Below are 131,037 nucleotides of genomic sequence, written 5' to 3'. Positions count from 1 at the left end.
GACAGCTCGGGCCAATGATGTCTGTTAGATTGTCAGTTGTTTAGTGCTTCTGTACAGTTAGGGTCACCGTCTCTATTTCAGAATAATTAATATGCGGAAAACACTAAAAGTTGATTGTCTTCCAGTATTCTAGCATAATTAAAAAACTTTGACTTTGTAAGTACATATTATTAGTCCTAATGCCAGTATGATTCTTCATAACTCCTGCTTTGAAATACTGAACTTTAAAATTTACCTGATGAAAGATCATTCACAGTGGCACTCTGTCAGGATCATTCTGACTGTAAGATCACTGTATTAATCTGAATCCTTCTGAAATGTGCTGTGAATGAATGCTGATGCAACTCACTGTGGGAAAGCTGTTAATAAAATGAATCTGTGACACATGCAACACATTCACAGAGGAAGAGGACACAAAGGGAGGACACGCAGAGGCTGTGTTGAAGTCAGAAATCCAAATCTTTATTAAAAAACAGGCGGCGGTAACAAACAGGAAGACAAGCAGTCCATCAAACAGTCTACAGGGTCAAACATTCAGAGAATTCAAACAGCAGTAAAAAATAACTGGACACTGAAAAACTTAAAGCAATGTGTGACGCAATAAAAGGAAGCAGCGCAGTATATTCACTGAATTATCATCAATTACAAAAGAGAAAAACAACGATTTCTAAGGATTCTTTTCTTAAATGCAGTTAGAGTGTGGCTGGTAAAGATGGAAACATACAGAATGTAAACTGTGTGAGTTTGTGAACTTTGTTAGTAACAAATGAGGTAAAAAAAACAACCCCAAAACAGACAAAACACAGAAAGAGGCTCTCAGTATTCATTAATAATTAGAAAGAAACATTCTGGTCGTGGATTTTTACAGTCTTAGTTCCGCTCGCTGTCATCATTATAATCATCATGATCAATGGCGAGGTCCTGAGGTGGGTGGGGCTGTCTCTGGTGATGTCACCATGAAGGAACAGCATCTGGCACGTGTTGCTGAAACATCCCAGTACACTGGTGTAGTTTCCTCTCCAGCTGTTTGACATGTGACACTTGAACATTAAGGGGAAGAAGAAGAAACAGTGTTAGGTCAGGTGACCACATGGTTTCTAAAGTAACTGACAGGAAGTAACCAGGCCGTCAGAAATGGATGGCATGTGTTTAGAGTTACTGGAGTTGGGTAACTCTACTTACCAAAAGCAGAAGCACACAGATGAAGGATCAGATGCTGAATGTTGCAGGAACATGCTCATGTGTGGTGGTCATTCAGTGCTGCAGGTTAGACAGTCCAAGACTGATATGCTGCCCATCTGAGAGTTTGAAAACACACATGCAAAGATTTCTTTTGTGTTACAGTCAAAGTTGGATGTTCATTTTTGTCCTTTAAAAATGTTTGTGTATTTAAAAGCACTAACATTTAAGGATGACTTGGATCGTCTCCTTTAAAGGGGAGACAAGTGTGTCCACGGATCTACGTCACTTTACCTGGATGATGACTCCTCCCCCCTCACTCAGAAACACTCCTAATATAACCAAGCAAATAAATAATATTGAAGATTTACTTACATCATTACAAATACATCAAAAACATCTCCCTTTGATTCTATTTCTGCATTCCTGCTGAACATCAGGCAACAAATATCTCAATAAATCACAGTAAAATGTAAAGCACATGTTTTCTCTGCTTTGTCTAACCTCTGCAGAGCCTCTGTCAAGAAAAACACATCTGTAAGCATAAAACAAATATACATTTCATAACACGTCACTGGACAAACCTCGGTCAGCTGATTTCCTCTGTGCAGTGCAGACGAACATCAGTCAGCAAGTCAAGATGGTGAGATGGACTGGTGTCCTTTGTGACTCTGCTGGTTCTTCTGAGGAAACACCACCGTCTCTCCACACCGTCACCATCTGTGAGCACAAACTGCTGCTCTGCTCTGCCAGCATGTAGGAATCACATATCACACACACAGGGGTGAAGAAACATCAGAGCTCAACTTTGGATACTTTAGATCTTAACAGATCAAAGCAGCTCTTAGTTTCAACAATCAGTGAGCAGACAAACAATGATACCAAACTGATTCTGTATGAATACAATATGGTATTTTCAATACAGCTGTCAAATTAATTTATTAAAACTAATACAGATATATGTATATATTTTTTTGATAAATTAGTTTGCTAAATTATAAGAATATATATTTTTATTTTTTTCATTTAACAATTGCAACTGAAAGAAATTCAATATTGAACAAAAATATATTGTCACATTCTGAGCATGCTCAGCACGCTGACAGACTTGAAGTTGCTACAGATTTTAAGAAGTGATAATTATAGGGAAGAAACTTCTCTTTTTCATCCGTTTAATCAAACATTTGATGCCTTAGATGTCTCAGTCCTGTAGCATTCTGCAACTACAACTAACCTGAGGCTTGGATTTGGCTGCAGGTGCCCCTGTACATCCTTCTCAGCAACACACATGTGGGTACCATTTAATCCCACTTCTTCCTGAGCTTTGCTTCATCACAAGACCAAAGGTGGCATCCCGTGTCAGTCTTATCATCATCCAGAAGAAACATTTGAAGAAACATCATGGAGAAGAAACATTTACGCGCCTCCTGGTTTTGTTTTCTGATCCTGCGAAAAGACTGAGGACAACAAAGCCCAGAGAACACGAGATACACAACATCCAACATTCAGACTCAACAGCCTCCATAAATGAAGAGCACCAGGTTGGTTCAGTTATAGTAGATATGAGCATACTTCACATTACTGGGTATGAATAATAATGAGGAGGCAAACTTCGAAGATGCAGAGCATGATGTCCCATCATCAGACTGTAAACAAACATCCACCAGGCTTCTTTGTTGCCAAAATTGATGATTCTCCCATCAGGGATCAGTAGAGTGTATTAACCTGTGGTATAAGCAGCAGTCACTGAAATATTACTGTTTCAGATAAGAAATCTAGGACATAAAAGCCAGGGTGGGAGGGATCTCTGCAAACTGACTTAGGTCTGCAAGTGTGAAGCTCAACAAAATCTGACTCTCCAGTCACAGACAAACAAAAACTCCAGCTGGGAGATAGAAAACGCTGTCTGGGTCTTGCTGGATGTTGCTGGTCAGAGTCCACACATTAGCAGAGTGCTTCTTGGTCCCACTGACCCATGTGGACAGCGACTGTGGAGAACTGTTCTGGAAAACAGAGAAGAGAATTAAAATAACAAAAAGCCAAACAGGATTTCCACAAAGACTCTCTTGGAATCAGCAATCAAAAAAATCACTGGTTCATATTTCAATTAAATATGAACAGGTTCCTTAAATGTACGCAGTTCAGACCTGATTTAATTTAATTTCCTTCACACAGCACATTCGTCCAGGCTGACAGGTAAACATAGAATTAATCTCAGGTAACATGACTCATAGTAGAGATTCAGTAAGAAAGATTGCAGGCTCTAATATTATTACCACACAATCCAAGGACACACCAACAGCTCAGATTTGTAGAACAAATGTCTTCTGAATATTCAATTCATGTTCACAGTGGGAGGGGGGCTGTGTCGTGGAATTTTTTAAATAAAGTCTGCAACACAGAAAGAGCTGTGATCAAGCTATTTATTACTGCGCCAACACACATCAAACATCACAGTTCAGCCATGTCAGCGCTGCCACAGAGGTCGTGCTCCTGCTCCTTTATGCATTCCAAGGAAGAGGGAGGAAGTTAAACTGATCCTACCACACTTCACGTGTCTCGCTATGAAACCTAACGGATCAATGGTTAAGCTGTTTTGTGCCCTTGGCCTTATCAGCACCTGTAAAGGGAGTTGTTTTCTCAAACTGCTGACGCTGAAGTAAGTTCATCTAGTTTTAGAAACTTTCACTGAACAGTAACAGTGTCACAACTAAGCACATGCATAAGCACTTAAATACTTTAAATGAGAATAACAGAACATTTCTATTACAGAGGCTAGAGCCTGTCCCAGTAGTCATAGGTAGAGCACACCTGGACAGGTCACCAGTCTGTCAGAGGACTAACACAGAGACAGACATCAGAGTAACAAATCTATTTAAAATTAATGTAAGTTTGCTGCAGCTGTATGTATGAACATGTGTTTCTGTGCTCACAGTCCACCTCTCAGGAACCTGCAGTTCACTTTTAGTCTACTTTAAACAGACCTCACAAAAGGCTGATGTGGCTGGATCAGTAGTCTGATTTAAGTACGATACCTTTGGCCAGGGATTCATCTGTTGCATCGCTTCACTGCAGTCTTACGTATTTTCCCCACACCTGAATAAAAAATACTGATATATACAAATAACAGCTTCAGCTGATGCAGCCTGACTCAATCCTAAATGTTCAGCACACAGAGACACAGAGGTGCCGTTTAAAGTTTAGTGTTAACCTGAGTCACTGATCATTTGCAGTATTACAGAGTCTGGCAGTCTTTGCATGATGTCCACGTCACTGTAAGTTTCTAGCTGACTCTCAGGTGTGACAGGTGTGCCAGCAGGAAAGAGTAATAATAGCCTGCATCCTGAGGTTTGTCATGCAGGATTAAAGGAGCCAGGCTTTGTTCACACAGCTAGGATTGTATTTTACACTGACCCTGGGTCAGTATAAGTATCATACAGTTTAAACGAAGCACTGAAACTTGCACATATTTATTATAGATGCACTGAAGCTAATCGAGATATTTGCTGTCAGTCTGTGGCTGCGATTAATCACTTTACTGAAAACTTTATTAACTAGTAACTTCATCAGTCATGACAGAAGCTAATATTTCTGTGCTAACATCGTTTAAACAGGAACAGCTTTACTCCAATATAGGCTAACGTTTACACCGTAACTTTAAGCTAGCACCATAAAGACGGTAAAACACGTAATAACATCTACAAATGCATCTTACAGCTGTTATATTAGCACTCGGTGTATTACTAACATAACCACATTAACATTACTGACACTCGCTGACTTTTAATAGTCATTCTATAAATGCTGTCCGTTTAAATGGTCTTACCTGTAAACACTGCATATCCACCGGATAGTAGCCAGAGTGGATTCTGGAGTCTTCCACGCTCCTGTTAGTGATCCTCCATCTGGATGGATGAGAACAACCTTCTGAACAATCTAGCAGGAGATGGCCCATATCTATGGGACTGGTTTGTGCTAATAACGCCCATTGTATGGACTGATAACAGCCGAAGCGGGTGAATAAAGTCACCCAGTAGCTAGCTGTGCCATTACCCAGCATACATCACTCCCTCCGTAAATGCAATAAACCATACAAAAGTATTGTTCTACCTGTTTTTCAGGTAGTTGTTTACATTATATAATTTATTGTGTTCTGTATACGTCACTACAATGTGATTTGGAAAATGTCTAAATATACCGACAAAAGGCACTTCCGCGGACCCTTCACGTCAATTCCCGACGCGAGAGGGGTACCCTGTGCGTCCATAAGTGCAGCAGAGGGAGCCTGACCATGCGTCACACGTTTGACGAGTTGGGAGTGAGAACGTGTTGATTTTCCACCCTGATTTACAAATAAATTCTTTACAAATCCTACCATGTGAATTCATGGATTTTTTTTCACATTCTGTCTCTCACAGTTGAAGTGTACCTCTGGTGCAAATTACTGACCTCTGTCATCATTTTAAGTGGGGGAACTTGCACAATCGGTGGCTGACTAAATACTTTTTTGCCCCACTGTACATCTGGGGCCACAGAAGTAATTGGAACACCTGAATTCAATGATTTGGATGGGTGAGTGAATACTTTTGGCAATATATTGTATTACTGAAGGAGTTGTTATTGCTTCGTTACACCACAGAAGGGTGTAAAAGGGTCCCCTAAAACGAGCAGGTCTAGTAGGGGTAAACAGACCAGTCCACCTAGCAAAAGTCTAGAGACTGTGTAAAAACGTGTATATCTGCATGTAAGCAGGTACAAAACAGTAAAAAAAATTGACCCTGGCATATAGTGTATTTATTGGTAGCTGTGTTTATTTGTCATGAAGCTAAGTGTCAGCAGCTAAAGCTAGCATGTAGAGACCTCATTGTACTTTGCACATGTACCTCACTGTAATCACAGCGATATCTCTCTCTGTGTGTGTGTGTGTGTGTGTGTGTGTGTGTGTGTGTGTGTGTGTGTGTGTACATATATATTACCCTCATTCAACCCACCAGCAATATCAGCAAGTTTCTTACTGCAACTGGATGCCACATTTCTTTTGTGCATATATTACTCGTGTTTCAACAGACAGAAGTTGTCATCTCACCACCTGACAAATCTGCTTCACACCGAAAATAAGCAGATGCTGAAGGAGGGGACTTTTTGAAGAGTGGTACAACCAAGCCTCTTTTGCTGAACAACCAAATGTAGATATCCAATTAAAAGCAGATAGCGGATGTTTCATGGCGCTGTGAAGATAGAAACCTGCCTGGCTGACAGCAGACTAGTGCCAGGTGACTGACTTGTTTGAAGAGCAGGTAAGTGCAGGGACATATGGAGACAGATGCGAGAGTATCTGCAAGGCTGCCTTTTAAAACATGCTTCAAAGAGACCATAAGCCAGAAGGAGAGATGCGTCTTTAAATGGTCGCAGGCAAAGGGAGTCTTTGAATGCAGCTTAAACTGGCTAATTTCAATCGTGGAGATGCAGAGCTGCATCCAAACCCAGAATCTGTCTGTTAACACATCAAAAGGCAGAGCTGGCTGAAACGAACAAAAAAAAAAGCCCAGAGCTGATTTTATTAGAAACAGGCAATAAATTAAAATTGAGTCTTTCAGAGCTACATAAAGGTTTACATAAATAATCAAAATAAATATAACTGGCACTCTAAAAGACAAGCTGTTAGCAGGCGCTGCTGTTTGCGGCTTGGAAGGCGGGGCGGGAGGCTTTTGATTTTCTTTTTTTCTGAGAATCTGTCATCCTGACCTTTACTTCTTACAAAAACACATTACACACAAACACACACGTAAAGACACATACACACACTGTAATATGTGCACACACTCTTGCAGCTTTAGAGGTTATCCTCACATTTTCCCACTGACAGCTTATGTTCAGCAGCACCATCTAGTGGTGTCTCGAAGGTTTACAAAGGGAAAATGTTGCAGCAAAACTATGTGAGAGGAATGGTTAACTATATCAGGCTGCCAAATCTCTTCAGAATCAGAGCATTTGAACTCAAAGACATCACAATGTTGACAGATTGGATACATTTTCCTGCAGTTTTTGGTCTCGGTAATGCTCTCTTAGTCAAGAAACACTCCTTTAATATTTTTATCAAAAGCAAAGGGGGGCAAATAGTGTCCAAAATAATCAACATCAGTTCAACAATTTAAGTTGAACATTTAATCTGCAAGTATTTTATCGGCTCCTTGCCATTTCCGTCGGCTCTCTTCAAGCGCTTGCAAAAACTTCCACAAAGCTTGATGTCAGATGAATGTGGGAGAAAGTGCATTAAGGTCAGCACTCCTTGGTCATATTTAAATGAGATCTTGCAAAGCTTGGAGGTGAGATTGGGCTCATTAGTCTGCAGCATTATGCACAAAGATCAGCATGTCTTGGAAGAATGGATTGCTGTTTCCCTTTTAATCAGATTGCAGTGTTTCGGGTGCAGATGTCCAACTCCACAGACGGAGAAGCACACTTTACTATTCCGACCATGTCTCATTGTAGTCCTGATAGATTGTCTGCACACTATCATTTGTTCTTCTGTTTGTCGCCTAATAAGGACAGCTGCAAACCCTCTGCTAGTGCCATGCATCATAAACTAGGATTCACTGGTACTTATGGACTTGTTAAGTCAGAAGAAGACCGATCCCTGAAGGCCCCATCTTGTAACTCACAGGATTCAAATAATCCGATGCCAGGGTCCCGAGACACCCTCACAGGTCTTGTGGCCGTGCTCCGAAGGGTGAGAGCTGCACTGCCAACAAATTATTAGGGAGGCAGTTTTAATGTTTTGGTTCATCCTTGTATGAAGAGCCTCCGATTCCTCATTTTACAATCAAACAGTGCCATCTAGTGGTTGTGATACTTTGTTACAGAGCATCATGGAGAACTTAGAATATGTCACTCAAGTTAAGTAAGGTTTTAATCACAGTCTGTGAAACAGTAATAGATTGTACTTTCTACACAGCAACCACACTGTGGTGTGTAACAACAGGATCAATATGTGTTTATTAAAAGATTTGCCTGCCAGTGCTCAAGTAGAGGTCAAGTTTCTTCCTGCAGAGGGAAAAATAATAGAGTAAAGGAGTGTGTCCATAAAAGAATTATTGAGTATTAAAAGAAACTTAAAAAGAGCAACAACAGGAAAAAAGCATGCATTGTCTTGAAACACTGTTTCATTGGTGTTAGCCTGGCAGCATAATTTGTAAATTTGCACATTTGTATAGGATTTGTTAAAGCAATAATAAGATGGAATAGCTTGTTTTTACACCAGTAGTCACTGGGTTAAAACTTTTGACCAAATAAGTGCACCGCTTTGGTTTTTCACCTTTATAATTATGTTCTGAAGCTGCTCCTTACACAAAAAAAGAATGTAAGTTGTCAGAAATCACAGAAAAGAAGGTTTTGCTGTGTGGAGCGAGTGGCTCAGCAGATCCAAGGAACAACAGGTGTTGTGTTTTGCCACTGGTGGATTTTGTCTTGCTGAACATCACTAAGTCACAGTCTTCACAAATGTGACCTTAATACTTAATATTTCCCTTCAAGATTCTTTCATTCTATATCTAACACAACAGTTACCCTTTACAGTAGTGTGCAAAAGTCTTGAGCCATCCATATTTTTTTAAATATTTTGCTAGAAAAATTTTTGCTTTTCCACTCATTTTAAGGTACAAGGACTGGACTTAAAATGAGTGGAAAAGCAGCCAATGTCCAAAGAAAAACTTTGCAAGATCTCCAGAAAGGCAGAGAATTATAGTAGTCAAGACCACTTATAAAAAAAAAGAAAGATAAAATATCTGTCTGCCTTGCAAGTCTGGCTCCTTCTGATATGAGGGGAAGCTCAAGATTTCACAATACTGTATATTGTCCATCCATCCAGAGATTAGATGAGAAATACTTTCTTTATCCCATATTATAATAATATCTGGTAGATGCCTCTCAGCGTAATAGATGTATTGTATTGTAGAGGCTGATAGCCTCTTTTATGAAAGACTTCTTAATACTTATCAACTTCAGAGTGCATCCCAGCTGTGATTGGGAAAGAAGCCTAAGAGAAATGCCACCTTAAAAAAAGTAGCTGGCATGTTCTTATTTGCATTATTTTAGGTTAAAGCTTTAATCTTTTCAAATCCCCACTCTAACCACACACACACACACACATATACACACACTGATAAATGTAACATGAGCTAAAACTTGTGTCTGGATTATTTATTGGTCCGGCTCTCATGCCCACACACAGTAGGAATTATTTATTAAAGGGCAAATAAGCACAATGAACAGAAGAAAAAAACCCAAACAAACAAAACTGTCAGGAACTTTTTAAAAATGCAGTTTTTTAATTGACAGGAAAACATCCTTCAGGACAATGGTTGGTCATCGCACATTAATTATCAACGATACAACAGAGTCCAACTGCGTGTCGAGCCTTTAAACACCATCCCGTCCCCTCCCGTTTTCCCCGTTTGAGGAGTAATGGCAAGGGGGCGGGGCTTATTATTGCAGACACATTGACTCTCCTCTGACAGACAGTACACATGCACCTCCTCCCCTTCTTGTAAGGCTTGAGGGGGGGTTTGGGGTGGGGGTGCTTGGGTCAGTCGGTGAAGGGTTGTAAGGGAAGGAAGGAAGGAAAGAGAAAACAAGGCTTCTGATTCATCAAAGTCAAGTTCTATCACAGTTTGAACCTTCTGCTGCTCTCTAGGTTCAGCCGTGTGAGGAGCGCGATCGCCTTCACCGGACCAGCTCGATATTAGTCAAGAAAATGAACCACTACGCTGATCAGTCCTTTACAGAGCATCAGGGCCGAGGCTACTCCTACATAAAATATACATCAGATAAATATTTTCACCATCACCAGTGTTCTACTATGTTTAGATTACCTGGAGGAGAAGTGGAAAAAAAAAGTTCATGTCAACATTAAATAATGTTGGTTCTTAAGAAAACAGAACCAACCAGGTTTCCATTTCTCTATATAAAACTGTATAAAGAGGAGCTCTGTTCTCACACTGTAAATAACCACCCAGTACTGCATTGGACAATAAAGAATAGGGTCGTCTAATCAGTATTTTATCAGATACCAATTATTAAGAGCCCAGTGCAATTAGGTAGTCGATCTACAAATGGAAACATCTGAAAATGCAAATATCAAAATCTCGAAAACATCCAGATGATTCTTTCCCAAAAGTTATTTTCTTCTTCTTCTTCTGCGTCTTCTTTTTAAACCAAAACATGCAATAGTCAAAACTGTTTCCTCAAAAACAGGATTTAAATACTCAGATCCAAAGATCTGCAAAATCGTAAGAACAATTATACAGTCACTCTACCGAACCGTGTCGATTAATACGGCGATACCGTTTAGAGAAGAGGGTTTTCTACGGAGAACCTAAAACCTCCCGTTGCTGACGGTGTTGTGCAGGAAGAGGACAGGAAACGAGACGAAGCAGCGTGTTCAAGCACTCAAAAATGATTTTTTTTTAAAAAAGGATTTGAAGCAGGTGAATAACTAACTGTGGCCGTCTGCGACGTCATTTAGTGAGCTTTGTACTCCTGTGTGTCAGAGCTCAACGAGGACTGGCACCAAAAGACCTATAGGAGCTTTACATTCTGCCTTTGCAAGATGGGAACATTTACTCGGGGATTGTTGGTGTGTGTGTGTGTGTGTGTCCCTTCCACCTGATTACACAGTTGCCAACTGTAGCTTTAAGGAGACCCTGTGTTTAACGGTGTCTAAAGGTGTTTAACACCAAACCTGTCTGTCTACACACGTGCTGCTCGGTAAAGGGGAAAGCCAAAGAGAATGTAGAAGGAGATTTATTAATTGATTTCATTCCTGGCTCTGTGTTTACAAAAGTTTTTGCAGACTTTCAAAGTAATTTATGCATCTGATGAATGTAAAAAAGAAAAAAAAATCACCTCTTTTTTAATTATTTAGTACCCTTTGAGACAGACTGGGGGCAAATTTCCAGCAATTGTCTGATCAGCTGTTTCACAAATCTATCATAAATACTTGTTTGGTCGATTTTCTTTCCTTTTCATCTGCACAAACACGAAGAACGGAGCCTTACGTGTTTACAGATACGATATGGGAGCACTTTGGTTTTCACTCAGATTACTGAGGATTTGTGCATGTTGTGCGCTGACCCTCCCCCCCTCAAGAAATAAAAATAAAATAAAGACACCCTCCAAGCCAGCTGCCTTGGAAAAGGGTATCTGTACCAATGAAGCTTACAGGGATGCTTCAATTGTGAGTGTGTGTATATGTGTGCCAAACCACACCGTGCACATAACAGAATCAATTACGTATTGTGCTCTGCCAGGACAGAAGGAAGAAAACGTTCAGCTCCTCGATGAAGCTCCTGGACGCATGGCCCACGTGACATGTGGCAAACCGGTGCGTCAGTAAACCGATGTGTCTGAAGTTGCGAGGTGCCGGTCAGTGAGGACAGAAACAAAAAGCAGAATGATAAATGGCTTGTCGAGTCCTCGGCAGAGGTGCGGATCCCTCTTCTGTTTACAGTAACCCCATCAGTGGGTGGGCCTGAGCTTTTGGAGAAATCTACAGTACCTAACGTCGCTTCCAGCCACACCCACACCAGCACAGCCACACTCAGGGTACGAGTACTTATAGAAGCACGAACACCAGACAGAGTGAGAGAGCTATTCTCAATCGTCATATAAAAAAATGGGTTTATAGCATGTATTAGCAGTTCTACAGTATGAATACAAGAGTGTGGCTGTTTTTATGTAATGTGGATGATAACTATATTTTCCACAAGTATATATTATTATTGCACTCTGGCTACACATATTTAGTAAGTTAGTTAGTTTGGTTGTCTTTAGATGTACAGAAACACAGGTGTCGAAGCTGATCCAGCTTGAAAACAGCACTAGAGGAGAGGCTCAGTGAAGCCATGATTCATTTCATTTCAATGAATCAAAGCAAATAAAAAATCTATTTTTTTCCCTGCCCTGAAATTTCTGGATTTTAAACTCCCCGCAGGGATGTGGCCCATAATAACGGCCAAATTTGAATGTGGAGCTAGGGCGCGTGAACTAATTAGCACATCTTAGTCAAATATATACTCACATTGCTCTTTCTATAAATGCTTCGCATCACTGAGCCCATACTCTTAAGACTGATACCTATTTAGACACCGGTTACATAGAAATCTGAGACAAAACTACAGAAACACATCACACACACACAAACACACACCCTCCCCCCCCTTGTTCTCTTCGATCTCTTTTTCAAAATAGAAAAATAAAACCCGCTCTCCTCGGACCTCAGCTGGCAGGCTGAGAGGAGAGGGGCGCTCTCCTTCACGGCTTCCCTCGCTCTTTGAAAAGAGACATACATTCACAAGAGGACAACGGAGGAGAACAAACGAAACGAGCAAAGTTGAAATTCAAATTTTGTGTGCAAAAAACATTTTTAGATCTCTATAAAAATATGTGCATATGGATAGAGCTATTTTTACCTCACCAAATACAGTATTTTCCTTTATTTACACTGCACAGATACACAGAGAAACACACGCACTACAGCTCTGCCCTGCTCCTCCTCTCTGTCGTTTACAGGCGTAAGAACTACATGGCCGACTTCCACAACAACAGATTTGACAGTAATCGCACGTAAGAGAACTCAGACGCTCGCACACGCGCACACGCACACATACAGAGTTCTGCTCTGATCAATGTGATCCGAGGAGCAGAGGAGGGGCAAGCAGAACTTCTGTAGAAAACCTGAAGTTGCATATCCCACAATTCCCCCCCTTACGCTCGCATTTCACAAACCTCTTCCCGTTAAAAGGTCAGAGGTTATCAGCCAGACGCTGCTTCCTGATTGGCTCGCGCAGGTGAGGACAGTGTGTGAAAAAAAACTTTGGCTACGGAGTTAGGTGGCTTTAGTCCTGGTGTGTTATCTGCATTAGTCCCCGACACACCGCATACAGTGAGCACTGTTTGCCTGATACAGCCTCCAGCTGTGGATCTGCTGTCCTTCCAGCTGGGTTTAAAACAAATGGATCCATTGTCTCTTATTCAAGTCTGTACCAGCTTCTCTCTGGAAAGAGTAATCAATGTCTGTTCATTATTCATCTTGACAAAAAAACAACTGAAAAGAAACACCTCTTATTCCCATCTCTGCTGAGGTTAGCCGAGGCGCCGCTGCTCCAGCCTCAGAGATTTAAAACCAGATTCACCTCCAGAATCAAACAACTGGTGTTTATTGGGCGGTCCTCCGATTCTTTGCACTGAATCCTGCGCCGCTTCCCAGTCTGCCGTCGAAAGGGGAAGAGCAGGTGGCCGTGTCGGTGTCTGATATGCCAGCTGATAGGCCACTCATGTATCTGGACTGCGGTTGGTCGAAGGTGAACTGAGGGAGGGGGATGTGCCCCGCAGCAGGGGAGACAGGGCGTGTCTGTGACAAAGGCATTGGGACAAGAGGGGTGTGAGGCTGGATAAAGACGTTCGGGCTGATGGGGATGTGTGGGTGTGTAGAGGTGTAGGCGTGGGGAGGGGTGTGTGTCTGAGTGCGTGTTGGGGTAGATGGTCGCGAGTGAGCCAGTGCCCAAGTGGGCGAGTTTGCTCGCAGAGGAACATGGACAGGCGTTAGCGATCTGTGCATTGGAGATTGCGTGTTTGCATCTGATGACGCGTCTTGGGCGTTTGTATTTGACTGCATGTGTGGCGTCAAGTCGTAGGAGGGTGTCCTGCGTCTCAGCATCGTGCTGCAATCAGATAATTTGGGGGGCGAGGCGGTTTCAGCGTGCTCCCTCTCTGAGGGTGGGTGAATGGATATACATGGAGGACTCATCTTCTTCTTTCTGTGGTTGCTCCTGACAGACTGCACCCTCACAGGACCGCCTTTCTCCAGCCAGTAGGCCTCCTCTGTGAAGTGTTCGTTAGAGCTGGTTGTTCCAGCCCTTGGGAGGCAAACCTCGATGGAGTGACGCCGCTGGTCGTCGGCGTATCCGGCATTCAGTGATGGCGGCTTGTCCAGGAAGCCCTGGTTGTCGATGCTGAAGCCTTTCCTGAAGTCCCGGTCCTTCAGTCCGGCTCCAAGCAGGCTCAGTGCGCTCCTCGACGAGGATGGTGGCAGCGGAGGAGGAGGAGGAGAAAAGGTGGAGGAGTAGGAGTCGAGGGCAGACGGCAAGGTGTACGGGGAGAGGGAGTGGCTGCGGCCCACTTTAACCCTGCTCTCCGTCCCACCTCCCTCCCCGTCCCACCACCTGTGGCCAGCAGAGCTCGTGATGTGATACACCTCCTCATCGGCCGGGTCACAGAGGGAGATGGCGGAGGGCGGCCTTGGTCTCCGGAGGCTGGCAGGCCTCAAGGGGGCGCGGGGCGAGGGAGGTGGAGGGAGAAGCAGCGAAGGGGAGGACGGTGGCGGAGGAAGAGAAGAAGGGGAAGACAGCAGAGGAGGAAGAGGAGAAGGACGATAGCGAGGGAAGGCGGAGGGGGAGGAGGGAGAAGCAGGCAGGGGTGATGACAAGGAGGATGGATGAGGAGGTAGCTGTGAAGGGGACAGGGGGGGCAGATGGACTGAGCTGGTCCTCTCCTGTTGCTCAAAACCCTGAGACTCCACAGAATCAACTTTAACCGCCACCTGCAACAGAAAAGCAGAACGCATGGGTATAAGAAGCTGCTGAAATGTGTGTATGTGTGTGTGTGTGTATAAGCGTGAAACGGGGTCTCTCACCTGCCTATGCAGGGCCCGTGGTGAGGGGCTGGGTGTTGGCGGGGCGATGCGAGGAAGAGACAGGGATGGAGGTGACCGAGGGTGAACGGGGGAAATGTCCGGAACCTGGAGCAGAGAGTGGCTCTCACAGGGCTGGGAGTGGACCGACATCACTGAGACTGCAGGGAGACATGTGCAAAGCATATATGTCATCAAGTCAAACGTGATAGAACACGGCACACACACAAAAATGACAGAAACACATGCACTTCTGGAGAAAACACGTGCACAGCTGGGCATAAAGAAACACATGTTATTTTCTGTTCTTTTTAAAGCATTATATTTCAAGAGTCATGGCCAAAGTATGACATCGCTAACACTTTATTATGATAGAACATTTGGATCTTACAAACAGCCATTCAAATAAAAGTTTAAGTGGAAGATGTGGTCATAAATAACAGCTTCAGATATGAAGCCTGGAGAAGTTTTCTGGGCTGAAAATTTGCTTTTTAAAATGTGCTATCAAAATAAAGTGTTTCCTGGATGAAGAAAAAAATCATTAGCGCATACAGTAGGTTGTTACACTGTATGCTGAGCAGCAGCACCGAGCTGACTTTTCAGGGAAACAGTCGCAGAAGGCCAGCTTGCTGCATGTAAAATTCCACATTAGATCCTGGTTACAGTAACAGTTTCACTTGTCTCTACTGCGCCATGCCAAGGGAAATTAGGGTCCTGACAGAATATAGCGCTCTAATGTGTCAGGTGTCAAGTGCACAAGAGACCACATCCATCAGATGTTCAATCTGTGTGGTGAAACTGTGTAGCCAGGCTCTCAGGTGATCTGCACACACAGGTTCAGTGAATTGGAGAATTTCTGGAACCTGCAGCAGAGAGCATTAAGGCTCACCGAACCGGGGTGTGCAGATATAATAGAAATAAAACAATAAAATGTTAGTCAGAGCGTAAACGAGTTCATTTCAAGTAGATATTTTCAGTTCAAGCTGTAAAGTCACATGACAAAATATTATTCTTAAAACACCACATCTTTGACAAAAGCTGGGATGCTGTGCAAAAGGTGAATAAGTACTTACTCCATTCTTGACTTCTTGCATATTTGTAACACTTATTAGATCAAACAGATTTCCATATTACACAAAGATAACTAGAGTAATAACAAAAGGCAGTTTTTAAATGATTTATTTTTTATTTATTAAGGGATCGATTTGGCTCTGTGTGAAAAAGTAATTACACCTGAAACTTAATAACTGGTTTTGCCACCCTTGGAAGTGACAGTTCTTCCAAGTTTCCACCATTTGTGGATTATGGATCTAAGCTAGCCTTAGAAATGTCTTTGTAGCTCTTTCCAGACTGACAGATGCCAATGACTGTTTCTCAGCTGGTTCTTTAGATCTTGAAATGATGTGTTGCTTTTTGAGATATTTTCACCTCCTTGAGTTTGTCCAACAGGATCTATTCAAGTGATTTTTTGATTCAGCAGGTCTGACAGTATTCGGGCCTAAGTGTGGCTACTAAAATTGAATCCAGCTTTCCAAAAAAAATGCAGTTAATCTGTCAATTCATGATTTAACAGAGGGGCAGTTACTTTGGCTCACAGGGCCGGGTAGGTTTAGATAGAGTTCTTTCATTTAATACACAAAATATTCATTTAAAAACGGCATTTTGTTTTCCTCAGGTTATCTTTGTCTATCTCTGTCTGTCTGAAACATTTAAGTGTGAAAATATGCAACAACAAAAAAACAGAAGAAGACGAAATCAGGAAGCCGGAGTACACAGAGAGAACCCAAAAAGACAACTAAATGTCTCTGTTTTCATCATCTGTGTGCTTTTGATTGCATATGAGGTTTATGAAAATCAAATCAAATCACTGACACAGCATCCCAGCATTTTTTTGCTTTTAACTAGACAATAACCAAAAGACAAAAGAGAAGTGATGACTGCACATTTTTAAACATATGCACTTTTCTGACTTTGCAACTTGACTGTGAAGACAACGACCACTATAGTTTAGTATTCGGCCATTTCACAGCTGAGCAGATGAGCCTGTGTGAAAGTTGCAGGTATTCACGTGTATCGACTCATCCACTACAGTAAGTACCTTAGGACAGAGCTGGGCCTGTCCACAGCCTGGACACAACATGCCATTAGATTCTGACTGCAAATGAAACAGTTCTTGTTAGTGCTTAGAGATGTGTTCTGAGCATTGTTTCTTTATGTTCTGACTTCTTTTTTAAACACACAGAAGGTGAAACTACAGGAAAAAAAGATAACATTATGTAGGTTAGGTATAAGGTTGACTCTATGTGAGATAAACATTACTCAGTCTTTTATTTTAACTAGTTTGAATTGGACCTTGTGAAGTTTAGTTAACAAATTTAGTAACTGTGTCTCTGTCTGTTTACCACACAGATTAAATAAAATGCCAAAACTTCACAATAATAAAGCGATGCTACTCTCACAATCAATATTTTAGTATTTAACATCTAGTTTACCTGAATGCTGGTGTTGGGGACTCAGGTCTACCTCTTCTAAAGGGTAGGGGGCGCTGGCGGGTCGCACCGGTCTAAACATATAACTGTCATTTGGCAGAGAATGCATCCTGGATACAGAGATCTTGGATGACAGCAGGTTCTGGTTGTTGTACTGCACCTCTTCCTCCTGCAGGGGGAGACAGAGACCACTCAGTGCTAAAACCAACAGCTGCAGTTTTTACAAAGAAAGAATAGAGCGCTGCGTGATTCTGATGACTGACGTCTGTGTTGCAGGTTGAGACAGGTAAAAATATGAATGCCATGTCTGTGGCATCTTTCTGGTGCAAGATAGTGTACGGACAACCACTGAAAATAACACACACACACGCACAAATTCAAAGAACTGTCTCTTAAAGTTATCTTAAAGGTAAAGGTTAAAGGAGAGCATCGTTTGTCATCTTTTCATCAGGCTCTGAGAAACATGGGCTGAATTACATGCCAGCTCTATGCACAACCCAAAACATGTATTTAAATGTTTCCGTATTTGTTAAAAGACTGTAACCCAGCAGTAAGATGTAATAACAAAGTATATGTTTATACCTTGTTTTATTCGTAATATTGCATTTCTACCGATCAGGCATAACATTAGTACCACCTCTCTATTATTGTGTAGTTTCCCCTGTTGCTGCCAAAACAGCCCTGACCCATCGAGGCATAGACTCCACTAGACTCCTGAAAGTGTGCTGAGGTGTTTGTAATCAAGATGTTAGCAGCAGATCATTGAAGTCCTCTAAGTTGTGAGGTGGGGCCTCCAGCAATCAGACTTGTTTGTCCATCGCATTCCACAGATGCTTGATTGGAGTGGGATCTGGGGAATTTGAAAGCCAAGTCCACACCTCAAACTTATTTTTGTGCACTTCAAACCATTCCTGAACCATTGTTGCTTTTTGACAGGCCCAATTATCCTGCCAAAAGAGGCCACAGCCATCAGGAAGTACTGTTTCTGTGAAACGCTGTACATGGTCTGCAATAGTGCTTAGGTACATATCAAAGTAACACCCACATGACTGGAAGGACCTGAGGTTTCCCAAAACATCACACTGCCTCCGCTAGTTTGCCTTCTTCCCATAGTACATCTGGTGCCAGGTGTTCCCCAGGTAAGTGACACACCTTGGGAGGCGGCAGAAAGGTCAGCAGTAGTTTTATTTGATGCAACAGTAGCTCGTCTGTTGGATCAGATTGCACGTGGGGAGTGAAGGCCTACCCGTGTGATCTGTTCACTGTTCCTTCCTTGGACCACTTTTGAGAACACCCCACAAGAGCTGCAACTTTGGAGACCCAGTTGTCTACACATCATAGCTTGGGCTTTCTTAAATTCACTGCTGCAATTGCTAATAAGCACAGTTTTGTCTTCCTACCTCTTCAGGTGAATTTGAGCATGGCCCCACATAGGTCCCTCCGACTGAGCTGTTGTTGGAATTTGTGCTTAGTCTGCGATCCCTCTCCCTATCCATTTCCAAGGCGATCTCTGCATCAATCTCCGCATCCTCTTTAGCATCCTGCAAATATATATCTACTTAATATCTGTGCATTTAAAAAGCCAAAAACCAAAGAGATAGTACTCAAGTTACTGCACCTTGTTGCTTTCCTCTAGATGTTTCATCAGAACAGCCACCACCACATTGACCAGAACAAACTGGGCCATGAGCACAAAGGTGACAAAGTAAATTGGAGAAACCCAGGGCAGATATGGTAAACAGTGTTCGTCAGACCGGCGACACTCTCTCAATGTGTCCTGAAAAGAAAAAGAAGAGAAAATGAAGAAGCAGAGAGTTTTACCTCGACACCGAATCACAGTCACCACTTGAAAAAGCTGGGCATCCACAGCTGCAAAGACTTTTGTAAGCATCACAGTTTTACACATTTACTCATTTGTAACTTCAGGAAACAAAGAAACACAAATTTAAGCACACACATAGACATGATGTAAGTAGTTCATAATCAGTAAAAAAAGAAATAAAAACATTGCACATTGTTAAACAACCCCCACTCTCCATCACTCCTAAAAGGTATATGCATGAAATCACGTCCTGTTTTTATATTGAATTAGCTCAAAAAAAATCGCCAAACTGACAGACGCGTACATTTCTTACACACAACATAAAACAGACTGTCTGTACAAAGACAGAAATCTACTTTAAAGTGCCTTTTTTAAAGCAGTGGTTAAAAAGAGAAACTGTGTGGCATCGCCCTCTGCTGGAATTCAAGAGGCATTGCTTATGTTGTGGGCCACTTACGAGCCTGAGTGGAGAAGTTTACTTACACATTTAATCCTTCACATAATATCTTAATATTAGAAAAAAGGTGTGTGACTTCAACAAACATGTCATTTTTTTAAGCATCAGGCCTTGTGTTTGACACCTTTTCCCTAACATGATCTTGTTAAAGAGATTCTACACTATACCTAAAAATTATAATTCATTTAAAAAAAAGAAAAACACATGACATTGTCACATCATTTGTAAACGATCACATTTTTGTGTCGTTCAGAATTTCATTTTTTAATAAAGTAAAACTCAAAATGTGAAAGTTTTGACATTGGTCTCCTCTAAGCTACTTTATCATTTCATAATTGCTTTTCGAGGTCGTCGCTCTCTGCGGTTATGAGATAATCTAGTCATCATTTATTAGAGCTCATGTTGTGCATACAAGTGCGTTTGTGTGTGTGTCTGTTCATACTTTCATAATCCCATTCCAGTTGTCTCCAGTGGACACTCGAAACAGTGTGAGGAAGGCCATCCCAAAATTTCTAAAGGTTGCGTGACGACCCAGACCTTCACATGGGTTGTCGTCGCTGCACTCTAATCAAAGCAAACAGAAGACGTTAATTAAGCTGCGCTATAAACATGGTGATGAAAAGAAGACGAGAAATACAACGTGCCGCACTTCCATACAAAATACAACTTCTTCAATCATATAAATGCAGAGTAAACTAGTTCCAAGTGGCGTCTCCCTATGGACGTGGCACAGGACAGCGAATGAGAAAAGTCTTCCAGGGGACAGTCTTTGGGTCAATTTAACAGAAAGCTCTCGAGGCCCTGTTTACAGAAAGAGAATAGCCACCAGAAGATATCCTCCCTTGCCTCAAACCTGAGGTCACATTAACAGCATGCTTGAGAAGAATAACACATCCCTTGGAGTATTATGTACCATGTTTATTATTCTAAGCATCAGTCACCAGGAGACAAATAAGAGGATTAAACAATGTGAGAGTGTAGCACAGAGGAAATGGATAGGGAAGGTTTGCGTAACTTGTAATGAAATCAAGCTATACTGATGCAAGACTGAAACGCTCGCTGTGGCTCTAACAAATGGGAGACGACTGAGTCAGAGGCTGCTGAGAATTCAGAAAAAGCAGCTTCAGTTCAAATATATTCAGTCAAACGTTAAACATCTGACTTTTTCATTTTTTTGGACTGCAGGTATTTCACGTGTACGCCTTTAATATGTCTACATCATTAGCAAAAACATATTTTTAGACATAAAAAAACTTATTTCACAAGATCAGATTGTAAGAAAACTCATTTAAAAGATATATATATATATATGTAGAGAGAGAGTTTCATCTAACAGTGGTGACTTAGACCTAATTATACCTAATGAGGAAAACTAATGAGATCTACTAAGTCACTCAAGTCAATGTCTCCTTGCTTTCACACCTTACTAAATATTCTTTCCTCCCAGTCGGAGCTCGCTCCTGTATAGACCATTTACTGTTCTACCCCCTTTGTTTTACCTTTCTCAGGTAATCTTCCTTTAACTCCTGCCCACTGGAAATCGGGATTCATCTGGGTGTAGACTACCAGATAAATTATTAAATCTAGATTCAGATCCACACTGGAATATGTTAATTACAAGCTATGCTGAAAACACCTGACCCTGAAATGACATGAAGCCAGAACTGTATTAACATTTAAACACTCATTCAGCCCCCTGTGCCCTCATCCTATCTACACAGCCTTGGGCAGATACCTTGGACAGAGTCTGCCAACGTACGCTTATCTAAGATCTGTCAGTTAGTCGCATAATTGTTGGTCAGTTTAAATTCCTCTTCCATGGTGAAAATGTATAAAACACCATGTTATAATAAAACTAAAGACTTGTCGACGGCCTATGTAACAAGGGTTGTGTGAGACGCAAGTAAGTTCGAAGATGAGGTTTAGCTTTTTCTTACTGGCGTGAATGCAGGGAACGTTCCTGTTCTCCACCGCTCTGTGCCACGATGTTTCCTTCAAAACTTCCAAAGTTAAAACATATTTCACCCTTACAGGCATGGATCAGCATTTAGCTTGGCACTTCCAAACATTCATAAAAATCTCTGCAAAAGCTGAAGATGGGTCATGTTGCATAAATCGGCAAAACAGACATCATCTTCTATTCCCAGCGTGTAGCAGAGGATCATAACATTTCACCGAAAGCAACCTCTTTATCAGAAAGTTGTTTTTCATTTCATCTTCCCAGAAGTCCTTTTTTTCTTTTTTCTAACACTTTTCCCACACAAACTCAGGCAAAATGAGTTGGACAGAGTGAATCCATTGAAGAAGCAATAATGTAAATAAATGGGATCATGCAAATGTGATCTTTCCTTGGTCAAAACAGGAAGGGAGGATACAAAAAAAAGGGGGGGAAATTTGCCGCAAATCGTGACTGTAATAGTGATGCTTGGATTCAAAAACCTTTTCTGGCAAAGTGTGTGGAGCAGTGTGTGTGTGTGTCTTTGTTTTGTTTTTTTCTTGCTGGTGACTGACCCAGTTTGCCAAAGAGCTCCACTCCCAGAGCAGCATAGATGAAGAAGAGCAGCATGAAGAGAAGACCAAGATTTCCCACCTGGAAGGAAAAAGAAAAAAACAAACCCCAAAATATGTTAGATATCTTCTGCAAAAAAACAACAGTACCATTTAAAACATTAAAGATCCAGGGACAAGAAGGCACTGTCTCCGGAGTATATAATCGAGAGGGAGTATATAACTGACTCCATTTGTTTGTCTGTCTGTTTGTTAGCAGTGTAGCATCCACAGTTTCCAAGATCTCATTTTCATATTTTGTGTGATGGTACAAGTTGGTTTCATTTAGGTGAAAATCACATCAAGATCACATCAAATGGGTAAAACAATAAAAACAAGCCTTGCTTGGCACGAGCACCTCAGTTTTCCAGGGATCTGACCTTGACCTTTATTGTTTGTGCCAAAGGTAAAAGTTGACCTTGAAAAAACATTTAAAGAAACCATATCAAGTAATATATCATGTGAATGGGCATGGGGAGAGCTGTACATTAACACAATGCCCATGACATCACAATGACACCAGAAAGTTTCCCAAAATTACACAGTGCATGAAAATATCTTAAAGTCACAACTTCTTTCAGCTTATAGAAGCCAAATCAGCCAGCTCTGTCCCAGTTATATTGGTAAAGACAATAAAAAACACTATAAATGTGTTAAAGGTCAGACATCAGCATATTGTTATAAAAACATCCTGATGTCAGCATGTTGTAATAAAAAGAATTCATAAAACATCACCGTTTTAGTACAGCCCTTTCTTTTTGAGAGGAGATGTGCTCTCTGAGTGCTCTTGTCTTATTGCATATATTTGATACCACATATGCTTATTTATGCATTAGCATAAAATACTTCTTTTTCCCTTTTCTACCCATTGCATGGAGAAATCCCTTGCGCGCTTAAAAATCAAAAAATTCAAAAATAACTTGGACAGTGTGCACCTCCTATGACTACATGTGCATCGTGCCATCATTTACCAGCATGTCTCATCTCCTTTTCCATTTTCTAAAAATCTTTCCTCGTGCACTCTGTGCCTGGGATGGTTATATCCGAATACTTGACATTTAGAAAATAGCAGAACAACGTCTGTCACTGCACACACATCATAATCTTTGGCGCAGCTGCTCTTTGCCTCTAAGATTTGAGCCACGCAATAACAGAGAGATACATCCGCGACATCTGCTGACACGCCTAAAAAAAAATGGTGGGTGCATTGACAAAATAGCAAAAGCACAAAAAGGAGCACAAGGGAGGAACAGTCTGACTCAAAAAAAAAAAAAAAAGAAAAGAAATCACAAGATCGGTGGCAAAAATGTGCACGGGTATCCATTTGACTAATGAACTCACTGACTCTGTGATAAAATTCCTCTTGTGTGCAGTGTGCGTGCCATTTATTATAAGGCACATTTACTAAGAAAACCAAATGTGATGTGCAATAAGCCGGCGAAAATCTGAAGAAACAAACACACTTGAGGGTTAGGATATGAATTTTGTAATGTGGAAGGATACGCCTGGAATTAAATATTTATTAAAAAGCATAAATCTTTCAGGGCTGTCTATTCTGAACAAAATTCATATCCTGACCCTGTTTTCATAAATAAGAAAAAAAAAGCAAAACCACTCTTTTGTGGTTGAGACATTACAGAGTCCATGTTTACCTGCGGCAGTGCTTGCATGACAGTATCCAACAGAGCTCTCATCCCTGTGGCCATCTTTAGAAGCTTCAGCACTGCAGAGAGACATTGAAACAGCCGTTTTACTGTGATAATTGTGAAAAAGGGTTAGTAGGAAACTGTTTTATCTACATCTGAGATCCTCTTTTTGATGCCAGATCTATTAGAATATTTAGGATAACTTAACAGAGTGAAATGATGTAAGTGTGTACAACATAAGCAAGGATAGATTGGTAAGCGTATGTGTACCTCGTGCTATCCTGAGCACTCTCATGATCCTAATGATGGTTGGATTTATTGGTAATGTGCCTTTCATTTTCAGCTCCTCCAGGACGATGCCCATGATGGACAATGCCACTATAGCTAAATCCAGCTGATTCCACCTGAGAATATTTTTTAGTCGGGTAGAAAAGAAAAGGGCAAAAAAATTAATCAATAAAAAATAAGACACAAGATACAGTGCTTCTCTTTCATCGCTCATGCAGCATATTCAACTAGTACCAGCGGGTGATTGTAACAACAAAGTAATACAAATTCCTTCTTAGTCTTTAAAGGTTATTGTGAGTTAGCTGAAAAGGAGAACAGATGGGAACAGAAGATGAAATGTTGCTGCTGCCTGGCTGCTGATGCTAAATAGTGAGGAGGCTGTTTAGATTAATGGGCAGCCCACCCACTAATCTCTTTTGTAGGGAAAACACTGAGGCAAACCATGATAGCGCTCCACCTGGGTACTCTGAAAAAGATAAGTACCCTGACCACCCAGTGCTCTCAATACAATTGTGGGAAAATAAGGAAGGCAGGAATTCACACATTAAGTAGGGAATAATTTTTGTAACCATTTTATGCGAGATAGTTACATTGACTTTAGTGGGAAACAATGCTATAGAGATTCTCATTGCTTTACCTGTCTCTGATGAACCTGTGTATGCCAAATGCCACAAGTTTGAGGAGGGCCTCAACGACGAAGATGCAGGTAAACACGTAGTTACAGTACTTCAGAACCTCTCCTAAATACTGAGTGCACAGATTGAATGTAAGGAGAAGCGTACAGATTAATTTGAGACATCTTTCACAACATTTTCCAGCATTTTTTGAGCATTTTGAGCAAGTTTGTAAGGGCACGCATTACCACTGGTTGTTTATAGTGCTCTATGCTCATGGTGAAGACATTGACGCAGATGATAAAAGTGATGAAGAGGTCCAGGTGGTGGCTGGTACACAGCGAGTGGATGGACAGACGCAGGGGAGAGTAGTCGTCATAGTAGCGCCCGAGCTTGGCCTCTGGATCACAAAAATTCAGGAACAAACAAATATATGAAAGACAGAGTAAGAGACACGCAGAGAGACTCACTTTGGTGAGTAACTGTTGTCTGAAGATAAAGTGTTGTATGTGTAGCAGTGTGCACCGGAAGGCAAAGGGGCAAAGAGAAGGCAACCACCACTGCTGTTCCATTTCATACTTTATTCACCAAAATATGCTTGTGCCTTAATAAGATTCTGCTATTTTGGTACGCATGTCACACCAGAGAGGCCCTTGAGCAGACCAGGCGACCCACTGATCCTCTAATTGTAAACTTACTCACAGCGGTGGTGCTCCCCTTGTCCCTGTTCCTTAAACAGCATGTGCATGCTACTGCTTGTGTGGCTTGTTTAAATAAGTGAGGACATGAGAGTAACACGAAGTCTAAGATATTTATGGCATGTATTCATTTTTTAAAGGGATCACATATTTAGTATTATTACTCAAAATACTTTTGTACGTAAATTTGCACACGTACAGTTCTACTTAAAAATTTACATCCACACGAACATCATGGGGATTTATGGATTTTCGTGAAACCTGAACTGTCCTTTTCCAGGGTGGAATAACTGTACCGCATACATCTTTAAAAAAAAAAAACTAAAATTAGACACACATCACTGAATTTATTTTGGATTTTCTATAATCCACAAAAGTTTACATAAAAGCTCAAATATACACATTCACTCACTTAAATCTTTTAATAAAGGTGCTGAAGGCTCTACAAACACCAAGGCCTTTCAGCTTCTTGTTAGTGATCGTGATTGACTACAACTGTTAGTTCTCTTTGTTTGACAGAACTGATTGGATTGACCAATACTCGAAACAATTTGAAAGTCCACAGAACTCAGAGAAGATCTAAGAAATAGAATTCTAGATGTACACAAGTTGTGGCTTTCTTTTTCCTAAATAACCATAGATTTCTGCAGAGAACTATCCCTTTAAACAACTGCACTTAAGTACAAGTTACTTGAATATGTCACCAATTTGCCAAGATCCGGAAGAAGATCCAAATTCTGACCCTCAGATGAGAGGAAATTGGTTAAGATGTTGAGGAATAACCCAGGGAACCACTAAGACTGAAGCCTGCAGTGAACTGGAAACTGCTGGAACACCAGCATCAGTGTCCACAGTGAAATTCATTTTACATCACAATGGACTGACAGGGTTTAGACCAAGTGAAAAGTTTTATGGTCAGGAGACATAAATTGAGCTATTTGGCCAAAATGACAGGAAGTGTGTTAGGAGGAGTAAAGATGAGGCTTTCAAACCTAAGAACACTGTACCAGCTGTCAAGCATGGCGGAGGTATCATCATGCTTTGAAGATGGAAGAAATTACAGACTATCTCTAAATTCTTCAAATTCACCTCAAATCAACAGCTAGATGGTTGAAACTTGGATATAATTGGGTGTTCCAAAAGGACAATGATCTCAAACATCCATCAAAGCTAGTATTGAAATGGATAACACAAGCTAACATTAGGCTATTGGGATGGTTTTCCCAAAGCCCCGCCCTTAACCCTATTGTACATGTGTTAAAAGTTGAGTCCGCGCCATGACACCAATCAATAAAAATAAACTCTACCAACTCTGCCAAGACAAGTTGTTAAATATCCTGCCAGCATTATGCCAGAAGGTTGTTGACGGTGACCAAAAGCATCTGGTCGAAGCACAAATTGCTTAGAGACACCAAATATTAGTGGGGATGTATGAATATATTTGTGCACCTAATTCTTGTTTGTTTAAGTGGTCAAAGATGTGTGCTGTACAATGATTCGACCCTGGAAAAAGAACAGTTCAAAGAAATCATTGAAAGCCCAAAATTACCATGAAATTCATGCCTACGATAAGTGGATGTAAACCTCTGACCTCAATTGTGCATACGTAATGATAAGCAAGTGCCGTGCATGTTGCACTCTTAAGAATCAAAAGTTAGAGTGACATTAGAGGAGGAGGAAACATAAGCCAATTTTTAGCCAGATTAAGGAAGTCCAGTGGCACTGAAAATACCATTACCAATGCTAACTAGCTGTTTCAAATGTTTTATGGTTATGCATGTTAATGCCATGTTTACATATTTAATATTAGGTTAATAGTCAGAATGTTGACGCTAATTAAACTTTCTCATTTCTGTAAGTGTGAAACTTGCTGCTGTTTGAGATAGCACTACCCAGTCAAGGATCACAGATGCTTACATAGGTTAGGACTACATTGTGTATGAACAGAAGAAGCCAATCCAAATTGATATCTTGGTGGATGGCATTTTTTGCTTTTGTGTGCATTTATACATTTTTGTTACGGTGCCAACATACAACAAGTGTTTTACAAATGAGACCCTGGCTATTTATATGTGCTTGTTATCAAACTAGACTGCATACTCACATGTCCACTGTAATTATCGAACGTGTATGTGAATGTCTTTGACATACTCTCACGTATACCATGCCCTGCCCTATGCATCGACTGCATGCTTTCATGCCATTCTTTTTAAAACTAGGATTTAGAGGGGCTGTGCAGGGTATGTTCAACAACACCATCCTTTAACAAATGAGATCGTTCAGCTTGTACTGCTTTAGCGATAATCTAAACGCTTTAAATTGAGCTCAATAATTTCAAATTAATCAGTTAATATTGCTGTCAAATTCCTTAAGATTTTAGTTTGAGAATTAGGGGGTGCTGTTGAACAAACACTGGAGCCACTTTTCTCTAAAATACTTGCAGGAAAAAAAATCTCAGTAGTCTAAAACTACATTCGTTTTTTGATTGATCAGTGAGTTTTGATTGATCATATGCCCAAATCCCTATGAACAGGCTCATTCCTCTGAGACATTCAAGTAGCTTATATTACATTTATCAAGAGCAGTTTTAGACCAGTGAGACATGGTGCCATTAGAACATGAAATAGCTGTGTTCTGCTCACACCATATACTGCCTTAAAATGTAACTCTGCGATTACGTAAATGAATATAAGACAAAATACTTCTACAAATTTCTCTCATTCACAATCAAGTCCCTAAATGAAATACTCTTCTGTATTGTGACTGTACAGTACTTTGAATCATGATTGCAGTGGGTGGTGTGTTTCTGATGTTTCTACCAGCATGTCCTTGCATTAGCTATAAGGTGCAACAAACAACTTTTATCTACGTAACTTAACATATGCTAACAGCGCAGCTACCCAAGGTGTTTACAGGTATAGCAGCCAAAGTGTCTGCTATGTTTCTGAGTCTGCCAGTCAAAGCGTGTTTACAGGAAATATCCTTCTTCTTCTATCCATGACAAGAACCATTTCATGGTCAGTGTTGCACATGCATTCGCAAGGAGGGAGGGGTTTACTGGCATTTCACCAATTCAAATTTTGCTAGCAAAATTTCGAAAGACATCTGGAGAAATGCAGCCGTTAATTACTTTCACATGCAGCAAGTGTTATAAAGGTGCTTTTTTAAAAGTAATGAAACCAAAAACAAAAGTTAGCTTATTACAGGTTTTGTTGTATTTAAATTTGGTATCTGAGACGTATTTAAAATAGATTAAGTACTGTTAATACTTTTACACTAAACTGGTGGCAGTTCCATTAATTAAAGGGTGAGCATACAAAGTTTTAGGTTAAAACAACTGCTCAAGTTTTTCATGCAGTGTTAGAAAAAGGGTAAGAGTAGGGCTGCAGTCATGCATTTGCATGCATCAGACTGATGTAGTCCACGCCCCCTGTCAGTGATCGATCACTGTTTGCGTGAGCTAGCCAGTCTTTTAAATTCTCCCTCTTTTAATGTTTCAGTCGGTCATATATACATGTATCCCTGTTTGTTTCTTTTTCTCATTCCCGTTCTCTTTTTTTCAGGCTCTGAAAGCAGGCAGTGCTCAGAAAAATAGACTACCGACCAGCCCCTTCATTCTCCTTACTCCTGCGCTTTTTCTCTTTCATTTTGAGCCTCTTCTCTTCCCGTAAGCGCGCCTCCTCCTCTTCCTGGTCCTGTCGGCACTTGTGGAAATTCTCCACCACAACCCCAACAAACATATTAAGGACGAAGAAGCTGACGATGAGCAGGAAGGAGATAAAGTAGAGGAGCATCCAAGGATTGTTGTTCCTTTTAGGCTGAGGAAAGCAGAAGACAGCAGAGAATATTTGCTTTTTCAGTTTTTTATGCATATTTCTTACTGAAAACAAAAAAGAACAGGACTTTTAGCTCTTCTGATCATCTTGTGCAAGTAGAAGAGATACCAGCACCCAAACTGTCAGTATCTTATCACTTACAACATTCAGAAGCAGGTCAAATCCCTAGAAAATGTTCAGGGAAAGCTCCACCTTTTAAACTGTTTTCTCTTTGTCACTTAAAGCTGTGTGCACATTTGACGCGATATGCAGTGATGTCACAACCACAGACTAGAGAACGTGACATTTGGCAACATGAAGTGGTTGGGATCTCAGATAAACTTCTAAACTTCGAAGTGAGCAACTGAAGGGACTACCAATGAGGATTTCCTGGGCGAACTGGATCATGGAACGTCCGCCTACGACTTACTGTCACCTTCAAACGATCCACGAATAAGTAATCACTTCGAGGGTGGATGTAGATTAACACTACAAAGATATTTTTTGTGTACCTGACACAAGGCAATTTTACAGCTTAGCAATTTCTCACACCATTACCTGTTGGTCCACTCCTACTGCATCCAGCCCATCATACATGATGGTAACCCAGCCATCCTTACACGACAGCACAAACAAAGACATCAGAGCCTGGATATTAAACACAAACAATACAGGAAGTCATTACACATGTGATCAGTTTGTTATGCTGACTTGTAACTCTATTTCTCCATCATTACTAGAAGCTTAAAAGCCTTAGGTGATTTTGTGCTGTTCTGCATATAATAATAACATAATATATTAATACCATGAAATATGTCATAGAAGTTGGGACATTTTTAAGTAATTATTTGCTGAAGATGCAGCAAGGTAATGGCCTGTAAATGGCCTGTATTTATATAGCGCTTTACTAGTCCCTAAGGACCCCAAAGCGCTTTACATATCCAGTCATCCACCCATTCACGCACACATTCACACACTGGTGATGGCAAGCTACATTGTAGCCACAGCCACCCTGGGGCGCACTGACAGAGGCGCCCCAGGGGTGATTTATCAAAAACAATTAAAAAATTATGGAACAACTGGATACCAAAAATTAAAAGGATTGGACTGAAAATAAGGCAGTGTCCAAAGAAAAACTCTGAAAGCTCTGCAGAAAGCCTGGAGAACTGTTTCTCAAAACCTCATTAAAAACTCATCCTTGCTCCTTGGAAACAAAATATTAAAAAATGAGGGATAGCTCAAGACTTTTGTACAGTACTGTAAAGTTAGTTAAAACAGCTCACAGTGAGATTGTGCAGTGCTGATTCCACACTCATGCCCCATCTTTTTTGCCAAATCTCACCCTCAATCTATTGTTTGTTACCTGAATCAGGTTGTCAAAGTTGTACTTTTTTCGTATCCAGCGGTAGTTAGCCTGCAGACAGTCTGATTTGTTGGTGATGTTTCTTGTGTCCAGACCTTCACAGTGGTAGAACTTCCCTTTGAACAGCTAGAGTGAAACAGAAAAACATAGAGAGAGTTATCTGCGGGGCTATTTTGGTATCCATTTACATGTTATGTACCAGAGTTTGTAGCTTATAAAGCCAGAAATGAAGAAATAAAGGGAAGTTTTGTAGAACATATTATTATCATACGTTTCCCTCAGTCCTTGGGTAATACCAGGTCATCTTGTTTCTTTTCACACTTCACCTAACTGTCATTCTTTCAAAAATGCTCAAACAAAAAGCTAATTGTTGATTGGATACTGAGTGACATTTAAGCAACAAAAGGTGTAAGGCATCTCTGTGTTGTGGAACAGTGATTACCTGGACCCCCAAGATTCCAAAGATAATGAAGAAGGCGCAGCATATCAAAACAATGTTCCCAATAGGTCTAAGAGAGGTGATGAGAGTCTCCACAACAAGCTTTAATCCTGGGGCTCGACTGATCACCCTGGAACACGCAAACCAAAACATGTTTAACACAAGTACAAATAAATGCAGCACATTAAAAAACTAGAACCCAAACAAGGTAGAGCAACAAAAAAGTATCCAGCACATGTGCATCAATATATAAAAGCTACTTTCAAATTTCCCCTTATTCCTAAGGGATCCCTTCCATCACCACACTGACAAAAGTATTCATTCACCCATCCAAATCATCGAATTCAGGTGTTTCAATCACTTCTATGGCCACAGGTGTATTTAATCAAGCACACAAGCACGCAGACTGCTTCTACAAACATTTGTTAAAGAATGGGTCGCTCTCAGGAGCTCAATGAGTCCCGGCGTGATACCGTGATAGGATGTCACCTCTGTGGAACAAATCCCGTCGCGAAATTTCCTCACTACGAAATATTCCACAGTCAGGTGTTAGTGGGATTTACAGGGAACGACATCAACTCAGCTGCAGAGCGGTAGTAGTAGGCTCACAGAGCAGGGTTAGCAAATACTGAGTCGCATCGTGCACTGAGATTCCCAACTTTCCCAACTTCATGTGGTTTCAGATTAGCTCAACAGTGTTAAGAGAGCTTTATCCATGGATTTCCATGGCGAGCAGCTGTAACCAAGCCATACATCACCGAGTGCAATGTAAAGCATCGGATGCAGTGTTTGTAAAGCATAGGACCATAGGACTCTAGAGCACTAGAGATGGGTTCTCTAGAGTGACGAATGTATGGGTTTGGCGTTTGCTCAGGGAACGGTACTTGTCTGACTGCACTGTGCCAAGTGTGCGGTTGTATTTCAGGAGTTTGACTCTGCCTCTTAGTTCCAGTGAAAGGAACTCTTAATGTTTCAGCTTACCAAGACATTTTGGCCAATTCCATGCTCCCAGCTTTGTGGGAACAATTTGGGATTGGCCCCTTCCTGTTCCAATATAACTGCAAACCAGTGCACAAAAATACACTTCTGTAAGAATGGTCAAAAATTCCCACAAACATTCCTAAACCCTGTGGAAAGTCTTCCCAGAACAAAGAGTGGGCTGACATCATATTAAAGCCTATGGATTAATAATATGATGTCAGTGAAGTGTATATGTGTGAAGGCAGACGAGCAAATACTTTTGACGATATAAAGTAGCACTGCAAATTTGCACATGATTCAGCAGATATTTACTCTAGATTCCTTGTGTGTCTTCCTGGGATCAACATATGGATCTTTTGTACTTTAGGCAAATATGCAAACCACTACACTATAACCCTCCAAAAGGTGAGAAGACAGTATCCACATACAAAAGAAAATCCAACATGTACCTCAGTGGGCGAAGTGTTCGTAGCAGGCGAAGTACTCTCAGAATTCCCAGGATCTTGTTTTCACCATGATAGGCCAGATAAACCAAAATGTCGATCAGAGACACAAACACCAATACACCATCCAGAATGTTCCAACTGGACTGGAGGTAGCTCTGCTTCCCAAAGCAGAAACCAAGAGCTACAACCTGGGAATTATTAAAATACAAATTAAGCTGTACACAAGGCAGTAATCACAATAATCTAGATCCAGTAGAAAATAGAAAAAGGTTCATCTACAGAAGAAAGAAAAGGAAATGATTCTTACCTTAATGGCCATCTCTGCTAGGAAGATCACAGTGAAAATATAGTTGGACACACTCAGGAAATGTCGCTCCTAAAGAAGAGAGTGATATTATATTTCAGCCCACATACCATGTAGCACACGCCACATCACACTACAGAGTACAGAGTATCTAGCATCAGTCTAAAATGTGTCTTTTTAAAGGTTTTAAACTCTGGAGTTTTATTCTTTCAGCTCTTGTACACTTTAATAAAATGATTTTTATCATGGCCCTGGGTCTTCAACCCAACTATTGATATGCTAATGTTCGGTTTTGTTATGTTTGTAGTTCATAGTTCTTGTTTGATTTTGTTCCCTTCTGTGTCCAGTCGGTATTAGTCTCTTGGTGGGTCCTCCCCTGCGTCCCCTGTGTGTGGTCACGTCTGGTTATAAAGCTCAAGTCTCTGTCCCTCGCTCCCTGTTTTTTGTCAGTCTCGCCTCAGTGTTTGTGTTCCCTGTCTTCCTGTGTCTGGTCCGTCTTTTTCCTGTTTTATTCTCATGGTCATCTGTCCTGTATGTGTAATGTAATGTGGCTCCCCTGCCTCTTCAGTCAGACTATGTTCAGCTGTGTTCCCCAGGTGTTTCCTGCCCTGACACCCTCTTGAAATATTGTCTGTATCTCCTTCTGTCTGTTGCCATCCCTCGATGCTGTGTGCTGTCTGTTTATTTTAGTTTCTAGCTCCTTCCCAGTTTAGCTAATGTTTTTTTGTGAATCTGGCAATAAAGCTGTTTTTGAGTTCACGTTCTGCCTGAGAGCCCTGCATTCGGGTCTTATCCTTCCTTGCCTCACACAGCGGTTAGTGACAATTTTTTTCTAAGCTTTCTGCAAATAATCATCAATCAAGCACCAAAAAGCACATAATATGATATATTGTGAATAAATGTTTTGTAATTCTTTGCTTTTACTAATTTACTTTGGAAAATAGAAAATGAAGGCAAAGCTGACAAAGTTGAAAACAAGTACATTATTGTAGCACCTTGATTCTTTTCTTTTTCAGCCTTTCTGTTGTAGATTTTTTTCCATTAAGCAATTTGGACTATGCTTTAGCTGCAGGATAGATGATTCTAGAATACTTTGGTATACAAAGTTCATCTTTGACTCAATGGCTTCAAGGTGGCCAGGTCTCGTGGCAGCAAAAGAAGCACAAGTCACCACCCCAACACCGTGCTTGACAGTCGCTATGGAGTGTTTTTGCTGATATGTTCTGTTTGGTTTTCACCAAACGTGGCACTGTGCATAATGGCCATACAGCTCCACTTTGGTCTTATCTGTCCAAGAGACATTGTTCCAGGATTCTTGTGGTTTGTTCAGATGGAGCTTTGCAAACCTAAACCATGCTGCCATGTTCTTTTTAGAGAAAAGAGCCTTTCTCCAGGCAACCCTTCCAAACAAGACACGCTTCTTTGGCTTTTTTCTAACTCTACCTTCATTAACTTTAACATTTGAAATGTTAACTGAGGCTTGCAGAGTCTAAGACATTGTTAATGTAATGTGTTAACTGTTAATGGACAACCTCATATCTGAGGTTGTATTTGCCTAATTTTAAGAACTGTTAAGGACCACATTATTTGCAGATATCTAAAACCTTAGAATTTAAAAAGCGTGTACTTTCTTTTTTACTATGTGAATGTAGTGAAAGACCCCAGTACCCAGACTAAAGCACAAGCTGAGTGTATGTGAAGCCCAAGCAAGAAACCTTTGTTACTACAGGTAACAATGGAAGGGATAAAAAGCATCAAAGCATCACATATAACAGAGGAAATTTTGCCTGTTTCTCTTACTTAATTAAGGATCAGTTATAAGAGATAGAAACTAAATAAAACAGTCCTGGTGTGTATTGGCTGTGCGTGTGTGTCTTACCGTGCTGTCATTTTTTATATCAGGTCTTTCCAGAGCAATGGTGATGCAGTTGAGAAAGATGAAAACTAGAACTATGTGGTCAAACAGTCTGTGAGAGATCACTTTCTGGCACCACATACGGAACCTAAAAAAACCCCCAAAAACAGTAAATTAAAAAAATAAAAAAAAACACAGACAAACATACACGCAACTCTGATAAAACAATAAAATATCCATCATTTATTAAAACTGATAATCAAATAAATAATAGTGAGAATTCAGTAAAAAATACAAGAGACAGAAATAGTTAAATTAAAAAAAGAAGAACCAGAGAGGAATAGGCCAGTGAGTAAGCAGAAAAATGGATGGCAGAGGGTGACAACAGAACGGACTGAATTCTTCGTATGGATCCGTGTGTGTGTGTGAAACTCATGCTGGTGGGACATAAATCTGCCAGTGCAATCACACTTTGGTGACACAAGCTAATGCTGAAAATGTAAATCATTGTGTCTTAGTATAAATAGTTTGGGGTTAGGTTCGGGTTAGGATTAGTGTAAGTGTAGTAACTGTGATCCTACAGGATTAGGGTAAATCTCCAAGATATGAATGCAAGGATGAAAAGACTACTGTGTGTGTGTGTGTGTGTGTGTGTGTGTGTGTGTGTGTGTGTGTGTGTGTGTGTGTGTGTGTGTGTGTCTGTCTTACGGATTCTCTGGAGAAAACAGGTACAGCGTCCAGTCTTCATGCTCTTTGCACCATCGGGGCTTCATGTTATGGAACTCCTTCCTGGTCCAGTAGCAAAAAGAAGCCTGCAGAAAACGATGGTTGCACATCAACATCATTAACACCAACAACAAAACTACTTTCTCTGTCAATATCTCCGAACCAACTATAGGTGTCACCTTTGCATTTGGTGAAATGTTTATTACTGTTGTTACCGTCATGTCTGCTACAGTCAAAGCTAAGTGCGTCAAATCTCACCCAGTGAAAAACTCCAAATGGTTTGTCTTGCAAATCTAAAGGTTCAGTATTCTGGCAGATATACTTTTTCACATTTTTACACATATTAATATACACATCGAAGCTAACGCAACTGATAAATATTTAATTAATGCTGAGATTGTTGTAGATTAGAAGCAAGGCTACTAAAAGGACGATGCGCTCCTCTCCAAAAATAGACAGCTGCTCCACAAACTATGCATGCAATCTGTAGAATCCGAGCAATAAAAATGTTATTACTTTTTGTTCTGCGTGCACTCCTTAAACCCCGACTGAAGATCAGCTAGAACATTAAATCATGCAAAAAAATCCTTGAAGGTGGAGAAACTGCGTAAGCCCAAGAGCTTTTTATATAACTGAATGCTGCTAAATGTCATTGCCAAAACTATATATTATGTTTATCAGTTAAAAGTAAAATTGTATTATGACGACTCTAATGTGCACAACCCGTCAACAATTACACTGCAGATCCTATTAGAGAGAAGCAATGCACGGCTTTAAGCCGAGTTTCCACGGTGTTGCTGATGTTAGCCGTTCTGCACTTAAATCTATGGGGGCATAGTAAACACGTGTTTCATTGCATAAGTAAAGGGAGATAATTGGGACTATAACAGGCGGACCTCCAACTTAGCTAGGCCACAAGCTCAATAGAAAGTGTTTTGAAACTCATTAAAGTTTGTAATAAAACAAACAGAAGAAAGCTTAGGTGCGCAGCTTCTGCACTTCAGGATTCTAATTAAAAACAACCCAAAGTTAGGCCTCTCAGAAACTGCTTATTTGGCAGGCTGCCCATTATGTGAGCACGTGTGCATCTGGGCGTATCCTGCGTGTGTGCGCCTGTGACAAGAACCAACCGCTCAGCTCTCCTTGGAGTCGAAGCCCATAATCTGAGATAGACACTCACAGAGAAGAACGTGTATGTGCACACCTCAGTTGGCACAACGTGTGCACACACGCAGTGTATACCCTTCCAAGTGTGCATTGAAACACACACCCATGTATCAATACACTGTCTGTATTAAGCCTCACTTATCCACTTCGCCGGGGGAGAGGGCTTTTGTTTCTGCGGATTTCATGGCATTATGAACTCAATTTGGAGCCAATAAACCCATGAACACTGTCGCGTAAGAGGTCATCCAAAACCACCAAGGAGGGGGAAGTGGAAGGGGGCCTCTCCAGGTTTTCCACGCACAAATATATAAGTGTGCTGATTGCATGTACTCAAGTTGTTTTGTACCCACTGAGAAAACAATTAGTGCCTAAACTAATCAATTAAGGCATGACAATTAGTGTCCCTCCAGGCTTTGCAGTGTGAACACAAAATGCACACTCTAATTTATATACAAAAGTAAGCGAACGCAAAGGGCAGAAGGGGAGAACTGCAAGAGGAGAGAAGAAAATGAAATAAAATGTGTAAACAGAGTCACAGAGAGCACAGATTAGGAATTTACATAACATTTCAAAATCCATCCACGAGCATCTGTATTTAATTGTAAAAACGAGCCGCAGAGTAAACGAAACAACCAAATGCCACTTACATCATCGTCCAAATCGTCCTCTGGGGAGGAGTCTTCTTTGGGGTCGGAGTTCACGTTCGGGTTGTAGGTCACGGTCCTCCCATTGCAGTCACCATAGTCTGCTACCACAGAAGGGCAGAGAGTAGACGCCTGCAGCAGTTCCAAGGACCCCGGCTTTAGTCTGTTGTTTCCCCCTGCCTCCACTTTGCCATCCCTGGCATCCTCATCCTCTCCACCTTCCCCAGACAACAAGCTCTCCCGCTCTCCGCTGGTGTCTCGCCTTTTGAGGCTCGGTGCCCTTCCCAGGCTGTTCCAGCTGGAGCGTCGACTTCCCCATGAGCTTCCAGCGCCACGGGGAGGAAGAGGAGAACGCCGCCCGGGACTAGAGAGGCTCTGAAGAGACAGAAAATAGGGGCGAGCGTAATGTGTGGTTGTGAAAATGAATGTCGGTTACAGCAGCTTTTAAGAGGCTAACAGTTAAAACTTTTCATCATCTGCTGAGAGTAGCATCATTTCAAATTTGACAACGTTTCATATGTTCTCATACTTTTTCCCACTCTTCCACAGTAAAATTTCTGATGAGTCTCTCAAACAAGGGCTTTTATTAGCTTAATTTTCATTATGGTTCTCAACCGTTGAGACAGTAATTATCATATTGAATACTGCTTTTCCCACAATCTCTCTCAATGTTGTTAAATTAGCAAGCTGTGAACTACATTTCATAGACATAAAATTGAGACTTGACCAAATGCTTTAGTTACAAACAGTTTTTTGTTCCCGCTCATGTAACACAAGACTATGATTGGCTCTCTGTGTCCAAATTATTTTCCAGTTTTGGAATACTCGCTCTCCTTGTGTCACACTGACCTCCTAATTACGTGACTTGCAGCTGTAAATGTGGTTAAGTGAGCATGCCCCCTTCAGAGACTACCTTCCCAAACCACCGCTCCCTTCTGCATATGTGTATACGCCAGTGAAAATGATATATTAATGTTAAATCAATTCAGCTAAGTCAAGCATCCCTAAAGCCTGACTAAATCATAGCTATTCTCTCACTCAGATTAGAATTCACAGAACTGGTGTTGCTAAATGTCACAAATATGACATAAGTGGATCTGATTGGTTTCTGTGAAATGAAACATTTGAAGCTTGTGATTAGTTCTAGTGTTACCTCACTGGGCTCACTAGCTCTTTAGGCCATATTTGGTACTCCATTTGAAACCACTGGGTATGCACATATGAAGCTGGTCTCATATCTTCTACCCTTTTTAAAAAAATTGTTGATGTGAGTTTTTTTATTTTGAATCAGCAATAAGGAAAATGGATTTTCAAATAAAAGAACAAGCCTCATAACATCTACTGAATCTTCAGTGAGTCCACCAGGAATAATTAACTCATGATTAACTGAAGATATTGTACTGTACATGGTATTTACATGAAGACTTTCATATAACTTACCAGAGAAGGCGGATCGTATGGCTCCACTGATGTTGAGCTTCCCCGTCGGGACTCTGGGTGACCGACCCCTGCCTCAGGAAAACCCAGTCCTACCTCACTATATTGAGGTGCTCCGTCTATGTACATGAGCTCATCCCCGAGGATGGACTCAGGTCCAAGAGAGCTCTTAGGTGTAGGCATGGGTGTGGCTGCTGTGCGCATGATTATGGGAGGAGCCATAGAGCCACGAGGGTCAATGTGACCATTACCTGTCATCATCAGTGAGAGCTTTAGCTCTGTGGAGGAGAGTTATACAGCATATTATAATGCTTCATATTGCTTTATTTCTCCTGCCGCTTTCACTACAGTTTTTACTGATCAATCAGCTGTAAAAGCAGAAAAGGAATATCATGAAAACACCACTACCTGTGTCTCTGAACTGTTCTATCTTCTCGTCCTCATCAAAGTTGTCTGATTTCTTGTCATCATCTGACTCTGACCGATTAGCGTCACCCTGTAACACATGCATACATGACAACAATGATATTTCTGTATTGGCTTCCCATTTTGTTTTGACTTTAACATCACGGGGAAATTTTTTTTCAATCAACACCCAGACCATGAGCAAATTAAATCGCTCCAAAGATACACTGGGTACACATGGTTGAATGATAAAGGACTGATAGTGACTGGGAAATTCCCCTTCCTTTTTATGTTCTTCAAAGGCTTTACTATGCTAAACTACAGGAAATTTGCAGGGAATGAAAAGGACTTTTGTCTTTTATGAACATTATGTGCACCAATATGAGTGCCTTATTACCAGCTTTGAAAATGTAAAACAAGCCTACAAGTAGCATACTGGAAAATGGTGACCGCTCATAAACCAGTACAATCCAAAAATACTGAACCCTTTATTGTATGTAGAAACCAACGAGTCCGAGTTCTTCTCACCTCAGCCTGGAAGCCTTCAACCAAGATGGCCACTAGTAAATTGAAGAGCACATAGTTGCCAAATGTCATAAGAGCAACGAAGTAGAGAGCCGCCCATGGAGAGGTAGAAGCCATGCCGTTATACAACACCACATTCCAGTCCTCCTGGGTAAGAATCTATGAAATGAATGGCACACACAGAGATTTACACACACATTAACAAGAAAGGAGAAGGAGAAATTCAGGACAGGGAAGATGTGAGGTTTAGAGATATGAAACTAAAAGTGGGGATAAGAAGTTCAAGCCTTAGATATTGGCAGAAATTAACATGAAGACATGAAATGCTCGGCTGCTTTTACTGGCGAAATACTTCATTTTCATATACTGTTTGTCTATAGGTTAACATGGGACGTTTGTGAGTCTACATGTGTTTGCATGTCTGCAAGCTCCATCTCTGCCCTCCTACTTCACTGTGCTTGTATGTATGTGTGTGTGTATACATAAATATGTACACATAAAACATAAAAGTTATAAATTGATTGGCAGTTCAAAGCTTCAGCTCCCTCCACAGATTTTTTTTTATAGGACTGAGGTCTGGAAACTGGCTGGACCACTTCATGACCCTAATGCACTTCTTCTTTAGCCACTTGTTTCTTGCCTTGGTGGTGCTGTATGCTTTAGGACAGTACACAGACCCGTCCATTGGCTTAATGGAGTAAAGTCATCCTGCACCCTTAGCAGAAAAACAGCCACAAAGCACAATGTTCCCACCTCTGTGCTTAACTGTAGGGATGGTGTTTTCTGGGTCATACTCAGTATTTCTCTTCCTCCAAACATGGCGGGTCAAGTTGATGCCAAAGACCCTTGGTGTCATTTGAGCACAGCACTTTCTCCCAAGCTTTCTCTGAATCATTTGTTTTACTAGCCGCCTTAAGACGGGCCTGTACATGTGTCTTCTTGGGGAGGGGATCCTTGTGGGCACTGCAAGACTTCAATCCACTACTGTAGTGTGTTACCAAAGGTGCTCTTGGTGACCGTGGTCCCAACTGCCTTCAGATCATTTGGGATGTCTACCACCTTTCTCATGATCATGAGGACGATTGATGGTCATTTTATAATTCCGCCACTTCTGAATAATGGCACCAACGGTTGTCACCTTCTCATCACCTTTTTGCTAATGGTCTTGTAGCTCATTCCAGCCTTGTGCTGGTCTGCAGTCTTATTCCTGATGTCCTCTAACAACTGTGTGGCTGTGCCTCTGGTGGTGATGAGGTTGTGATGGAAGATCTACCGTTTTCTTAGCTGTGTGTTCTGTCATTTCTCTAGTTTAAGTTTGTTTTGAGTTTTTTTCAGTTTTGTTATATTTTGAGTATTAAATTAAAGCCTTTTTTGAGTTCACGTCTGTCTCCGGAGTCTGCACCTTGGGTCCTATTCCTGCCTGCACACAGCCACACCTAACAGAAGATCGTGACCAGAACATGGACCCAGCAGACTCTGTGTGGTATCAGCGACCCGCAGTTTCTGCCTTCCTCAAGGAGATCGTGAGGGAGGAAGCTGAGCATGCCCAGGAGCTCCAGTCACCCTTCTATGGGTCACGTTTGGCTTTGGGAGGGCCCCGCAGCCTCCAAATGGCTACGGCCGAGCCAGCGTCTATGCCTCGGGCGATCAGGTTGAACACGTGCTCCTTCTCTCCAGTCGCTACACCTCCGCCTTCACCCCTGGAATACCAGTCCGACAAGAGAGTTAAGCGGCGGAGGAAGAAAGATTATGTGACGCCGGACGGTAGACTCACTCCGCTGCAGTCCTTCGCTCTGTTTTTGGGTCTGCCACGTTCTGAGCTTCACAAACTCTCTGCTTCCTCATCGCAGCCCGGTCCTTTGGAGGATTCGCAGCCCAGTTCGCCACCTCCCACTTCCCGGAGGAGGCGACGCTCACACCGTCACCACTCTTTTTCTGCGGAGCAACTCCCGGTGGTGAGTTGTGATTGCTGTCATTCCTCGGAGCTGGAAACTAACAATCATATGAACACTGCTAAGACTGAGACTATTAAGACTGTTAGACGTGGTGGTGGTAGGAAGTTAAAAAACGTTTTAGAAGAGTCTGTGTTTGCTGAGCCTGCTCCTTTGCACCATTGTGTTCCTGCTCCCAGGGCAGCTCAGGCCCAGCATTCCCCTGCACCTGTTTCAGTGCTTCAGGTGAGGGAGGCTGAGGTCCAGCTGGTCCCTGCTCAGGTGTCTAGGCTGGCTGAGCCTCTGCCTGTCGCTGCACCCGTACCAGCTCCTCGGGTGGGGACTGCAGCTGCCCAGCCGTTGACTGTGCTTGTCCCGGCTCCCAGGGTGAGGATGACCGGGAACCAGTTAGCTCCTGCACCCGTACCTTCTCCTCGGGTGGGAGTGGCTGGTGTCCGGCAGGTACTTGCACCTGTTTCTGTCCTCGCTGGAGGCTCAGGTGAGCCCGTCCAGCAGTTTTCTGTAGGATCCGTAGGCTCAGACAACCTAGTCCAACCATCTGCTAATCCACCACCTCACCCGCCATTACTGCCATCGTTACAACAGTCAATACAACTTAAACTTCTCTCCATAGCTCAGACATTAGCTCACCTATCGGCTCAGTCACCTGCTCAGTTACCGCCTCAGTTGTTTGCTCAGTCTCCTGTTTCCGCTGGAGGGTCCGAGGAACCGCTTCAGCCTCCTCTTCCTGCTGGAGGGTCCGAGGGGCCCTTTCAGCCACCTGTCTTTGCTGGGGGGTCCGAGGGGCCCGTTCAGCCACCTGTCTTCGCTGGGGGGTCCGAGGGGCCCGTTCAGCCACCTGTCTTCGCTGGGGGGTCCGAGGGGCCCGTTCAGCCACCTGTCTCCGCTGGAGGGTCCGAGGGGGCCGTTCAGCCACCACCGGCTCCACCGCCTGGTCCGGCCTCCGAGTCTGCAGCTTCGCCTGGTCTGGCCTCAGCCTCTGCAGCTTCGCCTGGTCCGGCTTCAGCCTCAGCCTGTGCTACGCCTGGTCCGGATTCAGCCTCAGCCTGTGCTACGCCTGGTCCGGATTCAGCCTCAGCCTCTGCAGCTCCGCCTGGTCCGGCCTCAGCCTCTGCAGCTCCGCCTGGTCCGGCCTCGGCCTCTGCAGCTCCGCCTGGTCCAGTCTCCGAGTGTTCAGCTTTGTCTGCTCCTGAGGTCTCCAATCTGTCTGTTCCTGCACGTCCTGCCCGGCCTGCACGTCCTGCCCGGCCTGCACAACCTGTCCGGCCTGCTCGTCCTACACGTTCTGTCCGGCCGATGACTGGACGTCGTTGCCGTCATGGACAGCCCTCTGAACTACGCCGCCGTCGTGGACGGCCCCCTGAAGTACTCCGCCACCAGTGCCTCCCGCCCGGCCGGCCTCCTGACCTGCTCGGTCGCCGTCGGTGCCTCCCGCCCGGCCGGCCTCCTGACCTGTTTTCTGGACTCTTGGACCATCAGCCTCCGGGCCGCCCCCCTGACCTACCCGGGTTTGGACTGTTGTGCCGTCAGCCTCCGGGCCGGCCCCCTGAACTTTTTTGAGACTATTGCCTGGGCCTCTGCGCCTTTCGTGAGCTCTTTTGTTTGTTTGCTTTTGGACTTTGCCTGGGCCTTGGTGCTGTTGTTTTGGACTTTGTTTCTGTGTTTTGTTCTGTTGCTTTCCGGGCTCCAGTGTTTGCACTTTTTTTTTTTTGTTTTATTGTTTCTGGCTCCTTGTTTGGTTTGTTTCGAGCCCTCCATCCTGTTTCCCCCCGCCGCCCACCCTGGTTGGGTTGTTTTTGTTTTTTTGATTTTGATGTTTTGGTTTGGGCTGTCTGGAAGCCAGCCCTTAAGGGGGGGGGTACTGTTAGGATGCCTGGGTCGTCGACCCAGGGTTTTTGAGTTTATGATATTATTTATACTTTCTAGTTTTTGGTTTCTTTGAGTTCTGTCTTATGGCTTATGTCTCTGTCTTCTTTAGTTGCTCTGTCTCCCTTATCACCTGCATCCCCTTGTCTAGTCCGCGTCTATGTGTATCCTAAGTTCCTATATCCCCGTGTTCAGTCAATGTTTGTGTCTGCCCTGTTCCCACGTCTCTGTTCCCTTTGTTATAGTGCCTGCCCGTGAGTCTGTGTTATGTTTCCTGTTTTACTTTGAAAGTCCATGTCTGATGTTAATGTGTCTGGTTTTGCTTCCCCTTGTCTCGTTAGGCCTGATTTGCCCCAGCTGTGTTTCCCTCCTGTTACCCATTCCCTGATTGCTCCCTCTGTGTATTTAAGCCCTGTGTTTCTTAGTGTCTGTGTCGCGATCTACCGTTTTCTTAGCTGTGTGTGCTGTCATTTCTCCAGTTTAAGTTTGTTTTGAGTTTTTTCAGTTATGTTATATTTTTGAGTACCTAATTAAAGCCTTTTTGAGTTCACGTCCGTCTCCGGAGTCTGCACCTTGGGTCCTATTCCTGCCTGCACACAGCCACACCTAACAGAAACTGATTCTGTGGACAGGTGTGCTTTATAGTCATGATGAGCTGAGGTCAGTAGTATCTGTAATTGACTGACTGTAATCTGTGGGTTGGGTTTGGGATCAAATACATATATTTAACTAAATGAGGGGAAAATTTATTTATAATTTTTTACATAATTTATTTTCTGGATTTTTGGAGCTTGTTCGTTTCTTTCTGAGTAAACTTACAAAGGGATCAAAGAATTATTCCCCCCACTGTATGTGCCATGCATACATTTGTGTGTACTGTAGCTACTCCAGAAAACTACTGCAAGCGTATGACAGTCAGTTCAGGGCAAAATGCTTCTTCAGCACTAAAGTGAGACAGTGCTCTGCATTATGTGTTCTAGTCTTATGCTGAGGCATCCAGTATAGAAAAGAGGACAATCCATGTGCAATTGAACAACCTCCACAGGGAGGGAGAGCAAAAAATAGAAGTGATAGTGAAAGAGAGATTCTGGGGGAAGAATTTTCTACAGCATTGGACCAAGAGAAGACGCTTGGCAGAAATATGCAATATATACACACACACGCGTGCGCGCGAACACACTCTAGACTGACTTTGACATTTGATTTAGACATTTAGAATAGTGTGTCAGACTCCATGCCACCAATAACATGTGAGGACATGTGCAGTAATTTTTATTTATTTCAGTTCTTTGTAAGATGGAGGCTTCAGTTCACCACCTTATCTGTAATTTCATCAGAACCCTCCCTAAGCAATTTATATAGGCCATGTGGTTATTCCTATATATCTGTCTCTTTCTGTTTTTCCCTGAAGCAGAGGCGGCGCGGACAGGTTATTATAATGGATGCCTACAGTATATGTATATTATAGCTGTAGATACAGGTAAGCTCGTATTTTGTTATCGTCATGCACAGTTTGGACAATGTGACATAAAAATAGGAAAGCAAAAGCCAACTTATAGATAATTCAAACTTATAGTGTTGCACAGTGTAAGTCAGAAACTAACCTGGAACACAGTGACAATGGCCCAGAGCAGACTGTCAAAGTTCTTTCGGTCAGGGATGGTGTCTCCATTCTCTGTGCGAAAACTAAATTTACACCCAAAAAGATGCATGCCCAGTATACTGCAGAGAAAAAGGAAATGCAGACATATTCATTTGGATGTTTGCATTAATACTCATCAATATTCCATCACTAGAAAGTAGCCTGAAGAGAGACAGGTGGGAAAAATGTTAAATCTGTTTAGCCCCTACCTAAAAGTGAAGATGAAAAGCATGAGAAGCATGCAGAAGGTGGCCACATTGTCCATTGTCTTCATCAGCACTACGAGTTGTCTCCTCAGAGCGGGTAGGAAGCGAACCAGCTTCAGAACTCGTAGCAGACGAAACGTTCGCAGGACTGACAGCCCACCGTCTGCTTGGCCAATTATCTCCCACACACTGAGAACAACCCACAACAAAGTATTAAAATACTGGACAACTTCAGTAAATTTGTTTGTGAAAAAACACATAAACAAAGCAAAACAAGAGGACAAACCTCCACCAAGGCTGCTCACTTTCCAGGCAGTACTAAAGGTGGCCAGATCGATCCAAATATCCATAGTATCAATACCAATGGTGGTACTGATATCAGGTCGATATTAACAACATAGGATTGATAGTTTATGTCTATTCCCCAAATTGATGATTCATCTCATAAATCATGACACACTGCTCTCACCTACAAAAGCTGCCTTTATAAGTTCAAAATATCGGTAACAGTATAGGTATTGGCACTACTGACCCTGTATTTACTTTGTATTGGATCAATACCAAAATTTGCAGTATCGCATAGCATGAGTGTTTACTTTTAACCAAATATATTATCTTTTTATATATTTATTGTATTTTATTTGTTCTTTTTAAAGTTACTTTAAAAATCATATATTTTTTCAAAAATATATATACATTTACACTTATTCAGGAACATTGCTCATGTATTTAAACAGTTATGTACATTACAGTAACAGGTTATAACAAACTCATAATAAAATAATGAGACATTTAGAATCTCCATATATAGTTAATAATATATAGTTACATCATTAACTATAAATAGAGCTATAAGACTTATTTATTATTATTATTATTAGTTATTATCACTTTGACATTCAAATCAATCTATTGACCTTGAAGGAGAGGTCAAAGGTGAAATGTGACATATTTTATTTCATTTTATTGTTATTTATTTTCTATATGTTAAACTAAATACCTTATCTATAAGAATTATATCAATTTTCAACCACTAAATCATTATGTTTACTTTGAAGTTTTAAGCCAAATTTGAATCGACTGTTAATATGATTCCACTCTACAACCCTACAAAGTTTTATTGAAATTCATCTAAAAGTTGTTGAGCTAACATGTTTGCAGGCACAATGATGACACGCATGCACACACTACCAAAAACACGACATCCTTGGCAGAGGTAATTACATGTGTGTTTTAAAGTGGCTCACCAGTAGTAACAGGATTATCTGTAGTGATTAGAAAGCTAATTCTATTTCAAAAGCAAAAGTAACCGAACATCACAGTTTGAAAGGCCCAAAGCTAAATGAGAGCCACACTGCAAACCTCAACTGACAGAGTAAGGAGTCTGCTGAGGCAGCAAGTGACGTGTGTTCCCTTATGACTGTGACAATCTTACCAACAGAAGAGATGCTACAGCACTGAACCTGACAACTGAAACCTCAAGTTGGTGAGAAATTAGACACACGCTATACCTCCAACTGTTACTTGTCTGCTACTGATTGCTTTGGTCTCTCTGCACTTTCTTCTCTACGTGGAGACAAAACAGCACGGATAAATACTACCTGATGATAACAATGATGCTGTCAAAGATGTTGTATGGGTTCCTGATGTATCCAAACAAGCCGAAAGCCAGCAGCATGAAACCCATCTCCAGGACAAACATGCTGGTGAAAACGATGTTGCTGATCTCTAACACATCAGTCAGTTCCTCGGGCTGGATGGAGCAAAAGAAAGAGAATGCAAAAGAAAAGAAGAGGGGGGAGGAGGGCATGGGAGATAAAGCAGGAAGGAAAACAAAAGAATGAAGAAGCAAGATAGTTAGTAAGTCCACTGTATTACCTCCAAGCCTTTGTGCCATGAGCTGAGACATTATCAGTCAACATCAGAGCTGCAGCCAGGCCCTATCAATCAATATAGGGCCAACACCAATCTATAACTGCTAATCTACTTCACTTACCACATTACACTCAGTGATCCAGCAAAGATTTAACCGAGGCCCTCTTGTAAAACGTCAAATCTTGTATTAAAAATTCTGCATTTTTGCGCTCCAGTAAATTTTCTGGTGCCACATCCTGAGTTCATACACTGCGTCTCATCAGGACAAACTAACTAAAGCATTGCAAGTCTGTTGTTTGTCTGCGAGTCTGCTGGAAAACCATAGTTACATTATTACAAATCCATTGTAATAGCGCGTATGTGAATGTGGACTTTCAACATTGCACCTCAGTCTCACATCATTCTCCTGCACGAACATTAAATGCTCTTAAAAAATAGCCCTTCAACCACCAGCCTTTTTATTACATTTCGTTTTACTTGCTAAGTATCAAGAGTCTTTGCTAACAAGCATTGTGCAGTCCCAAAATTCACACGTAATGAATATTTATGATCCCCACATGACTGAAACCATAAATTCTCTCTACTCTCCCTCACAGTTTGTGAAACTCTTTAGCTTGTGATAGATTTTAGTTCTCATGCCACAGAAGGAAGACTTATTAACACCACTTGTGACTCTCTGCATATGTGGGAGTCAACAAGCAGTAGACCCAAACCCCCAGGCCCATAACAGATAGACCATATTTATGAGTATCACTGACAACGCTAATATACATACACTATATTGCCAAAAGTATTCGCTCATCTGCCTTCACATGCATAGGAAATTTAGTGATATCCCATTCTTAATCCACAGAGTTTAATATGATGTCAGCTCACATGTTGCAGCTTATGAGCTTCAGCTCTTCTAGAAAGGCTGTGTGTTTACAAGAATTTTTGACAATTCTTCCAAAAGTGGACTTGTGAGATCAGACACTGATAAGGCCTGGCTTGCAGTCTCCTCTAATTCATCCTAAAAGCGTTCTATCAGGTTGAGATCAGGACTCTGTGCAGGCCAGTCAACTTCCTCCACACCAAACTCACTCATCCATGTCCTCATGGACCTTGGTTTCTGCACTGCTGTTCACAAGAAGTTGGGAGCATGAAATTGTCCAAAAAGTTCTTGGTATGCTGAAGAATTTAGAGTTTCTTTCACTGGATCTAAGGGGCTGAGCCCAACTACTGGCAAACAACCCCACACAACTTTACACTTGGCACAATGCAGTCAGACATGTACCGTTACCCTGGCAACTGTCAAACCCCGACTCGTCTGTCAGATTGCCAGATGGAGAAGTGTGATTCATCAATTAAGGAGCACATCTCCACTTCTCTAGAGTCCACTGGCGGCGTGCTTCCAACGCTTTGCATTGTGTTTGGTGATGTAAGACTTGGATGCAGCTGCTCAGCCATGTAAACCCATCCCATAAATCTCTTGACACACTGTTCTTGAGCTCATCTGAACGCCACATGAAGTTTAGCGGTATGTAGCAAGTGATTGGTACACCTGAATTTGTTGATGTGGATGGGTGAGTGAATACTTTTGGCAACATAGTGTACTTCTTTGCTGACCTTAACAACTGCCGAAAAATGTATGTATGGTACATCTCTGTCAATATCATGCGTACCCACTGATAGTACTTGTGTTATACAGTGCTAGATTGACAGTAGTTTAAATGCTTGCTGCTAAAGCTGTTATAATTGTAAGCCCATTATCAATATGAATTGCGTTTAGTAATGTGGAGTAAGAACAGGGTTGTGTAACAAATTAACAAATTATACAGCATTTTTGCTGATGAGCTTGTGAGTTAACGCGGACTTTCAGGGAGTTTAAAAACAACACCAGCATGGGTGGGAGGGAGGGAGGCACAGTAGTAATGTCAAGGGACTCAAATATAACTGCTGGTGTCTTGTGTTGTGAGAGAAAGAGTACAAGTTGTTGTTTTTTTTCAAAGACAAAACATCCCACGAAAAGCCTAAAATAAATTCAATAAAACTTCAAAAGAGCTGTCAGGAAGCGTTTGTCTTGGGCAAATATAGTACTAGACACATGTATTATTGTTTAACACTGGACTTAATGGCATTTTCAGTACCTCAGTGGCCCTCCGTCTTTACACTGGAGAAGTGAAAAAGAATTTTGCAGATGATTCTTATTCAGTCTGTGTACCACTTAACAGCATGTTGAAAAAGGACAGCACACTATGTCTGACATGGTAGAATAAAATAAATGAAAACAACTCCAGGGTATAGAGCTGTGGGTGCCGCTACAGCTAACCTGGTTGAGTGGGATCCCTGCACGCCCAAGGCTACACAACAGGGCCTGGGTTTGAGTTCACGCCACAGCAAAAGCTACATATGCTACTCCTTTCACCTTCAAAGAAAAGCATTTTTAAGTTGTTGGGCAAATGAAAAACAAAACTGGACTGGAAAAGCTGAAAAAAGCACTTTTCTTCATATTAATAACGACAGTGAAGGTGCCTTTGAGTCGTCAGCCTCATGAAACAATCGACTCTGTATTGCTGCGATCATTTGAAACTGAGAGGTTTAACAATTATAACAAGCTCTTAAGCGTATATCAATTTGTTTTATGGTCCCCATCGAGCACTCTGGACTATTGCTTTAGATGCCGTTTTCTACTTCCACCCTTACATTTGACCAACGCGGTGGTCAATCAAAATGAAATACTCTCAGTACCCACAAGGAGGCATTTCGAGTGTAGAATTTTGAACACAGCTCTGCATATGACCTTGCCCTTAGGAACAAGAGGACAAAAAGCAAAACAGAGACTTGCATACCTCACACCGTACAAAGCAGTGTACAGAAAAAAACATTGATTATCGTAATACCAGCCCTGTAAAAATCTAAGCCTAATCATGTGGACTCAGTTACGCAGTGTACCTTAACATCTATTATGTATTTAATTTTACACGGTGAACCCGTGAATGTTAATCAGGGACAGGATTAATACAACTGTAACATACATGAACGTTATGCACATAAAAAAATCTTTCACATGTGAACCAAAGTAACCAGAAACCTGTTATTTCTTATGAGAATTAAGTAGGTACGTTTAAAATTGCACAAATTGCATTTGTTGTTGTCAAACCACCTTTGATTAAGTAACAAGAGACACAGTTTTTATGTTGCAATCAAGGCCCGCTAATTTGTAATTTAATTTGTAATGAAATTTGTGAGGTTAAAGATCAGCTCAGCACCTCATCTGATGGGTGCCACGCTCCATGTGTGAAAACTATGCGCACGTCAGTTTACACATCGATTTTACGTTCGGCCTATTTCTAAAATGAAATCTAAATGCAGCCAAAACAAGCATTGATCGCCTCCCTTGTTCTCTTTTCCTCTCTCTTTGTGTCTCTACACACATACAAAGTCTGCACTATGCCTCCCACATTTATACACCTCTCCGCGCGCACGCAGCTACACTCATAGTCTCAAAAAGTTGGCGAGGTGTAACATATGTGGGATGATGACTACTGAAGGGAGGAGGAACTCGTATTTAACACTTCGCTTCATGTGTATGTGTGTGCTTGAGTGTGTGTATGTGTGTGTCATTGCCCTAAAAAGGCCATGGTTCTTCTAGTCGCTCCTTATGTTTATGCCACTAAGATAGAAACACACTCACATGTGCGCACACACGCACACACATCCCCCTGGAGAGGGAGACATGGAGACACAGAGAGAGAGGAAAGAAGGGAATGGTCTTTGTTCATGCACCAGAATCTCTTCTTTGAATTTGTAGCCATTTCCAGACCTGCTGGGAAGTGAAACAGCTCCTATGTGTAAATGTGAAATATCATTACATAAATGTGTCCGTGTGACACCGGAGAAGGGAAAGAGCAATGGTATTATTTAATGTAAAACTTTCCAGATGTTGGCCACATAGGATAAAGTCGAAACTGTGAGTCTGGAGTGTGTGACAGTGCCTGGACGTGTAATTTATGTGTGAGAAAGAGGAAACGAGTGGGTGCTACTCCTTCCACCCCCCTCCTTCCCTTTATTTCCTTCAGCCCCTCAGCCCTCTTCACTCTGCCTCCATCTCTAACTCTCGTTTCCTCTCATTCAGACTCCCAGACTGAACGAGCCATAAAAAGGCATTTGTTTAAACACACTTGCTACCCGTTTTCACTAAACTCCTGTCACCAGTAGTCCTCTTAGCTTTAAACCACTGATTTGTGTCATATTCCCAGAAAAGCAAAATCCGCCCGACACCCTATCCCCTGTGTCTTACCTGCTCGTGGTACTCTATTCCCATGCTGAGAGTATTCACAAGAATAGCGATCATGATCCCGCGGTTGAAGTATTTACTTTCCACAATCCTCTTTAGTTTTTCCCTGAGGTCCCGCCAGGCACGAACCACTCCATTTTCGTATTCAACAACCCCACGGCGTCTGCTCCGACCCCTCACTCCTCTCACATCGGCCCCCTGGATACAAGATTTTGGATACAATAAGTCAAAACACCAACAAGGACGTCTTGTGCTTTTTAATTACTGTAGTTTTAGGCGCTATGCAAAATAATCCACAAATACAACACTGTGTTAGGTTTGAAGACTAAAAGATTGTATTTATTTATTTATATACCATGCTCATCATCATTATATGTCTAATCAACACTTGTGAATTAATCATCAAGGTTTAAAATCATCATTAGTCCACAACCATCCATTCTGACCTGAGGGAAGTCGTGTAGTCCATCTGCCTCTCCCTTGCCTCCCTCTAGGTCTCCCAGTTCCAGCTCCAAGGTCTCCAGGCTGCTGGCACACAAAGGGCAGCTAAGTAGCTCCAAGAGAAGAGGGCTGGGCACCATACCCGCCAGCTGGTAGAGCAGCCGCTGGCGACCTGAAAGGAAGAACGGGTGATGATGGTCAGACATTGCTGAAGGAGTTTCTATAACTGTCCTATGTGTTTATCTTTAATGAGCAAACATGTTTTGGTTTGGTAATTTTTTTTTACAAATTATATTAAATTAATATCGACTTCCCAGTATATTGGTATTGATATTTATAACAGCAATTAATTGAACATTTTTAAAGTTTAAAAAAAAGGCCACAAGAGAAACACCCTTCAAGCACGATATGAATGCTGCCATTGTACAGTCTGTCCACCAGAGGGCGCTCAGCTCCCCAGTTTACAACATGTTTTGAACACCGCAAACAAACAGCTAATCCAAGTTTAGTCTTATCGAGTGTAAGTGCGTAAATAAGAACAACACACATTTTTTAATGAAATCTTTTTATATTTGTGTGTCTGAAAGAAAAGAAAATATTGGCCAATATATCAGCTTTTTAATACCACCAAGTATCAGCATCAGTCCTATTTCGGTCCGACTCTAACATTATATATTCTATATCCTGCTGTAAATCAAGTAAATCAATGTAAATAAATCAAGTTTTTAAATGTAAATATAAAAATAAACTTTCTTAAAATTACATATTTGAAGCAGGGATCATCTGTAAGTAGGTATGGTGATATTATTAGACAACTTAAGAAATCAATGAAAGTTAGGCTCTAATTTGCATCTTTACTACTAAAGCACATCATATATTTCGACATTAGCTTTGATTTACGTTTGATCCAAGTGTATTCTTTATCAAAACTATAAATAATAGAAAAGATAAAAGATCTGAAGTCCCCATTAGCAAAGTAGGACCAACTCTATGTAGTATAAAGCACCGGGAATCATTGGCGAGTCCTTTACTGCAAAGCACTTGCTGGTGCTTGTTAAGCTTACTGTTGTAAAAGTGGAACAGTTGGAGGGGAGTAAAAATGAGTGCTTCTACATGTTTATGTGGTCGACTTTTTTATAAGGACAACATAAAGAGACAAAGAGACAAACCTTGTGGTATAACGACCCAGCTCGAAGACATTAACATAAGTGAAATTTTGCATTTTGTGCTGAAGGGCCGTCCTTTTCAGCACGCGGCCAGCACACATTAAGTTTCCGCAGTGAGTACTGCAAGCTCGCCCACAGTTTGAGATCTCGGCTGCCTCGTCTCACCTTCTGTTCTCTGACTGGAGCCTTTTAAAATCAGTACAGAGGAACTGCAGAGCAAAGCACAGCTGAAAACTAACACAGGCAAAGCTTGACTTCTGAAAACGTCAGCTCTTCAAAAGCAGCTTTAACAGCACATAAAGTTGTTTACAACACTGTCTATACCCCGAGCTATTAAAAAAGGTTTGTGTGTGCTCTCATTGTATTTTATTGTCATTTATAATCTTAAACACTTCTCCAGTTCTTGACATACTCACAAATTACCTTTGCAAATTCCATCAGGGTACAAAACCCTTGTCCGGGGAAAATTTTGTTTAAACTGATCCCATCGTATAAGGTTATTCAATAAGGCTACAATTACAGTGAAATCAGAGGGCTACAGAGCTGAAAATATTCCCAAGAACATGGTCCTCCAAAAGTGAAGAGGAACCAAAAACATGATTCACACTCTAAAGCCATACCTTATAAGGTTTAGCAGATAGTGAGTTACCTAACAGTGCTGAAAGCAAACAGAACACATCCCCCTTCAAATGAGTAAATATGTGATCTTTACTACAGAGTACAATTTAGGGTGATATTTTTTTAAGCATTGCACTCACTCTCCAAAAGGATTCAGGCTGCTTAACATCAGTTTCTCGTGCTTACTGTTAGTCTCACCCTTTAATGACACAACAGAAATGTCTTTCATACCATTTCTGCGCAGCTCCTGTCTTTCTGCTCTCTGTTATTTTCTCGGTATCCCCGAATCCAGCCCTCCTTTATGTGTCCTCCCCCAGCTCTCTTCTCTTTCTTTTTATTGCTCTAATTTATTTTTCTCTTGGCGGCCTTCTTTCAGCTTCTCAATGCGGGCCTTAAATCTTTCATACTTTATGAATACATTAATAAACTCCATATTTTCTTCCTTCCTCAGCCACTTGTTTTCAGAATACCATAACACACCTGCATTCCTGTTTACATTCCTTAACACTCCATACTTTTCCTCCTTTAACTGTTCCCCCCACACACTGTGTTGATTCAGTCAGTCCTGCCCCTTTATCCACTTCTCTGCGCTGATGACTTTAACACTTGAGACATGGATTTCCTGTCAGGGCTCTAAGTGCTTCTTGAGACTCATGCACACACACACCGCAGAAGCAGCCACGGGCTATTTCAGGTCAAGCTTGGGATGAGGACGCAGGGTAAAAGAAAGAGCACTGAATGAAAGTGAGTGTGATGACAAAACTATAATGGAGCCCGAGGGAATTCTAAAGCGTCGCAAAGAGAATGTGAAGGAGACTTAAAGGACGGTGGAAGACAAATAGCGAAAGAAAAGCTTTATTTTTTCACCTTTTATCTTTGTAAGATATTTGGTTGTGGTTTAAACACTCTGAAAGTGGCAGCTTCCTTTAGCTGACTCACCTCTGATCTTTCTGACCAGAAAAACAATGGTGAGCAGTAAAGTGTGGTATTCCCATAGATGCAGATTCAACATCCATATTTTTCTGGATTCTACAATTTTGAGATCCACCCATGTGTCTGTGTGCAGTGATTGTTTTCTTACTGTGCTGTCCCATGAGCTGGTAAAGCTTGGTCAGTGTCTCGGCGTGCTCAGAAGCCGGGTGGTTCGGCGGATGCTCCAGACAAGAACCGCACTGCTTTGAGTGAGGGGGTGGCGTCTTGCTGCTATAGCTGCACACAAAAGACGGCAGAATGGTGGGATAGTTCATCCCCCCGTTCAGTCGCCCGAGTAATGAGCCCACGCGCTGGGTGACAGTGGTAGAGTTATCGTTGTTTCCATTTGCACTTCCCCTCCGAACGGTAAGCGACTTCATCTCCAGTTCCTCCCCGACTTTGATGTGTCCTTCTCTGTCCACGTGCTCTGTGGTTGCCACGCTGACGGTGTGCTGCCCGCCATTGCTGAGACGACAGTGCTGATGCTGATGGTGTTGTAAAAGGTTATGGATTGGCCTCAACCACAATGCGTTACCTGGGCCTGACCCTCCGCAGCCCCTGCTGGAACCGTGGCCATGCCCATTACCTCCACCATTACTGCCTCCACTGCTGCCATTAGGATTCACCTTTTTACGACGTTTACTGTTCAGAAAAAAAGAGACATGAATAATAATTAAGGGTGGCTAGTAATAAATAGTAATATTTATTCAAGATAGATTTTTGTTTATTTGTGTTTGCATCAGAATGCATTTCTAATATATTTCTGGCAGGCACAATGTAATTCTGTGAGGTGCACGGTTGGCAAATCCCGCAAAATGATTGCAAATTAACAACAAAACATAAAAGGGATGTAGAGAATTAATATATTGGGTAGTGGAAAAATAACACTGGTTGTTTTAATTATTTATTTATTTATTGCCAGGGGAGAGTTGTTGAGTGAAGATCTTATCGTGTTTTTTGCTAATTTACTGATCTCAACTTCTGAAAGCAATTAACTAGATAACGAAAATTAAAAGTGTGTACTAATAGAGCCATATTAGGTGAGCCTGTCACATAGCCTGGCAAGTCGTTAGGGAACAATGAATTTCATGACCATTTGGCAAGTGGTTAGTGGCAGTAGGTGAGAAATCAAGTGCAAAAGCCTCAGTCACATGGGCCTAGATGCCACTGAGTGACCAACTGGCCAACATAGGGTGGATAAAATAGGTACTCCCTAAACATTTGGCAAATGGTTGCTGGAGGTCACTGGGAGTTGTTATGTGGAACTGGTCTCAAGAGTTATATGGTGATCCACCAAAAGATTCCTTGTTACTGTTTTGGTTGCAAGGAGATATCCAGCATTGTGCAGTAGTAGTAGTGAAATGGATAAAAGTGTTACACAATTCAGAAATGGAGACTTTTCATGAAAGTGAAAGCTGGGTTGCAGTGCACTTTTACCACAGCTCAGATAGTAGGTATTGAGTGCTTACAGACAAGTCAGTCTTCCGTGCGAACTACGGGCGACCGCAGGAACCTCATTTTTCCATAGGTTGCCATGAGGTCTCAGACCAGTCTGGGGTGCTAATAGTGCAACTTAACCTAAAAAAGCACCATGTGATGGTTTCTCTTTTTTTTGCATTGTGTTGGATTAGAGATTCTTTTCATCTTACCAAAGTTACTTGGCATTTTTAAGGTTGATGTTGAGGGCTTTAGAACAAATTGTCCATTACATTTACCAATACATTTTTGAGCTATCATCTCCACCCTAAGTAACAAAGTCCAAGTTGCTGTTTTTTTGCTAACATCACCACACAACACATTTATTGCTACGTCATTAGACATTTCTAGACATATTCTACAGAATTAAAAACAAAAAACAAAAAAAAAACAACCTGTAACGTACCTGTGCCAGCCAGAGTATATCCTCTGGAGCCTGCGTGTAAACTTGCGGTAAAGATGGCTAATGTAGCGTAGCATCTCTTCATAGCACGAGCCCGGCTCGCTGTAACTGGCAAGTGTGGAGTCGTTTGACATGTAACGAGCACGCTGCTCCCGCATCAGTGCATTCTCCCTTTGCTTTGTCTCGGAGAATTGGGTGGCAATGACCACGAGGCACAAGTTGATCATGAAGAAAGAGCCCACCTGTTTGAAAAGGGAAAGGTAAAGAAAGTGCAAACCACAACAACAACACCTAAAATGATACAGTGTGTTTAACTGAGTCAAAGCCTGCTCCATAAAAGTGTTGATTTAGGGTCATAAAAGTATTTCACCTTTAATTCTGTATAAAGAATCAAGACAGTGTTTACTTTATAAATATTTGACTCACTGTTGACTTTATGCCTCCTTACGGTGTAAAAATATAAGGAGCATTATTAGAGCTTATTCATTATTTGAGATGCTACCTGCTTGGTCAAACACTGTAAACATAAAACTGAAAAGTTTTTTAGTTACTTAGAAATAATTAAATTTAAATGATCCTCCAATGAGTTGGCTTTGTCCTTACTATAACTTTGAAATGTCAACTCAATAATGAAATGTATGCTAAATATGTCATTAGCGTGTGGTACTAAAAGATGAATTGCAAATTAGATGAGCACTTTCTCCACCTGGTTATTAATTCCTCATTTTGTATTGAAAGTACTTAAGTGCAGTCAGTCTGAAAACTAAATCCAGTGTCTGTTTTTAGTTCACTAGGTCAATTAAAAATCCCAAACCAGGGAAAATTGTCTATAGACAGCTGTCTCCTCAACAAAAAGTCGATCAGGCTTAGAAAGCTGCAGGCGTTCACATTTATCTGAATTAGTCCTTTGCAAAAATGAAAAATAATGGTCCTTTAAAACAAGATATTTTGGACCCAATCACGTTTTGTCGTTGCTTCAAGGCTCTAGCAAAACAAGAGAATATAAAGAGAAGTTAAACAAAAAAAATAATGAGGTACTTACAATAATGAGCAGTATAAAATATATAAAATTATAGAAGGAGTGAGCATCCATGACATAGTACATGATGTCTACCCAGCCTTCCAGTGTGATGACCTGGTGATAGAGGACAAAAAGACAGAGAGTGGGAGCCTTTTAGTTTCAATAAAAAGCAAACATTCCTATATAGCTCTGCCCATTACTTTTTCTTCAAAAATGGCATAGACACCCACACATGTACACCAATACCCAGAGACACATACGTACTCCAGTATACAGCAATCAGATTTCCAGTTATGTTTTTAATGGCTATTCTTCTGAAGAAAGTCTGCAGTGTCCCTAAAACATGTTATAAAGGATGTGTGTGTTTGTGTGTGAGTGCTAGTGCAAAAAAAATCAAACAATTCTCTCATGTAGCCACTATGCTAATGAGCATTTGAGATTCTGAGACTTGAAAACGGTGGCTAAGTTCAGCCAAGCTGATAATACAATCACACCTCAACATTTACACCTCAGCGGAGCCTGAAACACCACTGCAAAAACTGACGGAGCATGCAGATTAGCAGGAATGTATGTACATTAGGCTCAGATGCCAGCACATACCTCTGTGTGAATGGAAAATTGTGAACAAGCATACCAAAAACAGACACCACACATGCGTAAAATCCACCTACACACAAACAGGGAGACATGCACACACAAGCACCCAGAGGAGACTACTCTGCTCTCTAATGCAGAAGATCAACCAAGGAGTTCATATGTGTCAACAGTAAACGTATGCTAAACAAACCATACATAGGTACAAAACATTTAGCCAAGAACATCTATGCAGGTCTTGTAAACTGTACATTTACCACCTGATTACCTCATTCACTTAACTAACCAAGAATTTAAATGTCAGCTCTAAAGGCACATATTTTGTAATCAGTTCCTGATTAATTCACCACAGGATTCCTAATTCATTATGGACGTGGACAAATCGAAATACAAATCTTGGGCTGTGTTAAGCCATTTTGCGAAAGGCAACTGTAGTATATATGTGAAGGAGCGATATTATGACACCGTGTAGCTGAGAGAGAACACAGAAGTAAACAGATTATCCAGTGGCTTCCAGGCCAAGCTCCTCATCTACTGAGTCATCTTTAAAATCCGACAGTACCCAGTGCTGTAATTCATCTAAATGGCTTGCACATGCAGCACACAGCACGCTCTCTGCTGTCACCTGTGAGTGGCTTCACCCTCACTCCTACTCTTTTGTTTAACAGACCACTTTTGGGTCCCTCCATCCCAAATAACCCTCCTCAGAATCAGATGGTTTGTTTGTACAATATCTTTGGCGTACCTAATGAATCCATACAAAATTGAACTCCACTCTAATCTACTTGTTTAAAGGAGAAAGGAAACTGTTTTCAAGGATGCGAATGTTCACATTTTGGACAGAAAAGACAGATGATTTAAGAGAAAAACAAAGGAGGCCTTCGACGTCCACTGTGAACCAGTAATAAGTACTCACTACTCAGCACCTGGATATACATCTATACCACCAGCAGGTGTAAAATATTCAAATCTGCATGTTAGTGTGGGGAAAAACGTGGATTTGTAGCCACACTCTGTGAGTTTATGAGACATGTACACAACATTTGGCTAGATAAAAAGCTAATCTCACTTAAGACTCAAAGTGCTGCTTATTAAACCAACCTAAAAGTGAAGAAAAATCCGCAAAAATTTCTTAACCCGCCCATTGTGAGCTGAGACCACACATATGTGGGAACAGAGCAAACCTGTGAGTACCAAAGAGGGATTAGTAGTCTGTTATTAGTCCATATGTCTCTGTGTGTCTTCAGCATTTGAGCTTTTCAAAGTAATGCGAAGGTAAGACTCGTGTTGAGAAAGTCAAGTTGTGCAATTCAAAGAGCATTAGACACACAGACAGATCTACAGTATCAGCGAAACCAGCACATATCTACTAGAAGGGCTGAAATTCATATCACAACAGTACAGTACAGCACAAAGGGTGTGATAGGGAAAAGCCTGTCATGGTCTTCTGGGGAGTCGGAACTAGCAAGATGGGAAAAGAGGAATACACTTTCAGAAACTGGCATGTGGAAATGAAGAGGCTTTAAGGTCATGATACACACCCACTGATAGCTTAAGAGGACTTTCTACCAGGGTTAATTTCAAATTTCTACTATTTTAAGACAAAAGATAAGAAACATGACTATGTTGGAAAGCTGGATATTTTTGTTAGAAGGCTATCTTTCTACTTCAGTTTCTTACTGGACTGACTTTTCAATATAGCTCATGTTTCAATGTTGTAAATATTAGAAATGCAACAAACAGAAACATAGACATGATATTGTGAGCTTGCAAAAATACAATTACCTGGTTTCTCAATGCCACTTCACTCTATTTAAACTCTATTCCAGATCAAGGAGACACAGAATAAGCCTGATTTACTCTTAAAGTAGTAAATAGCAGTGAAGACAGTGATGTCACCTTTTGGTTTCAGAAATCCATCGTCATCTTGGTTGCAAAAAAACCCACTGGCTGTCAAACCGCTTATATGTTAGCTTAGTAGCCTAAGTTAGCTTGGTAACCTAAGCTAACAGGTAACAGAACTTAACAATTATTTATTATATTATATAAATGAGTAAAAATGTGAACTGCTTAAATTTGTTCAAGAAGAGATATTTAATAAGCAAAGGCAATGTTTTCTTTTTCTGCCATATTCCATAAACTAAGACATTGCAACAACATGAGTCGTCATTTTCAGTGTTGATCCTGGACAAACACTATTATATCGCATGCACTGCCTATGGTCGGGGTCTGAAAAGGAAAGACAATGGGGAAGTGCCTCAAACCTGAATACTCTTTAATGGCTTCACTAACCAATGGCTGAAAAAGCCACACCTACGCTCTTTTTTTATGATGCAAATTGGACATCTCTGATTTGTGGGTTAAGAAGATAGAGTAACATCAGCCTTCATTTATTTATACGATTCATTTTAAGCCAGTATTAGTGTGAAATTGTTATGAAACGCCTGCGTGCAGGCAGGAAAAGGACCCAAAGTGCAGACTCTGGAGACAGACGTGAACTCAAAAAACAGCTTTAATGCTAAACTCAAAAGGGTAACAAAACTGAGAATACAAAATAAGCTTAGACAGACAGATGAGGGTGGATAAGAGTAGATCATGACACGGACACAGAGAAACACAGGGCTTAAATACACAGAGGGACCAATCAGGGAAAGGGAAACAGGAGTGAAACACAGCTGGGGCAACTCAGGCCTAACGAGACAAAGGAAGCAAAACCAGACACATTAACGTAAGACACGGACTTTCAAAGTAAAACAGGAAACATAACACAGAGACACGGAATTGACAAGGGGATACAGCTGACAGGGGAGACAGAGCAACTAGAGAACACAGAGACATAAACCATAAGACAGAACTCTAACAAAGAAACCAAAAAACTAGAAATGATTAATAATATAATAAACTCAAAACTCGGGGGCAACGACCCAGGCATCCTAACAGAAATGTCATTAAGCTGAAGATTTTCATTTATATTATGTCAGTGTTAGGGGATGAAATGAAACCCTGAGACAGTCAGGTGAGAGTAAACAGTTACTGTGTTCGGTAGTATGTGATATTTTCTAGTTTGAGGTTACTCTATATGGATAAAATGCCCAGTCCAAATATTGTCTTTGGTGATTTAACAAACAACAAAACTGAAAACCAAAACTTGCAAAACTATGGCAAACAGCAAATACTGGTTTCTGGGTTTTACCTTCTGCAAACAAATCTGCGCATTTGTCCCCGCTTACCTGGAATATGGCTATCCAAGCATAGCCGATATTGTCAAAGTTGACAGCTCCCCTGTGAGGGTTGAGCTCCCCTGGGCGGCAGTCGTTGTAGTACTGATACCAGTTAACACAAAAGTTACCGCTGGCAACACTCCTAAAACTCAGGTCAGAAGCCGGCAATGTGCATTCGAGCCCGTCTTGAGAGTAGGGTGGCACATCTTTGCAACGCCGCATCCCGTTTTCGCGTGGAGCCGAGCAGATAAACGGGCTGTCTTCACCTTCCTCAGACATGTAATAAGGATTTAAAGACATGTTGTACATTCTGGATTAAAAAAAGAAAAAGAATAACACAAATATCACTGCGAGCACACGCATGTGGGCAAACATAAATACCCCACAAATTACAGTCAGTGTTCTCTTCTTCCAAAACATCTCAGTCAGAGATTTCCACTCTAATCAGCAAATCATCTCAACAATATGGTAATAGGATTGATGAACTCTCTGTCTTATAATTGCTTAGTGGCTTAAAAATCAAATCATGACTGCAGCCAATACGTCGTGTTATAAAACCTCAACACGAATGACTGATGATTTCGATGAGGCTTCTCAGTTATTTCTGGTTTGCTTCTCTTGTTTTGGGGGATCTATAGAGATAATATAGGAAGTTTGTATTTCCTGTAAATAATCTTTAAAAAAGCTCTAGCTGCTCCAGTCAGAGCCGAATAAGTGATAAAAAAAGATTGATGGTTGGGTGGCTCGCCCTCTATGGCCTCTAAAATATTTGTCTATCCACTCCACCTATGTGGGGAGAAAAGATCAACCCCTTTAACAGCCTTTCTGCTCTAGTGTTCAGCATTTGAAAGATACAGTAAATAGAAAAACTGTTATTATACCATATTCATGTTTTTATTCGCACAAGTTGTCATTACACTTTGAATCCTTCACTTACAAAAACAACATGGCCCTTATTTTATGACAAGATTTTTTTTATTGGTATCCATGGTGACAGGTGTTTCCTATTCGTGGTAGAGAGTGCTGGGTGCATCCCACAGATTACCTATTTTATTTATACTCCTCCCTTTAAATTGGAGAGCTCTCCACAACAGTTACTGCGTGAAGGGATATTTATGCCCGACTAACACGGAAGGCTTTAGCAACCGTGCACTGCTTTATTTTCACACCATTCCCATAATTCCTGTCATCTTTTTTTCCCGTTGTGGTGTGTTTGCCTAATGCTGCCGAGGCAAAAATCATGTTCCTTATTTTTCAAAGGCTTTAAAAAAGCCAAAAGCTTCAGTGTCATGAGAAAGTGTTTGCCCCTTACCCATTTCTTACTTTTTTGCATATTTGTCACATCTGTATGCTTCAGATCACCTAAATAATTTTTAAATTAGGCAAACATAACCTGAGTAAATAAAAAAATGCAGTTTTTAAATGAGGAGCATTTGTTAAGGGGAAAAAAGCTATCATAACCCACCTTTCCCTTTAGGAAAAAGTCATTGGCCTCCCTTAAAATAACTTCATGGATACTCCCAGATTTGATAAATTATGAAATCACTGAAACAGAACCTGTCTGACAAAATGAAGAAGACTAAAAGACCTCAAAACACACCATACCACCATCTAAAGAAACAGCCGAGAAAGTTACTGACATCCGTCAGTCTGGAAAGGGTTAAAAAGCCATTTTAAAGGCTTTGGGACTCCACTAGCCATAAATTTTGAAAACATGGAACAGTGATTCCAAGAGCACATCAGCAACTCATCCAGGAGGTCACAAAAGAATATTGAAAGAAAAATAAGACCTCAGAAAGCGGGCAAACACTTCTCCACGGCACTGCATATGATAAGAAATACCTGCAACACTCACTAAAATAGGAAATAAAGGAAAAAAATCAATTGAAATTGTGGAGACGCTTAGTGCAAGAGTATGTGCATGTGCATGTGTTATTTCAGAGGGCAGTGATTCATTTTACCCTGGAAGTCAGATAGATTTGTTCTCTGAAAGGAATCATAGCATCTTTTATATTAAGTATTAAGCTGTGGTTTTCTATCTGTCTTTCTTATCTACTCAAAGAAACATTAACTCTGGGACAATTTGTGCCATTACATCAAAAGCACAATTAGTTCATGCCTCTTTTGGCGTTGTGAGGATGTGGCTACTGAAGCAACTTTTATTATTTTTCTCTTGCATAAAATCACTCCCGACGGCTAAAATGATGACTGAGCTCGATTTTGGCTGTTTGTGTGTGTGTACTTGATTTTGAGGGAGTAAGCTTGTCTGCTGTTTTTGTATCCGATCTTGTTATATCACAAGATGAGAAAAGCTAAATGTGAAAAAATAGGTTCATCGAGTATTCCCACAATGCAAGCTGCATAGAAGGGAAATGCAGCGTTTTCCTCTCCCGTCTTTGGTAACAGAGCGAACACTGTGTTCTCTCTCGGCTGTGGGTCTGTCAGTGCTGACTCGTTTTCTGTCTCACATCGACAGAAGCTGTATCTTTTCTTGGTTTCAGGTCAGTACCTATGGTCTGCCATTTCCTACAATCTGGACTGAGCAAGAAAACTTTTACACATATTCAGGAATTTTATGGTGCAGTGGTTTAAACATTTGCCTACCAAGCAAAAGATTCCTGGTTCACTCCCGGGAGGAGGTAGTGATCCATTGGATGTTACATCAGGAAGTCTATCCAGTGTAAAAATCTGCTTAATCAAATATGTAGCGCTACCAGCTGTCGCGATCCCGTGTGAATAAGGGAGCAGTCGAAAGTAGCTTTATCACTTCACTCCACAAAGTTAAAAGTGTCTCCTGAATTAATTTTCTCTTGCGCTGATAAGTTCTAGGTCTTTTTGGAGATGATTTTCAATGATCATAGGTGCTAATTTAAATTCTTTCTATTGAGGGACACAGCATGTTTCTAGAATGTCTATATTTTTAGCCACATTATCTACAAAGATGGGGTATTTTTATTTCTTTGTCTCAGAGTACAGAAACCAGCACATTGACCTGTTCTTATTGATACAGCATTGCTCCACTTCTCTGCATTGTGCATACTCTAACAAGCTAGAAGTTCTACATTTTCACTACTGCTAACTATCACCCCAGATGACAACAGAATTTATGACAGGACTAAAAAGGGAGGAAGCTAAAATATCATATTTGTCAAGCAATTTGTAGCTTTACAGACCGAGATTGTACCTTTCACTCTAGAGCCTGACCGATTTATCAGTGGGCTGATATTAGTGATCGATATTAGGTATTTGCTGATGTATCGGTAGCAACTTTTATAACGACTGATAAAAGACAATTAAAAAAGTACAGAATAGAGAGGAGAAACACCCTTCAACCATATCTGGACTGTTGGATTACATAGTTGTCCACCAGAGGGCACTCTACAACACAGCGCCACAAATACAACCTAACGGCCATGAACGAGCAAATAAATTACTACAAATGACAAATATACAGGAAATCTGTTTATATTCCATGTTCCTGAAAAAAAAAATCGCTCGATATATTGAGTTTTACATCCCTAAACACTGGTATTGGTATGATCAGTCAGGCTCTCGTTCACTCATCCCTTTTTTGTCAGTTTTCAAGGAAAATAATTTTAAATTGGATCCCAGTTTCACCAAAATGTATCGTTCAAAAAAATCAAATGCAGCTTTGACATAAAAGATCAAGAGATTCCTATCCTACATCACAAGGCGGAATTCCTCACGTTTCGATGTCCTCTCCCAGGAAGCAGCGATTGCGCAGCAGTCCCTCCCACAACTGGACTCCCACAATGCCGAAGATGAAGAAGACAAAGAAGCAGAGGAGCAGAACATTTCCCAGCATCGGCAGAGTGTCTAACAGCAGTGTCACCAAGATCCTCATACCTACACAGTGGGATACAAACAACAAAGATGTGTGACTAATAGCACCCGACATTCATGACAGACATAATATAAAACCCATCCGAGCTAGCCTTTTACTTTTACCTTGACGAGCTCTATTAATCTTATGTTTTTGGAGCCAACAACTTCATCCTCGCACACGTTATAATTACAACAGATGACAATACTGAAAGTGACAGATTGACATCGTTTCATCCTCTGGGATTTGAACTCGCAGCTTCCTTGTGGCTACTATTATCTAACCACGTGCATTCAGCATCCATCTCCCATGTCAGATGTGCTTAGCGTCAGCAGCATCAGGGATCCAGTCCCCGAGGTCCTCACAATGTCCCCTGTCTCCTCCTCCATATATCACAGCTTTGTCACATTGATCACATGTGCAGTGCTATGATATTATTATTCTTTCTGTGGCACAGAGTTGTTTTTACCTTTGTAGTGATAATTAAATTTAAATCTTCATCCTGAGACCAAACTGTCTGTGCTGTGCAACAGCGTGAGAAAACTCTACCTGTAGCCATTATCATCATCAGTGGAAAACAAACAAATGTCTTGTTTGCCAGTTTTACAGTTATCAGAATGGGCCTAAGAATTAAGATAATAGTATTCCTATTAAATCTGTGCCAGAAGCTAAAGAAACATTTTATTGTCAATGCAGTTATTATTGAAATGTGTAAAATGTGACTATCCTTTCTTTTACTCTTCTTATTATTAAATATACATAAAAAAAATCATATATGAATGAGTCACATTTAGATAAAAGCTGTCATTACATTGCTAATTGTAGTCATTCATCAGCTAAGGTTATCCATCTTGTTGAATCCCTGTTGCCTCACTTTAGTAATCTTCTACCTTTCATTTTAATGTCACTGAATTAATTTCTCTGAGTGACAGGTTTAAAATGGTATTTGGTATATTTGATATGGCCACCTTTATTTTTACCAACAGTCTGAGGCAAACTTTCTTGTAATGTCTATATGTAGTTTTCAGGAATAGTTCTCCGGGCTTCTTGAATGACATCCAAAGCTCTTCTTTGGATGTTGGCTGCCTCGTGTTTACTGTTGTCAAATGTGCATTTATCCCTCCTGGGAGAAGAAACAAACCCCTTTGGGAATGTGTCAGGAAGGGCATTAGGCAACACAATGTGCTAAATCACATGTGTGGAGCCACCTCCTGTGGCAACCCCTTGTGAATTAGGGAGCAGCTGAAAGTAGCTACTCTATAAGACCTGCTGCCACTGATTTTCAGTCCAGTTCTTGTGTACTTTTGCATAACTCAACCTTCTCTCCCTGTTTCCCTTCCCTGAGACTTAGACCATTTCCGATGAGGCCTCAGTGAACAGTAGATGGATCAGATAAAGGCCAGATGCATCCGTGTCCAGCTTTCAGGGCATAAATTTCAGATACTGATCATTTGCTGTAAATAAGTTCTTTGAGCCTGCCACTTCTTCTTTTGTCCTCTACTTGTCAAACTTATTAAGAACTCACTGCACACCATGTTAAGTTATTCCAGCTCAGCTAATAGCTCTTTGGGAATCATGTTGTTGGTGCAAAAATATAAGTTTATGCCTGCAAATCTGTTTTACCTTTTGGGATTTTTTATAAATGCAATAAAAATAAAATGGCAACAAATTATTTGTTCTAGTAACAAAACGGCTACAATTTAAAATTGGTTATGTGCTAGGTTTGCTGAGTTATGCTACAATGCATTACTGTTTCATGCCTTCAGTTAAGGGTCTTTTTATACTACTTTTACTTGAATTTTTCATAGGTCAGTGTTTAGTGGCTTAACAAAAAAAAAAAAAAACGCATCCCAGTAAAAAAGGTTTGGGTAAAAGAACTGGACTGAAAATGAGTGATAAAGGAGCCACTTTCAAAAGAAAAACTTAAACTTCCCTTCAGAAATTATGGGGGAAACTATAACTCAAGACCAAGGAAGTCTGCTTTCTTGGAATCCTTGGAATCAAAATATAAAAAATACAAAAATTGTATTTTTAAAAGCCAGAACTACTGTCACCCACAACAGTTTTCGCTGTCAAGTTGTGATGACAAGAGACTGGCTTGAACCACCAGAGAAATCACCCATGTTTCTAAAGATGCCCTTGGAGATTTCGTTATCATTGCTGTCAGCTTGTGCTTTTCATTCATGGGCATTCACTTACCTTTTTTTTTTTTTTTGCTCATAACAAGAAACTGACCTAGTAAGAAACTGAGGAAGGCTAGTGCTTTTCTAAACCCAGTCATGCAGTCAAAACTAGACAGATGGCTGAAGAATTTGCGATCATTTCACACAGGGTAAATGTAATTGTTTCCAGCACCATAACAGGCTTGCGCTAACGCATTCACTTGACGGTAAAAGTATGTGACTGGGAGTGCACAAGGCAGTTGGCAGAGATTTTGCAAAAGCCCCCTGCACGTATCAACCTTGAGAACATGAAATAATCAGAGTGCGGTGCTCACTGTTTCTAAGCTACAGCACAAAAGACACAGTTAACATTTGTAGTTCAATGAATATTTCCCATCCTCTTAGGCAGAAAGAAAAACAGAAAGACAGACTGATTAGAGAAAGAAGAACAGAGGAGGAAAACCTGTGTTAGCCTTATCTACGTGGCTCGTTCTTACAGACACTATATTTATGGTGAAAGAAAAAAAGAAAAACAGAAGAGGCCCAGTGTTGTGTGTACCTGTGAGCATATGAACATCGCCTTTCAGGTATGTTTGTGTCTTGGGGCAAGAAAACTCAAGATCACTGACCTTGAATTTCTATCTCTAAGCTAGCTGGGTCTTCACTGACATTCTCTCCCTCTGTCCTCTCTCTATCTGCCTCCATCTACCAACCCACCTTTAGGGAGCAACTGAACACTTGTTGCAGTAATAATAAGTTTTATTTCACCTTGTGCACAGCTTTAAGTTTTTCCCAGAACTACTGTTAGCTTGGTGATAATGTTAATGTGTTGACCCACTGTGTCTTCCATGCTATGTGACAGTGTATGAGTTAGCAGCAGTGCAGCCCCCAGTGTCACTCATGAATGTGAGGTCATCATCATTTAAATTCCCCAAAGAAAACTTAAACACACACAACTCAAGTATCTTCAATTCTTCAACATGCAGAAATGTCTATAAAGTGACGTAGGTGGGGATCTGTTACCACAAATGACTGCATCAGCATGGCATGGGATGGACGCAATCAGCCTGTAGCACTGCTGAGGCGTTAATGAAGCCCAGGCTGCTTTGATAGCAGCCTTTGGCTCGCCTGTAGTTTTGGATCTGTGCTTCTTATCTTCCTCTTGACAAAACCCACAGATTCTCTGTGAGGTGCAGGTCAGGTGAGTTGGCTGGCCAGTCAAAAACAGTAATAACCTGTCAGCAAAGGTAGTAGTAGTTTTGGCGCTGTGGGCAGGTGCTAGGTCCTGCTGGAAAAGGAAATCTGCATCTCCATAAAGCTTGTGACAGCACAAAGTGGTTTAAAATCTCCTGGTAAACAGCTGGGTTGAATTTGGAACTGAGTAAATACAGTGGACCAACCACCACCATATGGTTGGGTGTGCTAAATTAAGCCAAGAGATATGGATATTTCACTTTATGTGCAATAAATCTATAATATACATGAAAATGAGAAAAAAACAACCTTACATAAATACATATATATTTAAAGGCTACCAATACTGGCAGCTGAGTCCGGAAAAAGACCTTGGCTGCTTGCCTAATGTATGCTGGTTAATAACCTTGTAAGTTGTTATGACACCATTGTGTAGTGATCCCCTTTAGCTGTAGATTCATGGTTATTTCTGTCACAGAGCTTTTAGGAAATTGACAAACTATGTGCAAGATCCCGCTGGCTGGCACAAAGTGAGATGAAAACCAAAGTCTTGATCATCGGTCAATTTACCACGCAGTGCTGAGAATAAACACAGCAAAACACTGCTCTGTCTTCCTTAGTTCAAAGTGAGTAACACCAGGCAGATAGAAATATACAGCTTTACATTAATCATTGGGGAAATGCTGTAAAAACCCTGCATATATGGGAAAATATGAGCCAAACCACAACTAAGAAACTGGCATACTTGGTACTCTGTTGATAGCCCGCAGTGGCCTGAGTACTCGGACGGTACGGATAGCTGACAGACTGGCATTGTGGCCATCCAGGGAATACTCCAACATCCTGAAGACATGGTCGCAGAGAGAGAGAGAGAGAGAGAGAGGTGGAGAAGGTTTTACTTCATAGACGTTATAAAAACGAAATGGTGACCACACACACATTTATGTCTACACAAAACAGCAACAACAAGAAAATGAAATGAAACACTAATAATCTAATAAAGGTTGTAATTGAAGCGACCCACATAATTACTGTGCATTTGCCATTTAATTGCATAAAGTCAGAAGCACTTTTTCTTCTGTATAGTCTGTGATACAGCATGCAAACATAATGAGTGTGACAACGAGCAGAAGGAAGGCTATAATGATGGTCCTAAACATGTTTACATTTTTCTCTGCAATTATGTGGAGAATGTGCCTCATAACAGACTGGCTAACGAATAATAGAGAAACATTGCTCCAACTGACAGACAAGCTGACAGAAACTTACATAGATATATATTTTATTGCATATGTTGAACATTATATTGCTTTCAGTATTTATTTCTGCATCCCTATTTCTTCCTACCCTTCATTAATGCGACATAAATCTTATGCATATGTAGGTGGAGCAAAACTAAAGTTTATTTAAATAGTTATTCAATGTAAAATAAGCACAAGGGAAGTGTGTGTCAAAGTCATGGGATCAGTCGCCATGGATTTCAAATTGGGCGTGGTGAACCACCGAATGACCTACAACTTGAATGTGTGAGGTGTAAAGAGCCCTATTTATATAGTATAGGAGGAAGAAATAAAGTGCTTTTTCTTTTTTCTTTTATTCTAAGCAGACTGTTAATATTTAAGCTGCTGGTGATAGAGATAATTGAGCAATTAGTGGAGATGAGCAAAAGGCACAGTGGGATACCAACCCTGCCATGACAATGACAAAGTCAAGCTGATTCCACTTGTCATCAAAGTAACACTTGGAGCCAAAAATTCCCAGGGCCACCATCTTGATAACCATTTCCACCGCAAAGAAAGCGAAGATGCAGTCATCCAACACCTGGTCGCAAAGGATAAAGTGACAAGAACACAGACAAAAATAAGCTTTGACAACAATAAAAAGAAGAGGAAGTGGAATCCTTGCAAAGTGAACGATCCTTTTTAAGTCTTCTTATCAAAACAGTCGCGTTCTGAACCAAGAAAAGTGGAAATGCTAGAGGAGGTTTTCTGACAAAGACTGCTTTTATCAGTTAGTTAGTTTTATCCCAGCAGGGAATAACTCGGGCGTACCATGTTTATGGTTGTGTCTCAATTAATTAGACATTTTACAGCAAAAAGAATGTCTCTCTTCGAATATAATGAGAAGATCTCAGTGTGTCAGGAATCAGCATCGCACTACAGTGAAAGCTTATAGAAATAAATGGGTGTGAAAAGAGGAAAATGAATAATTAACTTTTTTCATGAGTGTTTTTATGCATTGTGGTTGCATATGTGTAATAATTTAAAACACTAATTGAAGTAGCTTAGTTAAAATAAAAGTAAAAAATATGGTTCTTGTCTTTGTAGTGAATGGTGCTTCTGTTGAAAAAGCTCTTGAACATGTCAGTAAGTTAATCAACAACCAATCAGCTGCTGACATTACTGCATACTGTGTAGCAGGCCCAGCTGACAGTGTGGGAGTGCAGCACTTACCTGTAAGATGCGACACCACTCTGACTGGCAGGTAACGTCCTCACAGGGCCGATACATCCCCAGAGTCACACAGTTGAGCAGGATCACCAACATGGACACGTGCTCAAACCACGTGCAAGAGCAAGTTAAGGTCAAAACATATGTTGTGTGAATTCAAAAGCATGCAAAAACACAGACTGTATATAGTCAAAGCAACTTACTGTAAAGTGCCTAAAACCCGTATTATTGATAATGGCCATCACAGGGCAACATCTTTTTTTATGAAAAGTCCAATGGAATAGAAGCCTATGGGAAAATGACCATGCAGCTCTTTTAATCTATGACACAACTTAACACTTTCTTGATTAGTTTATGACCTAAATCGTAGGAGCCAAGTCGGCAGTTTTTCCTTAAGTCGGGGGGAAGCATACATCTATAGTGCTCTTGTCTATCATTACATGCTCAAGAAATAAGACAAACTTAAGAAAAGGAAAAAAACTGTGCAGCAGCTGTTGCAAAATTAGCTATGTTCCATAGGCTAAAGAGTTTGCAATTGCGAACGTTATATAAATGTAAGGTAGCTCATCGGTCCCCAACACCCGGGCCATGGACTGGTACTGGTCCGTGTCTCGTTTGGTACCGAGGCTTGGGTTTGAAATTGATGGTTTTCATGGTTTTTATCATTATTTTTGTTATTGTTTTTATCAGTAACTTGGTTTCCCTGGGTGTCTTCCTGTGTGTTATGAATAAATCGTCCTTATTTTGGTACTGGTGCTGGTTTTATTTTGTTGTATTTATCCGCGACACCTTAACGGCCTTTCAGTGAAAATATTGTCAGACATGAACCGGTCCGTGGTGCAAAAAGGGTAGGGACCGCCGATGTAGCTAACATAATGTAAGTAATGTAAGGTTATTAGGCTACTCAGCAATCATCATCATGCAATTCTACATGTACTGGTACTAATGATTAAATTTCTGGTATCGTAACATCGGTACACAAAACACAGATATACCTTTGTGGGTGTGATATAGTAGCATCTATTTCTCTATTTGTGAGTCTAAAGGTTTGCTATTTGAAAACCTTTGTCCTGCTTTGTCTCAGACATCAACTCTGACCTGATTTTACACTAATGAGTAATCTTTCCTTTTGCTGGTCCTATTCTTTTATCCTGTTTTGGTGGCGAGTGAGATTATCTATTTAGGACAAAGCAATACATTTTAAGTGGTCTGATGACTGTGGATTTTTTTGTCCTTGAATTTTTGTCTATGTGGTGTAGCATAAATTATTAACACATAATGCCATATTGAACTGCTATTCAAGAACAGACATAAAATGGAGTTTCTGTCTTTGATGTGCTTTGAGTGCATCAACACAGATGGCAATTAAAACTGGATCTGCATTTCTGGAAGGAAAAAAAAAGTTAAATCTGAAGGCGTCTGTCAAAATCGAATAATTTCTCTCATTCGGTTTTTCATTTTTATCCGATCACACAAAAAGCATGTGGAATATATATCAATTCACAACAAAGTAATAACCACTGTAAGAACAAACAGCAGTGAGCACATCCAATGAGCACTGACAACATGTGGAAGTATGATTTTCTTCATAAATCAAACGGTTTACAAAAACAAAAGCAAAGTCTTAAATGTATATACGAACACTACATCACAGTGGGGTTGTTCATTTTAGAAGATGTCTCATCATCTAAATGGGGAAAAAAAATTATACCCAATGGAGGAGATATTAAGCAAGAAAAAGGGAGAGAGGGAGAAAGACCGGGATGCAAAATACATTAAGGAGGAAAAATGACGTGAACGTGATTAGAAGGAAACCTAAATCAGAGGCCCTGATGCTGCTGTTTTTCTACTTTGGTTGGCTTTTACCCCAAACACACATCCCACACATTTTCTCAGGCACATTGTACACTCAGTGATCTGGTGTGCGCACTGAACTGCAGTGCAGAAGTATTCCCAAGGTGAAGTACTGTTCTAATTAGAGAAGGAGTTAAAGCGGAAAACAAATGGTGACTATTGTCTTCCACATTACTCACGGACAGTCTTATGAAGCGCACGCAAACGTAGGGATACAAATATTATATGCTAATGACATTATGCGTGTTTTCCACACACAAATGCACAAACACAGATACACTTGGGACTTAATGCTGTGATCGGAGGCCAGAAGACAGAAGTTTGTATCAGCAAACAAGTTTGACCTCAAATAGTTTTTTCTGTCCTGAGGTTGTTTGAGATGCAACTGCAGCCTATTACCACGATAGGAACATATCCTGGATTTAATTTGTGCTGGAACACAATTCGTTTAGGTTTTTTCACATTCTCATATGCTAATTTTGTGAGCATGTGCATGTTTTGGTCAAAAGAATTGAATTGCAAACATAGATCCTAGGGTTACCTTCACCCATTTTAGAGAAGCTAACAAAGGTACACACACCACTTCACAAATGTGCCACCATTTCAATTTGATTGAATTAAATGTCATTTATACAGCGTAATGCACTTTATATTGTAAGTTAAAGATCTTTTCCTTTTCCAAATATCTTCAAAAATGACAGCCCACCAATACAGAACTCTTAAGACTGTTACCCCTACTAACATTTTGTGATTTAAAGATTTAATAAATCTGCGGATAGTTTTTGTTTCAATTCAATTCAATTCAATTTCTTTATTGTCCCACAAGGGGAATTTAGTTTAGCAGCAGGAGGATAAGAACAAGCAGAACAATACTATAAAACAATAATAACAATAATAATGATAGAAAATTCAAGGACAATTATTTGCCATTTAGGAGACAAGACGCAGTAGGGATAAAAGAGTGGATGAAGTGGATGGTTCACACAATTAATAATAGAATGAGCCTTTCTAAGCACATTTCTATTGTAAATGGCCAAAAGTCCATCTTGCCAGCGCCCTGAAATTTTGCTAGCAGTTTTTACCAGAAGTCCCAACCGATTCTTATTCTTCACCGTCAGGTTACCAAACCAGGCAGCGATACAAAAAGACATCACAGATTCGATAAAACTTCTATAAAACAAGGACAACATCTCAGATGAGACATTAAAAGATCTCATTTTCCTTAAAAAGAACAGTCTTTGTTGAACTTTTTTAGTAGTGGCATCAGCATGAGATTCAAAACACAGTTTATGGTCAAGTACCACACCTAGATATTTATAACTCTCAACGATCCCAATATCGGCAGTTTTAATGATAGTGGGTGATGAGCTATAAGAGGACTTCCTAAAATCAATAATCATGTCTTTAGTTTTTGACACATTAAGTGAGAGGAAGGACTCATCACACCAATTCACAAAATCATCTACAACCTGTCCATGGCCTGACTCGTCGATTACTGTGTCATCAGCAAACTTCAGGATGTGTCTGTTTGTGAAATTGCTGCGACACTCATTTGTGTACAGAATGAACAGAAGGGGAGAGAGGCAGCAACCCTGTTTTAAGTCCCTACTTAGATAATATGTAATTCACGGCTTGATAGCAAGACATGATTGCGTCACTGAACTGTACCCAAGTCTGCTCAGATTAGCCGTTGTAGTTTGTAGTGCTCCAAACCCAGGAAGTTGCCGAATCCCCCTGTTGGTCAAACTATGCAACATCAACCCTCACAGAATGCCTGAAGGGTGTTTCTCCTTTCTCTTCTTTCTTTTATAAATTCTCATTTATTGGCCATTATACTGTAACTTCAAAACATATATATTAGCAAATAGCTAACTTCTGTATCAGTATACTTGTAATTTAAAAAAATGAGTCTTGTTTCTTTATCCATACATTTTCCTATTTACCTAAACACTTTCATATATGAATCTTACACATTTCAACAGGTGTGTACATGGTCACATGCACAGACAAGCAAAAAAAAAGTCAACAGAAGTGTGGTTTTCATGTTGTATTTTTAATTTCTCACCAAGATAAAATCCATTTTTCTCAAATGCATCCTCCATATTCATTATTTTGTGTTTTTCTTCCATTGATTTAGAAATATTCCCTGCAAGATGGTGAATAACTGCAGTGTATTTTGATTTACATTACAATTCCTGCATCCTATCAGTTTAAGAGGAATTTCCTTTAGACAACTAAGCTGTAGATGCAGTACATTATCAAAGAGGCAATTTCAATTATTTATGCCAATTACATGTGACATTTTTGGACAAGGAGCTAAAATATCCTACCAGCAAAAACATTACAATTAGCCATCTGTGGCACTGTTACGTGTATTCAATAGACTATGCTTTGCTTCTTCCAACACATCATCAAGATTATGCTGTTCCCACCAGGATTTCCTGAGCCTCAGATACCAATACTCACCTACGCTTAAACCTTACAAATGCGCAGTGAGCTCTGCCAAAATGCCCAGCATATTTATTCTCCCTAGTGACGGTGAGTACTCAGTATGAGGAAAGCTAAAAGACATGAGTCTGCTTAATTGTGCAGATCAATTAAAGCATAAATGGTAAAATGTTGTTTGTATTTACTTAAAACCAATGCTGTGCCTTTTCAGGGAGAGTGGAGCCAGTGTTTTTGCAGCAGGCATTTATTAAGTTAGTGTTCTGAAAATAGGACAACTATAAGGATACGCTCACTGAACATATGAGTGTAGGATTGCGCAGGCACAAATGTAGCTTAGCAGAACTGGCACATAATAGATTACAGCTGTCTCTAGAACCTCTAACCTAAACAACCTGAGCAAGTTACTCATGATCTGTCACCAGAAACCACAAGACAACAAAATAAATTGGATTAAATGAAAACATTTGCTGTTGTCCTTGTGAAACCAGGTGGAGTTTTATAAAATCACAGGGATAATGTTGGTAAAAGTTAGACCTCAAAGGTGCTCAAAGGTGTGCTTGAGGGTTAGCACTAGGTTATGTGGTTAAAGACTTATCCAGCTTATTCTGACTGGAAATATAATTATTGTCAATTTCTAATCTAGATGGCAACAAATTTGCTACTTTTGCCAATTTATCACAGTCAATTGCCATATTATCACAAACAAATTGGATGTCATTGCGAACTTGACCCCATTAAATTGCAAAGTGAAAGCAGTCTGACTGTCTTAATGGCATTTTATATTGCCATTATGATGTGGCTGCAGACCTGGTCCTTGTCTTCAAAGTCGTTTTAAACACCAACTATATTATTGGCCATATGTGGAGTCACTTGGGTTGTCCTCAGTCTCCAAACACTGTTTTCCCTACTATAGCATCCATGCAGGAGTGCAGGTAGTGCAAGGATTAAAGATTAAGAAATATTTTAATGCATTTAATAGCTGCACCAGCATTTTGGTTTCCAATGATTTGATTACATTTATAAGAGGCATTACACATAGAAAAACACAGAGAAACTGCACTGCTTTATTTCTAGAAAACATGGTTTCTGCCAGCGCATTGAGCTCTTGTTCCCATGGTATGCAACTGCTAGATATTCTAGCTAACGGAAACAATACAATTGTGGGAGTCTGAAAGAATGCAAACCCTGCAGCAGCTTATTCTCTGAAGATTTTTTTTTAAATGAGAAGGAGTCCAAAGTATCTAAAAAAGAGGGGAATACTCACAGGCGGTGGTGTTATAGCTTTGTGTTGTGCACCCGATCTACAAATGTACTGGAATCTTATTTAGCAATTACATCAGTGTAAAACAGTGTTAAACAAGTGGCTCCCTTGGGGGAGTAGTAATAAAAAAAAATGTTAATAGCATGCTGTTGCAGGTATCGCTACAAACCAAAAAAACATCTTCAATCACACTGGAAAATGCCTTGGGTCAGTCTGTTGCAATGCACAGTTTAAACACACACACACTAAGTCAAGCAGTGTAAGGTCGATCCTTCCTTGACAGATGAAAGATTCAGTAATCTGCAGCTGAATTAAAAGGAAAGATTTGAATATTCAGAAAAGCTCTCTCTCCTTCTGCTTCTTTCTCGCGCTCTCTCTCCCATGTTCTCCTCTGTTCCTCCTTGTGCTCTGCTTTCTCTAATTCCTCTTTAATTTCCACAGTCAACACCTCCAGAGTCCCCTTCTGTCTTATCCCCCCAACCCATCCACCACAAACACACACGCGCACACATATGCAGGCACAGACACACACAAGGACTAATGTGCAAGCCTTTAAAGCTAAGCCAGGCTCTTGCCGCAAAGCAGAGTAGGGATAGACAGTGAACTGCAGTAAACAGAAAACAGCAAACTTACCGGTGGTTTTAAAATTTTGTTTGACTTTCTCTTCTAAGACACACACACGCACAAAAACATGATACGCACACATAGAGAAGCACACACATTCTTAAATGTAAAAGCTGTATGGTGCAACGGGCAAGGTTAAATTCTGTGTTCAGTAGTTACAATCCAGGCCAAGCACACAGCGCTCTTGGTCTCACTTGTTAAGGTCAATTCACGCTGTGGCACTTTGGGCAAATCACATTAGGGCTATGTCGTGTCACACTGTACATGGAGGACTGGGTTTAATCATAAGTCTGCGACTGAGAACTAGTTTATTGTAGTATGGCACCTGTTTCTATTACCTATAACAGGGGAAAATGACCCACACTCACCCACTTTGGGTGAAGGTCGATATTATAATACTTTATTCCACACATCTTCCTCATACTGGGTTGGACCTCCTTTTTCTTTCTTCATGGCACAGATTCAACAAGCTGCTGGAAACTTGCACAGAGTCTGTCCCATATTGACATGATAGTTTACACAATTGCTGCAGCTTTCCATGATTGCCACATCCCAAAGGTGCTGTATTGGATTGAGATCTGGTGACTGTGGAGGCCTTTGAGTACAATGAACCCATTGTCATGGTCGAGAAACCAGTTCGAGATGATTTGAGCTTGGTGACGTGGTGTATTATTGAAGCAGCCAACAGATGATCGCTACACTGTGGTCAAAGGAATAGACATGAGCAGCAACAACACTGAGGGAAGCTGTGGTGTTTAAATAAGGCCAAAATATGCCATTTTGCCAACGCTACCATCAACTGCCTGACGTTTGACACAAGGCTGGATGGATCAATGCTTTTATGGGTTGTTTTTTTTTTTTGCCAAACTGGGACACTGCCACCTGAATGTTGATTGAGACTCATCAGACCAGGCCACATTTTTCCAATCTTGGTTATTTGAGTTACTGTTGCCTTCCTATCAGCTCAAGGCAATCTGACCTCTGACACCAACAAGGCATTTTCACCCAGAGAACTACTGCTTACTGGTTTTCTTTTTCTCTCTTTCTGAACATTCACTGTAAACCCTAGAGATGGTTCCGTGGGAAAATCCCAGTCGATCAGCAATTTCTGAAATACTCAGCACCCCATCTGCCACCAGCAACCATGCCACGATCAAAGTCACTTAAATCACTTCTCTTCCCCCTTCTGCTTAATTTGGACATCATTCTTTACGAGCGTAAATGCACTGAGTTGTTCCCATGTGTTTGGCTGATTAGATATTTGCATTAACGAACAGTTGAATGAAGTTGTCCGTTAAACCATGGTTAAACACAAGATTAATCTCAAAACTTATTTCTCTCAAATAAAGGTGCAGGACCTTAGAAGAAACATCGTAGAGATCCAAAAATCAAGAAAAGCAACCAAAGCATCTCTAATAACAATGATGTTAAAAAAAATCCCAGGTGTGACAGCAAAACACCTAAAGAAATCTCAACAGGTTTTTAAAATAGAGTCTCTTGTCCACCATTAGAAAAGCAATGAATACGATTGGTGCTAATTAATAAGGCTTTACAGGTGAAATCAATAATAAAACACACAATGGGGCCTTAAACTGTGTTTGCTTTTTATTTTTCTCAGTTTTTCTCATGTCATTGAAAATTTATCCTACAACAGTGCAGGAGTATTAACCTCGACCCACTGCTGGAAATAAGGTTAACTCTATATGAGTTTTTTTCTAAATCCAGCCTCCTCTTGAAAAAACTTTTATTGCTTTCTTCCTTTTTCCCGATCGTTGATTCTCACCAGTTCTCCACCTCAGCTGCCGCCTTTATGTCTCTACTCTCTATTATCCACCCTCAAGCATAACCACATTACTTGGTGGGCACCATATAATGGATTGTACGTCTACTTGAGCCATTAAAGCTCTTCCTAAATGGCAAGACAGAATTCATATACTATATTCTTAAAAACCAAAATGAATGTCAAACTAAAGCTGTGTACATTTTGTAAAGGAGTTTTAGACAAATAAGAACGTAAGTATTAGAGATGGGAAACACCAGACACCCCACGATATGATACTAACACAATACTTCACACACAATATGATATTATTGCGATTTGTAACAGTTTCCGATATACTGACTGATTCAGTAACTGCAAATTATTATCTGTTATCTTTTTTATCCAATAAGATAAATGTATCGCACTTAATTTTTGTTACAAAATGATACCAACACTGTTTCTTATGCCATAAATGTTGCACAAGACAGAGTAAGTTTGCAACCAGTCTGCTATCAGTCTGCAATTGAATGGGGTGAAGCTGGCAATTATATGCAATCTGTTTCTGATAATGCAGAATATAACTATCATAAACCATTGAAAATATTTGTTGTTGTCTACATAGATAGAAATTCACATTTAGTAGAAATTGACATTAACTATTACAGTGCATTTGGACTTAGCAAACATCAAGTTCTATAGGAATATAACCAGAATACAACCAAAGACTCATTCAGACTGATGGCAACATGTTGGCAATCTGTCTGCATTTATAGATTAGACAGCAATTGGAAACCTTTGACAATCTCTCTGAGAGTGACTGCAGTTGGTCCAAATCAGACTGCAACTGTTTGCAGAAAGGTTGCCTCTGCCAGGCGGTCTGTCCAATCGCCTTCCAATCAAAAGTGGTCATGAATAGTTGTGGAACACCCTCAAGGTCTGAACAACTATTTAGTCACCACAAGTTGCAGCTGGTGACAGAATGTAAAAATAACCCCACAATCATCAGGCAGGCACTCATTTATTTTTGTAAATGTAAGGGGAAAAAAATTAGGAGATACATTTGTTTTTGTTTTTGATTTTTTTTTGTTGTTAAACCAATTTACTGTAAGTTTATTTCATTTAACTTTTGGTGCATGAGATGAGCCCTCTTGTTTGTAGTATTCCCCAAGTATTTTTAGAAAATATCAATATTTCTTGCGGCTTGAATACACAAGGCCGCAGGTCGATGATCGATTTTGTAATCGTATCACCAGACCTGCGACCATATGTTCTGGAATCTCGGGTAAAGAGAGGGGCTGAGCTGTCAACTGATCACCACCTGGTGGTGAGTTGGATCAGGTGGCGGGGGAGGACGCTGGACAGACCTGGTGCACCTAAACGCGTAGTGAGGGTGTGCTGGGAACGCCTAGCAGAAGCCCCGGTTTGCGAGATCTTCAACAGCATTCCAAGGGAGACTGGGGACATTGAGTCCGAATGGACCATGTTCAGCATCTCCATTGCCGAAGCTGCTGCATTGAGCTGTGGCCGGAAGGTGGTTGGTGCCTGTTGTGGTGGTAATCCCTGAACCAAATGGTGGACACCAGAGGTGAAGGGAGCCACCAGGCTGAAGAAGGAGTCCTATCGGGCTTGGTTAGCCTGTGGGACTTCGGAGGCAGCTGACAGGTACCGACAGGCCAAGCAGAATGCGGCTCGGGCAGTGGCTGAAGCAAAAACTCGGGTCTGGGAGGAGTTCGGAGAGGCCATGGAAAAAGACTTTCAGACTGCCCCGAAGAGATTCTGGCAAACCGTCAGGCGTCTCAGGAGGGGAAAGCGGTGCTCTACCTGCACTGTGTATAGTGCTGGCGGAGCGCTGCTGACTTCAACTGAGAAAATTGTCGGACGGTGGAGGGAATACTTTGAGGACCTCCTTAATCCCACTGACACGTCTTCTGAGGAGGAAGCAAAGTCTGGGGATGACCCGCCAATTTCCAGGGGCGAGGTCACTGAGACAGTTACACAACTCCTTGGTGGCAGGGCCCCTGGTGTGGATGAGGTCCGCCCTGAGTTCCTGAAGGCTCTGGATGTTGTAAGGCTGTCCTGGTTGACACGCCTCTACAATGTTGCGTGGAGATCAGGGGCCCCTGGACTGGCAGACCGGGGTGTTGGTCCCCATCTTTAAGAATGGGGACCGGAGGGTGTGTTCCAACTACAGGGGGATCACACTCCTCAGCCTCCCCGGGAAAGTCTATGCCAGGGTGCTGGAAAGGAGAGTTTGTCCGCAAGTCGAACCTCAGATACAGGAGGAACAATGCGGTTTTCGTCCTGGTCGCGGAACACTGGACCAGCTCTTTATCCTCTCCAGGATATTTGAGGGTGCATGGGAGTTTGCCCAACCAGTCTACATGTGTTTTGTGGACTTGGAGAAGGCATTCGACCGTGTCCCTCAGGGTGTCCTGTGGGAGGTGCTGCAGGAGTATGGGGTGTCTGGCCCATTGCTACGGACCATTCGAGCCCTGTACAACCGTTGCAAGAGCTTGGTTCGCATTGCCGGCAATAAGTCGGACTCGTTCCCGGTGGGTGATGGGCTCCGCCAGGGCTGCCCTTTGTCACTGATTCTGTTCACAATTTTTATGGACATAATTTCTAGGCGCAGCCAAGTGGCGGAGGGCTTTCACTTCAGTGGCCTCAGAATCTCATCTCTGCTCTTTGCAGATGATGTGGTTCTGTTGGCTTCATCGGGTGGGGGCCTCCAGCTCACACTGGAACGGTTCGCAGCCGAGTGTGAAGCAGCGGGAATGAGGATCAGCACCTCCAAATCTGAGGCCGGAAAAGGGTGGAGTGCCCACTCCGGGTCGGGGATGAGTTCCTGCCCCAAGTGGAAGAGTTCAAGTATCTCGGGGTCTTGTTCGCGAGTGATGGGAGAAGGGAGCCCGAGAGCGACAGACGGATTGGCTGTAGTGATGCGGACGCTGCACCGGTCCGTCATGGTGAAGAGGGAGCTGAGTGTAAAAGGGAAGCTCTCAATTTACCGGTCGATCTACGTCCCTACCCTCACCTATGGCCACGAGCTGTGGGTAGTGATGGAAAGAACGAGATCGCGGATACAAGCGGCAGAAATGAGCTGCCTCGGAAGGGTGGCTGGCCTCTCCCTTAGAGATAGGGTGAGAAGCTCAGCCATCCGGGAGAGGCTCAGAGTAGAGCCGCTGCTCCTCCACATCGAAAGGAGCCAGCTGAGGTGGTTCGGGCATCTGACAAGGATGCCTCTTGGACGCCTCCTGGGTGAGGTGTTCCAGGCATGTCCCACCAGGAGGAGGCCCCGGGGCAGACCCAGGACACGCTGGAGAGATTATATCTCTCGGCTGGCCTGGGAACGCCTTGGCGTTCCCCCGGATAAGCTGGAGGAGGTGGCTGGGGAGAGGGAGGTATGGGCTTCTCTGCTTAGGCTGCTGCCCCTGTGACCCGGCCCCGGATAAAGCGGAAAAAGATGGATATCAATATTTCGTATCCCTGTATTAATGCAATGTAGCCACACAAAATAACGCTATATATACTGATTTTATCCTCACACCTAGGAAATATATATGGCAAAACATTCACGACCTGTACGGTTCACTGTTCATCTTTAAGCATCTGCTCTACAAATATGCAACAATTAAACCCATCCAAGGTAAACAAGACACAGCTATCACAATGCAGTACTACACGTTTGTAGGAGCCTGTTACATTTGCACCACATTCTGTCACAGCAAAGTCTCACACCTACAGCGACTGTGAAAACACTTACACACATTCACAAAGTTCACACACATAACAGTGCATAGTATTTGTATACGCATTTACACTCACGCTTGGTTCATGATTTGCAGGGTGCATTATTTTCTGTGCTTGTTTCTCTATTTTTTGCGGTGGACATAAGAGCATACACAGTACAGCATTACATGTTCAACAGTGCTTTGACACACACACACACACACACACACACACACACACACACACACACACACACACACACACACACACACACACACACACACACACACACACACACACACTTGGACACAAGCTGCTGCTGTTACAAGAAAACAACAATACCCTTACGCTCCATGTAGGCATACATGGATACACAGAAGCTTGAATACACAAGAGAGATCACACACACAAACACACACACATATCAAGGACACTCCAGTTGAGCTGTCAGGCTGAAGCCAGTGAATACAAGAGGAAGCCATAGAGAGCACAGAGGGGAGGAAGGAGGTTGCAGTTCAGTAAAGAATCACTGAAGCAGTACAGACATAGAGATGCCCAGTTGTCTCCCATCTCAGGAGCAATTCATCTGCATAAAGATTAAGACCATATTTGGGATGCTTTTGTCTTCTTTTTCCCAGTTATGGCTTCCTTTATTTCATCTCCCCTACCCTCTTTCTCGCCTCCATCCTCCCTCGGCTCTCTGTTTGTCCATATGAGTTAAAGAGGGCCATAGCTCTCGGCTCACAAGCAGAACTTATCCCTCACTGCTCCACGGCTTAGTGCTCTTTGTTCTACGATAAGCTACAAATTTAGGCTGTCCCCTCTGGTTACAGCTCCTAAACTTCCCTTTCCTACACAGTGAGGCAATGTTTTCTTTGTCCGACCACACATTCACACAAGAACATGAGTTTGATTTGAACAATGAGCAGTCAAATAAAATGCTACGGCATGGAATGACATCACTCTGCAGGGTTTTTTTTTTCTCTCATTTGTGCAGCAGTAAGCCAGGAAGGCAAAGGGAATCTAAAATATTTTAAAATGTTTCTGTGCAGATGACATTGGTCACAGTTGGTGGGCACAGTTTAAAGAGCCTCACGGTTTCCCCTCTTAAGCTCGATGGCTGTTGCTTTCTCGTGTCAAGTGAAATTTCTCAGTCAAATGGATAAACTTCAACTCTCTGCTTTGCTTTGTTTGCCTCATTCCACTAAATTGGGACCTTAATGAAATGTAATTAGTGTAAATGTGAAAGGGTCAGATCAGTGACCAGTCACAGCACTTAGCTCCGTCATGAAGACAGATGACTTACAAAGGCAAATCTATGCATCCATACGCACAGAGCGAGGCGGAGAAAAACACAGCCAGGTCTGCAACACTGAAGTGAGTCTTAAAGTGCTTTGAAGGCTAATGGAGTGCAACTCTGTTGAAAAAATTTAAGCAAAAGCAGTGAAAAGAGGAAAAATTCCAGGGGGATTTGCCTTGTATTCTAGAAATTAGGGCTGCTCAATTAATCGAATTTTAATCACGATTACGATCTGGGCTTTCAACGATCATTAAAAATGACTGAGCCGATTATTAGCCCCTCCCTCATTTATCCGCGACACCTTAAAGGCTGTCTGTGAAAATATTGTCGGGCATAAACCAGTCCGTGGCGCAAAAAAGGTTGGAGACCGCTGATTAAGAGGACCCGAGGGAAGCTCGGAAAGCTAAGCAGAAGTTATTTGGAGAGGAGAGTGACTGCCGTTGGTTGAAAAGAGAGTTTAAAAAAAAAAACTTCAGTGGTGTTGCACACTATTTTATATTATTTTTTTTAAAGTTATTGTTAACCCTTTAAAGCCGGTCAGAGCAGCACGCTCCGTTTTGCGTAACTATTTTTAAATCCCTGTAGAATCTGAACCGTGTAAGCTAGCGCAATAATTTGTTTTGCATATGAAACCGGAGGAGTTGTACTTACATCTGATGCCATCAGCTTGTCCTCGGTCACGGTTTCGTTCCACATATAGCTTTGCAAAAATTGCATAAAAAGCGCTTGCAGGAACAAAAACATAATATTCCAGAAACACGCTTTGCCGTTCCTATCAGCTGTTCGTAACACTTCCCACAGTGAAATGATGCACCTGCTGTTTTCTTTGCAAATTTGCATCATAGGATTGTTTTTTGTTTTTCCTGCAGTATATAAAAATTGCTGTATCTCCAAAATAAAACTATGAAGACACTCAAAATAAATTTCCTGTGGTGGGAAACTATTTTTTTGCAACTTTATTGTATTTAAAGTTTTGAGGGATAAACCTCTTAAATTTCTCCAAGTAGAAATATATGTAAACAAAACAAAAACGATTTTCAATTTTTTTTGTAGTTTATTGCACTTTTTTGCAATTTATGTAATTACTATGGACTTAATGCATACATATTATTAAAATATGGGCTATAACAGTTGTATTGATGTATAGCAACTTGAAATGCTCCCACAAATGGCACTACAGCATGTAAAAAAAAAAATAATATAAGCTCTGGTGGACTTGGTTCTATAGTAGGTCTTAAAGGGTTAAATAAATATCGTCAAATAATCGCGATCTCAATTTCAGTGAAAATAATCGTGATTATCATTTTTGCCATAATCGAGCAGCCCTACTAGAAATTGCATTCAAATCTTTATCAAAGTCCTTTTAGAAAGCCAGTCTCACCACTTAGCCCCCATTTTGGTAATGCTTTAGGGCAGTTATATGAAACCATGGCTTTAATTTCAACAGTGATTTATAAAATCTCTAGTCAAACCACTTAGAAAATGTGACTTGGCCCCAAAATCAGGCTTAAAAAGCACTTCTCCTCAGTAGGTTACACTTCAGCTATGCTTGTGCAAACCAGAGTGCAGAAAACTGGCTGTCACAACACTGTGAAACTGCTACGAACTTCCATCTCACGTGAAAGATCTCTCTGTCTTTATGCAAAATTTACTACTAGTGACAAAAAGTTTCATATCTGAACCCTTTTTATCACTTACAAAAAAACATCCATCTCTACACCTTCTAAACACAGTGTGTTTTCTGACCTGGATTCCTCCCATCACTCCCAACCAGTCTCAGAAGATGGCCATCCTGGTTCTGCCAGGTTTCTTCCTGTTAAAAGGGAGTTTTTCCTTCCCAATGTCACCAAGTGGATACTTAGAGTGAGACATCTGATTGTTGGGCTACTTTTTAAAAGTTGTTCTTTTTCTTCATCTTTTTTAAGGGGGTCAAAAACATAAAAAGGATAAAAGCTGACGAAATCTTTGTTTATTTTCTCTCAACGTAAACGTAATCTTTGCCCTCTTCTCATTAGTCAGTGCTACTGGGTCTGACTTCTAAAAACCCTGTCCTCGCCCTCTTTCTCTTTTAGGCCTTATGCATTTAATTTCTGTAATGTACATAGTTTATTTAATTTTCTGACATGACATAAATTCATGCTGATGTTACAGAAAATGTAATATCGCAGGAGTGCAGGAGTATTAACCCCCACTCCCCTGCTGAAAACAAGGTTAACCCTCCCCCCTTTTTTCTCTTCCTCTACCCCCTGGCCCAAAATCTTGCTGTATCTCTATTCCTCTCTCCCCTTTTCCTCAACTTTAACCTTCACCCCTTTCTCCAGCTGCCACCATTATCTCACTACGTTATCCACCTTCTATCTGTCCTCTTAACCTTTCACCTCTCTCTTGATCCGAGTGTCCTCCTCCGTTTCCTCGGATTTCCTTCCCGCTTCTTTCGATATCTATTCTCCTGCACACCCTCATCCTCGCTCTTCATGCTCTGGTCCATCCCTCTTTCATTACAGAAAAGCAAACTCAATTCCATCAGATGTAATAGGCTAATCACGCTATTGGCTCAGGTCGATCAGCAGGACAGTGTGTGCGACTCTGTGTGTGTTTACTCAGTATAAAAAAAGTGCTTGTTAGTATATATTTGTGTTCCCAATTATGTTAAAGACAACATTTCCTCTGTGCTTTAAATACCTTAAAAAAACTGGATGAAAGTTGAAGGGTAAAATATTTATGTACGGGACGCACGTTTGTATGAGACCAGCATTGTTATCATTGATATCAGCCATGCTGGTTGTTATCAACCAGTTGGCAGATAAAATGGATATTTATTCAATAGACAGATCTTCAATGGTAAATGTAGAGCAAAAAATAAATATTTATAAAACTTTAAAAAATTATATCTGTCAAATTGTTATTTTAAACAATGATTTGGTATAAGTGTGGCACCACATAATGTTTGTGTTTATTTTACTTAAAAAGGGTCAGTGTACATTAGTTAGCATGAGCACTTGGGCTCATCGTGTGCTGCAACTCAGTGCATTTAGTCATGTAAACATGGTCGAGACAAACTACTGAAGATCAAATCGAGAAACGGACTTGGAAACAGAGGTGATTTTAGTGACTCTGATGGTGAGCAGAAACATGTCACTGTGCTTTCTCCTCAGTTCAGTTCGGTTGAATTTTATTTATATAGCACCAAATCACAACAACAATTGCCTCAAGGTGCAGTAACGCAAATCACATATCAGACGCACAGTCACAATACTTTATTGTCAAATAGCAAACACGGTTTATGTGTGAGCTGATGCTCTGCGGCTGCTGGAACGCAGCTCTGTCCTGTTGCACTTCCAGGTTTCTGTCCTTTCCCTCCAGTCCACACCAACTTTATTGGGAGAGACGTGAATTAGCTGACACATTTGTACTAGGGCTGGGCCATATCATACCGTTCACAGTAATACCGGTATAATGTTGGGCAACGATAATAAAATGAAATATCGCGATAGAATATGGGTAAAACGCGCATGCGCAGTGCCTTTGTTTTCATACACACATGGCAGAAAAAGCATGACGGAGAATGAGAAGGGCGAAAGCGGATCGTTGAATGAAACGGATGAACCAGAACTGGTTTGTAAAAATGCTGCAACTTCAGTGGTGTAGAACTGGTTTAGCTTCCGTCCGTCAGATACACAACAAAGCACTATTTTTGGTAGAGCGTGCTAGCGGGCCGTCGTTATTATAGTGTTTTGTGGAAAATACGGCACACTTAAAATCAATCCTTTGATTTTTCTGAAAATCGACAGTGCCCCTTATAATTCTGTATTATGTATGAATTCTGGTTGTGTTTACTGATCTCGAAACGATTTTATGTACACGGTGCTCGAAAATCTGTCAAATGTTTCAGTACGACTTTGCTAAGCTATGAAGCCGCACTGCTTGATGGATTGTCGGAGCATTACGGCTATATTAGGCAGGCGCCTTGCGGAGTGATACTTACTGTGCTTCAACATAAAATTACCGTATTGTGTGTGTATAACCCCTTTTAAGTTTTGTGGATATTATACATGGTTATGCTCAGGATATGTTTCCACTGGAAATGCCTTTTCGTTAAACTGTCAGCAAGGAATTTGCATTTGCACTGTTACATTTTTATATAACTGCAACGCACATAAAAAAAAGCTGCTTGTTCAAGTGAAAATACATTAATGTTTGTTTTTTTTTGCGGTAATAAAATTGTGAAGTGGTAAAGTATTTTGTCTAGTGTCAATTATATCGTCAGTTATATCGTTATCGCAAATTTTCAAATGTATATCGTGATAAATATTTTTGGTCATACCGCCCTGCTCTAATTTGTACCACTCTTACCAGCTAGGACCACTCCCTAATCCGCCCTAGCTCTCAATGCTACAGGTGAGCCCGACCACACCCGACTGCCACACTGATTGACTGGGATTTTTCTGCAAAACCATCTCTAGAGTAGTTGGAGAATGGAAAATATCCAGTGAGCGGCAGTTCTCTGGGTGACAATGTCTTGTTGATTCTAGAGATCAGAGGAGAAGGCCAAGCTGCTTTTGAGCTGATACGAGGGCAACTTTACTCAAATAACCACTAAGGTAAGCAGAAGAGTGCCTCTCAGCAGAACACCACACAGGGTATAATTACTATCAGCTAAGAAGAGGAATATAAGGCTAAAATTTACACAAGCCCACCAAAACTGGAAAATTGTTGCCTGGTCTGGTTTTGATTTCTGCCGTGATATTTGGTCAGAATTTGGCAGAAATAAGAGAAAAGCATGAATCCATCCTGCCTTGTAACAGTTCAGGCTGGTGGTGTAATGGTGTGGGGGATATTTTCTGGGCACATTTTGGGCCCCTCAGTAATAACTGAGCATCATTTAAACCCCACAGCCTACCTGGCTACGCTGCTGATCACATCGATCCCTTTATAACCACAGTTCCATCTTCTGATGGCTGCTTCGAGCAGGACACACCGAGGGGCTGGTGAGTGTTTATTACATGTGTTTGCTTGATCACAAATTTGCCATTAAAGACTAGAATGAAGATTTTCCAACAATTTCACAAGCTTACATATTGTAGGTACATTATAAGATGTTCTCATATATTTGTTTAATCGATCTCTTCAGCATAGTTTATGGCAGAAGGCATTTTGTAATATTATTATATACATAAAGCATCCTTATCACCAAATAATTTAATGATTTTGCATGGTGCCACTTTTAGACACCAATTACTACTTTTTACTGATTCAGTGGTGAGGAAATCTCAGGGGAACTTATTACTATTTCAACCAACTAGCAGCTTTGAAGAGCTCTGTAGGATTCAGAGCTTCTCCCAACTGCTGGCAACGCCTGACTGACCATCCCAAGCTGTTTGTCCTCCTTCCTTATCCCTCCGTTCACTGTTAATGAGCTCTGTTTCCCCTCTGCTGTCCTTTCTTCCTTTTCCTTTTTATTTTACCCTCTATCGCTCATCTCCAAACTCGGCCGTGGATCCCCGCTCAAACCAAAACCAGCCATTTTTCCCTCTTTTCCGCCCACTCCATTTTCGTCTGTCCCTTAACTCCTTTCCCTCCTCTTTGCATCCTAGTTATCCGTCTCACTCTGTCAATGTGGCAGTGGAGTGTTTCCAATCCAGATTCCAGGCCCTGTTTGATAGGAATGATTGTTCATTTATTTCACCATCTGCCACCTAGAGCACGCACGCACACACATAACCATTACCTCAAACATAAAAAGACTCCCCCCTGCTGTGATCACTACTTTAAGGATTTTGCCAACAGAATGACTAGTTGCAGAGCCGCATGTGTCTCGTGTGTCTACAGCGTGAGCGTGCTTTTCCGTGTGTGTGTGTGAGGGCGTGCGAACTCCACACATTGGCTCCTCTTAGTTGAGTCCCCAAAGACGGCACGACTCAGAAACAGAAACTCATAAATCAGCCTGTCCCTGAACTCGCTCCTCTATTCCTCGTCTCCTCGTTCTCGCTTTCATCTCTCGATCCCTGCGTTTCTCTGTCCCTCCTCCTTCTAACACCCCTGAGAGGAGGATGAGGCAGCAGTGACGCACTTACACCAGGATTCCCTCTGTCTCTCGCCTGCGTGCTCTTTCATCTCCCACGAATTTTCCACAGCCCCTTTAATCTTCCAGGACGATGTGACACTTTTTTCAGTAGCGAAATGTTTTCTCGTAAACTTCACATCTTTGTGGTCCTTGCCGAAGCAGTTAAAGCCATCAAAGCTGTCTGTGCTTTGACAAAAGACAGATATAGATGTTCTCAGTTTCGCTGCGATGTAACAGAAACAGATAACACAAGCGTTTGTCCTCTGCTGTGCCGCAGCGTGCACATGACTTACTGGACTGAAACAATCCTGACATACCTGAACCAAAGGCATCCAAAGGTGAAACTCTCTTTTCTATGTCATCTGGACCATCATGTGACCCTAAATAGAGCAGATGCATCTAGAGGGGCTTAGCCTTAAACCTGTACAGCTACAAACTCACACACACAATTAAAATACGCCTTCACATTTAATTTTCCCCCACATGAAAGCCACATGCCAATAACATAACTCTGTAAATCACTCCCGCCCACAACATGGCTAATATTTGGAGCACAGACATGCAGTCCCGTGCACCTGAGTGTGCCAAACATAGTGCAGTTGCTCAGCTCCACCTCCATCACATGCCTGATCTGGTGTCCTTGCTTCAAGAATAAAAAGGGCAATGTTCTCTAAAGTTACTATAAATATATAAATTGTAGACAAAAATCAGCAATTTACTGAATTACTAGAAATGCTTCACTGTATTACCATAAGGTAACAACAACATACCTAATCAAAACTAAACCAGTAGACTCATGACTTTTAGTTTCTATCACTGGGTTTAATCTTGATTAAATCTACATTTTTCAAAATTAAAGTCAAAGCTCCCTTTATTAAGACGGTCCCTGTTGAATTTCCACAACCATAAACTGGAACAAGAATTCTGTCTTAACTTTAAAGTCACGACCTCGAATTGTTATTCTAACTTTGATGACGTCAGGGTTATTTTCAGAGGCTTGATAAAGCTCCTGTGGAGCCGCAGAAGACATTATGCAACTGTTTTGACAGGATGAGCAGTGCTCCTCGGGACGGGCATTGCAAATTAGCTTAAGTATGTGGCATATTTGTCCCTATACAAATAAGCCATAAACATATCACCTGAACTTCCTGGCTCTTCTACATATATATATATATATATATACACACACATCTATCTATCTATCTATCTATCTATCTATCTATCTATCTATCTATCTATCTATCTATCTATCTATCTATCTATCTATCTATCTATCTATCTATCTATCTATCTATCTATCTATCTATTCTGAGAAACTTGAATAGTTATACGTATAAATGTCATGACTATTGTATAATAGGATAATATTTAATGGTTACGACATGCAAAACGTAAAAGACTGCCAAACATAAACATCCTGACTGATTACAGCGATTAGGATGGCCACGTTTTTTTTTTTTCTCATGCCTTTCTCCTTTCTGTCTCTATGACACAGTTTCAACAGGATTCTGGTTGCTTAGTAACCAACTGCAGTCCGAGGATTCCGGAGAAGTGTCCGCAGAGAAAAAGAGCAAGAGGAGAGTTAAGGACAGGAAGGTGGAGTGGTTTGTGTCCTTTGTCGGCATTTTGGCCACCATGTTTACATTTTTTGGTCTTTAATTGTTTCCTCTGTATTTTTCTCCTTCTTTCACAGCGTTTCCTCATCCTTACCCTCAATCCTGCCTGAGCGCCCGCCGTCCTTGTCCTCCTCCTCCTCCTAAAACTACTCTCACGCTCCAAATTGTCAAGGGAACGGGTTAAAAAAAACAAAAAAACCCACCTCCCGCTCATTTCCCTTCTCCTTTTTTCCCCCTCTTTTTTCTCCACCTCTGCATGCCAACTGCATCACCAGTCCATGTAATATAATGCAACCGTAGTCCTTTACATTTACTCCTTAATCTCTCTGCCAACACATACACGAATGAAGCAAAGCCCTTTCTAAATGTATGCATCTATTAACCATTGTGTTAAACTTCAAGATCATCGACCCTCCTAATAAAGACATAATTTGAACCTAACTATGTCTTTTTGGGGTCTAAAAGAAATCAATTAATTATCAGTCTTCGGGTTGTTAATGATGGTTATGAGAAAAGTGTTTCAAAGCAAGGAGTGAGCGTTTATATCTGTGAGCAGTGAAAAGGAACTGCTTGAGGGGGATCCTACAGAGTTGAAAGAACCTGGAAAGTTCTGGTTTTGCTTCTTGAAGTAATCTACCAACAGCTGAGGTAATATAGCAGGAGAGCGATCAGCAATCAACAGATACAAATTATGAGAACCAACAAGGGTAAATCTAGCAGTGGTTGTGATGACTATGTAAATTATGTTGTGTTCCCTATTACAAGTGTTCCCAACCCCCTGAGCCACGGGGCGACCGTGGCTCAGGGGGTTGGGAAGCGTATCTGTAACCGGAAGGTCGCCGGTTCGATCCCCGGGCTCTCTGTCCTGATCGTTGTGTCCTTGGGCAAGACACTTTACCCTACTTGCCTACTGGTGTTGGACAGAGGGGCCGATGGCGCGATATGGCAGCCTCGCTTCTGTCAGTCTGCCCCAGGGCAGCTGTGGCTACAACTGTAGCTGCCTCCACCAGTGTGTGAATGTGAGAGTGAATGAATAGTGGCATTGTAAAGCGCTTTGGGTGCCTTGAAAAGCGCTATATAAATCCAATCCATTATTATTAAAATTTCAGGGTTAGCACAAGTGTAGTACAAAGTTGTTCTTTTCCTTCGGTATAATGTAAAAACATACAAAGGAAATGCCTCCTTTACAGGGAGAAATCAGTGGAAAATACACCAAATGGCAGGACATAAAGAGTAGTTCTATTCTTCAAGAAGTTTAAACGACTGTTTTGGAAACAGGGTTTTGTATGAATGTACTCTTAAGTTTCTCAGCAGAAACAGACAAAAACGCATCTTCTGCAATGACGTGAACGAGACATCATATGACCATTGGCCATAGAATCTACCATTACAGAAACAACTCAAAAGGTCAAAGTCTATCGGTTGTATTTCTACCTTCCACCAGATGGCCATATGCCCTGCCCTGCCAGCTAGCATATGGGCATCTGGACACAAACCAAGCCATGAGCACTTGGTACACACACCCACTCTCATAGCTAAACATGATAAATATTCATGGATGAATGCTTGTGCGTGTGTGTGTGCATGCAGGCACGTCTTAAGAAAAAACAAGAAAATCATGTTATATCTTATTATAAATCTCTTGCAAAATCAGTCATCATGTAGAGCCAGTAGCAATGAAGAAAATATACCAGGTATCCGCCACACCGCACACACACATCCAGTATAACGCCTGTGTATTTGCATATAGTGTATGTGCACACAACCTGTATATGAGCTTGTGTGTGGCCATGTGCGAGCGAAGAAACTTGGCAGATTCCTCTGTGAGCTCACCTGATCCACAAGCTGGCCACATCCCCAAATGACCGGGCACATTGTCGGATAACTATTATATAAGCCTGCCTTCAGGTTCCTCTGCTGCATTAGTGCTGAAGATGATCACAGTTGAACATTATACAGCAAAACCAAATTAGTATTGGGTACATATTTGCTATCTAGCCAGTGCTTTTATGTAAGATGACTTGAAAAGAAATGGCACAAAGAGCCCAAACTCAAGCTGAGCATTAAAATATCTTCTTTATTTTCTTGAGGAAATATATTTCTCACTGAATCGGCTCACTTGTTTGACCGCAGACCCATGTATTATATGTTGAAGTCCAACCGTGTCAGGTTTTCAGTTGTTTCAGTTCAGTTGTGGAGTTAAATGAAGAAACTGTGGGGGGCAAACAAGAAGAAGTTCTCAAAAAGTTGTGACACAGCTTCAACACCTGGATTAAGCCATGAAATTCTAGCTGCTGCTGCCTTCTCGTGAGATTTGGTTGGACCCAGAATTTCCATTTCCTCCTTTTCTTGTTAACAGCCTTGATAGCTATAAGTGACAATAGTTTAAGAGTCTAAAACAGTCATACATAGTTCGGTGTTGCTGTAATTGAATTATGTTCACTTCTCTCTGTTAAGAATAAACAATAAACTCCTTTTTTATTTGTCCACATGCAAAGTTTATTGTTACTTATATCTACTTTCAGTTGCTCGATTGTTCAAAAGCGGTCATCATGTAGGTAGCTCCGCATGTTTGATTTGGAAGCTTTTACAGCTGATACACTTCCTGGAGGCAAAGATTTTCGGCTTCTCTTGGAATCAAAACCAGGATCTTGTGCTTGTTAGGCAGATGTTTCAATCCTTATAATTCGTAATCGGTCAGGGAAAAGTCAGAATCAGATGCTTTAAAAATTCACTGCAAAAACTACAGCACACTGAGGTTACCATATGTAGTGTGTTTTAATAAAAAAATGCTGCATGAATGGTAAGCAGGTGCAAAGATTTTGAGAATTTTTGCACATTTATTATTTTCATGTAATCTTTGTATCACCATCTTTTTCATTAATCCTCGTTCACTTTTGGCGCACAAGCATTAATTAATTAAGGGATTAAGGTTTAGAGTGCTAGCATCTTCTTTTTCTAAGCTCTTGCTAAAAACAGGGAAATTAAGGGATTAAGGTTCAGAGTATTAACATCTTCTTCATCTGTTAAAAAAACACAGAAATTTAGTAATTTTACTCTGATTTTTGCTGTGGTTTGACAGGTAAGCGCTATACACCAGGACGTTTTGGTAGAGCAACACCAAGAAATGTAAAAACTGGACTCGACTGCATAACGTGCATAAAAATATACCTACAAATATATCTATTCAATATGCTGATGCTGTGAAAGAGAAAAAAAATCAATTAGCACTGATTTAGTGAAACAAATTAACTACAAAGTACTAGAAACTACCTACACACTTTCAGTCTGACAGTGCAATACAGAGTTCTGGCAAGCGGTCAGCAGTCATTATAGTGAAGACGCTGAGTCCAACAACAAGCAAGGCCTCTGGTCTGCATTAAAAGCACAAGCTATGTCTCAAACATTATGCTTATGTGGGAATAACTCACATTTTCTGCACTCCAAAGCTGAGTCATAATTGAAAATACCCAGCAATCAGTCTGACATGGCTGTGTGACAGACTGCGTGTGTTATGGTGTGTCCAAAGTATGTGTCTGTAGTCTTTGTGTGTGTGTGTGTGTGTGTGTGTGTGTGTGTGTGTGTGTGTGTGTGTGTGTGTGTGTGTGTGTGTGCGTGTTCCCCAATCCAGCATCAGCTCCCCTATAAAATAAAGAAGGCACAACTCCTCGGGCATAATGAGAAGTTTCTTTTATCACACGCGCACTGAAAGGATTATTCCAGTAGAAGAAAAGCCCCGAGCTGTTAAAAGATGACATTCGTCTTCCCTCCATAAAAGTTTTCTATCTGGCTCTTCGTTTTTCATTTGGGAGCAGAGAGCCTCGCCCCTGCAGTAGAACTGAAGGACCCAAGAGGGCAAGAAAGACAGAGAGAGACAAGGGATTAAAAAGTGGATTAACAGAAAGACTGACAGGAAAAAACAAGAGGCACTGCAAAGAGATGAAAACGTATCAGGAAGAAACAGCAAGACAGGAACAAAGAAACGTGATGGAGAGCTTTTAACGTTTCCTGTGCTGACACAGTGACGTCTCACACACATTCATGCTGACTACGGTTTGACCACTCTGCAAAAATTTTCTGCTTATTGCCTCATATCTGTAAAATAACTCCTCCTCGCTGCACTCATCCCCAGAAAAGCCAACCGTGCACGAATATAAACAAACAAACACACACACCTACACACACGCGCAGGCCGCCAAAATCCGACAGATTGGCGAATGTGTTGTTTCGCCGCTCTCTTTCATTAAAAACCTAAATCCGTGGCACTTAGACGCAACAACTTCCTTCCTATGAGTCTGCTCCAAATCACCTCGATCACCAGGCGCCAGACAGAGAGCGGGAGGACCGAGGGACACGGAGAGACACAAAATGGAGATCAGAGGCAGCATAGGGCAGAAATCGAGTGAAAGAGTAATTGAATTTGTTTCCATATTTTTAGGATGTGTTACCATAGGAACCACATTTCCTTGCAGCTCATCCTTCAGCACACAGACTTAAACACACAATTTTATATTATATATATATATATATATATATATTTTTTTTTTTCCGCAGACATCAAGGTTTGCTCCACAATCCAAAGGGTGTTGGATTACAGAACTATGTTAATCTCAGACCTTGAGTAGCGGAGCCCAGGAGGAAACTGGAGCACACGGCTGGTCGTGTAATTGTTATTTATTACCTGCAATTAATGCAGTTAAAGAGTACGCTCCAGTTTCTCCCTCCCGGGCTCCACTACTCAATGGTTTTTGATCTACAATGGTCTGTCCTCAGAGAGCACTGCTTCACCGAAGTGTAAGATGAAGCTCTCTCTGACTGCTGTGCCTTCATTTACTTACTTATATAACACCGCTTTAATCCAATACTGTCTTTTTCTCTTGATAAAACCATAAAATTAGTGAAAATTATACAAAAATCACCAACGTTTAGGTTGTTGGTCCTTTTTCAGCAAAAGTGTCAACCTCTTTAGCTGAAAAAGGACAAAATCTGCACTTCCTGATTGCGTTTTTGAGGTTGTTTCATAGATTATTAAATATGTCACCCATTTTTCTGTGTACACTGTTACCCACTGAAGCCCAGTTCCAAAGCCCCAATATCAGTGTCTTCACTGTCTCCATCTGGATGGTGGTTGGGAGGAGATAGCTCAGTAGGTGGAGTGTTCCCCAATGATCAGGGGTTCAGATCCACCAAACGGCCAGCCTGAGGTACCGTCCCAACACACTGCGTCCAGGCGCTGGATTGGCGGCTGCCCACTGCTTCACTGAGTGAATGGGTTAAATGCAGAGAGGAATTTCTCCACATGGGAGCCAATGACCATATCCCGCAAACTCCTCCTTTCTGAAACATACTATGACCAAGATTTAAGAAATAGACTTTATCTTTTATACAATATGACCCCAAACAAGTGAGTAAGCCGATAAACTCAGGAAAAAGTGAACGTGTTTCTCTAAACAGACTAGCAAGCGTTAGCTTAAAAGTTTGAATTGTACTCCATTGTTTGCTCAAATTTGCTTCCAGAAATAGCTAGATAAGAGCTAAGGCTTCACAGTGGCTATATCCTACCACAGGTTTTCATCAATAATTAATTAAAAAGCTCGAATTTTAGGGCCTACTGATTAAAAATGGAACGTATATAATGAGTATGTGCTTGCCTCTATTGCTGAAATGCTCTTATGATGTAGGTACTGTTTGAGTTTCAATGTCTAAGACCCAACAATCAGATTATTAAGGGCTTTATTTTTGATACAGAAATAGACAAATAGATATCTGCATCATAAAACATTTGTGACGGCACACAGTAGCAGTCTAAGTGTACAGCAGCTGACAACAGTTGCTAACTTCTGATGTGCTTCACTTATTCACCACGCAGCTTCTCCAAATAACCTTCAGCATTTTGCCACGCCTAACAGAGATGGATATGCAGAGCCGTGGAAGGGTGTCTACACACCGGGCCAGAGGTCCTCATGGTTTTTACAGCACAGCCACGAGAGAGTGGGCAGGATATTTCAGTGGGGTTTTTTTTGTTATTATTAGCCAAGACAGCAGGAGACATAGCAGACTGGCTTTGGTGATGGATTTGATCCAAAGGAAAAGGAAGGTTTATGTGCACATCTAAACTGCTCTCACAGCATGAAAACAACAGTAAATGTAACACAGGAGGAAAAGACTATCTCATCCTGCCTCTCGTCCAGTCTATTACATAAGCGGATGATTACCAGATAAAAACACATACAGTATAGATTCCCTTAGAAACCTGAGCAAATGCAAAACATTACCCCCGTCACCCAAAATGAGCTGATTCCTTAACTGTGCTCTTTAACTTAAACAGCCTTTATTGCTTTAATTGGTTCGGCACAACCTAAGCTCTCGATGTTTGATCGCACTGAATGAAAGTTGCTGTTGTAGTTCTGTACTACAACGCACAAAAGGTTGAAAGGATTTAAGGTTAGAGTCGACGCCGACGTATGCACTCTTCTGGGAAGGCAACATGGCAGTTATCAGTCAGTGCATTACGTCAGTGCTACGTCGGTACTGCGTCAGTGCTACTATAAAACTCAATCTCACGCCAAACTTCATCATCTCAACATTTTACTCTGTTGTAATGACGCAACACTTTCCACAGGGAAAACACATTATTTGACATTTGAGTACAGTTCATGCCTCACTGGCCAAGAGTGATCAGTAAACAGTAGTAAAACCATATATACTGCAGCCATGGCAACAGCTGACGACATGGGATGCACCTGGGGCAGTTACCGCAAAATTGCCACAGCAACTGCTTCAATTTGGCAATAAGAAGGGGGTGGAGGGGCTGTACTCACAGGAAGTACAGGGGTTAATATTAACTAGTGTCAATACAATGCAGGCGGCACTAAAAGAGAATCCATGTGTTGAGGTCACATTCACATTCATCATATGTATCCTTATATGCGCATCACACTCTCCAATATCTTGTACATTAACAAACAGACTATAAGCCTACTGAAAATTACCATGGAAACAGAGCTTACATGGACTGCAATAAAGAGAAAGTAAAAAAAACAAAAATAATTCAGAGGATAAAATATGCCCTGTTTTTGGATTTCTCTAAATTGGGATGAATGCGTATCCCTGCTTTGGTAATTGGATAAACCGAGTTGTTTATATCCAGCATCTCAAGAAATGAAATCACTGAGTGTTTGTATGTAAACATATGAATCCTGATCTTGTTCCCAATGTCCGGAACACCTGCAGAAGGAAGTCGTGTCAGGATCATTACGGATTTCTGGCAAATGTAGTTTCATTTTTTTAAGCCCATGTAAGAAAGCTCTGTTTAATCCAACGATGAGCATGTAGATTTTCCTACAGTGGGACAAAAAGTATTTAGTCAGCCACCGATTGTGCAAGTTCCCCCACTTAAAATGATGACAGAGGTCAGTAATTTGCACCAGAGGTACACTTCAACTGTGAGAGACAGAATGTGAAAAAACAATCCATGAATTCACATGGTAGGATTTGTAAAGAATTTATTCGTAAATCAGGGTGGAAAATAAGTATTTGGTCAATAACAAAAATACAACTCAATACTTTGTAACATAACCTTTGTTGGCAATAACAGAGGTCAAACGTTTACTATAGGTCTTTACCAGGTTTGCACACACAGTAGCTGGTATTTTGGCCCATTCCTCCATGCAGATCTTCTCGAGAGCAGTGATGTTTTGGGGCTGTCGCCGAGCAACACGGACTTTCAACTCCCGCCACAGATTTTCTATGGGGTTGAGGTCTGGAGACTGGCTAGGCCACTCCAGGACTTTCAAATGCTTCTTACGGAGCCACTCCTTTGTTGCCCGGGCGGTGTGTTTTGGATCATTGTCATGTTGGAAGACCCAGCCTCGTTTCATCTTCAAAGTTCTCACTGATGGAAGGAGGTTTTGGCTCAAAATCTCACGATACATGGCCCCATTCATTCTGTCCTTAACACGGATCAGTCGTCCTGTCCCCTTGGCAGAAAAACAGCCCCATAGCATGATGTTTCCACCCCCATGCTTCACAGTAGGTATGGTGTTCTTGGGATGCAACTCAGTATTCTTCTTCCTCCAAACACGACGAGTTGAGTTTATACCAAAAAGTTCTACTTTGGTTTCATCTGACCACATGACATTCTCCCAATCCTCTGCTGTATCATCCATGTGCTCTCTGGCAAACTTCAGACGGGCCTGGACATGCGCTGGCTTCAGCAGCGGAACACGTCTGGCACTGCGGGATTTGATTCCCTGCCGTTGTAGTGTGTTACTGATGGTGACCTTTGTTACTTTGGTCCCAGCTCTCTGCAGGTCATTCACCAGGTCCCCCCGTGTGGTTCTGGGATCTTTGCTCACCGTTCTCATGATCATTTTGACCCCACGGGATGAGATATTGCGTGGAGCCCCAGATCGAGGGAGATTATCAGTGGTCTTGTATGTCTTCCATTTTCTGATGATTGCTCCCACAGTTGATTTTTTCACACCAAGCTGCTTGCCTATTGTAGATTCACTCTTCCCAGTCTGGTGCAGGTCTACAATACTTTTCCTGGTGTCCTTCGAAAGCTCTTTGGTCTTGGCCATGGCGGAGTTTGGAGTCTGACTGTTTGAGGCTGTGGACAGGTGTCTTTTATACAGATGATGAGTTCAAACAGGTGCCATTCATACAGGTAACGAGTGGGGGACAGAAAAGCTTCTTACAGAAGACGTTACAGGTCTGTGAGAGCCAGAGATTTTCCTTGTTTGAGGTGACCAAATACTTATTTTCCACCCTGATTTACGAATAAATTCTTTACAAATCCTACCATGTGAATTCATGGATTTTTTTTTCACATTCTGTCTCTCACAGTTGAAGTGTACCTCTGGTGCAAATTACTGACCTCTGTCATCATTTTAAGTGGGGGAATTTGCACAATCGGTGGCTGACTAAATACTTTTTTGCCCCACTGTATATGTGTGTTTGAGAGAGGCCCTATACTTCACAGAGCAAACCTAGACCGGATGTCCACTCCATTAGGTACACCTGTGCAGTCTAACTGAATCTGATATCTCAAAGTTTCTGTTTATCTTTTATTCTCTTTTTCTACTGTCCTTCCTTTTTTGTGTCTGTGTCTATCTCGATTTCTATTTAATCTTTTTGCTTTTCAGCTTATATTTTTTATTTTGTTTTGTTTTTTTCAGCATGTCACCCTTCACTCCCTCCTTCCCTCGGTCTTCCACTCCAACCTTAAAGCTAAACGAGGTAGGTAGTGTTTCCTCCCGTGGGAGACGAGTGCAGTGAGGCCTTAGTATAGCAAATAGAAAGTGACAATCCATTCATTACTTATGCCCACACGCTTCCTCACTCTCACTCCTGCTCCTATACACACATACACACAGGCGGGTTTCCATCTCTTCAGAGGACATTACCACCCTAACTACAACCACTGTTAGACTGAACCTTAAACTGTATACTAACGCTAACCTAAACATAGTTTTACCCTGCTAACTTAAAACCAACAGTTTCTAATATAATCATTTACATGATGTACAGTACTGTGCAAAAAATTTGAGCCAACCCTTATTTCTTTATATTTTGCTAGAAAAATAGACAACAGCTGCAGGGGAAGCAACAATAAGGCAACATCAGAGTTTGTACAATTATATATCTTTAAATGTAATATTTGGTATGACCACAGTTGTTCGTCAACACAGTCTGAACTCTCTTGGGTAGCTTTCTTGGCATTTCTTTAAGTAGTGTTCAGAAATAGTTCTCCATGCTTCTTGAAGGACATTCAAAAGTCCTCTTCGGATGTTTGGTGCCTTTTTCGGCAAATATGCTCAGCTTTTGAACCTATCCTCAAAAACTAATTAGTAGTCTTGAATTTAATCTTTCTAAGAGCCGCAAAAAACTAAATGGGTACCTCGTTCACCCTGCAACACCATATGCAGTTGCTACCATTGCATACCTAAACCAAATCACAGTTCCCCCAAAGCTTCTACAGCTTCACTGCACTTAAAGTAAAGTTTAACACTAATCCATTAACCCTCAGTTATTAGCAAGCTTCACTTTAAACTCCACAAGGACCTTAATCTCCACAACACCCTGCAACCTTCAGCTCAACACATAAGTGTTACCTTTAGCAGTTTCACATTGATTAAAAGTACTTCTTATTCACTCCTTGTTACGCAACCACTGATCATTCCCCTCCAACGTGTTGTTGAGTTACCAGCCTATTTGCAAAACAAGGGGCATGCAAATGTATTTTTAGGGAAAATCGTTTTCTGCCCAAAATCAGACGTTCGAAGAAATGCCTTTTTTCTCTCGATTCCGCTCCAAGTGAGAAGTGACACGGCAGAAAAACTGAGAAAAGCAAGTTTTCTTTTCTCTGTGTTTGCAATGTTCTGCTATACAAACCAGGACAAGCTGCAATGAATTTCAATTTTATAAGGCAATTTCTGCTTCAGTACCAATAGAAGCACAATAATGGCCGAAATGAGAAGTGGGCTGCTGAAACACTGTTGAATGCTCTGGCTCTGAGACACTAGACTGCACTGTTGCACCAAATCTGTCTAGCACTAACTAAAGTACACTGGCAGCATGGTAAGTTTGTGTATATGTGTGCGTTTTTGTGTGTGTCTGTTCTTCAAATCAACTGCATCATATCTTGGCATGATCTGAGGGGATCATACACATACGAAACATGCCGTATAATCTTGACTAAAAGCCAGGTAAATGTCATCGATTTCATAGCTAACTGTGTCTCAAGTTACGGTTTCCATAGAAACAGATAAAATATGTACAGAAGCCTCTCTATCCGTGTGAATGAGCCATACCATAATGCTCTAACTGGTGTGGGTGGACAATTGCAGGAGTCTTTTCACAGTGTAGCACAGAGCTTGGTCTGCATGTTCCAGTTTTTTCAGAAGTCAGGAACACCTTCTTTCCAAAGATATATTTTCTTATTATTTGATAAAAAAAATAAAGTACACCAAATATGTTTTGCATATTTAATTCCAAGTTGAGGACAGGCATTCTCGATTGGAAAATACACAAACAAAGCACCGGAGTGATCATATAGCACTCAGAGAGGAACACAATAGTAATAACATTGATGTCGGGATTTATTGATAGCAATAATATATTTAAAAATGAATCTGACCTGTTACTTAATTTAGATCATATGTTCAAGTCTGGGGCTCAGTAATAAACTCTAGCTGTGGGTCAGGAGCTTCCAAGACTTCCCATATGTCTGCTGCTTGATGCAATTTCCTGTCACAGTCCGAGACAGTGCAAGATACACAGCATAATCGCTCCCTAATTTCCCAATTAAATTGTTTGAGCAGCACAAATGGAAAGTATTAAAGTTTAATGAGAGAAGAGTAATCAGTCACTGAGAATCCATATGCCCAGTGACCCCAAGAGACTTCTTAAACCGGTTATTAATAATTTATAAGCTTTATCAGATTTGTATTCCCCTCCAAACTGTAAAAGTAAAACAATAATGTTTAAATGCATTCAAATTAAAGCCATACTTCATGCCACTCTAACTAGTAAATTAAGTCTCAAAGCAGGCAAGTGAAATTATTTAAGCTGAACAACCCAAAGATTACAACAAAACAAAACAAAATCAATATGAGAGCACAAAATTTGTCTTCTGCAAACAGCGAGCAATTCCTCAAGTTTGCAATCACAACAAAAAGTCTGGGCAAATCGTTAGACTATCTTCTTCTGTTCATGTATTTTTGATCATACTTGTTTTTGATCAATCGTGTTCATGAATAGCAATGATTGTAAGTCCCCGGGCTCATTCTTTCATGCTTTTAAAAGTCAGGAAGACAGCCAGGCAACGTGAGCAACTCGTGAGTCCACATGAAAACTCCAGTTTGCTTGTCCTCCTGGCAGCATGGCTCTAAATACATTAGCTAACAAACGTTACAAGGTAAACTCTTGACTGTGGTGTGGAGGAGCTCGATTCCTGTAAAAACGATGCGGTTCATCCAAAAACAGTTAACACATTAACACCGTTCTTCTTCTTATCTACGTTCCTGTTGCACTGGTGTTAACGCAGGCACTTGCAACCACAAATGCTCCCTTTGACTCCGGCTACGTCCACACTAGCCCGGATAAATTTGAAAACGGCGTTTTCGTCTGAAAACGCTCCGTGTCAACACTAGCATTTTCAGTCGTTTTCACAGAGTTCTGCTTCCACATTGAAACGGCCGAAAACGCTTACGTTCCAGTCCTGCGCATGTGTGAAATGGAAGAAGATTCGACCCACCTCATTTCTGTCTGTCCCTTATTTACTTTCCGGCTCTTTGAAACATTGCGGCAAAATGTCGAGGAAAAGCACCGAGTTTTTTAAATGGACTAACAATGAAGTGGAGTTGTTGCTGCTAGTACCACAAAGGTACAAAGATGCAAACATGAGTGAGAATTAAAGAATTTGAAGAAAAGCTATCTGGAGCACGTACAGACTGATATTAATCTTTAATAGGGCTGTCAAAATTGAGAGCAAACAAAAAACTGCTGTATAATGCCCTCCGCTAGCTTAGTTTAATTGGTCACATGACTTCATCATATGACTAACGTGTCATCATTTTAGAAAGTCTCCGTCCACACTGCGACGCGAAAGCACCGTTTTGAAATGTAGACGTTTTCGAGAGCGTTTTGGAAATGCTGCATTTTCCATCAGCGAAAACGACGTCTCAGTGTGGACGGGAGGCCAAAACCGAGAGAAAACAATGCGGTGTGGACGCAGCCTAAAGTTACACTAACCTGAGGCAACATTTCCTCAGATGTGATTTTTTTTTTATTCTTTACTAATTAGCACCTTTTCCTAAGTTTACAGGCATATGCACCTTTTTATTTTCCCAATTGAAGCCCCAAAATATTGGAACTGTTGATAATGAAGAAGACCTTGAGCTTTCTTCTCAAATCCTTGGAAAAGCCCTTTTAACAGTGCTCACCTAACAAAGCCATGAATTTCCTCAACATCTCTTTGTGAGGTTGGACAGACTTCAACCCAACTTTTTACGCCTTCATTTGGGCGCAGTATTAAATCCTGTTTCATGTCAAAAGGCTACTCTGACCAGAGGATAGGTGGTGTAGAAGAGCTTCATGTGCTGCTGCACCCAACCTGAGTCAAGTCTGAGAACAAGCTGAATAACCTGACAACAACTCTCACTGTCACCACCTGCAGTCCGAAAGTACAGATACACACATGCCAACCTAGGTGTGAAAGGGACACGCGTGCTTAAGTTATCAGCAGAGGATGATAATTTATTTAAAGCCAACATGAAAACAGTCATAGTCAAGCTTTTAAAGAAACGTTGCAAACTATATTACATATAAACACATATCAGCCATGTAGCTTGATCCCTGCCACAAACCGATCTCTTGAAAATGTTTGGATATATTCTGCTCTTCGCCTACCTACATCTGTATTTCCCTGGTGATGGAGTTCTAACAGGCCATCTTCACTTTCTGCTTTAGCACACTGGTTTCTTTTCTGCACTTGCATGTATTGCTGTTTTGTCACAGGCACTGCAGCAGGACTGAAAAGCCTACACAAAAAGCGGATGTGAAAACTTACAGTGGAGTACAGAGGCAATACAACACAAAATGTATCTCAGCGTCCTCTAGCTCTTTATTTTTCCCTTCTGCCTTTTTGTGCATCTCGTTTCTTTTATTCTGTTCCCCGGCAGCTCCCCTCTCCACTTTCTCCCCTCTCTTATCCATCGTTATGTCTCTCCTGCTGTCTAGAAGCTGTCACATGCTTGAGGAGACTGAACAGAACACCACGGCCCTACTTGACAGCCACCTGCTGTACATGTGTGTGTACGTGCATAAGTGTGTGTGTTAAGAGGAGATCATTGGCATGGTGTACAATGAAGCATGTCAGAACTCTAACCAAAGACTAGATAATTCCTTTTGTGTGTTTGTCTGTGTGATTTCTTTCAGTCCTACGGTGACTACATACACAAAAATACATATCTAAAGTGGCCAAGCATGTAAAACCAGTGTTTGGTGGAGACATTAGTCCATTAGCAGGATCACATTGTGAACAAATGGAGCTTAAAAAGCAACTTTGATCCAGCTGAATACAATAGGATTAGCCTAAAGCCTTTATACATACAGATACTCACTTTGTACCTCATGCATAGTCGCTCACTTGCACGCACACACATACACACACAGCTTTAAAAAAAAAAGGAAACACTCATCATGCACATAATTACTCTCTTTTATTTAACCTCTGTTAAATCAGACAGCTCAGTGAACAGAACATTTTCCAGCTCCACTTTTTATGCAGGAGTAACATTTCCTGGGGTGCAGCTTTTCTCTGCCCTTTCATTATTTTGGTGGCAAAAGTACACCACACGTGACTCCAACTGGGGTCAGCACATGCAAAAGGGGCTCCTGAAATGGACAAAACCTTCTACTCTATCATATAACTATGACTTCTGAAACAAGTACCGCCTTCTAAATGTCTATACTTCCACCCTCTGCTGCTTTTTTCAGTTGTCTCTGACGAGCAGGGGTGGATGCTACCAGGATCTTACTGATACCAGTGTTGTTATTTCTGCTTACTGATCCCATTCTTTGTCAGTTCTCTTATTGATTCCTTATTGAATTATCTGTGTGGAAAAAATTGAGGCCAACACAGGTCAAACGACACGACACACACATGGTTTAAGTATGCAGTACGGCATTGGTTAAAGCCATTATAAGCTTGGACGAACCTGACATTTTGCAACCAATCTTCATCTAGCTGAGATTTTTAATTGATGCAAACTGGGATGTCAAAATATGTTCGTATTGGTTTTTTTTTTTTTTTGTAATTCCAAATTCTCCATTGTGACATTTTTCTTGGTTTTTGTAGCAATTTGCTGTTTCAAGGTGTTTTCCAGTTGGTAATTTTGGTTGGCAGCAAAAGACACATAACCTTTGAGTTCACAAAAAAAGCAAGATGGCAACAGCCATGATGTCAGAATGGAGGCTTTAAGATAATCCAAGGGGGCTACATCTATCTTTTGTATACAGTTACATATGAAGCAGTGCACAAAAGAATGTGTGCCCTCGTGAATATCTTATTGTCAGATTTATGTGCAGTCTCCAATTTAAACTGTGTGCATGTCAAAGTATGATCAAGCTGTGATTTCCAGACTAAATCATGCTCCACCAGCTCCAGGCTGTGTGCTAAGTAGACACATACTGTGTCTTGATTCACAAAAATTGGCATTCAGACAGCCAGCTTCAGAAACTAAAAGCAATAATGTGACATTTTATAAAAGTGATTGTGTATTTGTGAAGATAAGCGTCAACACGGGTGTTTAATATAAAAGGCAATCACAAAGAACTGACAATAAGCAGTTTCACTCCTCCCCCCCAGCTCCTCTGCCACCCCTCCGACCTCCTTTCTTCTCCCCTTTTTCTCTCGCCATGCTTTTTGCTCCCTCGTTTTCTTCCCCCCTAGTGAAGTTAAAGGTCAAACCTGTCTCGGGCTTGGAGATAAATCAGCTCCCATCACATCACTGTGTGTACATCTTTACGCTAAACCAGAACACAGATAAGACCCGATCATGCTCAGATCTTCCCCCCAGCAGAAGTGGCATTCATTGCAGAGTTGCATAAAAACTGAAAACATTATGCTGAACATGATTAAGGCAGTCATTTTCCCATAGTCTCATAGTCCCTCTGGCTCACGCGCTCATAGGTAGAAACACACATATATGCACAGAGCTGGTTGTTTAGAGCTGAAGCGATACAAAGAGTTTTAATGTCACATTTATCTTCCCTGTCAAAGGCACTTATAAAGTGAATTGCTTTTTCACTTTCTGTCCTCTCTTACTCTCTCTGTGCAGAGTGAATAAAGGACACGACGTGTTTTACGGTGCCAAAGATGATTGTTGTGCTGACTGCTTTAAAAGTTAGAATGAAACACACTTGGCATCTTTGTCAATGCTGGTAGTATTATATACATGAATACAATTTAAGAGGTTAAAGACATGGGAGGCAGGTGTAGTGTAAGAGGCAGCATGTTCTCCTCTTTGAGTTGCGTGCACTAAACAAACCAGATATGACCTGCTGCTTCCACGCTAAATTAATGATTGCATGTCTTGCAGAGGGAAAGATTGATGCTCTCTCATGACGGCACTCGTTCAGCCTTCAAAACACATTACTTCTCCCTCTCACGCTTATTCTCCAATGTCTCTCCCAACCTCATCTCATTCCTAATGTAATTAACCTGACTTTGCTCCCTCTTCTGTATTTATGACTGTACTGCTTCTTGCTTTGCTAGACTGCTTCATTTCGGTCCTCTTCTGAACTCGTCTTCCTTTTATTTCCTTAAACCTTCTCTGCTATCTTATCCCCACATCTCTATCGTTTAGCTTTTTCCTACCTTTCTTAGTCTGTGATCCCACTGTAATGTGACATAGGCAGTTTATGCACTGAAACGGGACCTGAAGAATCCTCAGATGGCTACATTCTAGCGTATTATTGTATGCTGAAGAAGACGAAGGAGAAAGCTCGGCAAGCCTGACAGAACTACAGTTGCGACGGAACTGCTGCAACAGCTCTGCTCCGACTCATTGGTAAGAAAAGCGGAGTTGGCTATGGAAATACTTTGCAGTCATGGAGGAGGTGACCAAGGAATGATAATTGAGTCCCAAAAGGCAATACGCAAATGATGTTAGTCTGTTTTTTGGACTGGGAAGAGGAAATACTTCCAATTTAGCAGAGCAGCTAAAAGACCGGCATCCAGATCTACTTGAAGAATTCAAGTTTCAATTTATATTAACACCATCCGATATATTATCCGTCTTACATTATTGTGAAATGCATGTTACCATTTTGTTTGGGACAGCTTTGTTCCACAAGCTGAAATGTTTGCTAAAGCTAACATTAAACAGTGATGCTAATCTAACTGCTACATTAGTAGGCTACTCAACAGACTGCTTCTGTTAAAAATATTTTCCTTTCCATTATTAATATCACTTATTACATCACTTCTGGGGAAAAAGTTATTTTTTATACTATTCCTTACATTACTTTCATGTTACTCTGTAAAACAGCTGAAACACACTGTCTCATAGTCACCATTTAACAATTTAAACCTGAGGCCAGAACCCCACACAGCAACAATGATCCCTAATGAGGACACACATCTCTAAGACCTTTCTCTTAGTAAAATACAAAGCTGATCGCATAAAGCAAAGATGAAAGCCAGCACAAAAAAACGATCTCCAGTGATTCTGCTTTCATAACATGAACAGGTAGAAAGGGAGACTGCTCATCTGCTTGTTACCTGTTGAGGGCCTGGCTGTTAAGGTTCGGGCTGCTGGGTTTGGCACTCATTCAGCTTTGCTCTGGGGTTTTTTGCTAGCTTAGTGTTACCATGCTGTTTTGGCAGATGCTAACATAAAAACGAAGTTGTGTTAGCAGCATAACGTGGTTGTTCCTGTCCTGGTTGCAGTTTTGCACTTTGTCATTTATCTCGTCCTTTTGTGCAATAAAAACAAATGTTCATATCCACGCTCTAGAGTGCATCATAAATTTCCTCTTCTGACATGTGAAATAAGCTGATTGTAGTGCAAGTGCAGGAATCGATAAGCGGGATCGATAAGCAAAATAACAATTCCAAGGAATCGGACTACTGGGAACTGGTTTTCTACAAGAACCGGTTCTCAATTCCCATCTGTAGACACTGTCCTATAAAGGGATGCACTTGACCACCAACAATACTCATGTAACCTGTGGTGTTTCAGTTCAGCTGCCACTAAGGAGCCTAAAGAGTGCAGAGTAAAAGATCCCCCCAACAGCATGAATGGTTGATACACAGCCGATAGATCCATGCTCTCATGTTGTTCCTGCCAAATTCTGAGGCTACCATCTGAATGTCACGGAAGAAATCAATACTTATCAGATCCGACATTGTTTTTCCAATCTTCTGTTGCCCAATTTTGTCGAGCCTGTGAGAATTGTAGCTTCTGTTTCCTGTTCTTAGTTGACAGGAGTGACACTGGATGAGGTCTTCTGCTGCTGTGGCCCATCTGCTTTAAGGCTCCATGTGTTGAATCCCTCACCTAAACACTCAAGCCAGTTAAATCATTGTTCTGTCCCATTTGGCAGGTTGTGTTGATCATGTCTACATGCCTGAATGCACTAGCTCAGGGGTGCCCAATCCCGGTCCTCGAGAGCTACCGTCCTGCAGCTTTTAGATGCATCCCTACTCCAACACAGCTGAATCAAATGGTTTGATCTCTACAGCATGCCATCATGTTTGGCAAAGGCCTGATAACAAGCCATTCATTTGATTCAGGTGTGTGGGAACAAGGATGCATCTAAAAGCTGCAGGACGGTAGCTCTCGAGGACCGGGATTGGGCACCCCTGCACTAGCTCATTAAGGACTTACGTTAACCAGCAGTTGAATAACTGTACCTGATAAAAGAGCCCATGGGTTTATATTGAACCTCTTATACCGCTCATGTCATGTCATTCATAATGTTCTAAATGTTACATTCTTATGTTGAGATGCAATTCAGAAAGTCCTCAACTGTGATAGAAAAAAAACCAGAAAATATAGAAATAAAAGTCTCCATTGAACTTAACACAAAATTAAACTAAGTTCATTAAAACTGGCTGCAAAAAGAAAAACAGTGTAAATTTCTGAATATTACAATAAAAGTGCAATCATGCAGTGTATCATGGCCATTATGTCTGAGGTGAGTCACGCTGACTGGACAGAACTTATTGTTTTATTCAAAGGCCAGTCATAAGCCAAGATACTATACCAGTAGGTGTGCAGAGATTGCTGCGCAGGGAGCCAATTTTACAACCTATACTGACAGTATTTCAGCTGGAACTGACAGATTTAAAGGCCAGCCGGGAGACTCTTAAATGAGTCTACAAATATTGGCTTATTCTAGCCTTTCCCCAATACTCTCTGAATTTTGAGTCTTTCTCTCCCAAAGTATTTCTCCCCATTTCTGCCTGTACTTTACATCATGCTCGCCTCCTTTAAATCAAATGTCACCACATCCAACTTTCTGCCATACCCATTTCCTGTCTCTTTCTATGTGTGTGTGTCACTGTCCATGCATGTGTGCGTGGCAGAAGTAATTTACAGAGGCCCCCATTACACCTAATGAGAGGGCTTGTAAGAGGGCTATCATTCCATTAACCTCATCAGCATCTTCTCTCACTTGAATACACACACACACACACACACACACTCGCATACAGAATGCACAGGCCTAATGCTCACATGAGGAAATACCAGCCACTTCATCAGGTACACCTGCAAAATCTAATGCAATCCAGTGCAACACCTCCTGATTAAATTCTACAGTGCTCAAATAGGGAAAAATAAAGTAACACTCGATCATCACAGCGTAACACGCACTCAGTCAAACTTTAGGGATATCAGTCTTTCCAGTTTAAGGGCTAAACCATTATGAATCCATTTCACCTGCTTTGCTGCAGCGAAAGTGACAACAGGTGCACTAGAGAGGCAATAATGAGGAAACTCCCAAAAGGGAATGGTTTTTCCAGGTGTTGGCCACAGACCATTGCTCTCTACTCGTCCCTCATGACTGCATGACTGCACATCCACATGTGACATCACACTAAGGTTTGCAGCATCTCCCTGCACAGTATCAAGAGCACGGAGGAGGAGGAAGAGCGCTGTCAGAGCCCTATAAAATGACTTCTGCAGGCTACCCACGTGCATGTTTCTAATCAAACTGTCAGAAACAGACTCCATGATCATGGGATGAGGGCCTGAGATGCTTTGCTTTTTGTCGCTGACCATTGCTGTGCAGCTTGATCGTCTTTCGCCAGAGAACACTGGCGCCCTAGTCTCTTCACAGATGACGTTACAGGTAGCATAACATTTGCCACGGCTTCTCCAGACTCCTTCACGTCTGTCACATGTGCTCAGTGTGAACCTGCTCCCTTCTCCTGGTATGTCCTCCACACCCTTGAGAATATGGAGGGGGATACAGCAAATCATGTTGTGACGGCACCATGGGATGTGGCGTCCCGGAGGAGGTGGATGAGCTGGGCAGCCACAATATGCTGAATGTATCCTAATGCAAACGGTAGTGACAGTAGCAAAGAAAGTCAGGAAGGACAAGAGAGGAATGGTCTGTGGAGGTGTGTCACTTTCACTTGTTTCCTATTTGTGCTACAAAGTGTAATTTTCACATACAGTAATTTTATACAATTAAAAATGTGGCTTTTGATATAGCTTACAGTTAGGGCTGGATTAGGTGACCCTGAACCCTCCCTTAGTAGGTCTAAGCTGCTGGGAGGTTTCCCATAATCCACTGAGTGTTTCTTCTTCACTCACCTCTTTGCACTGTTTTGTGTTGGGTTACTTTGCGTCTTTTGTCCTGCTTTCCTCCCCTCACCCCTATCTGTCATGGCTGCCCCTCCCTGAGCCTGGTTCTGCCATTGGTTTCTTCCTGTTAAAGGGGAGTTTTTCTTTTCCCACTGATTTTGAGGGTTTTCTCTGTATTATTTTAAGGCCTTTACCATATATTTTAAAGTAAAGTAAAGTAAAGACTACTGTTGTTGTGACTGGGCACTATATAAATAAAGCTGAATTGATTTGAAATGGGAGCACTACCTCTGCTACTTGTCCCTCTCCATTCCTGCCTGGCCTTTTTCTATCGTTGTTTGTTGTTTGCTTTCTCCGGATTTATCCTCCGATGTCCCATCTGCTTAAGTGAGTATGTTTCATGTTGTTGGTACTTTCATATTATTTTCATATTTATGCGTGCCTCGGACTGTCTGTGAGAACATCATTCCATGTTTGTGTGTGTGTGTGTGTGTACATGGTTGTTGAGGTGATTGAACCTCTAGAAGTGAACAATTTTCGCCCACTTGGTTTGATCAGCTGTTAATTGAATTGGAGAGAGTAACAAGAGGGTCAGAAAGACTGTTCATTGTTTTACAGCCATCTGGAGCCTTTGCCTTTGGGGGGCTCGCTCACTCGCACACATGCAAAAGAACACAGAGCTGTTCTTATTCGCTGACAGCAAATACACATGCACACAGTCCCCCTGGTGTTCCCACACCTTATGCAAAATCAAAATTAAATAATTAAAAACTATGAGCTGCAGTGTGTATTGTTGCATCACAGCTGAGACACAGAGTCAGAAAGAGAAACAACTATTTTTAAAACTCCTGCACTTCTCGTAGCTGTGTGTGGATGAAGCCACGAAGTGAAACATCTCTTGGCTTTCTTTTGCTCTGCTGCAGTCTGTCTCTGCTGCGGGAAACTCAAGTCTTTTTTCCACACTTCCTCCTTCCTCTTGCACCCATCCTCTTGTATCTCATCTCATTTCCTTTCCCCTTGTGTCATTGTTTCCTTGTCAACCCTCCTCTCTTCTCTCACTCAATCTCACTATGCTCTCACCTCCTCTTCTGTCACTGAGTTTTATGAATATTTTTCTTTTACTTCTCTTTTTTTATTCACCACCTTGTATTATTCTATTGGTAACACTGTAATAAACATTCTAAAATAAAGGCAAATTATTGGTTAATTAAACTTTATACATATTTTACTATTAGAACTACTAATAATGTATATAAAGTATTAAGCCCTATGATTGACTGGCAACCTCTCCAGTGTACATCACCTCTCCTGATGTCAGCTGGAATTAGCACCCTCACATGACCCTGAATGGATATGTAGTATTATGGATTTCATAATAGCTAATAAGAGCTGTTATGTTTTATATAATTAAATGTTTATAACTGCTCATGTGCCTCAAAGCCACTGGTGTCCCAGAGATAGACTTAGGCTCTCCTTTAGCAATGGCCTAATGGTCAAAAGCGCCATCTTTTCCAAAGCAATTGCCAGACAATTGCTTTTTTGTCACATATCTGTCTTTTAGCTCAGAGTGTGTCGTCCAGACTAGTTGAGGAAAAGGCCATTTTTCCACTCATCAACAATGTTAAGTTTTCCCATTTTATTCCACCTTTTGTTTTCACCACTCATTTATTCATTTTCTGATTGAAGCTCCTCTCAACCGTGAATCTTTGTTCCTCTAGGCTACTCCTATTAGCCATGTTTACCCCAACAACCTTTATTATGGCCCAATTAGAATGTGACCATCTCATTTAACCACCCATCAAAATAAATCGACCACTGGGAGATGTAAATTATTTTTTGTGAACTTTTTATAGCAGTTTGATAAGAGTTTTTGTTATGTAACCCTCATTCCCATTACTTTCTATATTTGGAACATTTTTCTGCAGAAACTAAGTAACAGACTTTCCCTTGGAAAAGACACACGGCTGTCTCCTTCCAGATAGTGGGTTGCACACCTAACACCTAATAAATGAAAGATCCCCGGTTTGATCTCACAAGGAGACACAAATCCTTTTGGGTTTACGTCAGAAAGGGTAAAAAAAATCTGCTAAATGAAACATGGGGAGCTGCTGTGGTGATACCTTGTATATAAGAGAGTGGTTGAAAGTAGCTTCTTCTTCTTCCACAAGAACTGTCTTTTGTTTTGGGGATTTTCACTCATTTCCAGGCCTTTCATATGTGTTACTGAAATTTTTGCCACTTTTTTACAAATTGGAGATTTAAAGCAATGAAGTTCACTGCAAAAGTTTGTCAGCCTCAACTAAATTGAAGTCTAGTTTTTTTTTCTAGTTTAGACCCGCCACCTCACCCAAAGGTTTACTATATACTGTAATACTGTAATAACATTATTATCAATTTGTTAATAAGGGTCTCAGTTATTCAGGGATAAAAATCCCCCCCCCCCCCCCCCCAAAAAAAAACAAAACAAAACAAAAAAAAAACTAATAATAATTCTGAGCCGGGAAAAACCCAATCAACAAGGCAATAAACAAAACTAAGCATCTACAGCCAACTCTGTCAGGCTGTATTTGAGCTAATTCCCATCGTCAGCTTGTTAACATGATTACGCTGACAACGTGTTGACGTTCAGAGGCAATAATATTCAGCATGTTCACATTAAGTACAAGACAATTTGTGGATAGAAAAAAAGCATGCATTCACTGTGGCATTACTTCCATAAGCGTATTTACTTCCACCAGAGTTCCATTCATTTTTCCCCGTGATCTTGTATTGATGATGGAAGAGTGAGATCACTCTGTAAACTCTTATCCAGCACATTTTGGCACATTACGTTGTGCAAACGAAGCTACACCACATCATAACAGTGCTCCCTCAGGCTTGTACACAGGGTAAATATGGACTCATCACCTTTTTTCCATCACTTCTGAGTCTAATCCTTATGCTCCATAGCAAATTGAAGGCTTTTTTTTATTAGTATCACTGAGGTTGGTTCTTCTCATTGTGTTTGTGTGGAAATGCTTTTATTTTCACTATTAACCATAACTGAGTTCTGTTGTTGAATTTTTTTAAATGTATGATTTCAACATGCGTTTAGGTGATCTTCAATCACAGTGATTCAAAATCTGACTATAGGCCAGATTTACTAACATGTTAACACCAGCGCAAACTATTTTGGTGTAAAAAAGTATCGTCTGTATTTCCAAATAGGGCGCAGTTACAAGATACCTATATAACTGGTGGTAACTCAAATTTTTGCAACCAACCCTGTCACGTATGTATGTTTACAAGTTCCTTTCTCAAGGAAGGAGAATATTTAAATCAAGCACTGAAGCTGATTTATCAACACACAATTTACCGCTTAAAATTTAGCATGCATTAAATTTTTGCGCTTAATATTGAAATGAACTGACTGTACCTGGGTTTAGAAAACAGCGTAACTTTGTAAATGACCTGTAAAACTAGCCACACCTATGATCACATTTCATGCTATTTTACCCCATTTAGTAAATCTGGTCATATATTTCTTACTCGAAGAATGGCTGTTCATAAACACCATAACTATATTCACCTTCTACGTAGCCTAAATATTCATTGTATGAGAAAAAGTAATCAGTTAGAGACCCCCTTAGCATCATTGTTTAGTGAATTTAAAGATACCTGTGATCATGAAGTGCCACTGCGCTAAGAACAATGTACACACAATATGAATAACATACACATATACCTAACGTACACGTAATGTCACTATTCATTTGTAAGGAGTCATCATTTCCAAAGCTACCTAGATGTTGACAACCCTGGTATTGTGGGCAGTTTATATATATTCATCCGGACTGACTAATGCATAGAGGAGGATTTAGAGAGCAGAAGAAGAAGCAGAAGAAAGTAGTAGTAGAAGAAAAGTCAGAGGATCACTATAATTACCAGGATTCATTAACTGGGAGACAATATTGTTTTACATTTTAAATCAAAGCATCCAAGATGTTGAGTTGTCAAACAAGCTGACAGCATTCCTCAATCGTAACTCTAGAACAACACCAAGAGTTAAACTTTATGTTGGAATATTTGAGCTGAGGCTGTTTCATTCTTAAACTCATTCTTTTGAGTTGAAGCATTCATTATTCAACATGGTGCGGATACCTTGAGCTTTTGTCTGATGGAAACTAACATCTCTAACAACACTTATCTTGAGCAAATTTATCTTTACCTGAAGAATTGGATATGTTTAATACCACTATGTATTTCTTCCCTGTGTGAGCAATGTATCAGTAAATAGTGTTGTGTTGCAAAAAGTGATTGTGCTCTAAAAATATCTTGTTACCAAATACGCTGACCACAATCCCCCCATGATTTTGGCCTGAGTAGCATCTGTATGGGTACACATCTGCTCAGTGCATCTTTCCTTTCTCCTAGTTTAAACCCTGAATTATAGTTTCCTCCTCACTATTCAAACCACTACAGACACAAATATAAGTGGGCAAGAATATGTGTAAAATTAGAAGCTATCCACGCTGAGCTTTTAATGCCACATCCCTTCTCCCAAGGTTAAAACTGTTTTAGTCGTCTCGGTGGGTTAGTTTCAAGTACTTGAGCGAAAGCAGAAGTATCCTTAAGGTGGGGGTCATCTTATACTCACCCCCAAAAATCCCAACTTGGCTCTGTTTTAAAAATAACATCATATTGTGTTTTATCTCCTCCCTGCTGATATCTCACTGGGCTGAATTTCTCTCTCGCCCAGATGGCTTTATGCTTTCTCACCGGTCACCTCTCTCTCCCGCTCTCTGCCATAACTTAGGAAGCACGACTGCGACTCTTAACAACAATACCCTCAAAAGCACTGACAAATACGCATTCACATAATCCACTACACCTGATAGTAATCATTCAGAAAAAACACTAGACGCTTGTGAAGATATACACACATTCTCCCTTTCACACACACACACACACACGCGCGCACACACACACACACAGACTTGCAGCAAAGCTCACCATGTGAGTTACCAAATTAGGAAATAATATGCAACGTCGCACAAACATCATGTTCAACTCAGTTAGGAAAAATTTACACAGATATAGACACACACACACACACACACACGCACACACACACACACACACACACACACACACACACACACACACACACACACACACACACACACACAGGAGGCTGGGGCTTCCAAGGTATTAGAAGCATTTAGCATAAAACTAACAACAGATAAACAGCTAGCAGGAAATCCATGATATGATATTGTATAACTTCAAGCGGTGTAATATACAGGATTTTGAATCTTGAAAGAGATCTATGTTTCAAAGGGGCATTTATGGTACTTACAGCAAGAGTTTAAGGTCTTTGTAGACTGCAGTTCATGATATAGGTGAACAGATACATAGTTTCCTTGCTATTTCAAGAGCTTCACCGACAGCACAACTATGAGTCTGGGTGGCCGACAGTTACCTTTAGCCTCATTCTTTGCGTAAGGACTGGTCTATTAACAGAAACTGTAAAATCTGACAGGGTGGTGATCTGTAGATGACAGCAGAAAGACAAAACTCGCTTTGTGCCGCTGACATACTATGACAAATAGTATCTTTTTATATTTGTGACATGGTTTGTTCCTCTAATGTTCTGATTTCACTGCCTTTAGTGTCACTGCTGCGGTTTGGACAAACTCTTTTGATAGAGATGTGTCTGTATGTGTGTTTCTTTGAAGTCTTTCTACAAACTAAAGACATTTTTCTTCCTTTTAGGTTTAAGATGGAGTTTTACATTTATTGGAGTCTGATAGGCCACTAAAACACGTTTCACTGCAATGCAGGCACATCAGCTGCATGCCCTTTGTTAAATACAATACATCGTGGTCTATTTAAACTGTTTTTGTCTACCTACAGCTGATGTGAATCTGCAAGCTGCTTTACAACCCACCTTTTTACAGTTTACACACTGCTGTATTTAATATGTATTGACATGATATAAAATAACATCATAAGTTTCAGGAAGTCAAAAAGCTTTTTTTATTAGAACTTTAATGGGATTTTTTATTTTGGATTATTACAATCATAACGGATAAAAATGGGGGATGGAAAGAAAAAAATAAGAAAGAACGTGAAGTTGGGGAGAAAGTTAACAGAAAGAGAGAGAGAGTAAGAGAGAGAGAAAAAACACTCAGAATCTGCGTCAACACCTGTTGAGGAAAAAAAGTACAGCAGAGAAACCACGGCAACAACCAACATATGCATGAATAACAATGACGATCTTACTGAACAGCACACAGTACTTATAATACAAGATATTTCAGAGGTAGCAGCAGCCCAAAATAGTGTGTCTGTGAAAACCTGTGTGAGCGCGCTTGTGATTATAAGGTTTCTCCATGTAAGTGTCTAATAGTGGGTGTGGGGAGCCACAGCCCCACCTCTTAGGACCTGAAGACGGCATGAAGGAGATCCAGGCCCCAGACATCTAGAGGCTCCCCAGGGTGTGAGAGCCCCAGGAGGACCACTGCAGGGAAAACCTTGAACCCCACCTAGAGAAGAGCAGAGAAGAGCCCTGGGGGGTGTCACCTGGCAGCCACAGCGCAGAAGCACCCGGTGGCTGCAGTGACAAGCCCAAGTGAGCTCTGGGCCTAGAGACCCAAGGGTACCCAACTTCCCAGCAGGGGCCCAACAGAGCCAGGGGGCCCAGGAATGGGCAAGTAAGCACCCAGGCACACAGCCCTGGACATAGAGAACCACCAGTGGGTAGGGACACCAGCCACTGGGAGGGATGGTGGTGGGGGAAATAGGCCCCTCACCTGGGGGAGTCTGAGATGCTCTAAGAGAGAGGGAGTCTAAGACCTGACCTGACACATAGACAAACAGGCCCACACAGACACAAGTATACATTCCCTCCCTCATGCACACGTACACAAACACTCAACACACACAACCAATTATAGAGACATAGAAATGGATGCTGTACACACACTCACACTCCCCATTCAAACTCCCAGGTCCTTTCACCGCCTGGAGATGTTCCCCCTTCACTCAGACCCAGTAGATGGCCCCCTGCACACTGGGGTGGAGACGAACAGACCACCAGCAGCAGAGCAGCCCACCAGCCCAGACCTCGACCAAAGGGCCAGCTCCTCCTCCAGCCCTGGACCCCTGGCCTCACTCCTCCCGCTCACATGTGATGTTGAAATATGCTGTTCTAAAGTACATTTACTGATTCATTTATTGCAAAGGGGAAGTAACCGTCTTGTACTGGTCTTGACTGATGTGTAGTTCCGAGTAACAGACCAGTATGGACTTGAGCATTGCTACCCTTAGTTGACCTGAGAGACAAGCGCTATGTCGGGCACGCATTCTTCCTCCCTCTCTGTCACACATACCCACACAAACAGTCCTCAGTCCATCGCTCTCTGATATGTTCATTAGCGCAGCATCTTGTTAAATCTCTGCTCCTGGTGCACAGCTAGCCAAAAGGAGGGCCTGCTCAAACTCCACAGTGATGCCGTCACAGAGCCGCCGACCGGATGAAACCAGATCAGAGCTCGGTGCGTGGGAGGCCCGTCACAGAGCCTCATGTTAGCGCATCCTTTGCCTGCAGTGCACTATGGCATACACACATAAACACCACTGGGCATCCTAACAGATAGAAAGACGATGAAAAAAAACCAAACAAAAATAACAAATGTTGGCTGAAGCTTGTGACCGCTGTGTTATTCACAAAAACCCACAGAGGTACGCTAAACGTTGACAATCAGCATACGCACACTATCATACCATAAAGGACCAACTGGTGCCTTACTTTACTGCATTTGTATTTGTTGAGTTTCCACAGTAAAACACTGAATTGTTCTCCTTGCTGGGTTAATTGCAGGTTAAACTAACTGAACGTCGTTGTTTCTGAAAGTCTGTCCGAGGTGGCTCTAAACAGTGGGTGAGAACCAGATGATGCTTTTCCACAATTAGCTGTCTGCAAGCTGCAGACATTTACCACCGGAGGTCTTGCGTCTCTACACTCTGCCTCACAGCGTGAGAAAGTTTTAACTTGGGAAAACAGCATGGATGCAGAAAGCAACTCGCTCATATTCTATTAGCTCGCATATGTCGTCCAGAGGAAGAGCAGCTCAGGAGACAATATGTAATAAAAACACGCTTGCAAACTCCATGCTAATGGCCACTAACTCTAAGTGGTTAAGTGAGTGAGCAAAAGGGAAGAATGAATAAATCGTATATGAGTGAGTCACTTTTTGATGTGCTCTGCCGCTCTCTTTCCACTGCATGAATTTAATGTCAGCGTGTTATCGTCTGCCTGGTTTTAGTCATGTGCACGTGTCGATAAAATGGTACACCGAGCTTAACTTTGTTGCTCCGCAGTAGGGAAGTGGCTGATTGCTGCTGCAGAAAGTTTTATGTGTGGATCACAGGTGTGTCACACAAAAGAGTCATACTTTGTGTAAACAGCCTGATTTCCATTAGGTTTCCAGTCATGTTTCTGCAGTCAAAGACGCAACCAAGATTTGTGTCGGAGACCTCTGGTCTGCGTCGTACATCAGAGGACAGAGAGACAGCAGTGAATGCAAAGGTGATCCCACTGCTGCATTAGCTGGAGTATTTATAATCTAAAGATATGGAGGCCAAAAAAGAAAAAATGGTATTTTAGAACCATTTGTAAATGAAATCTAACCAGGTGTTCCAAAGTTTCACTTGAGCGATGTGTTGTGCAGATTCCTGGATAAGTTTTATTTCTAGACTTCCTTCCTTTATTACATTTTTCTTCTGCACAACAGTATCTGTCATGAAGTGTAACAAATGCATTTACAGTCATCTGCAGTGAGACTATGTTCAGATATATCAGTGTGTGGAAATACAGTACTGTGAAAAAGTAATTTCTATATATTTTAGTGGGGAAATGGGAAATAGGTGCAGTGTACAGTTTGTACAATTCTAACAAGCTAGAAAGTCGATATTTGGTATGAGCGCCTTTATTCTTCAACACAGCCGGAACTCTCTTAGGCAGCTTTCTTGTCATTTATTTAAGTAGTCTTCAGAAATAGTTCTCCGGGCTTGAAGGACATTCAAAGCTCTTCTTTGCCTGTCGGCTCACTTTTTGTTTCATTCTCTGTCGAGATGATCCCACATTGCCTCACATCCCACACTGTCTGGGCTCTGGGGAGGCCAATCCATGACTGATTGTGTGTTTTTCAATCCAGGTATTATTAACACTGGGAATTACAGCCAATGTCCAAAGAAAACACTTTGAAAGATCTTCAGAAATCCTAGAGTATTATAACTAAAGAACACTTTAAAAAAAATACAAGAAAGCAAATTATAAAAAAATGACAGGTGTTCAAATATTTTACGGGAATACCGAATCTAATCTCTCACTAAATTTCTCTTACAACCTTTAGCTTTTACATAGTTCAGGGCATGTCTTTAAGTGTTACATAAACCACACAGTGGTATACAACGGATATTATATCTTCGTATCACAAAGAAAATCACCAAGCACAAAAGCTCAGAAAGATTCCAATCCTTTTGTATCAAAGTGTCCTCATGTTTTCATGTTTGCACTGAAGCAGCATTATGAGGCTCCAGCTAATTGCTGGATTTATATTCAGTGTAACAGTGTTCCGTGTTTTGTTCTGAGACGTGTGGCTGAGTCCTCTCCAGACAAGTATGTAACAGCACCACGATAGAGACACTTCAGCTAAAAACAGGCTGTTTAACACATACCAGGCGTCCTGCACTTCAGCTGCTTCAGCTGCTTCACAGCGCCCTTTCAACTCGAACAAAGACAGCACGGGTGCGCGCGTCCTCACGCGTCCCTCTGCGCGTGTGTTTCGGTGTTTGTGTTTGAACTGTGATAATAGAGGGCTATTAGCGAGCCTACATGTAGCCACAGAGAGCACTGTTCCTTCATTACGGTCTAATGGACATTAAATGCCCCCCTTATGCACACAGACACACACAACAGCAAATAAGACATGTTTTTGATAGGACTGCCTCTTCTTTACAACACAATTAATGATCACTAGAACTGTCAGAAGGAGAAGAATCCATCCACGTTGACCCTGCATCTACTTGTGTGCACCCTCTTTGATTTCAACCCAAACAATGCCAACTTTGCTCCGGAGAGCAATTGTTCATTTACAGTGAGGGGAGTTCACCGGGTTTCATTTCAGTCATACACCTCTTTCCGTCCAGCGCTTCACAGTAAGACTGACAGCAGAGATTCACATTAACTAGATTGCAAAGCATTTAGTTTAAGTAGTTACCATTCAGTCCAATGCAGAGCTCCAGTGAGCTGCAATTACCTCACTGAGGCAAATTCTTTCAACAGAGATTGAAAAAGTTCAGCCAAAACAAACCAAAAGATTGCTGATATGGCTCGTTTTTGGTCAGATGCCTTATTTCGACTGTGCAGCATGAACAACTGCTAAACTCCTCTCCCCCCCAACCCAGATGAAACAGATGTGACGGCTTCTCCCGCTCTGGACCTCTCTTTGCGAGTTCACTGCCAGTTCAGTTTGGTGCAGGTTACACCCTCGAATGGATGCTAAGTCACCCAAAAAGAAAATCAGATATGAGCAGCAATTCGTGGCTGAGAATGAATGTTGGGTCAGCTTAGCAAGCCCCCCCCCTTTCCTTTCCCTTCCTTTCTTTTTACGCAGCCATCTGTGTGTTGAATCACTCCACCTTATCTCCAATACTTCAAAGGGAGGCAGCCAGTTCCCCGCCGCCTCACAACAACACAGTCAGACACTTTTTACCCTGTACTAGTTTACCGTTAACCACAGAGGATGACGGCAAACTATTGCAATTATGGCACATGTGAGCCTCGTGCGCACACAACCTTAATTTACCCTTGATTCACCCCCTCCGTCCATCTCATGCCACGCGTGCGCTTCCTATAAAATACTCATAAATAATACAGCTATTGACTCAGCACTCACACACGCAAACACACATGTTGTAGATAGACACCTCCCCTTCCCAGCGCTCCAATGTGCAGCAGTGCTATGCTGTTGCCTAGTAACCAGGTAGAGTTTCTAGTGAGAGCCTCTTTGCTGAGAGAATCCCACTGTCCTAGACTTCTTCCTCTTCCTCCCACTCTCACTCTCTTACACACACACACATCTGTGCCGTTTGAAGTTGCTTTCATTAAACTCCGCACATGCACTTTGAATTCACCCGGCACTTTTCTTCACCATCAACCTTCAATCACCGCCATGTCGTAAAACTAGGTTGCGCCACACGCTACACTTATCTACACGTCTATGCGTACACTGTCTCCATTTATACGCACACACCTACACACACACAGACATGCACACAGGCCTATTTTGTAGACAAAAGCGGCAACACATACTGCAGAGCGGAGAGGGGAAGAGGAACAGAAGGAAGAGGCTGCAGTTTTCAGGTCTCTAAAGAGATGCACGGAGTATTGGGCTATATAACACACCACCGCTGTAAAAGCATGACTCTATCACAAAGCACACACAATGATGGGTGAGGAGCATGTAGCTGTAAATTTGGCATAAAAACAGTCATTACTCTTTATAAGGAATGTCAAACAGCATAATACAGGAAGGACAGGCTACATCATCAGCGGTTGCATAACAAGACGAGGCAAATATTAAAGTTTGCGTGTCAAGCAAAACCACCCCACTCAAGTCACTGTGCTTGAATACAAAACTGTTGCTTTATATTTTTGTATTTTGCTTTAAAGTGATTTCAGACTCGGAATCGAGTGCAGCAGATTGAAAGGACAAAAAAGGAAAAGTAAGCTTCTCTTTGTTAGATTTCAAGGAGGTCTGCACTGAAACAAAGTTACACATACTTGCTAAAACATTGCAGTGATATGATCTCTCTAACACTCAGTCACACAAACGCACACACACATGCTATGTGCTGTGCTGTCCGCATTGCCATGACAACCCAGTGCTAGCTGCTGATGGGTTTCCCAGATCTTTTATTTATTCATCCATCTCCACATTACTCTTTCATACGCATAGGCACACATGTGCACGTGTGCGCCGCCGGATGCACACTCCTGCATTTTTTTCGCAAGCTCGCCCTTTACCTAATCATCAATATCCTGCAACACGCACACACACAAACAAAAGCGTGTGTTTGGGTTGGTGCAAGATTTTTGCTGAACAGTGCTGTCTGAAATTTAAAAGCTGCAAAGTAGGTGATTAGTGTCAAGTCATGTGCTGCGTCCCTCTTTTCTTTCCCTGTGTGTGTGTTTCTGTCATTCTAACCATCTTTCAGGCAGTAATGTGTTCAGCAGCAAGACGAGCTCTGCTGTGCTATTCATGTGGAGACTGACTGTGGGGAGATGGCTCAAAGCAGCATGAACACACGCATCCCACTAAAATAAAAAAAATAAAAAAAAGCTCATTAGGAGCAGCAGTGCAGCTACTAAATAGCAAGCGCAACAAAGCAATATGACCTAAAAACATAACTGAATACTAAGCACCATGTTGAGGACGAAATGAAGAAAGTTGACTATGATAATCTCAGCCCTAATGCAATCCAAGAACCCTGTACTAACATCCCCTAACCAGTTCTCCATGACCCCTTAAGGTTGTGTGTGTGTGTGTGTGTGTGTGTGTGTGTGTGTGTGTGTGTGTGTGTGTGTGTGTGTGTGTGTGTGTGTGTGTGTGTGTGTGTGTGTTAGAGCCAGTGGCCCCTCTGAATCTCTCAGATTTTCAATTACACTTCCCGACTCTCTGTCTTTTCACCTCCTGTTTTATAGTCTGGATCAATCCTCTTTCACTGAACTCTATTCCCCTCCACTTCTACCTTTTAGCCACCAGGGCAACACACACGCACACACACAAACACACACGCACACACGCACACACACACTCAACCTTAAAATCAATACACTACTAGGAGTGAGCTCATGTCAAATGCTGACAGTGTGAGAGAAATCATGACAGAAAATGAAACATCCCAACAATTATGTTTAAAGCACGCACACACACACACACACACACACACACACACACACACACACACACACACACACACACACACAAAATTAATATTTTTTTTAAATCCCTCTGTATTAAAACAGCTTATGTGTTCATTAAAATGCATATTTCACACTGCAGCACACTGAAAATAACGCCCATAACTGATCTCTGCCTCCAACAGAGTGACAAAAAAAAAAGTGCTTTGATGCATTTGCAGCCAGGACTCGCGCGCATTTTAGCAGCAAGACGAAACAAAACAATGAGAGGAGAAGGGAAGAGGAACAAAGAAGGAGCATGCTTTATTTTTCACCTGCAGCTTTTTTGTTGTTGTTTTTTAGAAGGGAGACGGGGGGAGGGGAGGAGGGTGAGAATGGAGTTGTATGTTGAGGTTGAGAGCGCCGCTGCATCTTCACTGCAGCAACCATCAACAAGCAGGGGAGAAAAAAACAGGACACAGGGGCACATGTTCATCGCTCGCACTTGTGATTGGCCGAGCGCTCTGTACGTGCACAAGCCATGATTCAAAAGACCAGTTTTCTCTACTTTCTACCCTCCTGTTCATATTGCTCGACGCCGCTTTTCGTCATCCCTCCCGCTGTTCTGATTCTCCTCTTTGCACTGTTTATCCTTCTCTCCTCGCCCTCGTTCTCGCCTCACTTGTTAACTTCCTGTCCTCTGTCTTTGACCTCCCTCGTCTGTTTTATATCACTTGCTTCTTTTTCCTCTCCGATTTCTTAACGTTCTGCTCGCTTGGCATCTCCCAATCATCCCAGTCCCTCTTTCTCATCTCCTAAAGAGTTTGCCCTATTTGTCCCTGTCTCGTGTTTCCAGCCTTGTTTTAACTTCTTTCCATAACGCTTCGACTAAAAGAAACCGCTTCACACTTTCAGTATGGATATCCCTGGTGAGGGTAGCGGGAAATGTTCTGGATACAGAGCTGATCTGCGTACATTCATCAACATGATGCGCAGCCATGGCAACAGCTGCTGAAAAAACCCACCCACGGTACCAGAGGCCCAATCAGTGTGGCATTGCCACTACAGGGGATTTGACTGACAGGAGTGAAACACCATACCGAGCAGAAAGAACACTGTAGGCCACTGTACCGTCTCCTCAATATGTCACTATAGTAAAAGAATGTGTTCACTTCTATGTAATCAGTTTATATCTCCCTTCAATGTTTTATACTGAGGACTGTGGTGTACAGATAACAACACACTCAATAAACTGATCTGCAAGACCAGTAACACTGTGGGGGTGGAGCTTAACTCTCCGACAGAGGTTTCAGAAATGAGTCCAAGTTGCAGTCAATACTGAAAAATCCCTCACACCCTCTCTATCTCGTGCTGGACAGCAACAGGAGCACCTTCAGCAAAAGACTCATTCAACCACAATGCATCACTGGATGCCTCAGAATTTTATGTCACCTGTTCACCTGTTTTCACTTGTCTCTGCTGCACACTGTTGTGTTTTCTCTCTGTAACATTTTTGTCTTATTTTTACTTAATAATGCATCATTTTTTTAAATAGTGTTTATATTTTCTATCTCTCAGAGCTATACTATCTGTGAGTGTCTGTAACAAACAATTGCCCTTTGATTTATAAAGTATTGTAATTCTGAAATAGGTGAAGAGTCAGAATACCGTATTGGAACATGTGCAAACAGAAACGGAAATACAGTACGTAAGGGAAACGCAGAGTTTGTTCTAATGAGCTTTAAAGTCAATATTTGACAACATTTATTTTTCTCTGTTTGTCTTTCTACCCAGCTACGCTTTTACTGCACTGGCAGTGTGTTTGGGATCATTGCCATGCTGATAAATGATGCTGTTGCCAATCAGACGCTTTCCAGATGGTATCGCATGGTGGATCAAAATCTGACTGTACTTTTCTCTGCTCATATCGCCACCAAACTTAAAGCAATCCTTATCACCAGTGGCTGAAATGCAGCCTCAAAACCCGATATGACATGAGCCTCCATCGCGTTTCATAAGAACTATCTGGATATATCGCTCCATCAGACCTGTTGACACTGATTTTCTGTCCAGTTCTTATGTAATTTGGCATACGTCAGCCTTTTCTCCCTATTTCCCTTCCTTGTAAATGGCTTCTTGACAGTGGCCCTTCCACTGAGACCATTTCTGATGAAGCTTCAGTGAAGAGTAGATGGATCAAGTGAAGGGCTAGATGCGTCTCTCAGGTCTTTGCTTTTTTTTCTTTATTTCTTAAGGACTTTTTTTAAAAGCATAACAGGTGTTTTTTTTGTCCTCTACATATCCAGTTTCCTTACATTTTTTGAGGAGACACCTCACACCATGCCAAGATATGACAACTTTTTTGGCAAATATCTCTTTGGGAATCACCTCGTTGCAAAAATACTATCTTATGCATGTCGAATTCTGTCATCACTGGCTTTTTCCATAGATTCAGCGAAAGCAGTGAGAACAAATTTAAAGAAATGAGGAGTGCCTGAAGACTGGGAGATAGGTATCATAAGAAAAAGAAAGTCAAATGTTCATCCTCCAACTGATCAGGGGTCATCTCAGCGTATTCTGGAGTATTCCATTAGTAGTCTGCTTTACATGAACCTTCTAACAGTGAACACCAACAGCTAACAAACTCATTGAGATTGACCCAGACTCTCCAGGAAACCATGTGGTTTGCTAGCAGAAGGGTCTTTTTTGGTACTATTTTCACTCAAAGTCATTTTGGAAAAGTGCTCGGTAAATGAGTGTGACGTAATGTAACGGTACAACAACAACAGCGGTGCAGTGCAGCAGAGCGCAGATCCTCTGATTCCACAGACCATTTGTGCCTGGGGCAGGTGTGGGTCACTGCCTAAACACATGGTGTTCTGCGAATGCCAAATGGCACATTCTTACAGCGCACTCAAGTAAGCTCTCGTGCACGGGGGCACACACACTCAGCCAGTGCACACATGAAAATCAGTGCTATTAGTTCCAGATCATTTTGTGAAGCAGCCTGTAAACAGTGAGCCTGGGGATAAACAAAAGATCCTACTGCAGTGGAAGTTATCCCACAACACACACACAGCAAACAGCACACGCGTTTGCCCTCTCACAGGCGTGCTCAAACTGACGCATAAAGATTTACACACGTTTACGCACGATGCTTCAAAAATTAACGATCCAAAAATAAGAAACAAGTACTTTCTGTTTGAGATGAGACAAACACACGCGGAGGAGCAGTGGACCAAACCAGTGTATGGGGAGGGCCGGGCAACCCTACCATATGTGAGCAACCCGCTCTACCACCTGAGCCACACCCGCTCCAATTACATACATGAGATCTGAGCCAAAGCACTGCTTGTGCAAACAGTGGCCATTTGAACAAGTCTTGCGAAGCATTACGAGCAAAGATGGCAGCAAACATGCGGTCACTGTAAAGAGGCTTATTCTCATTGGTAACAAGCACACCAGTGAAAGGCCCTTTATTGATTCCAATGCAAATTACTGTGGACTCGCTGCTGGTGGCGATGATTTGTTACTGGTTGTAAATTGTGTTGATGTTAACACAGCACCGGTATTTGGAATAATAACAAGACTTTACAAATCCTAAGTGAGATAAATTAGCAGTTGGGGCAGGTTCCCGCAGCTAAAAATAGCTTTGAAACACACAGTGTGGCCCCGAACTGTTAATGACAAAATTAGCCTCGTATATTCACAAAAAATTGCTCATTTTTAGGATTTGCAAGTAAAAAAAAGTCATAAAACAATTTTAATAATTATAGTTAGTAAGCTCTTGCATAGTTCATAAGTCTCAAAACACCCAAAGGATATAAGGAAACCCAACCATAAGTAAACACCCTGCTCCACAACTTGGCGAAGGCAGCAGTTTTTGCTCTGCAATAAATATCTGGAAGGGCTTCAAACACTTTAACTTGGAAATGCACATTTGTTTACTTAACATGTTTGGCTACATAATGCTTTGGTAAACAAAAATTATCCTCCAAGTGGGCCTAAACATCATTTTACTCTACTGAGTAGTGATATGAAGCTTGAGTTCTAGTACCAAAGCTGCTTTTTAAAAATTTCCTAAAATGTTCAATTTATATTTTGCCTAAATGTATTTTAATTAAATATTGATTTTCAAAAGTTCTCCTATCTATGGATATGACCAAATACATATCCTTTAAATACTAATACGTGTACGCTACTGTACAACCCTTAATCATATTTTTCACTTCCCCTTTCCAAACCTTTTTTCTTTCTGTTGTTGAGGTCTCAGGGTCAAGTGGTTGATTGTTTAGTCAATATGCTCTCATCCAAACAATTTTCACTGGTCTTCAATCTCTGGTATTAATTTCAGCCTTCCAGGGCTGATCTATTATTTTTGGCAGCAGGAAGAACAGACTGCTTGTGAGAAGCACCCCTGCATTCTCACAGCTGCAGACTTCCCAAACCAAACAGTGACTGCTAGCTTAATTAATGTTTACGTCTACTTAGCTTTTATTCAGAGTTAGGTCTGTCGCTAGTTAATATCATGTATATGTAAGAAACGCAGTAAGTGTGGCATAGTATAATATTTGAGTCACCAGGCATTGCTGTTGTGAAATCAACCAGATCCTACAGGCTAAAATGTTTCCACTGGGTAATGCTAAATGCTATGTAAATGCTTAAGCTAATATAATGTAAATAACACTATACCTCGAAGTAACGTTAGTAAACTATTTAGCAACCACCCTAATATTTCATTCTGTGTCATGGCAACAAAAAACATTTTAAATAAACAGTCTGCCACCACCATGTCAGTGATTTCAAATTTAAAGTGACTTTTTAATAAAGGACTTACATGTTTTTTTGTTTTTTATATCAATATCAAATGAAATACTGCTAAATTTCATGATATTGCTATTGTTAACATATTATATTATGCTATTATATATGCTATTATAACATATATTATATGTAATAACTTTATATTAGCATCCAGCCACAGCTAAACAAGCACCACGACATGGAGCACCACGAGGAGAAACTCCACCCAGAACAAGATGTATATGAAGCTTAATCTCTACTTTGTTTTCTCTTTTTTTGACAACACATCGGCTTTTTTTGTTGTTGTTGTTTTGTTTTGTTTTTTTAAAATATGTGCGACACTATGTTACATTTAAAAAGAAAGTTCCTAAAAATTTTACATTTAGAGCAGAAATATGTAGGTGATGTAGGTGCGTGCGGTATAGCAGAGCTGTACACATTACAGTCAGTTCAATAAATTTTTTTTATATAGTACCAAATCACAGCAACAGTTGCCTCGAGGTGCTCTATATTGTAAAGTAAAGACTCTACAATACTACAAAGAAAACAGTGAAAACTCCAACAACATGATAACACCCTTTGAGCAAATGGGGGAAGAAAAAACTCCCTTTTAAAAGGAAGAAACCTCCAGCAGAAGCAGGCTCAGGGAGGGGTAGCTATCTGCTGTGACTGGTTGGGTTGAGGAGATGGAGACAGGACAATAGACATGCTGTAAACACAGCCTGAGATTAATAATAACTAATGATTAAATACGTACATAATAGCAGAAGAGTGACAAATTAAAAGCTTTTGTTACACCACATTTGTAACAAAGTTTTGTTATAACGTCTGGCAGACACCAAACACGTTTGAAAGCGTGGGCCTTGTCCACTACACAGCACACAAGTGATGCTCAACCACGCACAGTTTGAGCACTGCGCAAGGTGTGCCAGGACTTGATACGTCAAAGAGACAGGATCCCTCTGTCTCTGCAGAAATGGGCACCTCACGACCCCCAATCTGCTGTTATGATGAGAACAGGCCAAATATAATGAGTCACCGAACACACAATCACACACACACTGATGAACTGCTCAATACAAATACAGTGAGTCGAGCTCTGAGACCGGCAGAGAGGGAGGGATGCAGAGAAGCGAGTCTCACATACACACCTAAACCTCAGGATGCCAGTCAGAAGGGCAGTCGGAGAAGGACTACCTGCTAATTTGAAGGCTAAGTCTCTTTATCCCACACACTGCAGAGATGAAGTCATTTGAAGACATAAATAGGCATACATACACAACAGGAGGGGTGAAAAAGAAAAAAAGGAATGGAACTGCAGGAGTAAAGGGTAGTAACCAAGCCAACTTTCTTGCCCTGAAGATAGTCCTTTTTATCGCTGATACAA

General features: G+C 41.3%; 1 protein-coding gene and 1 long non-coding RNA gene across 9 annotated transcripts; both read right to left on the bottom strand.

Moving 5' to 3' along the window:
• Positions 1-440: 440 nt before the first annotated feature.
• LOC113020045 (uncharacterized) lies at positions 441-5,485 on the bottom strand. Of its 6 annotated transcripts, XR_013908862.1 has the most exons (7): positions 5,006-5,466; positions 4,215-4,289; positions 2,414-3,182; positions 1,764-1,925; positions 1,404-1,511; positions 1,183-1,298; positions 441-1,040 (listed from the first exon to the last, which is right to left on the bottom strand). It is a non-coding gene; the product is annotated as an uncharacterized LOC113020045 (long non-coding RNA). The 6 variants fall into 6 exon arrangements; XR_013908860.1 differs by having other exon boundaries at positions 2,414-4,289; positions 5,006-5,485; XR_013908861.1 differs by lacking the exon at positions 4,215-4,289 and having other exon boundaries at positions 5,006-5,465.
• Positions 5,486-9,363: 3,878 nt separating this feature from the next.
• On the bottom strand, positions 9,364-71,023 carry cacna1ha (calcium channel, voltage-dependent, T type, alpha 1H subunit a). Of its 3 annotated transcripts, none has more exons than XM_026165460.2 (36): positions 70,917-71,023; positions 70,151-70,284; positions 69,209-69,306; positions 64,971-65,130; positions 61,273-61,573; positions 57,470-57,562; positions 56,431-56,669; positions 54,658-55,190; positions 51,798-51,964; positions 51,355-51,549; positions 46,802-46,953; positions 45,204-45,389; positions 44,957-45,074; positions 39,538-39,693; positions 39,013-39,100; positions 38,608-38,882; positions 37,171-37,542; positions 35,339-35,442; positions 34,655-34,778; positions 32,779-32,847; positions 32,475-32,659; positions 31,048-31,174; positions 30,606-30,731; positions 29,801-29,890; positions 29,032-29,245; positions 24,978-25,129; positions 24,753-24,862; positions 24,098-24,231; positions 23,834-23,904; positions 22,146-22,224; positions 20,077-20,198; positions 18,974-19,132; positions 18,756-18,896; positions 17,359-17,524; positions 14,870-15,027; positions 9,364-14,776 (listed from the first exon to the last, which is right to left on the bottom strand). In XM_026165460.2, exons 1-36 carry the CDS (start codon positions 71,007-71,009, stop codon positions 13,394-13,396), a joined length of 7,074 nt encoding a protein of 2,357 aa, XP_026021245.2. In that variant the 5' UTR covers positions 71,010-71,023; the 3' UTR covers positions 9,364-13,393. The 3 variants fall into 3 exon arrangements, with proteins under 3 accessions (XP_026021245.2, XP_026021246.2, XP_026021247.2); XM_026165461.2 differs by having other exon boundaries at positions 29,053-29,245; XM_026165462.2 differs by lacking the exon at positions 9,364-14,776 and adding an exon at positions 16,965-17,021 and having other exon boundaries at positions 14,936-15,027.
• Between the last annotated feature and the right edge of the window lie 60,014 nt (positions 71,024-131,037).

This window comes from Astatotilapia calliptera, chromosome 4 (genome assembly GCF_964374335.1).
Source record: "Astatotilapia calliptera chromosome 4, fAstCal68.1, whole genome shotgun sequence".
NCBI lineage: Eukaryota > Metazoa > Chordata > Actinopteri > Cichliformes > Cichlidae > Astatotilapia > Astatotilapia calliptera.
Note: the sequence above shows the minus strand (reverse complement) of the source record. Positions and strands in the feature narration are given on the sequence as shown.

Bases quoted from the DNA above. Each gene is read 5' to 3' on its own strand.
- cacna1ha (XM_026165460.2), bottom strand. From the start codon at position 71,009: ATGTTGGTGATCCTGCTCAACTGTGTGACTCTGGGGATGTATCGGCCC. The intron at 65,131-69,208 runs GTATGCCAGTTT...CCCACTGTGTAG, and splicing joins GGCTATCAACAGAGTACCAA to GTATGAGGATCTTGGTGACA. The intron at 61,574-64,970 runs GTGAGGAATTCC...TTTTTAATCCAG, and splicing joins CTGGGAGAGGACATCGAAAC to AATGTACAACATGTCTTTAA.